Raw genomic sequence first — 144,179 nt, forward strand, 5'->3', positions numbered from 1 at the left:
TGAGGGAATAATATGTGTGAGGGTACCCCAGGAGAGTTCCAAATGTGTGTGGGTAGAATATAAATCCCATGGGGATAAAATTGAAAAAAGTTGAAAAAAATTTTTTTTTGGACTTAGTAATTTTTCCGGCGTTTATCAGACTTTCAAGATAGGGAAAATGTCAGTGAGCATTCCGATTTCAGTTCCAGAGTGATTCGCCCAATGAGCCCTTGATATTTAGTCGTTTTAAGCCAATTTACTGGATTTTTAAAAATTTCACTTTTTTGTGAAAATATCCACTAAATGAGGGAATAATATGTGTGAGGGTACCCTAGGAGAGTTCCAAATGTGTGTGGGTAGAATGTAAATCCCACGGGGATAAAATTGAAAAAAGTTGAAAAAAATTTTTTTTTGGACTTAGTAATTTTTCCGGCGTTTATCAGACTTTCAGATAGGGAAAATGTCAGTGAGCATTCCGATTTCAGTTCCAGAGTGATTCGCCCAATGAGCCCTTGATATTTAGTCTTTTAAGCCAATTTACTGGATTTTTAAAAATTTCACTTTTTTGTGAAAATATCCACTAAATGAGGGAATAATATGTGTGAGGGTACCCCAGGAGAGTTCCAAATGTGTGTAGGTAGAATATATATCCCACGGGGGTAAAATTGAAAAAAGTTGAAAAAAATTTTTTTTTGGACTTAGTCATTTTTCCGGCGTTTATCAGACTTTCAGATACTGGAAATGTCAGTGAGCATTCCGATTTCAGTTCCAGAGTGATTCACCCAATGAGACCTTGATATTTAGTCGTTTTCAGCCAATTTTCTGGATTTTTGAAAATTTCACTTTTTTGTGAAAATATCCACTAAATGAGGGAATAATATGTGTGAGGGTACCCCAGGAGAGTTCCAAATGTGTGTGGGTAGAACATAAATCCCACGGGGATAAAATTGAAAACAGTTGAAAAAATTTTGTTTTTGGACTCAGTAATTTTTCCGGCGTTTATCAGACTTTCAGATAGGGAAAATGTCAGTGAGCGTTCCGATTTCAGTTCCAGAGCGATTCGCCCAATGAGTCCTTGATATTTAGTCGTTTTAAGCCAATTTTCTGGATTTTTAAAAATTTAACTTTTTTGTGAAAATATCCACTAAATGAGGGAATAATATGTGTGAGGGTACCCCAGGAGAGTTCCAAATGTGTGTGGGTAGAATATATACGGGGGTGAAATTGAAAAAAGTTGAAAAAAAATTTTTTTTGGACTTAGTAATTTTTCTGGCGTTTATCAGACTTTCAGATAGGGAAAATGTCAGTGAGCATTCCGATTTCAGTTCCAGAGCGATTCGCCCAATGAGTCCTTAATATTTAGTTTTTTCAGCCAATTTTCTGGATTTTTGAAAATTTCACTTTTTTGTGAAAATATCCACTAAATGAGGGAATAATATGTGTGAGGGTACCCCAGGAGAGTTCCAAATGTGTGTGGGTAGAATATATATCCCACGGGGGTGAAATTGAAAAAAGTTGAAAAAAAATTTTTTTTGGACTTAGTAATTTTTCCAGTGTTTATCAGACTTTCAGATAGGGAAAATGTCAGTGAGCGTTCCAATTTCAGTTCCAGAGCGATTCGCCCCATGAGTCCTTGATATTTAGTCGTTTTCAGCCAATTTTCTGGATTTTTGAAAATTTCACTTTTTTGTGAAAATATCCACTAAATGAGGGAATAATATGTGTGAGGGTACCCCAGGAGAGTTCCAAATGTGTGTGGGTAGAATATATATCCCACGGGGGTGAAATTGAAAAAAGTTGAAAAAAATTTTTTTTTGGACTTAGTAATTTTTCCGGCGTTTATCAGACTTTCAGATACTGGAAATGTCAGTGAGCATTCCGATTTCAGTTCCAGAGCGATTCACCCAATGAGACCTTGATATTTAGTCGTTTTCAGCCAATTTTCTGGATTTTTGAAAATTTCACTTTTTTGTGAAAATATCCACTAAATGAGGGAATAATATGTGTGAGGGTACCCCAGGAGAGCTCCAAATGTGTGTGGGTAGAATATAAATCCCACAGGGATAAAATTGAAAAAAGTTGAAAAAAAATTTTTTTTGGACTTCGTAATTTTTCCGGCGTTTATCAGACTTTCAGATAGGGGAAATGTCAGTGAGCGTTCTGATTTCAGTTCCAGAGTGATTCGCCCAATGAGTCCTTAATATTTAGTCGTTTTCAGCCAATTTTCTGGATTTTTGAAAATTTCACTTTTTTGTGAAAATATCCACTAAATGAGGGAATAATATGTGTGAGGGTACCCCAGGAGAGTTCCAAATGTGTGTGGGTAGAATGTAAATCCCACGGGGATAAAATTGAAAAAAGTTGAAAAAAATTTTTTTTTCGACTTAGTAATTTTTCTGGCGTTTATCAGACTTTCAGATAGGGAAAATGTCAGTGAGCATTCCGATTTCAGTTCCAGAGCGATTCGCCCAATGAGTCCTTAATATTTAGTCTTTTTCAGCCAATTTTCTGGATTTTTGAAAATTTCACTTTTTTGTGAAAATATCCACTAAATGAGGGAATAATATGTGTGAGGGTACCCCAGGAGAGTTCCAAATGTGTGTGGGTAGAATATATATCCCACGGGGGTGAAATTGAAAAAAGTTGAAAAAAATTTTTTTTTGGACTTAGTAAATTTTCCGGCGTTTATCAGACTTTCAGATACTGGAAATGTCAGTGAGCATTCCGATTTCAGTTCCAGAGCGATTCACCCAATGAGACCTTGATATTTAGTCGTTTTCAGCCAATTTTCTGGATTTTTGAAAATTTCACTTTTTTGTGAAAATATCAACTAAATGAGGGAATAATATGTGTGAGGGTACCCCAGGAGAGTTCCAAATGTGTGTGGGTAGAATATAAATCCCACAGGGATAAAATTGAAAAAAGTTGAAAAAAATTTTTTTTTGGACTTCGTAATTTTTCCGGCGTTTATCAGACTTTCAGATAGGGGAAATGTCAGTGAGCGTTCTGATTTCAGTTCCAGAGTGATTCGCCCAATGAGTCCTTAATATTTAGTCGTTTTCAGCCAATTTTCTGGATTTTTGAAAATTTCACTTTTTTTATGAAAATATCAACTAAATGAGGGAATAATATGTGTGAGGGTACCCCAGGAGAGTTCCAAATGTGTGTGGGTAGAATATAAATCCCATGGGGATAAAATTGAAAAAAGTTGAAAAAAATTTTTTTTTGGACTTAGTAATTTTTCCAGCGTTTATCAGACTTTCAGATAGGGAAAATGTCAGTGAGTGTTCCGATTTCAGTTCCAGAGCGATTCGCCCAATGAGTCCTTAATATTTAGTCGTTTTCAGCCAATTTTCTGGATTTTTGAAAATTTCACTTTTTTGTGAAAATATCAACTAAATGAGGGAATAATATGTGTGAGGGTACCCCAGGAGAGTTCCAAATGTGTGTGGGTAGAATATAAATCCCATGGGGATAAAATTGAAAAAAGTTGAAAAAAATTTTTTTTTGGACTTAGTAATTTTTCCGGCGTTTATCAGAATTTCAGATAGGGAAAATGTCAGTGAGCGTTCCGATTTCAGTTCCAGAGCGATTCACCCAATGAGTCCTTGATATTTAGTCGTTTTAAGCCAATTTTCTGGATTTTTAAAAATTTAACTTTTTTGTGAAAATATCCACTAAATGAGGGAATAATATGTGTGAGGGTACCCCAGGAGAGTTCCAAATGTGTGTGGGTAGAATATGTATCCCACGGGGGTGAAATTGAAAAAAGTTGAAAAAAATTTTTTTTTGGACTTAGTAATTTTTCCAGTGTTTATCAGACTTTCAGATAGGGAAAATGTCAGTGAGCGTTCCAATTTCAGTTCCAGAGTGATTCGCCCAATGAGTCCTTAATATTTAGTCGTTTTCAGCCAATTTTCTGGATTTTTGAAAATTTCACTTTTTTGTGAAAATATCCACTAAATGAGGGAATAATATGTGTGAGGGTACCCCAGGAGAGTTCCAAATGTGTGTGGGTAGAATGTAAATCCCACGGGGATAAAATTGAAAAAAGTTGAAAAAATTTTTTTTTTCGACTTAGTAATTTTTCTGGCGTTTATCAGACTTTCAGATAGGGAAAATGTCAGTGAGCATTCCGATTTCAGTTCCAGAGCGATTCGCCCAATGAGTCCTTAATATTTAGTCTTTTTCAGCCAATTTTCTGGATTTTTGAAAATTTCACTTTTTTGTGAAAATATCCACTAAATGAGGGAATAATATGTGTGAGGGTACCCCAGGAGAGTTCCAAATGTGTGTGGGTAGAATATATATCCCACGGGGGTGAAATTGAAAAAAGTTGAAAAAAATTTTTTTTTGGACTTAGTAATTTTTCCGGCGTTTATCAGACTTTCAGATACTGGAAATGTCAGTGAGCATTCCGATTTCAGTTCCAGAGCGATTCACCCAATGAGACCTTGATATTTAGTCGTTTTCAGCCAATTTTCTGGATTTTTGAAAATTTCACTTTTTTGTGAAAATATCCACTAAATGAGGGAATAATATGTGTGAGGGTACCCCAGGAGAGCTCCAAATGTGTGTGGGTAGAATATAAATCCCACAGGGATAAAATTGAAAAAAGTTGAAAAAAAATTTTTTTTGGACTTCGTAATTTTTCCGGCGTTTATCAGACTTTCAGATAGGGGAAATGTCAGTGAGCGTTCTGATTTCAGTTCCAGAGTGATTCGCCCAATGAGTCCTTAATATTTAGTCGTTTTCAGCCAATTTTCTGGATTTTTGAAAATTTCACTTTTTTGTGAAAATATCCACTAAATGAGGGAATAATATGTGTGAGGGTACCCCAGGAGAGTTCCAAATGTGTGTGGGTAGAATGTAAATCCCACGGGGATAAAATTGAAAAAAGTTGAAAAAAATTTTTTTTTCGACTTAGTAATTTTTCTGGCGTTTATCAGACTTTCAGATAGGGAAAATGTCAGTGAGCATTCCGATTTCAGTTCCAGAGCGATTCGCCCAATGAGTCCTTAATATTTAGTCTTTTTCAGCCAATTTTCTGGATTTTTGAAAATTTCACTTTTTTGTGAAAATATCCACTAAATGAGGGAATAATATGTGTGAGGGTACCCCAGGAGAGTTCCAAATGTGTGTGGGTAGAATATATATCCCACGGGGGTGAAATTGAAAAAAGTTGAAAAAAATTTTTTTTTGGACTTAGTAATTTTTCCGGCGTTTATCAGACTTTCAGATACTGGAAATGTCAGTGAGCATTCCGATTTCAGTTCCAGAGCGATTCACCCAATGAGACCTTGATATTTAGTCGTTTTCAGCCAATTTTCTGGATTTTTGAAAATTTCACTTTTTTGTGAAAATATCAACTAAATGAGGGAATAATATGTGTGAGGGTACCCCAGGAGAGTTCCAAATGTGTGTGGGTAGAATATAAATCCGACAGGGATAAAATTGAAAAAAGTTGAAAAAAATTTTTTTTTGGACTTCGTAATTTTTCCGGCGTTTATCAGACTTTCAGATAGGGGAAATGTCAGTGAGCGTTCTGATTTCAGTTCCAGAGTGATTCGCCCAATGAGTCCTTAATATTTAGTCGTTTTCAGCCAATTTTCTGGATTTTTGAAAATTTCACTTTTTTTATGAAAATATCAACTAAATGAGGGAATAATATGTGTGAGGGTACCCCAGGAGAGTTCCAAATGTGTGTGGGTAGAATATAAATCCCATGGGGATAAAATTGAAAAAAGTTGAAAAAAATTTTTTTTTGGACTTAGTAATTTTTCCGGCGTTTATCAGACTTTCAAGATAGGGAAAATGTCAGTGAGCATTCCGATTTCAGTTCCAGAGTGATTCGCCCAATGAGCCCTTGATATTTAGTCGTTTTAAGCCAATTTACTGGATTTTTAAAAATTTCACTTTTTTGTGAAAATATCCACTAAATGAGGGAATAATATGTGTGAGGGTACCCTAGGAGAGTTCCAAATGTGTGTGGGTAGAATGTAAATCCCACGGGGATAAAATTGAAAAAAGTTGAAAAAAATTTTTTTTTGGACTTAGTAATTTTTCCGGCGTTTATCAGACTTTCAGATAGGGAAAATGTCAGTGAGCATTCCGATTTCAGTTCCAGAGTGATTCGCCCAATGAGCCCTTGATATTTAGTCTTTTAAGCCAATTTACTGGATTTTTAAAAATTTCACTTTTTTGTGAAAATATCCACTAAATGAGGGAATAATATGTGTGAGGGTACCCCAGGAGAGTTCCAAATGTGTGTAGGTAGAATATATATCCCACGGGGGTAAAATTGAAAAAAGTTGAAAAAAATTTTTTTTTGGACTTAGTCATTTTTCCGGCGTTTATCAGACTTTCAGATACTGGAAATGTCAGTGAGCATTCCGATTTCAGTTCCAGAGTGATTCACCCAATGAGACCTTGATATTTAGTCGTTTTCAGCCAATTTTCTGGATTTTTGAAAATTTCACTTTTTTGTGAAAATATCCACTAAATGAGGGAATAATATGTGTGAGGGTACCCCAGGAGAGTTCCAAATGTGTGTGGGTAGAACATAAATCCCACGGGGATAAAATTGAAAACAGTTGAAAAAATTTTGTTTTTGGACTCAGTAATTTTTCCGGCGTTTATCAGACTTTCAGATAGGGAAAATGTCAGTGAGCGTTCCGATTTCAGTTCCAGAGCGATTCGCCCAATGAGTCCTTGATATTTAGTCGTTTTAAGCCAATTTTCTGGATTTTTAAAAATTTAACTTTTTTGTGAAAATATCCACTAAATGAGGGAATAATATGTGTGAGGGTACCCCAGGAGAGTTCCAAATGTGTGTGGGTAGAATATATACGGGGGTGAAATTGAAAAAAGTTGAAAAAAAATTTTTTTTGGACTTAGTAATTTTTCTGGCGTTTATCAGACTTTCAGATAGGGAAAATGTCAGTGAGCATTCCGATTTCAGTTCCAGAGCGATTCGCCCAATGAGTCCTTAATATTTAGTTTTTTCAGACAATTTTCTGGATTTTTGAAAATTTCACTTTTTTGTGAAAATATCCACTAAATGAGGGAATAATATGTGTGAGGGTACCCCAGGAGAGTTCCAAATGTGTGTGGGTAGAATATATATCCCACGGGGGTGAAATTGAAAAAAGTTGAAAAAAAATTTTTTTTGGACTTAGTAATTTTTCCAGTGTTTATCAGACTTTCAGATAGGGAAAATGTCAGTGAGCGTTCCAATTTCAGTTCCAGAGCGATTCGCCCCATGAGTCCTTGATATTTAGTCGTTTTCAGCCAATTTTCTGGATTTTTGAAAATTTCACTTTTTTGTGAAAATATCCACTAAATGAGGGAATAATATGTGTGAGGGTACCCCAGGAGAGTTCCAAATGTGTGTGGGTAGAATATATATCCCACGGGGGTGAAATTGAAAAAAGTTGAAAAAAATTTTTTTTTGGACTTAGTAATTTTTCCGGCGTTTATCAGACTTTCAGATACTGGAAATGTCAGTGAGCATTCCGATTTCAGTTCCAGAGCGATTCACCCAATGAGACCTTGATATTTAGTCGTTTTCAGCCAATTTTCTGGATTTTTGAAAATTTCACTTTTTTGTGAAAATATCCACTAAATGAGGGAATAATATGTGTGAGGGTACCCCAGGAGAGCTCCAAATGTGTGTGGGTAGAATATAAATCCCACAGGGATAAAATTGAAAAAAGTTGAAAAAAAATTTTTTTTGGACTTCGTAATTTTTCCGGCGTTTATCAGACTTTCAGATAGGGGAAATGTCAGTGAGCGTTCTGATTTCAGTTCCAGAGTGATTCGCCCAATGAGTCCTTAATATTTAGTCGTTTTCAGCCAATTTTCTGGATTTTTGAAAATTTCACTTTTTTGTGAAAATATCCACTAAATGAGGGAATAATATGTGTGAGGGTACCCCAGGAGAGTTCCAAATGTGTGTGGGTAGAATGTAAATCCCACGGGGATAAAATTGAAAAAAGTTGAAAAAAATTTTTTTTTCGACTTAGTAATTTTTCTGGCGTTTATCAGACTTTCAGATAGGGAAAATGTCAGTGAGCATTCCGATTTCAGTTCCAGAGCGATTCGCCCAATGAGTCCTTAATATTTAGTCTTTTTCAGCCAATTTTCTGGATTTTTGAAAATTTCACTTTTTTGTGAAAATATCCACTAAATGAGGGAATAATATGTGTGAGGGTACCCCAGGAGAGTTCCAAATGTGTGTGGGTAGAATATATATCCCACGGGGGTGAAATTGAAAAAAGTTGAAAAAAATTTTTTTTTGGACTTAGTAAATTTTCCGGCGTTTATCAGACTTTCAGATACTGGAAATGTCAGTGAGCATTCCGATTTCAGTTCCAGAGCGATTCACCCAATGAGACCTTGATATTTAGTCGTTTTCAGCCAATTTTCTGGATTTTTGAAAATTTCACTTTTTTGTGAAAATATCAACTAAATGAGGGAATAATATGTGTGAGGGTACCCCAGGAGAGTTCCAAATGTGTGTGGGTAGAATATAAATCCCACAGGGATAAAATTGAAAAAAGTTGAAAAAAATTTTTTTTTGGACTTCGTAATTTTTCCGGCGTTTATCAGACTTTCAGATAGGGGAAATGTCAGTGAGCGTTCTGATTTCAGTTCCAGAGTGATTCGCCCAATGAGTCCTTAATATTTAGTCGTTTTCAGCCAATTTTCTGGATTTTTGAAAATTTCACTTTTTTTATGAAAATATCAACTAAATGAGGGAATAATATGTGTGAGGGTACCCCAGGAGAGTTCCAAATGTGTGTGGGTAGAATATAAATCCCATGGGGATAAAATTGAAAAAAGTTGAAAAAAATTTTTTTTTGGACTTAGTAATTTTTCCAGCGTTTATCAGACTTTCAGATAGGGAAAATGTCAGTGAGTGTTCCGATTTCAGTTCCAGAGCGATTCGCCCAATGAGTCCTTAATATTTAGTCGTTTTCAGCCAATTTTCTGGATTTTTGAAAATTTCACTTTTTTGTGAAAATATCAACTAAATGAGGGAATAATATGTGTGAGGGTACCCCAGGAGAGTTCCAAATGTGTGTGGGTAGAATATAAATCCCATGGGGATAAAATTGAAAAAAGTTGAAAAAAATTTTTTTTTGGACTTAGTAATTTTTCCGGCGTTTATCAGAATTTCAGATAGGGAAAATGTCAGTGAGCGTTCCGATTTCAGTTCCAGAGCGATTCACCCAATGAGTCCTTGATATTTAGTCGTTTTAAGCCAATTTTCTGGATTTTTAAAAATTTAACTTTTTTGTGAAAATATCCACTAAATGAGGGAATAATATGTGTGAGGGTACCCCAGGAGAGTTCCAAATGTGTGTGGGTAGAATATGTATCCCACGGGGGTGAAATTGAAAAAAGTTGAAAAAAATTTTTTTTTGGACTTAGTAATTTTTCCAGTGTTTATCAGACTTTCAGATAGGGAAAATGTCAGTGAGCGTTCCAATTTCAGTTCCAGAGCGATTCGCCCCATGAGTCCTTGATATTTAGTCGTTTTCAGCCAATTTTCTGGATTTTTGAAAATTTCACTTTTTTGTGAAAATATCCACTAAATGAGGGAATAATATGTGTGAGGGTACCCTAGGAGAGTTCCAAATGTGTGTGGGTAGAATGTAAATCCCACGGGGATAAAATTGAAAAAAGTTGAAAAAAATTTTTTTTTGGACTTAGTAATTTTTCCGGCGTTTATCAGACTTTCAGATAGGGAAAATGTCAGTGAGCGTTCCGATTTCAGTTCCAGAGCGATTCGCCCAATGAGTCCTTGATATTTAGTCGTTTTAAGCCAATTTTCTGGATTTTTAAAAATTTAACTTTTTTGTGAAAATATCCACTAAATGAGGGAATAATATGTGTGAGGGTACCCCAGGAGAGTTCCAAATGTGTGTGGGTAGAATATATATCCCACGGGGGTGAAATTGAAAAAAGTTGAAAAAAAATTTTTTTTGGACTTAGTAATTTTTCCAGTGTTTATCAGACTTTCAGATAGGGAAAATGTCAGTGAGCGTTCCCATTTCAGTTCCAGAGCGATTCGCCCCATGAGTCCTTGATATTTAGTCGTTTTCAGCCAATTTTCTGGATTTTTGAAAATTTCACTTTTTTGTGAAAATATCCACAAAATGAGGGAATAATATGTGTTAGGGTACCCTAGGAGAGTTCCAAATGTGTGTGGGTAGAATGTAAATCCCACGGGGATAAAATTGAAAAAAGTTGAAAAATATTTTTTTTTGGACTTAGTAATTTTTCCGGCGTTTATCAGACTTTCAGATAGGGAAAATGTCAGTGAGAGTTCCGATTTCAATTCCAGAGCGATTTTCCCAATGAGTCCTTGATATTTAGTCGTTTTCAGCCAATTTTCTGGATTTTTGAAAATTTCACTTTTTTGTGAAAATATCCACTAAATGAGGGAATAATATGTGTGAGGGTACCCCAGGAGAGTTCCAAATGTGTGTAGGTAGAATATATATCCCACGGGGTAAAATTGCAAAAAGTTGAAAAAAATTTTTTTTTGGACTTAGTCATTTTTCCGGCGTTTATCAGACTTTCAGATACTGGAAAAGTCAGTGAGCATTCCGATTTCAGTTCCAGAGCGATTCACCCAATGAGACCTTGATATTTAGTCGTTTTCAGCCAATTTTCTGGATTTTTGAAAATTTCACTTTTTTGTGAAAATATCAACTAAATGAGGGAATAATATGTGTGAGGGTACCCCAGGAGAGTTCCAAATGTGTGTGGGTAGAATATAAATCCCACAGGGATAAAATTGAAAAAAGTTGAAAAAAATTTTTTTTTGGACTTCGTAATTTTTCCGGCGTTTATCAGACTTTCAGATAGGGGAAATGTCAGTGAGCGTTCTGATTTCAGTTCCAGAGTGATTCGCCCAATGAGTCCTTAATATTTAGTCGTTTTCAGCCAATTTTCTGGATTTTTGAAAATTTCACTTTTTTGTGAAAATATCCACTAAATGAGGGAATAATATGTGTGAGGGTACCCCAGGAGTGTTCCAAATGTGTGTGGGTAGAATGTAAATCCCACGGGGATAAAATTGAAAAAAGTTGAAAAAAATTTTTTTTTGGACTTAGTAATTTTTCCGGCGTTTATCAGACTTTCAGATAGGGAAAATGTCAGTGAGCATTCCGATTTCAGTTCCAGAGTGATTCGCCCAATGAGCCCTTGATATTTAGTCTTTTAAGCCAATTTACTGGATTTTTAAAAATTTCACTTTTTTGTGAAAATATCCACTAAATGAGGGAATAATATGTGTGAGGGTACCCCAGGAGAGTTCCAAATGTGTGTAGGTAGAATATATATCCCACGGGGGTAAAATTGAAAAAAGTTGAAAAAAATTTTTTTTTGGACTTAGTCATTTTTCCGGCGTTTATCAGACTTTCAGATACTGGAAATGTCAGTGAGCATTCCGATTTCAGTTCCAGAGTGATTCACCCAATGAGACCTTGATATTTAGTCGTTTTCAGCCAATTTTCTGGATTTTTGAAAATTTCACTTTTTTGTGAAAATATCCACTAAATGAGGGAATAATATGTGTGAGGGTACCCCAGGAGAGTTCCAAATGTGTGTGGGTAGAACATAAATCCCACGGGGATAAAATTGAAAACAGTTGAAAAAATTTTTTTTTTGGACTCAGTAATTTTTCCGGCGTTTATCAGACTTTCAGATAGGGAAAATGTCAGTGAGCGTTCCGATTTCAGTTCCAGAGCGATTCGCCCAATGAGTCCTTGATATTTAGTCGTTTTAAGCCAATTTTCTGGATTTTTAAAAATTTAACTTTTTTGTGAAAATATCCACTAAATGAGGGAATAATATGTGTGAGGGTACCCCAGGAGAGTTCCAAATGTGTGTGGGTAGAATATATATCCCACGGGGGTGAAATTGAAAAAAGTTGAAAAAAAATTTTTTTTGGACTTAGTAATTTTTCCAGTGTTTATCAGACTTTCAGATAGGGAAAATGTCAGTGAGCATTCCAATTTCAGTTCCAGAGCGATTCGCCCCATGAGTCCTTGATATTTAGTCGTTTTCAGCCAATTTTCTGGATTTTTGAAAATTTCACTTTTTTGTGAAAATATCCACTAAATGAGGGAATAATATGTGTGAGGGTACCCTAGGAGAGTTCTAAATGTGTGTGGGTAGAATGTAAATCCCACGGGGATAAAATTGAAAAAAGTTGAAAAAAATTTTTTTTTGGACTTAGTAATTTTTCCGGCGTTTATCAGACTTTCAGATAGGGAAAATGTCAGTGAGCTTTCCGATTTCAGTTCCAGAGTGATTCGCCCAATGAGCCCTTGATATTTAGTCTTTTAAGCCAATTTACTGGATTTTTAAAAATTTCACTTTTTTGTGAAAATATCCACTAAATGAGGGAATAATATGTGTGAGGGTACCCCAGGAGAGTTCCAAATGTGTGTAGGTAGAATATATATCCCACGGGGGTAAAATTGAAAAAAGTTGAAAAAAATTTTTTTTTGGACTTAGTCATTTTTCCGGCGTTTATCAGACTTTCAGATACTGGAAATGTCAGTGAGCATTCCGATTTCAGTTCCAGAGTGATTCACCCAATGAGACCTTGATATTTAGTCGTTTTCAGCCAATTTTCTGGATTTTTGAAAATTTCACTTTTTTGTGAAAATATCCACTAAATGAGGGAATAATATGTGTGAGGGTACCCCAGGAGAGTTCCAAATGTGTGTGGGTAGAACATAAATCCCACGGGGATAAAATTGAAAACAGTTGAAAAAATTTTTTTTTTGGACTCAGTAATTTTTCCGGCGTTTATCAGACTTTCAGATAGGGAAAATGTCAGTGAGCGTTCCGATTTCAGTTCCAGAGCGATTCGCCCAATGAGTCCTTGATATTTAGTCGTTTTAAGCCAATTTTCTGGATTTTTAAAAATTTAACTTTTTTGTGAAAATATCCACTAAATGAGGGAATAATATGTGTGAGGGTACCCCAGGAGAGTTCCAAATGTGTGTGGGTAGAATATATATCCCACGGGGGTGAAATTGAAAAAAGTTGAAAAAAAATTTTTTTTGGACTTAGTAATTTTTCCAGTGTTTATCAGACTTTCAGATAGGGAAAATGTCAGTGAGCATTCCAATTTCAGTTCCAGAGCGATTCGCCCCATGAGTCCTTGATATTTAGTCGTTTTCAGACAATTTTCTGGATTTTTGAAAATTTCACTTTTTTGTGAAAATATCCACTAAATGAGGGAATAATATGTGTGAGGGTACCCTAGGAGAGTTCTAAATGTGTGTGGGTAGAATGTAAATCCCACGGGGATAAAATTGAAAAAAGTTGAAAAAAATTTTTTTTTGGACTTCGTAATTTTTCCGGCGTTTATCAGACTTTCAGATAGGGGAAATGTCAGTGAGCGTTCTGATTTCAGTTCCAGAGTGATTCGCCCAATGAGTCCTTAATAATTAGTCGTTTTCAGCCAATTTTCTGGATTTTTGAAAATTTCACTTTTTTGTGAAAATATCAACTAAATGAGGGAATAATATGTGTGAGGGTACCCCAGGAGAGTTCCAAATGTGTGTGGGTAGAATATAAATCCCAAGGGGATAAAATTGAAAAAAGTTGAAAAAAATTTTTTTTTGGACTTAGTAATTTTTCCGGCGTTTATCAGACTTTCAGATAGGGAAAATGTCAGTGAGCGTTCCGATTTCAGTTCCAGAGCGATTCGCCCAATGAGTCCTTAATATTTAGTCGTTTTCAGCCAATTTTCTGGATTTTTGAAAATTTCACTTTTTTGTGAAAATATCCACTAAATGAGGGAATAATATGTGTGAGGGTACCCCAGGAGAGTTCCAAATGTGTGTGGGTAGAACATAAATCCCACGGGGATAAAATTGAAAAAAGTTGAAAAAAATTTTTTTTTGGACTTAGTAATTTTTCCGGCGTTTATCAGACTTTCAGATAGGGAAAATGTCAGTGAGCGTTCCGATGTCAGTTCCAGAGCGATTCGCCCAATGAGTCCTTGATATTTAGTCGTTTTAAGCCAATTTTCTGGATTTTTAAAAATTTAACTTTTTTGTGTAAATATCCACTAAATGAGGGAATAATATGTGTGAGGGTACCCCAGGAGAGTTCCAAATGTGTGTGGGTAGAATATATATCCCACGGGGGTGAAATTGAAAAAAGTTGAAAAAAAATTTTTTTTGGACTTAGTAATTTTTCCAGTGTTTATCAGACTTTCAGATAGGGAAAATGTCAGTGAGCGTTCCAATTTCAGTTCCAGAGCGATTTGCCCCATGAGTCCTTGATATTTAGTCGTTTTCAGCCAATTTTCTGGATTTTTGAAAATTTCATTTTTTGTGAAAATATCCACTAAATGAGGGAATAATATGTGTGAGGGTACCCTAGGAGAGTTCCAAATGTGTGTGGGTAGAATGTAAATCCCACGGGGATAAAATTGAAAAAAGTTGAAAAAAATTTTTTTTTGGACTTAGTAATTTTTCCGGCGTTTATCAGACTTTCAGATAGGGAAAATGTCAGTGAGCGTTCCGATTTCAGTTCCAGAGCGATTCGCCCAATGAGTCCTTAATATTTAGTCGTTTTCAGCCAATTTTCTGGATTTTTGAAAATTTTACTTTTTTGTGAAAATATCCACTAAATGAGGGAATAATATGTGTGAGGGTACCCCAGGAGAGTTCCAAATGTGTGTGGGTAGAATATAAATCCCATGGGGATAAAATTGAAAAAAGTTGAAAAAAATTTTTTTTTGGACTTAGTAATTCTTCCGGCGTTTATCAGACTTTCAGATAGGGAAAATGTCAGTGAGCGTTCCGATTTCAGTTCCAGAGCGATTCGCCCAATGAGTCCTTGATATTTAGTCGTTTTAAGCCAATTTTCTGGATTTTTAAAAATTTAACTTTTTTGTGAAAATATCCACTAAATGAGGGAATAATATGTGTGAGGGTACCCCAGGAGAGTTCCAAATGTGTGTGGGTAGAATATATATCCCACGGGGGTGAAATTGAAAAAAGTTGAAAAAAAATTTTTTTTGGACTTAGTAATTTTTCCAGTGTTTATCAGACTTTCAGATAGGGAAAATGTCAGTGAGCGTTCCCATTTCAGTTCCAGAGCGATTCGCCCCATGAGTCCTTGATATTTAGTCGTTTTCAGCCAATTTTCTGGATTTTTGAAAATTTCACTTTTTTGTGAAAATATCCACAAAATGAGGGAATAATATGTGTTAGGGTACCCTAGGAGAGTTCCAAATGTGTGTGGGTAGAATGTAAATCCCACGGGGATAAAATTGAAAAAAGTTGAAAAATATTTTTTTTTGGACTTAGTAATTTTTCCGGCGTTTATCAGACTTTCAGATAGGGAAAATGTCAGTGAGAGTTCCGATTTCAATTCCAGAGCGATTTTCCCAATGAGTCCTTGATATTTAGTTGTTTTCAGCCAATTTTCTGGATTTTTGAAAATTTCACTTTTTTGTGAAAATATCCACTAAATGAGGGAATAATATGTGTGAGGGTACCCCAGGAGAGTTCCAAATGTGTGTAGGTAGAATATATATCCCACGGGGTAAAATTGCAAAAAGTTGAAAAAAATTTTTTTTTGGACTTAGTCATTTTTCCGGCGTTTATCAGACTTTCAGATACTGGAAAAGTCAGTGAGCATTCCGATTTCAGTTCCAGAGCGATTCACCCAATGAGACCTTGATATTTAGTCGTTTTCAGCCAATTTTCTGGATTTTTGAAAATTTCACTTTTTTGTGAAAATATCAACTAAATGAGGGAATAATATGTGTGAGGGTACCCCAGGAGAGTTCCAAATGTGTGTGGGTAGAATATAAATCCCACAGGGATAAAATTGAAAAAAGTTGAAAAAAATTTTTTTTTGGACTTCGTAATTTTTCCGGCGTTTATCAGACTTTCAGATAGGGGAAATGTCAGTGAGCGTTCTGATTTCAGTTCCAGAGTGATTCGCCCAATGAGTCCTTAATATTTAGTCGTTTTCAGCCAATTTTCTGGATTTTTGAAAATTTCACTTTTTTGTGAAAATATCCACTAAATGAGGGAATAATATGTGTGAGGGTACCCCAGGAGTGTTCCAAATGTGTGTGGGTAGAATGTAAATCCCACGGGGATAAAATTGAAAAAAGTTGAAAAAAATTTTTTTTTGGACTTAGTAATTTTTCCGGCGTTTATCAGACTTTCAGATAGGGAAAATGTCAGTGAGCTTTCCGATTTCAGTTCCAGAGTGATTCGCCCAATGAGCCCTTGATATTTAGTCTTTTAAGCCAATTTACTGGATTTTTAAAAATTTCACTTTTTTGTGAAAATATCCACTAAATGAGGGAATAATATGTGTGAGGGTACCCCAGGAGAGTTCCAAATGTGTGTAGGTAGAATATATATCCCACGGGGGTAAAATTGAAAAAAGTTGAAAAAAATTTTTTTTTGGACTTAGTCATTTTTCCGGCGTTTATCAGACTTTCAGATACTGGAAATGTCAGTGAGCATTCCGATTTCAGTTCCAGAGTGATTCACCCAATGAGACCTTGATATTTAGTCGTTTTCAGCCAATTTTCTGGATTTTTGAAAATTTCACTTTTTTGTGAAAATATCCACTAAATGAGGGAATAATATGTGTGAGGGTACCCCAGGAGAGTTCCAAATGTGTGTGGGTAGAACATAAATCCCACGGGGATAAAATTGAAAACAGTTGAAAAAATTTTTTTTTTGGACTCAGTAATTTTTCCGGCGTTTATCAGACTTTCAGATAGGGAAAATGTCAGTGAGCGTTCCGATTTCAGTTCCAGAGCGATTCGCCCAATGAGTCCTTGATATTTAGTCGTTTTAAGCCAATTTTCTGGATTTTTAAAAATTTAACTTTTTTGTGAAAATATCCACTAAATGAGGGAATAATATGTGTGAGGGTACCCCAGGAGAGTTCCAAATGTGTGTGGGTAGAATATATATCCCACGGGGGTGAAATTGAAAAAAGTTGAAAAAAAATTTTTTTTGGACTTAGTAATTTTTCCAGTGTTTATCAGACTTTCAGATAGGGAAAATGTCAGTGAGCATTCCAATTTCAGTTCCAGAGCGATTCGCCCCATGAGTCCTTGATATTTAGTCGTTTTCAGCCAATTTTCTGGATTTTTGAAAATTTCACTTTTTTGTGAAAATATCCACTAAATGAGGGAATAATATGTGTGAGGGTACCCTAGGAGAGTTCTAAATGTGTGTGGGTAGAATGTAAATCCCACGGGGATAAAATTGAAAAAAGTTGAAAAAAATTTTTTTTTGGACTTCGTAATTTTTCCGGCGTTTATCAGACTTTCAGATAGGGGAAATGTCAGTGAGCGTTCTGATTTCAGTTCCAGAGTGATTCGCCCAATGAGTCCTTAATATTTAGTCGTTTTCAGCCAATTTTCTGGATTTTTGAAAATTTCACTTTTTTGTGAAAATATCAACTAAATGAGGGAATAATATGTGTGAGGGTACCCCAGGAGAGTTCCAAATGTGTGTGGGTAGAATATAAATCCCAAGGGGATAAAATTGAAAAAAGTTGAAAAAAATTTTTTTTTGGACTTAGTAATTTTTCCGGCGTTTATCAGACTTTCAGATAGGGAAAATGTCAGTGAGCGTTCCGATTTCAGTTCCAGAGCGATTCGCCCAATGAGTCCTTAATATTTAGTCGTTTTCAGCCAATTTTCTGGATTTTTGAAAATTTCACTTTTTTGTGAAAATATCCACTAAATGAGGGAATAATATGTGTGAGGGTACCCCAGGAGAGTTCCAAATGTGTGTGGGTAGAACATAAATCCCACGGGGATAAAATTGAAAAAAGTTGAAAAAAATTTTTTTTTGGACTTAGTAATTTTTCCGGCGTTTATCAGACTTTCAGATAGGGAAAATGTCAGTGAGCGTTCCGATGTCAGTTCCAGAGCGATTCGCCCAATGAGTCCTTGATATTTAGTCGTTTTAAGCCAATTTTCTGGATTTTTAAAAATTTAACTTTTTTGTGTAAATATCCACTAAATGAGGGAATAATATGTGTGAGGGTACCCCAGGAGAGTTCCAAATGTGTGTGGGTAGAATATATATCCCACGGGGGTGAAATTGAAAAAAGTTGAAAAAAAATTTTTTTTGGACTTAGTAATTTTTCCAGTGTTTATCAGACTTTCAGATAGGGAAAATGTCAGTGAGCGTTCCAATTTCAGTTCCAGAGCGATTCGCCCCATGAGTCCTTGATATTTAGTCGTTTTCAGCCAATTTTCTGGATTTTTGAAAATTTCATTTTTTGTGAAAATATCCACTAAATGAGGGAATAATATGTGTGAGGGTACCCTAGGAGAGTTCCAAATGTGTGTGGGTAGAATGTAAATCCCACGGGGATAAAATTGAAAAAAGTTGAAAAAAATTTTTTTTTGGACTTAGTAATTTTTCCGGCGTTTATCAGACTTTCAGATAGGGAAAATGTCAGTGAGCGTTCCGATTTCAGTTCCAGAGCGATTCGCCCAATGAGTCCTTAATATTTAGTCGTTTTCAGCCAATTTTCTGGATTTTTGAAAATTTTACTTTTTTGTGAAAATATCCACTAAATGAGGGAATAATATGTGTGAGGGTACCCCAGGAGAGTTCCAAATGTGTGTGGGTAGAATATAAATCCCATGGGGATAAAATTGAAAAAAGTTGAAAAAAATTTTTTTTTGGACTTAGTAATTCTTCCGGCGTTTATCAGACTTTCAGATAGGGAAAATGTCAGTGAGCGTTCCGATTTCAGTTCCAGAGCGATTCGCCCAATGAGTCCTTGATATTTAGTCGTTTTAAGCCAATTTTCTGGATTTTTAAAAATTTAACTTTTTTGTGAAAATATCCACTAAATGAGGGAATAATATGTGTGAGGGTACCCCAGGAGAGTTCCAAATGTGTGTGGGTAGAATATATATCCCACGGGGGTGAAATTGAAAAAAGTTGAAAAAAAATTTTTTTTGGACTTAGTAATTTTTCCAGTGTTTATCAGACTTTCAGATAGGGAAAATGTCAGTGAGCGTTCCCATTTCAGTTCCAGAGCGATTCGCCCCATGAGTCCTTGATATTTAGTCGTTTTCAGCCAATTTTCTGGATTTTTGAAAATTTCACTTTTTTGTGAAAATATCCACAAAATGAGGGAATAATATGTGTTAGGGTACCCTAGGAGAGTTCCAAATGTGTGTGGGTAGAATGTAAATCCCACGGGGATAAAATTGAAAAAAGTTGAAAAATATTTTTTTTTGGACTTAGTAATTTTTCCGGCGTTTATCAGACTTTCAGATAGGGAAAATGTCAGTGAGAGTTCCGATTTCAATTCCAGAGCGATTTTCCCAATGAGTCCTTGATATTTAGTCGTTTTCAGCCAATTTTCTGGATTTTTGAAAATTTCACTTTTTTGTGAAAATATCCACTAAATGAGGGAATAATATGTGTGAGGGTACCCCAGGAGAGTTCCAAATGTGTGTAGGTAGAATATATATCCCACGGGGTAAAATTGCAAAAAGTTGAAAAAAATTTTTTTTTGGACTTAGTCATTTTTCCGGCGTTTATCAGACTTTCAGATACTGGAAAAGTCAGTGAGCATTCCGATTTCAGTTCCAGAGCGATTCACCCAATGAGACCTTGATATTTAGTCGTTTTCAGCCAATTTTCTGGATTTTTGAAAATTTCACTTTTTTGTGAAAATATCAACTAAATGAGGGAATAATATGTGTGAGGGTACCCCAGGAGAGTTCCAAATGTGTGTGGGTAGAATATAAATCCCACAGGGATAAAATTGAAAAAAGTTGAAAAAAATTTTTTTTTGGACTTCGTAATTTTTCCGGCGTTTATCAGACTTTCAGATAGGGGAAATGTCAGTGAGCGTTCTGATTTCAGTTCCAGAGTGATTCGCCCAATGAGTCCTTAATATTTAGTCGTTTTCAGCCAATTTTCTGGATTTTTGAAAATTTCACTTTTTTGTGAAAATATCCACTAAATGAGGGAATAATATGTGTGAGGGTACCCCAGGAGTGTTCCAAATGTGTGTGGGTAGAATGTAAATCCCACGGGGATAAAATTGAAAAAAGTTGAAAAAAAATTTTTTTTGGACTTAGTAATTTTTCCGGCGTTTATCAGACTTTCAGATAGGGAAAATGTCAGTGAGCGTTCCAATTTCAGTTCCAGAGCGATTCGCCCCATGAGTCCTTAATATTTAGTCGTTTTCAGCCAATTTTCTGGATTTTTGAAAATTTCACTTTTTTGTGAAAATATCCACTAAATGAGGGAATAATATGTGTGAGGGTACCCCAGGAGAGTTCCAAATGTGTGTGGGTAGAATGTAAATCCCACGGGGATAAAATTGAAAAAAGTTGAAAAAAATTTTTTTTTGGACTTAGTAATTTTTCCGGCGTTTATCAGACTTTCAGATAGGGAAAATGTCAGTGAGCGTTCCGATTTCAGTTCCAGAGCGATTCGCCCAATGAGTCCTTGATATTTAGTCGTTTTAAGCCAATTTTCTGGATTTTTAAAAATTTAACTTTTTTGTTAAAATATCCACTAAATGAGGGAATAATATGTGTGAGGGTACCCCAGGAGAGTTCCAAATGTGTGTGGGTAGAATATATATCCCACGGGGGTGAAATTGAAAAAAGTTGAAAAAAAAATTTTTTTGGACTTAGTAATTTTTCCAGTGTTTATCAGACTTTCAGATAGGGAAAATGTCAGTGAGCATTCCAATTTCAGTTCCAGAGCGATTCGCCCCATGAGTCCTTGATATTTAGTCGTTTTCAGCCAATTTTCTGGATTTTTGAAAATTTCACTTTTTTGGGAAAATATCCACTAAATGAGGGAATAATATGTGTGAGGGTACCCTAGGAGAGTTCCAAATGTGTGTGGGTAGAATGTAAATCCCACGGGGATAAAATTGAAAAAAGTTGAAAAAAATTTTTTTTTGGACTTAGTAATTTTTCCGGCGTTTATCAGACTTTCAGATAGGGAAAATGTCAGTGAGCGTTCCGATTTCAGTTCCAGAGCGATTCGCCCAATGAGTCCTTAATATTTAGTCGTTTTCAGCCAATTTTCTGGATTTTTGAAAATTTTACTTTTTTGTGAAAATATCCACTAAATGAGGGAATAATATGTGTGAGGGTACCCCAGGAGTGTTCCAAATGTGTGTGGGTAGAATGTAAATCCCACGGGGATAAAATTGAAAAAAGTTGAAAAAAAATTTTTTTTGGACTTAGTAATTTTTCCGGCGTTTATCAGACTTTCAGATAGGGAAAATGTCAGTGAGCATTCCGATTTCAGTTCCAGAGCGATTCGCCCAATGAGTCCTTAATATTTAGTCGTTTTCAGCCAATTTTCTGGATTTTTGAAAATTTCACTTTTTTGTGAAAATATCCACTAAATGAGGGAATAATATGTGTGAGGGTACCCCAGGAGAGTTCCAAATGTGTGTGGGTAGAATATAAATCCCATGGGGATAAAATTGAAAGAAGTTGAAAAAAATTTTTTTTTGGACTTAGTAATTTTTCCGGCGTTTATCAGACTTTCAGATAGGGAAAATGTCAGTGAGCGTTCCGATTTCAGTTCCAGAGTGATTCGCCCAATGAGTCCTTAATATTTAGTCGTTTTCAGCCAATTTTCTGGATTTTTGAAAATTTCACTTTTTTGTGAAAATATCCACTAAATGAGGGAATAATATGTGTGAGGGTAACCCAGGAGAGTTCCAAATGTGTGTGGGTAGAACATAAATCCCACGGGGATAAAATTGAAAAAAGTTGGAAAAAATTTTTTTTTGGACTTAGTAATTTTTCCGACGTTTATCAGACTTTCAGATAGGGAAAATGTCAGTGAGCGTTCCGATTTCAGTTCCAGAGCGATTCGCCCAATGAGTCCTTGATATTTAGTCGTTTTAAGCCAATTTTCTGGATTTTTAAAAATTTAACTTTTTTGTGAAAATATCCACTAAATGAGGGAATAATATGTGTGAGGGTACCCCAGGAGAGTTCCAAATGTGTGTGGGTAGAATATATATCCCACGGGGGTGAAATTGAAAAAAGTTGAAAAAAAATTTTTTTTGGACTTAGTAATTTTTCCAGTGTTTATCAGACTTTCAGATAGGGAAAATGTCAGTGAGCGTTCCCATTTCAGTTCCAGAGCGATTCGCCCCATGAGTCCTTGATATTTAGTCGTTTTCAGCCAATTTTCTGGATTTTTGAAAATTTCACTTTTTTGTGAAAATATCCACTAAATGAGGGAATAATATGTGTTAGGGTACCCTAGGAGAGTTCCAAATGTGTGTGGGTAGAATGTAAATCCCACGGGGATAAAATTGAAAAAAGTTGAAAAAAATTTTTTTTTGGACTTAGTAATTTTTCCGGCGTTTATCAGACTTTCAGATAGGGAAAATGTCAGTGAGCGTTCCGATTTCAGTTCCAGAGAGATTCGCCCAATGAGTCCTTGATATTTAGTCGTTTTAAGCCAATTTTCTGGATTTTTAAAAATTTAACTTTTTTGTGAAAATATCCACTAAATGAGGGAATAATATGTGTGAGGGTACCCCAGGAGAGTTCCAAATGTGTGTGGGTAGAATATATATCCCACGGGGGTGAAATTGAAAAAAGTTGAAAAAAAATTTTTTTTGGACTTAGTAATTTTTCCAGTGTTTATCAGACTTTCAGATAGGGAAAATGTCAGTGAGCGTTCCAATTTCAGTTCCAGAGCTATTCGTCCCATGAGTCCTTGATATTTAGTCGTTTTCAGCCAATTTTCTGGATTTTTGAAAATTTCACTTTTTTGTGAAAATATCCACTAAATGAGGGAATAATATGTGTGAGGGTACCCTAGGAGAGTTCCAAATGTGTGTGGGTAGAATGTAAATCCCACGGGGATAAAATTGAAAAAAGTTGAAAAACATTTTTTTTTGGACTTAGTAATTTTTCCGGCGTTTATCAGACTTTCAGATAGGGAAAATGTCAGTGAGCGTTCCGATTTCAATTCCAGAGCGATTTTCCCAATGAGTCCTTGATATTTAGTCGTTTTCAGCCAATTTTCTGGATTTTTGAAAATTTCACTTTTTTGGGAAAATATCCACTAAATGAGGGAATAATATGTGTGAGGGTACCCCAGGAGAGTTCCAAATGTGTGTGGGTAGAACATAAATCCCACGGGGATAAAATTGAAAAAAGTTGAAAAAAAATTTTTTTTGGACTTAGTAATTTTTCCGGCGTTTATCAGACTTTCAGATAGGGAAAATGTCAGTGAGCGTTCCGATTTCAGTTCCAGAGCGATTCGCCCAATGAGTCCTTGATATTTAGTCGTTTTAAGCCAATTTTCTGGATTTTTAAAAATTTAACTTTTTTGTGAAAATATCCACTAAATGAGGGAATAATATGTGTGAGGGTACCCCAGGAGAGTTCCAAATGTGTGTGGGTAGAATATAAATCCCACAGGGATAAAATTGAAAAAAGTTGAAAAAAATTTTTTTTTTGGACTTAGTAATTTTTCCAGCGTTTATCAGACTTTCAGATAGGGGAAATGTCAGTGAGCATTCTGATTTCAGTTCCAGAGCGATTCGCCCAATGAGCCCTTGATATTTAGTCGTTTTAAGCCAATTTTCTGGATTTTTAAAAATTTCACTTTTTTGGGAAAATATCCACTAAATGAGGGAATAATATGTGTGAGGGTACCCCAGGAGAGTTCCAAATGTGTGTGGGTAGAATATATATCCCACGGGGATAAAATTGAAAAAAGTTGAAAAAAATTTTTTTTTGGACTTAGTAATTTTTCCGGCGTTTATCAGACTTTCAGATAGGGAAAATGTCAGTGAGCGTTCCGATTTCAATTCCAGAGCGATTTTCCCAATGAGTCCTTGATATTTAGTCGTTTTCAGCCAATTTTCTGGATTTTTGAAAATTTCACTTTTTTGGGAAAATATCCACTAAATGAGGGAATAATATGTGTGAGGGTACCCCAGGAGAGTTCCAAATGTGTGTGGGTAGAATATAAATCCCAAGGGGATAAAATTGAAAAAAGTTGAAAAAAATTTTTTTTTGGACTTAGTAATTTTTCCAGCGTTTATCAGACTTTCAGATAGGGTAAATGTCAGTGAGCGTTCTGATTTCAGTTCCAGAGCGATTCGCCCAATGAGCCCTTGATATTTAGTCGTTTTAAGCCAATTTTCTGGATTTTTAAAAATTTAACTTTTTTGTGAAAATATCCACTAAATGAGGGAATAATATGTGTGAGGGTACCCCAGGAGAGTTCCTAATGTGTGTGGGTAGAATATATATCCCACGGGGGTGAAATTGAAAAAAGTTGAAAAAAAATTTTTTTTGGACTTAGTAATTTTTCCAGTGTTTATCAGACTTTCAGATAGGGAAAATGTCAGTGAGCGTTCCAATTTCAGTTCCAGAGCTATTCGCCCCATGAGTCCTTGATATTTAGTCGTTTTCAGCCAATTTTCTGGATTTTTGAAAATTTCACTTTTTTGTGAAATATCCACTAAATGAGGGAATAATATGTGTGAGGGTACCCTAGGAGAGTTCCAAATGTGTGTGGGTAGAATGTAAATCCCACGGGGATAAAATTGAAAAAAGTTGAAAAACATTTTTTTTTGGACTTAGTAATTTTTCCGGCGTTTATCAGACTTTCAGATAGGGAAAATGTCAGTGAGCGTTCCGATTTCAATTCCAGAGCGATTTTCCCAATGAGTCCTTGATATTTAGTCGTTTTCAGCCAATTTTCTGGATTTTTGAAAATTTCACTTTTTTGGGAAAATATCCACTAAATGAGGGAATAATATGTGTGAGGGTACCCCAGGAGAGTTCCAAATGTGTGTGGGTAGAAAATAAATCCCAAGGGGATAAAATTGAAAAAAGTTGAAAAAAATTTTTTTTTGGACTTCGTAATTTTTCCAGCGTTTATCAGACTTTCAGGTAGGGTAAATGTAAGTGAGCGTTCTGATTTCAGTTCCAGAGCGATTTTCCCAATGAGTCCTTGATATTTAGTCGTTTTCAGCCAATTTTCTGGATTTTTGAAAATTTCACTTTTTTGTGAAAATATCCACTAAATGAGGGAATAATATGTGTGAGGGTACCCCAGGAGAGTTCCAAATGTGTGTAGGTAGAATATATATCCCACGGGGGTAAAATTGAAAAAAGTTGAAAAAAATTTTTTTTTGGACTTAGTAATTTTTCCAGTGTTTATCAGACTTTCAGATAGGGAAAATGTCAGTGAGCGTTCCGATTTCAGTTCCAGAGCGATTCGCCCAATGAGTCCTTGATATTTAGTCGTTTTCAGCCAATTTTCTGGATTTTTGAAAAATTCACTTTTTTGTGAAAATATCAACTAAATGAGGGAATAATATGTGTGAGGATACCCCAGGAGAGTTCCAAATGTGTGTGGGTAGAATATAAATCCCACAGGGATAAAATTGAAAAAAGTTGAAAAAAATTTTTTTTTTGGACTTAGTAATTTTTCCAGCGTTTATCAGACTTTCAGATAGGGGAAATGTCAGTGAGCGTTCTGATTTCAGTTCCAGAGCGATTCGCCCAATGAGCCCTTGATATTTAGTCGTTTTAAGCCAATTTTCTGGATTTTTAAAAATTTCACTTTTTTGGGAAAATATCCACTAAATGAGGGAATAATATGTGTGAGGGTACCCCAGGAGAGTTCCAAATGTGTGTGGGTAGAATATATATCCCACGGGGGTGAAATTGAAAAAAGTTGAAAAAAAATTTTTTTTGGACTTAGTAATTTTTCCAGTGTTTATCAGACTTTCAGGTAGGGAAAATGTCAGTGAGCGTTCCAATTTCAGTTCCAGAGCTATTCGCCCCATGAGTCCTTGATATTTAGTCGTTTTCAGCCAATTTTCTGGATTTTTGAAAATTTCACTTTTTTGTGAAAATATCCACTAAATGAGGGAATAATATGTGTGAGGGTACCCTAGGAGAGTTCCAAATGTGTGTGGGTAGAATGTAAATCCCACGGGGATAAAATTGAAAAAAGTTGAAAAACATTTTTTTTTGGACTTAGTAATTTTTCCGGCGTTTATCAGACTTTCAGATAGGGAAAATGTCAGTGAGCGTTCCGATTTCAATTCCAGAGCGATTTTCCCAATGAGTCCTTAATATTTAGTCGTTTTCAGCCAATTTTCTGGATTTTTGCAAATTTCACTTTTTTGTGAAAATATCCACTAAATGAGGGAATAATATGTGTGAGGGTACCCCAGGAGAGTTCCAAATGTGTGTGGGTAGAATATATATCCCACGGGGGTGAAATTGAAAAAAGTTGAAAAAAAATTTTTTTTGGACTTAGTAATTTTTCCAGTGTTTATCAGACTTTCAGATAGGGAAAATGTCAGTGAGCGTTCCGATTTCAGTTCCAGAGCGATTCGCCCAATGAGTCCTTGATATTTAGTCGTTTTCAGCCAATTTTCTGGATTTTTGAAAAATTCACTTTTTTGTGAAAATATCAACTAAATGAGGGAATAATATGTGTGAGGGTACCCCAGGAGAGTTCCAAATGTGTGTGGGTAGAATATAAATCCCACAGGGATAAAATTGAAAAAAGTTGAAAAAAAATTTTTTTTTGGACTTAGTAATTTTTCCAGCGTTTATCAGACTTTCAGATAGGGGAAATGTCAGTGAGCGTTCTGATTTCAGTTCCAGAGCGATTCGCCCAATGAGCCCTTGATATTTAGTCGTTTTAAGCCAATTTTCTGGATTTTTAAAAATTTCACTTTTTTGGGAAAATATCCACTAAATGAGGGAATAATATGTGTGAGGGTACCCCAGGAGAGTTCCAAATGTGTGTGGGTAGAATATATATCCCACGGGGGTAAAATTGAAAAAAGTTGTAAAAAAATTTTTTTTGGACTTAGTCATTTTTCCGGCGTTTATCAGACTTTCAGATAGGGGAAATGTCAGTGAGCGTTCTGATTTCAGTTCCAGAGTGATTCGCCCAATGAGTCCTTAATATTTAGTCGTTTTCAGCCAATTTTCTGGATTTTTGAAAATTTCACATTTTTGTGAAAATATCCACTAAATGAGGGAATAATATGTGTGAGGGTACCCTAGGAGAGTTCCAAATGTGTGTGGGTAGAATGTAAATCCCACGGGGATAAAATTGAAAAAAGTTGAAAAAAATTTTTTTTTGGACTTAGTAATTTTTCCGGCGTTTATCAGACTTTCAGATAGGGAAAATGTCAGTGAGCATTCCGATTTCAATTCCAGAGCGATTTTCCCAATGAGTCCTTGATATTTAGTCGTTTTCAGCCAATTTTCTGGATTTTTGAAAATTTCACTTTTTTGGGAAAATATCCACTAAATGAGGGAATAATATGTGTGAGGGTACCCCAGGAGAGTTCCAAATGTGTGTGGGTAGAATATAAATCCCAAGGGGATAAAATTGAAAAAAGTTGAAAAAAATTTTTTTTTGGACTTAGTAATTTTTCCAGCGTTTATCAGACTTTCAGATAGGGTAAATGTCAGTGAGCGTTCTGATTTCAGTTCCAGAGCGATTCGCCCAATGAGCCCTTGATATTTAGTCGTTTTAAGCCAATTTTCTGGATTTTTAAAAATTTAACTTTTTTGTGAAAATATCCACTAAATGAGAGAATAATATGTGTGAGGGTACCCCAGGAGAGTTCCAAATGTGTGTGGGTAGAATATATATCCCACGGGGGTGAAATTGAAAAAAGTTGAAAAAAAATTTTTTTTGGACTTAGTAATTTTTCCAGTGTTTATCAGACTTTCAGATAGGGAAAATGTCAGTGAGCATTCCAATTTCAGTTCCAGAGCTATTCGCCCCATGAGTCCTTGATATTTAGTCGTTTTCAGCCAATTTCTGGATTTTTAAAAATTTAACTTTTTTGTGAAAATATCCACTAAATGAGGGAATAATATGTGTGAGGGTACCCTAGGAGAGTTCCAAATGTGTGTGGGTAGAATGTAAATCCCACGGGGATAAAATTGAAAAAAGTTGAAAAACATTTTTTTTTGGACTTAGTAATTTTTCCGGCGTTTATCAGACTTTCAGATAGGGAAAATGTCAGTGAGCGTTCCGATTTCAATTCCAGAGCGATTTTCCCAATGAGTCCTTGATATTTAGTCGTTTTCAGCCAATTTTCTGGATTTTTGAAAATTTCACTTTTTTGGGAAAATATCCACTAAATGAGGGAATAATATGTGTGAGGGTACCCCAGGAGAGTTCCAAATGTGTGTAGGTAGAATATATATCCCACGGGGATAAAATTGAAAAAAGTTGAAAAAATTTTTTTTTTGGACTTAGTAAGTTTTCCGGCGTTTATCAGACTTTCAGATAGGGGAAATGTCAGTGAGCGTTCTGATTTCAGTTCCAGAGCGATTCGCCCAATGAGCCCTTGATATTTAGTCGTTTTAAGCCAATTTTCTGGATTTTTAAAAATTTCACTTTTTTGGGAAAATATCCACTAAATGAGGGAATAATATGTGTGAGGGTACCCCAGGAGAGTTCCAAATGTGTGTGGGTAGAATATATATCCCACGGGGGTAAAATTGAAAAAAGTTGTAAAAAAATTTTTTTTGGACTTAGTCATTTTTCCGGCGTTTATCAGACTTTCAGACAGGGGAAATGTCAGTGAGCGTTCTGATTTCAGTTCCAGAGTGATTCGCCCAATGAGTCCTTAATATTTAGTCGTTTTCAGCCAATTTTCTGGATTTTTGAAAATTTCACTTTTTTGTGAAAATATCCACTAAATGAGGGAATAATATGTGTGAGGGTACCCTAGGAGAGTTCCAAATGTGTGTGGGTAGAATGTAAATCCCACGGGGATAAAATTGAAAAAAGTTGAAAAAAATTTTTTTTTGGACTTAGTAATTTTTCCGGCGTTTATCAGACTTTCAGATAGGGAAAATGTCAGTGAGCGTTCCGATTTCAATTCCAGAGCGATTTTCCCAATGAGTCCTTGATATTTAGTCGTTTTCAGCCAATTTTCTGGATTTTTGAAAATTTCACTTTTTTGTGAAAATATCCACTAAATGAGGGAATAATATGTGTGAGGGTACCCCAGGAGAGTTCCAAATGTGTGTGGGTAGAATATATATCCCACGGGGGTGAAATTGAAAAAAGTTGAAAAAAAATTTTTTTTGGACTTAGTAATTTTTCCAGTGTTTATCAGACTTTCAGATAGGGAAAATGTCAGTGAGCGTTCCAATTTCAGTTCCAGAGCTATTCGCCCCATGAGTCCTTGATATTTAGTCGTTTTCAGCCAATTTTCTGGATTTTTGAAAATTTCACTTTTTTGTGAAAATATCCACTAAATGAGGGAATAATATGTGTGAGGGTACTCTAGGAGAGTTCCAAATGTGTGTGGGTAGAATGTTAATCCCACGGGGATAAAATTGAAAAAAGTTGAAAAACATTTTTTTTTGGACTTAGTAATTTTTCCGGCGTTTATCAGACTTTCAGATAGGGAAAATGTCAGTGAGCGTTCCGATTTCAATTCCAGAGCGATTTTCCCAATGAGTCCTTGATATTTAGTCGTTTTCAGCCAATTTTCTGGATTTTTGAAAATTTCACTTTTTTGGGAAAATATCCACTAAATGAGGGAATAATATGTGTGAGGGTACCCCAGGAGAGTTCCAAATGTGTGTAGGTAGAATATATATCCCACGGGGATAAAATTGAAAAAAGTTGAAAAAATTTTTTTTTTGGACTTAGTAAGTTTTCCGGCGTTTATCAGACTTTCAGATAGGGAAAATGTCAGTGAGCGTTCCGATTTCAATTCCAGAGCGATTTTCCCAATGAGTCCTTGATATTTAGTCGTTTTCAGCCAATTTTCTGGATTTTTGAAAATTTCACTTTTTTGGGAAAATATCCACTAAATGAGGGAATAATATGTGTGAGGGTACCCCAGGAGAGTTCCAAATGTGTGTGGGTAGAATATAAATCCCAAGGGGATAAAATTGAAAAAAGTTGAAAAAAATTTTTTTTTGGACTTCGTAATTTTTCCAGCGTTTATCAGACTTTCAGATAGGGTAAATGTAAGTGAGCGTTCTGATTTCAGTTCCAGAGCGATTTTCCCAATGAGTCCTTGATATTTAGTCGTTTTCAGCCAATTTTCTGGATTTTTGAAAATTTCACTTTTTTGTGAAAATATCCACTAAATGAGGGAATAATATGTGTGAGGGTACCCCAGGAGAGTTCCAAATGTGTGTAGGTAGAATATATATCCCACGGGGGTAAAATTGAAAAAAGTTGAAAAAATTTTTTTTTTGGACTTAGTAATTTTTCCAGTGTTTATCAGACTTTCAGATAGGGAAAATGTCAGTGAGCGTTCCGATTTCAGTTCCAGAGCGATTCGCCCAATGAGTCCTTGATATTTAGTCGTTTTCAGCCAATTTTCTGGATTTTTGAAAATTTCACTTTTTTGTGAAAATATCCACTAAATGAGGGAATAATATGTGTGAGGGTACCCTAGGAGAGTTCCAAATGTGTGTGGGTAGAATGTAAATCCCACGGGGATAAAATTGAAAAAAGTTGAAAAACATTTTTTTTTGGACTTAGTAATTTTTCCGGCGTTTATCAGACTTTCAGATAGGGAAAATGTCAGTGAGCGTTCCGATTTCAATTCCAGAGCGATTTTCCCAATGAGTCCTTGATATTTAGTCGTTTTCAGCCAATTTTCTGGATTTTTGAAAATTTCACTTTTTTGGGAAAATATCCACTAAATGAGGGAATAATATGTGTGAGGGTACCCCAGGAGAGTTCCAAATGTGTGTGGGTAGAATATAAATCCCAAGGGGATAAAATTGAAAAAAGTTGAAAAAAATTTTTTTTTGGACTTAGTAATTTTTCCGGCGTTTATCAGACTTTCAGATAGGGAAAATGTCAGTGAGCATTCCGATTTCAGTTCCAGAGCGATTCGCCCAATGAGTCCTTAATATTTAGTCGTTTTCAGCCAATTTTCTGGATTTTTGCAAAGTTCACTTTTTTGTGAAAATATCCACTAAATGAGGGAATAATATGTGTGAGGGTACCCCAGGAGGGTTCCAAATGTGTGTGGGTAGAACATAAATCCCACGGGGATCAAATTGAAAAAAGTTGAAAAAAAATTTTTTTTGGACTTAGTAATTTTTCCGGCGTTTATCAGACTTTCAGATAGGGAAAATGTCAGTGAGCGTTCCGATTTCAGTTCCAGAGCGATTCGCCCAATGAGTCCTTGATATTTAGTCGTTTTAAGCCAATTTTCTGGATTTTTAAAAATTTAACTTTTTTGTGAAAATATCCACTAAATGAGGGAATAATATGTGTGAGGGTACCCCAGGAGAGTTCCAAATGTGTGTGGGTAGAATATATATCCCACGGGGGTGAAATTGAAAAAAGTTGAAAAAAAATTTTTTTTGGACTTAGTAATTTTTCCAGTGTTTATCAGACTTTCAGATAGGGAAAATGTCAGTGAGCGTTCCGATTTCAGTTCCAGAGCGATTCGCCCAATGAGTCCTTGATATTTAGTCGTTTTCAGCCAATTTTCTGGATTTTTGAAAAATTCACTTTTTTGTGAAAATATCAACTAAATGAGGGAATAATATGTGTGAGGGTACCCCAGGAGAGTTCCAAATGTGTGTGGGTAGAATATAAATCCCAAGGGGATAAAATTGAAAAAAGTTGAAAAAAATTTTTTTTTGGACTTCGTAATTTTTCCAGCGTTTATCAGACTTTCAGATAGGGTAAATGTCAGTGAGCGTTCTGATTTCAGTTCCAGAGCGATTCGCCCAATGAGCCCTTGATATTTAGTCGTTTTAAGCCACTTTTCTGGATTTTTAAAAATTTAACTTTTTTGTGAAAATATCCACTAAATGAGGGAATAATATGTGTGAGGGTACCCCAGGAGAGTTCCAAATGTGTGTGGGTAGAATATATATCCCACGGGGGTGAAATTGAAAAAAGTTGAAAAAAAATTTTTTTTGGACTTAGTAATTTTTCCAGTGTTTATCAGACTTTCAGATAGGGAAAATGTCAGTGAGCGTTCCAATTTCAGTTCCAGAGCTATTCGCCCCATGAGTCCTTGATATTTAGTCGTTTTCAGCCAATTTTCTGGATTTTTGAAAATTTCACTTTTTTGTGAAAATATCCACTAAATGAGGGAATAATATGTGTGAGGGTACCCTAGGAGAGTTCCAAATGTGTGTGGGTAGAATGTAAATCCCACGGGGATAAAATTGAAAAAAGTTGAAAAACATTTTTTTTTGGACTTAGTAATTTTTCCGGCGTTTATCAGACTTTCAGATAGGGAAAATGTCAGTGAGCGTTCCGATTTCAATTCCAGAGCGATTTTCCCAATGAGTCCTTGATATTTAGTCGTTTTCAGCCAATTTTCTGGATTTTTGAAAATTTCACTTTTTTGGGAAAATATCCACTAAATGAGGGAATAATATGTGTGAGGGTACCCCAGGAGAGTTCCAAATGTGTGTGGGTAGAATATAAATCCCAAGGGGATAAAATTGAAAAAAGTTGAAAAAAATTTTTTTTTGGACTTCGTAATTTTTCCAGCGTTTATCAGACTTTCAGATAGGGTAAATGTAAGTGAGCGTTCTGATTTCAGTTCCAGAGCGATTTTCCCAATGAGTCCTTGATATTTAGTCGTTTTCAGAACAATTTTCTGGATTTTTGAAAATTTCACTTTTTTGTGAAAATATCCACTAAATGAGGGAATAATATGTGTGAGGGTACCCCAGGAGAGTTCCAAATGTGTGTAGGTAGAATATATATCCCACGGGGGTAAAATTGAAAAAAGTTGAAAAAATTTTTTTTTTGGACTTAGTAATTTTTCCAGTGTTTATCAGACTTTCAGATAGGGAAAATGTCAGTGAGCGTTCCGATTTCAGTTCCAGAGCGATTCGCCCAATGAGTCCTTGATATTTAGTCGTTTTCAGCCAATTTTCTGGATTTTTGAAAATTTCACTTTTTTGTGAAAATATCCACTAAATGAGGGAATAATATGTGTGAGGGTACCCTAGGAGAGTTCCAAATGTGTGTGGGTAGAATGTAAATCCCACGGGGATAAAATTGAAAAAAGTTGAAAAACATTTTTTTTTGGACTTAGTAATTTTTCCGGCGTTTATCAGACTTTCAGATAGGGAAAATGTCAGTGAGCGTTCCGATTTCAATTCCAGAGCGATTTTCCCAATGAGTCCTTGATATTTAGTCGTTTTCAGCCAATTTTCTGGATTTTTGAAAATTTCACTTTTTTGGGAAAATATCCACTAAATGAGGGAATAATATGTGTGAGGGTACCCCAGGAGAGTTCCAAATGTGTGTGGGTAGAATATAAATCCCAAGGGGATAAAATTGAAAAAAGTTGAAAAAAATTTTTTTTTGGACTTAGTAATTTTTCCGGCGTTTATCAGACTTTCAGATAGGGAAAATGTCAGTGAGCATTCCGATTTCAGTTCCAGAGCGATTCGCCCAATGAGTCCTTAATATTTAGTCGTTTTCAGCCAATTTTCTGGATTTTTGCAAAGTTCACTTTTTTGTGAAAATATCCACTAAATGAGGGAATAATATGTGTGAGGGTACCCCAGGAGGGTTCCAAATGTGTGTGGGTAGAACATAAATCCCACGGGGATCAAATTGAAAAAAGTTGAAAAAAAATTTTTTTTGGACTTAGTAATTTTTCCGGCGTTTATCAGACTTTCAGATAGGGAAAATGTCAGTGAGCGTTCCGATTTCAGTTCCAGAGCGATTCGCCCAATGAGTCCTTGATATTTAGTCGTTTTAAGCCAATTTTCTGGATTTTTAAAAATTTAACTTTTTTGTGAAAATATCCACTAAATGAGGGAATAATATGTGTGAGGGTACCCCAGGAGAGTTCCAAATGTGTGTGGGTAGAATATATATCCCACGGGGGTGAAATTGAAAAAAGTTGAAAAAAAATTTTTTTTGGACTTAGTAATTTTTCCAGTGTTTATCAGACTTTCAGATAGGGAAAATGTCAGTGAGCGTTCCGATTTCAGTTCCAGAGCGATTCGCCCAATGAGTCCTTGATATTTAGTCGTTTTCAGCCAATTTTCTGGATTTTTGAAAAATTCACTTTTTTGTGAAAATATCAACTAAATGAGGGAATAATATGTGTGAGGGTACCCCAGGAGAGTTCCAAATGTGTGTGGGTAGAATATAAATCCCAAGGGGATAAAATTGAAAAAAGTTGAAAAAAATTTTTTTTTGGACTTCGTAATTTTTCCAGCGTTTATCAGACTTTCAGATAGGGTAAATGTCAGTGAGCGTTCTGATTTCAGTTCCAGAGCGATTCGCCCAATGAGCCCTTGATATTTAGTCGTTTTAAGCCAATTTTCTGGATTTTTAAAAATTTAACTTTTTTGTGAAAATATCCACTAAATGAGGGAATAATATGTGTGAGGGTACCCCAGGAGAGTTCCAAATGTGTGTGGGTAGAATATATATCCCACGGGGGTGAAATTGAAAAAAGTTGAAAAAAAATTTTTTTTGGACTTAGTAATTTTTCCAGTGTTTATCAGACTTTCAGATAGGGAAAATGTCAGTGAGCGTTCCAATTTCAGTTCCAGAGCTATTCGCCCCATGAGTCCTTGATATTTAGTCGTTTTCAGCCAATTTTCTGGATTTTTGAAAATTTCACTTTTTTGTGAAAATATCCACTAAATGAGGGAATAATATGTGTGAGGGTACCCTAGGAGAGTTCCAAATGTGTGTGGGTAGAATGTAAATCCCACGGGGATAAAATTGAAAAAAGTTGAAAAACATTTTTTTTTGGACTTAGTAATTTTTCCGGCGTTTATCAGACTTTCAGATAGGGAAAATGTCAGTGAGCGTTCCGATTTCAATTCCAGAGCGATTTTCCCAATGAGTCCTTGATATTTAGTCGTTTTCAGCCAATTTTCTGGATTTTTGAAAATTTCACTTTTTTGGGAAAATATCCACTAAATGAGGGAATAATATGTGTGAGGGTACCCCAGGAGAGTTCCAAATGTGTGTAGGTAGAATATATATCCCACGGGGATAAAATTGAAAAAAGTTGAAAAAATTTTTTTTTTGGACTTAGTAAGTTTTCCGGCGTTTATCAGACTTTCAGATAGGGGAAATGTCAATGAGCGTTCTGATTTCAGTTCCAGAGCGATTCGCCCAATGAGCCCTTGATATTTAGTCGTTTTAAGCCAATTTTCTGGATTTTTGAAAATTTCACTTTTTTGGGAAAATATCCACTAAATGAGGGAATAATATGTGTGAGGGTACCCTAGGAGAGTTCCAAATGTGTGTGGGTAGAATGTAAATCCCACGGGGATAAAATTGAAAAAAGTTGAAAAAAATTTTTTTTTGGACTTAGTAATTTTTCCGGCGTTTATCAGACTTTCAGATAGGGAAAATGTCAGTGAGCGTTCCGATTTCAGTTCCAGAGCGATTCGCCCAATGAGTCCTTAATATTTAGTCGTTTTCAGCCAATTTTCTGGATTTTTGAAAATTTTACTTTTTTGTGAAAATATCCACTAAATGAGGGAATAATATGTGTGAGGGTACCCCAGGAGAGTTCCAAATGTGTGTGGGTAGAATATAAATCCCATGGGGATAAAATTGAAAAAAGTTGAAAAAAATTTTTTTTTGGACTTAGTAATTCTTCCGGCGTTTATCAGACTTTCAGATAGGGAAAATGTCAGTGAGCGTTCCGATTTCAGTTCCAGAGCGATTCGCCCAATGAGTCCTTGATATTTAGTCATTTTAAGCCAATTTTCTGGATTTTTAAAAATTTAACTTTTTTGTGAAAATATCCACTAAATGAGGGAATAATATGTGTGAGGGTACCCCAGGAGAGTTCCAAATGTGTGTGGGTAGAATATATATCCCACGGGGGTGAAATTGAAAAAAGTTGAAAAAAAATTTTTTTTGGACTTAGTAATTTTTCCAGTGTTTATCAGACTTTCAGATAGGGAAAATGTCAGTGAGCGTTCCCATTTCAGTTCCAGAGCGATTCGCCCCATGAGTCCTTGATATTTAGTCGTTTTCAGCCAATTTTCTGGATTTTTGAAAATTTCACTTTTTTGTGAAAATATCCACTAAATGAGGGAATAATATGTGTTAGGGTACCCTAGGAGAGTTCCAAATGTGTGTGGGTAGAATGTAAATCCCACGGGGATAAAATTGAAAAAAGTTGAAAAAAATTTTTTTTTGGACTTAGTAATTTTTCCGGCGTTTATCAGACTTTCAGATAGGGAAAATGTCAGTGAGCGTTCCGATTTCAGTTCCAGAGAGATTCGCCCAATGAGTCCTTGATATTTAGTCGTTTTAAGCCAATTTTCTGGATTTTTAAAAATTTAACTTTTTTGTGAAAATATCCACTAAATGAGGGAATAATATGTGTGAGGGTACCCCAGGAGAGTTCCAAATGTGTGTGGGTAGAATATATATCCCACGGGGGTGAAATTGAAAAAAGTTGAAAAAAAATTTTTTTGGACTTAGTAATTTTTCCAGTGTTTATCAGACTTTCAGATAGGGAAAATGTCAGTGAGCGTTCCAATTTCAGTTCCAGAGCTATTCGCCCCATGAGTCCTTGATATTTAGTCGTTTTCAGCCAATTTTCTGGATTTTTGAAAATTTCACTTTTTTGTGAAAACATCCACTAAATGAGGGAATAATATGTGTGAGGGTACCCTAGGAGAGTTCCAAATGTGTGTGGGTAGAATGTAAATCCCACGGGGATAAAATTGAAAAAAGTTGAAAAACATTTTTTTTTGGACTTAGTAATTTTTCCGGCGTTTATCAGACTTTCAGATAGGGAAAATGTCAGTGAGAGTTTCGATTTCAATTCCAGAGCGATTTTCCCAATGAGTCCTTGATATTTAGTCGTTTTAAGCCAATTTTCTGGATTTTTGAAAATTTCACTTTTTTGGGAAAATATCCACTAAATGAGGGAATAATATGTGTGAGGGTACCCTAGGAGTGTTCCAAATGTGTGTGGGTAGAATGTAAATCCCACGGGGATAAAATTGAAAAAAGTTGAAAAAAATTTTTTTTTGGACTTAGTAATTTTTCCGGCGTTTATCAGACTTTCAGATAGGGAAAATGTCAGTGAGCATTCCGATTTCAGTTCCAGAGCGATTCGCCCAATGAGTCCTTAATATTTAGTCGTTTTCAGCCAATTTTCTGGATTTTTGCAAATTTCACTTTTTTGTGAAAATATCCACTAAATGAGGGAATAATATGTGTGAGGGTACCCCAGGAGAGTTCCAAATGTGTGTAGGTAGAATATATATCCCACGGGGGTAAAATTGAAAAAAGTTGAAAAAAATTTTTTTTTGGACTTAGTCATTTTTCCGGCGTTTATCAGACTTTCAGATAGGGGAAATGTCAGTGAGCATTCCGATTTCAGTTCCAGAGCGATTCGCCCAATGAGTCCTTGATATTTAGTCGTTTTCAGCCAATTTTCTGGATTTTTGAAAAATTCACTTTTTTGGGAAAATATCCACTAAATGAGGGAATAATATGTGTGAGGGTACCCCAGGAGAGTTCCAAATGTGTGTGGGTAGAATATATATCCCACGGGGGTAAAATTGAAAAAAGTTAAAAAAAAATTTTTTTTGGACTTAGTCATTTTTCCGGCGTTTATCAGACTTTCAGATAGGGGAAATGTCAGTGAGCGTTCTGATTTCAGTTTCAGAGTGATTCGCCCAATGAGTCCTTAATATTTAGTCGTTTTCAGCCAATTTTCTGGATTTTTGAAAATTTCACTTTTTTGTGAAAATATCCACTAAATGAGGGAATAATATGTGTGAGGGTACCCTAGGAGAGTTCCAAATGTGTGTGGGTAGAATGTAAATCCCACGGGGATAAAATTGAAAAAAGTTGAAAAAAATTTTTTTTTGGACTTAGTAATTTTTCCGGCGTTTATCAGACTTTCAGATATGGAAAATGTCAGTGAGCGTTCCGATTTCAATTCCAGAGCGATTTTCCCAATGAGTCCTTGATATTTACTCGTTTTCAGCCAATTTTCTGGATTTTTAAAAATTTCACTTTTTTGGGAAAATATCCACTAAATGAGAGAATAATATGTGTGAGGGTACCCCAGGAGAGTTCCAAATGTGTGTGGGTAGAATGTAAATCCCACGGGGATAAAATTGAAAAAAGTTGAAAAATATTTTTTTTTGGACTTAGTAATTTTTCCGGCGTTTATCAGACTTGCAGATAGGGAAAATGTCAGTGAGAGTTCCGATTTCAATTCCAGAGCGATTTTCCCAATGAGTCCTTGATATTTAGTCGTTTTCAGCCAATTTTCTGGATTTTTGAAAATTTCACTTTTTTGTGAAAATATCCACTAAATGAGGGAATAATATGTGTGAGGGTACCCCAGGAGAGTTCCAAATGTGTGTAGGTAGAATATATATCCCACGGGGATAAAATTGAAAAAAGTTGAAAAAAATTTTTTTTTGGACTTAGTAAGTTTTCCGGCGTTTATCAGACTTTCAGATAGGGAAAATGTCAGTGAGCGTTCCGATTTCAGTTCCAGAGCGATTCGCCCAATGAGTCCTTAATATTTAGTCGTTTTCAGCCAATTTTCTGGATTTTTGAAAATTTCACTTTTTTGTGAAAATATCCACTAAATGAGGGAATAATATGTGTGAGGGTTCCCAGGAGAGTTCCAAATGTGTGTGGGTAGAATATAAATCCCACAGGGATAAAATTGAAAAAAGTTGAAAAAATTTTTTTTTTTGGACTTAGTAATTTTTCCAGCGTTTATCAGACTTTCAGATAGGGGAAATGTCAATGAGCGTTCTGATTTCAGTTCCAGAGCGATTCGCCCAATGAGCCCTTGATATTTAGTCGTTTTAAGCCAATTTTCTGGATTTTTGAAAATTTCACTTTTTTGGGAAAATATCCACTAAATGAGGGAATAATATGTGTGAGGGTACCCTAGGAGAGTTCCAAATGTGTGTGGGTAGAATGTAAATCCCACGGGGATAAAATTGAAAAAAGTTGAAAAAAATTTTTTTTTGGACTTAGTAATTTTTCCGGCGTTTATCAGACTTTCAGATAGGGGAAATGTCAGTGAGCGTTCTGATTTCAGTTTCAGAGTGATTCGCCCAATGAGTCCTTAATATTTAGTCGTTTTCAGCCAATTTTCTGGATTTTTGAAAATTTCACTTTTTTGTGAAAATATCCACTAAATGAGGGAATAATATGTGTGAGGGTACCCTAGGAGAGTTCCAAATGTGTGTGGGTAGAATGTAAATCCCACGGGGATAAAATTGAAAAAAGTTGAAAAAAATTTTTTTTTGGACTTAGTAATTTTTCCGGCGTTTATCAGACTTTCAGATATGGAAAATGTCAGTGAGCGTTCCGATTTCAATTCCAGAGCGATTTTCCCAATGAGTCCTTGATATTTACTCGTTTTCAGCCAATTTTCTGGATTTTTAAAAATTTCACTTTTTTGGGAAAATATCCACTAAATGAGAGAATAATATGTGTGAGGGTACCCCATGAGAGTTCCAAATGTGTGTGGGTAGAATGTAAATCCCACGGGGATAAAATTGAAAAAAGTTGAAAAATATTTTTTTTTGGACTTAGTAATTTTTCCGGCGTTTATCAGACTTGCAGATAGGGAAAATGTCAGTGAGAGTTCCGATTTCAATTCCAGAGCGATTTTCCCAATGAGTCCTTGATATTTAGTCGTTTTCAGCCAATTTTCTGGATTTTTGAAAATTTCACTTTTTTGTGAAAATATCCACTAAATGAGGGAATAATATGTGTGAGGGTACCCCAGGAGAGTTCCAAATGTGTGTAGGTAGAATATATATCCCACGGGGATAAAATTGAAAAAAGTTGAAAAAAATTTTTTTTTGGACTTAGTAAGTTTTCCGGCGTTTATCAGACTTTCAGATAGGGAAAATGTCAGTGAGCGTTCCGATTTCAGTTCCAGAGCGATTCGCCCAATGAGTCCTTAATATTTAGTCGTTTTCAGCCAATTTTCTGGATTTTTGAAAATTTCACTTTTTTGTGAAAATATCCACTAAATGAGGGAATAATATGTGTGAGGGTTCCCAGGAGAGTTCCAAATGTGTGTGGGTAGAATATAAATCCCACAGGGATAAAATTGAAAAAAGTTGAAAAAATTTTTTTTTTTGGACTTAGTAATTTTTCCAGCGTTTATCAGACTTTCAGATAGGGGAAATGTCAATGAGCGTTCTGATTTCAGTTCCAGAGCGATTCGCCCAATGAGCCCTTGATATTTAGTCGTTTTAAGCCAATTTTCTGGATTTTTGAAAATTTCACTTTTTTGGGAAAATATCCACTAAATGAGGGAATAATATGTGTGAGGGTACCCTAGGAGAGTTCCAAATGTGTGTGGGTAGAATGTAAATCCCACGGGGATAAAATTGAAAAAAGTTGAAAAAAATTTTTTTTTGGACTTAGTAATTTTTCCGGCGTTTATCAGACTTTCAGATAGGGGAAATGTCAGTGAGCGTTCCGATTTCAGTTCCAGAGCGATTCGCCCAATGAGTCCTTGATATTTAGTCGTTTTCAGCCAATTTTCTGGATTTTTGAAAATTTCACTTTTTTGTGAAAATATCCACTAAATGAGGGAATAATATGTGTTAGGGTACCCTAGGAGAGTTCCAAATGTGTGTGGGTAGAATGTAAATCCCACGGGGATAAAATTGAAAAAAGTTGAAAAAAATTTTTTTTTGGACTTAGTAATTTTTCCGGCGTTTATCAGACTTTCAGATAGGGAAAATGTCAGTGAGCGTTCCGATTTCAGTTCCAGAGAGATTCGCCCAATGAGTCCTTGATATTTAGTCGTTTTAAGCCAATTTTCTGGATTTTTAAAAATTTAACTTTTTTGTGAAAATATCCACTAAATGAGGGAATAATATGTGTGAGGGTACCCCAGGAGAGTTCCAAATGTGTGTGGGTAGAATATATATCCCACGGGGGTGAAATTGAAAAAAGTTGAAAAAAATTTTTTTTTGGACTTAGTAATTCTTCCGGCGTTTATCAGACTTTCAGATAGGGAAAATGTGAGTGAGCGTTCCGATTTCAGTTCCAGAGCGATTCGCCCAATGAGTCCTTGATATTTAGTCGTTTTAAGCCAATTTTCTGGATTTTTAAAAATTTAACTTTTTTGTGAAAATATCCACTAAATGAGGGAATAATATGTGTGAGGGTACCCCAGGAGAGTTCCAAATGTGTGTGGGTAGAATATATATCCCACGGGGGTGAAATTGAAAAAAGTTGAAAAAAAATTTTTTTTGGACTTAGTAATTTTTCCAGTGTTTATCAGACTTTCAGATAGGGAAAATGTCAGTGAGCGTTCCAATTTCAGTTCCAGAGCTATTCGCCCCATGAGTCCTTGATATTTAGTCGTTTTCAGCCAATTTTCTGGATTTTTGAAAATTTCACTTTTTTGTGAAAATATCCACTAAATGAGGGAATAATATGTGTGAGGGTACCCTAGGAGAGTTCCAAATGTGTGTGGGTAGAATGTAAATTCCACGGGGATAAAATTGAAAAAAGTTGAAAAACATTTTTTTTTGGACTTAGTAATTTTTCTGGCGTTTATCAGACTTTCAGATAGGGAAAATGTCAGTGAGCGTTCCGATTTCAATTCCAGAGTGATTTTCCCAATGAGTCCTTGATATTTAGTCGTTTTCAGCCAATTTTCTGGATTTTTGAAAATTTCACTTTTTTGGGAAAATATCCACTAAATGAGGGAATAATATGTGTGAGGGTACCCCAGGAGAGTTCCAAATGTGTGTGGGTAGAATATAAATCCCAAGGGGATAAAATTGAAAAAAGTTGAAAAAAATTTTTTTTTGGACTTAGTAATTTTTCCAGCGTTTATCAGACTTTCAGATAGGCTAAATGTCAGTGAGCGTTCTGATTTCAGTTCCAGAGCGATTCGCCCAATGAGCCCTTGATATTTAGTCGTTTTAAGCCAATTTACTGGATTTTTAAAAATTTCACTTTTTTGGGAAAATATCCACTAAATGAGGGAATAATATGTGTGAGGGTACCCCAGGAGAGTTCCAAATGTGTGTGGGTAGAATGTAAATCCCACGGGGCTAAAATTGAAAAAAGTTGAAAAAAATTTTTTTTTGGACTTAGTAATTTTTCCGGCGTTTATCAGACTTTCAGATAGGGAAAATGTCAGTGAGAGTTTCGATTTCAATTCCAGAGCGATTTTCCCAATGAGTCCTTGATATTTAGTCGTTTTAAGCCAATTTTCTGGATTTTTGAAAATTTCACTTTTTTGTGAAAATATCCACTAAATGAGGGAATAATATGTGTTAGGGTACCCTAGGAGAGTTCCAAATGTGTGTGGGTAGAATGTAAATCCCACGGGGATAAAATTGAAAAAAGTTGAAAAAAATTTTTTTTTGGACTTAGTAATTTTTCCGGCGTTTATCAGACTTTCAGATAGGGAAAATGTCAGTGAGCGTTCCGATTTCAGTTCCAGAGAGATTCGCCCAATGAGTCCTTGATATTTAGTCGTTTTAAGCCAATTTTCTGGATTTTTAAAAATTTAACTTTTTTGTGAAAATATCCACTAAATGAGGGAATAATATGTGTGAGGGTACCCCAGGAGAGTTCCAAATGTGTGTGGGTAGAATATATATCCCACGGGGGTGAAATTGAAAAAAGTTGAAAAAAAATTTTTTTTGGACTTAGTAATTTTTCCAGTGTTTATCAGACTTTCAGATAGGGAAAATGTCAGTGAGCGTTCCAATTTCAGTTCCAGAGCTATTCGCCCCATGAGTCCTTGATATTTAGTCGTTTTCAGCCAATTTTCTGGATTTTTGAAAATTTCACTTTTTTGTGAAAATATCCACTAAATGAGGGAATAATATGTGTGAGGGTACCCTAGGAGAGTTCCAAATGTGTGTGGGTAGAATGTAAATCCCACGGGGATAAAATTGAAAAAAGTTGAAAAAAATTTTTTTTTGGACTTAGTAATTTTTCCGGCGTTTATCAGACTTTCAGATAGGGAAAATGTCAGTGAGCGTTCCGATTTCAATTCCAGAGCGATTTTCCCAATGAGTCCTTGATATTTAGTCGTTTTCAGCCAATTTTCTGGATTTTTGAAAATTTCACTTTTTTGGGAAAATATCCACTAAATGAGGGAATAATATGTGTGAGGGTACCCCAGGAGAGTTCCAAATGTGTGTGGGTAGAATATAAATCCCAAGGGGATAAAATTGAAAAAAGTTGAAAAAAATTTTTTTTTGGACTTAGTAATTTTTCCAGCGTTTATCAGACTTTCAGATAGGGTAAATGTCAGTGAGCGTTCTGATTTCAGTTCCAGAGCGATTCGCCCAATGAGCCCTTGATATTTAGTCGTTTTAAGCCAATTTACTGGATTTTTAAAAATTTCACTTTTTTGGGAAAATATCCACTAAATGAGGGAATAATATGTGTGAGGGTACCCCAGGAGAGTTCCAAATGTGTGTGGGTAGAATGTAAATCCCACGGGGATAAAATTGAAAAAAGTTGAAAAATATTTTTTTTTGGACTTAGTAATTTTTCCGGCGTTTATCAGACTTTCAGATAGGGAAAATGTCAGTGAGAGTTCCGATTTCAATTCCAGAGCGATTTTCCCAATGAGTCCTTGATATTTAGTCATTTTCAGCCAATTTTCTGGATTTTTGAAAATTTCACTTTTTTGTGAAAATATCCACTAAATGAGGGAATAATATGTGTGAGGGTACCCCAGGAGAGTTCCAAATGTGTGTAGGTAGAATATATATCCCACGGGGGTAAAATTGAAAAAAGTTGAAAAAAATTTTTTTTTGGACTTAGTCATTTTTCCGGCGTTTATCAGACTTTCAGATAGGGGAAATGTCAGTGAGCGTTCTGATTTCAGTTCCAGAGTGATTCGCCCAATGAGTCCTTAATATTTAGTCGTTTTCAGCCAATTTTCTGGATTTTTGAAAATTTCACTTTTTTGTGAAAATATCCACTAAATGAGGGAATAATATGTGTGAGGGTACCCCAGGAGAGTTCCAAATGTGTGTGGGTAGAATGTAAATCCCACGGGGATAAAATTGAAAAAAGTTGAAAAAATTTTTTTTTTGGACTTAGTAATTTTTCCGGCGTTTATCAGACTTTCAGATAGGGAAAATGTCAGTGAGCATTCTGATTTCAGTTCCAGAGCGATTCGCCCAATGAGTCCTTAATATTTAGTCGTTTTCAGCCAATTTTCTGGATTTTTGAAAATTTCACTTTTTTGTGAAAATATCCACTAAATGAGGGAATAATATGTGTGAGGGTACCCCAGGAGAGTTCCAAATGTGTGTGGGTAGAATATAAATCCCACGGGGATAAAATTGAAAAAAGTTGAAAAAAAAATTTTTTTGGACTTAGTAATTTTTCCGGCGTTTATCAGACTTTCAGATAGGGAAAATGTCAGTGAGCGTTCCGATTTCAGTTCCAGAGCGATTCGCCCAATGAGTCTTTAATATTTAGTCGTTTTCAGCCAATTTTCTGGATTTTTGAAAATTTCACTTTTTTGTGAAAATATCCACTAAATGAGGGAATAATATGTGTGAGGGTACCCTAGGAGAGTTCCAAATGTGTGTGGGTAGAATGTAAATCCCACGGGGATAAAATTGAAAAAAGTTGAAAAAAATTTTTTTTTGGACTTAGTAATTTTTCCGGCGTTTATCAGACTTTCAGATAGGGAAAATGTCAGTGAGCGTTCTGATTTCAATTCCAGAGCGATTTTCCCAATGAGTCCTTGATATTTAGTCGTTTTCAGCCAATTTTCTGGATTTTTGAAAATTTCACTTTTTTGGGAAAATATCCACTAAATGAGGGAATAATATGTGTGAGGGTACCCCAGGAGAGTTCCAAATGTGTGTAGGTAGAATATATATCCCACGGGGGTAAAATTGAAAAAAGTTGAAAAAAATTTTTTTTTGGACTTAGTAATTTTTCCGGCGTTTATCAGACTTTCAGATAGGGAAAATGTCAGTGAGCGTTCCGATTTCAGTTCCAGAGCGATTCGCCCAATGAGTCCTTAATATTTAGTCGTTTTCAGCCAATTTTCTGGATTTTTGAAAATTTCACTTTTTTGTGAAAATATCCACTAAATGAGGGAATAATATGTGTGAGGGTACCCCAGGAGAGTTCCAAATGTGTGTGGGTAGAACATAAATCCCACGGGGATAAAATTGAAAAAAGTTGAAAAAAATTTTTTTTTGGACTTAGTAATTTTTCCAGTGTTTATCAGACTTTCAGATAGGGAAAATGTCAGTGAGCGTTCCCATTTCAGTTCCAGAGCGATTCGCCCCATGAGTCCTTGATATTTAGTCGTTTTCAGCCAATTTTCTGGATTTTTGAAAATTTCACTTTTTTGTGAAAATATCCACTAAATGAGGGAATAATATGTGTTAGGGTACCCTAGGAGAGTTCCAAATGTGTGTGGGTAGAATGTAAATCCCACGGGGATAAAATTGAAAAAAGTTGAAAAAAATTTTTTTTTGGACTTAGTAATTTTTCCAGCGTTTATCAGACTTTCAGATAGGGTAAATGTCAGTGAGCGTTCCGATTTCAGTTCCAGTGCGATTCGCCCAATTAATCCTTAATATTTAGTCGTTTTCAGCCAATTTTCTGGATTTTTGAAAATTTCACTTTTTTGTGAAAATATCCACTTAATGAGGGAATAATATGTGTGAGGGTACCCTAGGAGAGTTCCAAATGTGTGTGGGTAGAATGTAAATCCCACGGGGATAAAATTGAAAAAAGTTGAAAAAAATTTTTTTTGGACTTAGTAATTTTTCCGGCGTTTATCAGACTTTCAGATAGGGAAAATGTCAGTGAGCGTTCCGATTTCAATTCCAGAGCGATTTTCCCAATGAGTCCTTGATATTTAGTCGTTTTCAGCCAATTTTCTGGATTTTTGAAAATTTCACTTTTTTGGGAAAATATCCACTAAATGAGGGAATAATATGTGTGAGGGTACCCCAGGAGAGTTCCAAATGTGTGTGGGTAGAATATAAATCCCAAGGGGATAAAATTGAAAAAAGTTGAAAAAAATTTTTTTTTGGACTTAGTAATTTTTCCAGCGTTTATCAGACTTTCAGATAGGGTAAATGTCAGTGAGCGTTCTGATTTCAGTTCCAGAGCGATTCGCCCAATGAGCCCTTGATATTTAGTCGTTTTAAGCCAATTTACTGGATTTTTAAAAATTTCACTTTTTTGGGAAAATATCCACTAAATGAGGGAATAATATGTGTGAGGGTACCCCAGGAGAGTTCCAAATGTGTGTGGGTAGAATGTAAATCCCACGGGGATAAAATTGAAAAAAGTTGAAAAATATTTTTTTTTGGACTTAGTAATTTTTCCGGCGTTGATCAGACTTTCAGATAGGGAAAATGTCAGTGAGAGTTCCGATTTCAATTCCAGAGCGATTTTCCCAATGAGTCCTTGATATTTAGTCATTTTCAGCCAATTTTCTGGATTTTTGAAAATTTCACTTTTTTGTGAAAATATCCACTAAATGAGGGAATAATATGTGTGAGGGTACCCCAGGAGAGTTCCAAATGTGTGTAGGTAGAATATATATCCCACGGGGGTAAATTTGAAAAAAGTTGAAAAAAATTTTTTTTTGGATTTAGTCATTTTTCCGGCGTTTATCAGACTTTCAGATAGGGGAAATGTCAGTGAGCGTTCTGATTTCAGTTCCAGAGTGATTCGCCCAATGAGTCCTTAATATTTAGTCGTTTTCAGCCAATTTTCTGGATTTTTGAAAATTTCACTTTTTTGTGAAAATATCCACTTAATGAGGGAATAATATGTGTGAGGGTACCCTAGGAGAGTTCCAAATGTGTGTGGGTAGAATGTAAATCCCACGGGGATAAAATTGAAAAAAGTTGAAAAAAATTTTTTTTTGGACTTAGTAATTTTTCCGGCGTTTATCAGACTTTCAGATAGGGAAAATGTCAGTGAGCGTTCCGATTTCAATTCCAGAGCGATTTTCCCAATGAGTCCTTGATATTTAGTCGTTTTCAGCCAATTTTCTGGATTTTTGAAAATTTCACTTTTTTGGGAAAATATCCACTAAATGAGGGAATAATATGTGTGAGGGTACCCCAGGAGAGTTCCAAATGTGTGTGGGTAGAATATAAATCCCAAGGGGATAAAATTGAAAAAAGTTGAAAAAAATTTTTTTTTGGACTTAGTAATTTTTCCAGCGTTTATCAGACTTTCAGATAGGGTAAATGTCAGTGAGCGTTCTGATTTCAGTTCCAGAGCGATTCGCCCAATGAGCCCTTGATATTTAGTCGTTTTAAGCCAATTTACTGGATTTTTAAAAATTTCACTTTTTTGGGAAAATATCCACTAAATGAGGGAATAATATGTGTGAGGGTACCCCAGGAGAGTTCCAAATGTGTGTGGGTAGAATGTAAATCCCACGGGGATAAAATTGAAAAAAGTTGAAAAATATTTTTTTTTGGACTTAGTAATTTTTCCGGCGTTGATCAGACTTTCAGATAGGGAAAATGTCAGTGAGAGTTCCGATTTCAATTCCAGAGCGATTTTCCCAATGAGTCCTTGATATTTAGTCATTTTCAGCCAATTTTCTGGATTTTTGAAAATTTCACTTTTTTGTGAAAATATCCACTAAATGAGGGAATAATATGTGTGAGGGTACCCCAGGAGAGTTCCAAATGTGTGTAGGTAGAATATATATCCCACGGGGGTAAAATTGAAAAAAGTTGAAAAAAATTTTTTTTTGGATTTAGTCATTTTTCCGGCGTTTATCAGACTTTCAGATAGGGGAAATGTCAGTGAGCGTTCTGATTTCAGTTCCAGAGTGATTCGCCCAATGAGTCCTTAATATTTAGTCGTTTTCAGCCAATTTTCTGGATTTTTGAAAATTTCACTTTTTTGTGAAAATATCCACTAAATGAGGGAATAATATGTGTGAGGGTACCCCAGGAGAGTTCCAAATGTGTGTGGGTAGAATGTAAATCCCACGGGGATAAAATTGAAAAAAGTTGAAAAAATTTTTTTTTTGGACTTAGTAATTTTTCCGGCGTTTATCAGACTTTCAGATAGGGAAAATGTCAGTGAGCATTCTGATTTCAGTTCCAGAGCGATTCGCCCAATGAGTCCTTAATATTTAGTCGTTTTCAGCCAATTTTCTGGATTTTTGAAAATTTCACTTTTTTGTGAAAATATCCACTAAATGAGGGAATAATATGTGTGAGGGTACCCCAGGAGAGTTCCAAATGTGTGTGGGTAGAATATAAATCCCACGGGGATAAAATTGAAAAAAGTTGAAAAAAAAATTTTTTTGGACTTAGTAATTTTTCCGGCGTTTATCAGACTTTCAGATGAGGGAAAATGTCAGTGAGCGTTCCGATTTCAGTTCCAGAGCGATTCGCCCAATGAGTCTTTAATATTTAGTCGTTTTCAGCCAATTTTCTGGATTTTTGAAAATTTCACTTTTTTGTGAAAATATCCACTAAATGAGGGAATAATATGTGTGAGGGTACCCTAGGAGAGTTCCAAATGTGTGTGGGTAGAATGTAAATCCCACGGGGATAAAATTGAAAAAAGTTGAAAAAAATTTTTTTTTGGACTTAGTAATTTTTCCGGCGTTTATCAGACTTTCAGATAGGGAAAATGTCAGTGAGCGTTCTGATTTCAATTCCAGAGCGATTTTCCCAATGAGTCCTTGATATTTAGTCGTTTTCAGCCAATTTTCTGGATTTTTGAAAATTTCACTTTTTTGGGAAAATATCCACTAAATGAGGGAATAATATGTGTGAGGGTACCCCAGGAGAGTTCCAAATGTGTGTAGGTAGAATATATATCCCACGGGGGTAAAATTGAAAAAAGTTGAAAAAAATTTTTTTTTGGACTTAGTAATTTTTCCGGCGTTTATCAGACTTTCAGATAGGGAAAATGTCAGTGAGCGTTCCGATTTCAGTTCCAGAGCGATTCGCCCAATGAGTCCTTAATATTTAGTCGTTTTCAGCCAATTTTCTGGATTTTTGAAAATTTCACTTTTTTGTGAAAATATCCACTAAATGAGGGAATAATATGTGTGAGGGTACCCCAGGAGAGTTCCAAATGTGTGTGGGTAGAACATAAATCCCACGGGGATAAAATTGAAAAAAGTTGAAAAAAATTTTTTTTTGGACTTAGTAATTTTTCCAGTGTTTATCAGACTTTCAGATAGGGAAAATGTCAGTGAGCGTTCCCATTTCAGTTCCAGAGCGATTCGCCCCATGAGTCCTTGATATTTAGTCGTTTTCAGCCAATTTTCTGGATTTTTGAAAATTTCACTTTTTTGTGAAAATATCCACTAAATGAGGGAATAATATGTGTTAGGGTACCCTAGGAGAGTTCCAAATGTGTGTGGGTAGAATGTAAATCCCACGGGGATAAAATTGAAAAAAGTTGAAAAAAATTTTTTTTTGGACTTAGTAATTTTTCCGGCGTTTATCAGACTTTCAGATAGGGAAAATGTCAGTGAGCGTTCCGATTTCAGTTCCAGAGAGATTCGCCCAATGAGTCCTTGATATTTAGTCGTTTTAAGCCAATTTTCTGGATTTTTAAAAATTTAACTTTTTTGTGAAAATATCCACTAAATGAGGGAATAATATGTGTGAGGGTACCCCAGGAGAGTTCCAAATGTGTGTGGGTAGAATATATATCCCACGGGGGTGAAATTGAAAAAAGTTGAAAAAAAATTTTTTTTGGACTTAGTAATTTTTCCAGTGTTTATCAGACTTTCAGATAGGGAAAATGTCAGTGAGCGTTCCAATTTCAGTTCCAGAGCTATTCGCCCCATGAGTCCTTGATATTTAGTCGTTTTCAGCCAATTTTCTGGATTTTTGAAAATTTCACTTTTTTGTGAAAATATCCACTAAATGAGGGAATAATATGTGTGAGGGTACCCTAGGAGAGTTCCAAATGTGTGTGGGTAGAATGTAAATCCCACGGGGATAAAATTGAAAAAAGTTGAAAAACATTTTTTTTTGGACTTAGTAATTTTTCCGGCGTTTATCAGACTTTCAGATAGGGAAAATGTCAGTGAGCGTTCCGATTTCAATTCCAGAGCGATTTTCCCAATGAGTCCTTGATATTTAGTCGTTTTCAGCCAATTTTCTGGATTTTTGAAAATTTCACTTTTTTGGGAAAATATCCACTAAATGAGGGAATAATATGTGTGAGGGTACCCCAGGAGAGTTCCAAATGTGTGTGGGTAGAATATAAATCCCAAGGGGATAAAATTGAAAAAAGTTGAAAAAAATTTTTTTTTGGACTTAGTAATTTTTCCAGCGTTTATCAGACTTTCAGATAGGCTAAATGTCAGTGAGCGTTCTGATTTCAGTTCCAGAGCGATTCGCCCAATGAGCCCTTGATATTTAGTCGTTTTAAGCCAATTTACTGGATTTTTAAAAATTTCACTTTTTTGGGAAAATATCCACTAAATGAGGGAATAATATGTGTGAGGGTACCCCAGGAGAGTTCCAAATGTGTGTGGGTAGAATGTAAATCCCACGGGGATAAAATTGAAAAAAGTTGAAAAAAATTTTTTTTTGGACTTAGTAATTTTTCCGGCGTTTATCAGACTTTCAGATAGGGAAAATGTCAGTGAGAGTTTCGATTTCAATTCCAGAGCGATTTTCCCAATGAGTCCTTGATATTTAGTCGTTTTAAGCCAATTTTCTGGATTTTTGAAAATTTCACTTTTTTGGGAAAATATCCACTAAATGAGGGAATAATATGTGTGAGGGTACCCTAGGAGTGTTCCAAATGTGTGTGGGTAGAATGTAAATCCCACGGGGATAAAATTGAAAAAAGTTGAAAAAAATTTTTTTTTGGACTTAGTAATTTTTCCGGCGTTTATCAGACTTTCAGATAGGGAAAATGTCAGTGAGCATTCCGATTTCAGTTCCAGAGCGATTCGCCCAATGAGTCCTTAATATTTAGTCGTTTTCAGCCAATTTTCTGGATTTTTGCAAATTTCACTTTTTTGTGAAAATATCCACTAAATGAGGGAATAATATGTGTGAGGGTACCCCAGGAGAGTTCCAAATGTGTGTGGGTAGAACATAAATCCCACGGGGATAAAATTGAAAAAAGTTGAAAAAAATTTTTTTTTGGACTTAGTAATTTTTCCGGCGTTTATCAGACTTTCAGATAGGGAAAATGTCAGTGAGCGTTCCGATTTCAGTTCCAGAGCGATTCGCCCAATGAGTCCTTGATATTTAGTCGTTTTAAGCCAATTTTCTGGATTTTTAAAAATTTAACTTTTTTGTGAAAATATCCACTAAATGAGGGAATAATATGTGTGAGGGTACCCCAGGAGAGTTCCAAATGTGTGTGGGTAGAATATATATCCCACGGGGGTGAAATTGAAAAAAGTTGAAAAAAAATTTTTTTTGGACTTAGTAATTTTTCCAGTGTTTATCAGACTTTCAGATAGGGAAAATGTCAGTGAGCGTTCCGATTTCAGTTCCAGAGCGATTCCCCCAATGAGTCCTTGATATTTAGTCGTTTTAAGCCAATTTTCTGGATTTTTAAAAATTTAACTTTTTTGTGAAAATATCCACTAAATGAGGGAATAATATGTGTGAGGGTACCCCAGGAGAGTTCCAAATGTGTGTGGGTAGAATATATATCCCACGGGGGTGAAATTGAAAAAAGTTGAAAAAAAATTTTTTTTGGACTTAGTAATTTTTCCAGTGTTTATCAGACTTTCAGATAGGGAAAATGTCAGTGAGCGTTCCAATTTCAGTTCCAGAGCTATTCGCCCCATGAGTCCTTGATATTTAGTCGTTTTCAGCCAATTTTCTGGATTTTTGAAAATTTCACTTTTTTGTGAAAATATCCACTAAATGAGGGAATAATATGTGTGAGGGTACCCTAGGAGAGTTCCAAATGTGTGTGGGTAGAATATAAATCCCAAGGGGATAAAATTGAAAAAAGTTGAAAAAAATTTTTTTTTGGACTTAGTCATTTTTCCGGCGTTTATCAGACTTTCAGATAGGGGAAATGTCAGTGAGCGTTCTGATTTCAGTTCCAGAGTGATTCGCCCAATGAGCCCTTGATATTTAGTCGTTTTAAGCCAATTTACTGGATTTTTAAAAATTTCACTTTTTTGGGAAAATATCCACTAAATGAGGGAATAATATGTGTGAGGGTACCCCAGGAGAGTTCCAAATGTGTGTGGGTAGAATGTAAATCCCACGGGGATAAAATTGAAAAAAGTTGAAAAATATTTTTTTTTGGACTTAGTAATTTTTCCGGCGTTTATCAGACTTTCAGATAGGGAAAATGTCAGTGAGAGTTCCGATTTCAATTCCAGAGCGATTTTCCCAATGAGTCCTTGATATTTAGTCGTTTTCAGCCAATTTTCTGGATTTTTGAAAATTTCACTTTTTTGTGAAAATATCCACTAAATGAGGGAATAATATGTGTGAGGGTACCCCAGGAGAGTTCCAAATGTGTGTAGGTAGAATATATATCCCACGGGGGTAAAATTGAAAAAAGTTGAAAAAAATTTTTTTTTGGACTTAGTCATTTTTCCGGCGTTTATCAGACTTTCAGATAGGGGAAATGTCAGTGAGCGTTCTGATTTCAGTTCCAGAGTGATTCGCCCAATGAGTCCTTAATATTTAGTCGTTTTCAGCCAATTTTCTGGATTTTTGAAAATTTCACTTTTTTGTGAAAATATCCACTAAATGAGGGAATAATATGTGTGAGGGTACCCCAGGAGAGTTCCAAATGTGTGTGGGTAGAAGGTAAATCCCACGGGGATAAAATTGAAAAAAGTTGAAAAAATTTTTTTTTTGGACTTAGTAATTTTTCCGGCGTTTATCAGACTTTCAGATAGGGAAAATGTCAGTGAGCATTCTGATTTCAGTTCCAGAGCGATTCGCCCAATGAGTCCTTAATATTTAGTCGTTTTCAGCCAATTTTCTGGATTTTTGAAAATTTCACTTTTTTGTGAAAATATCCACTAAATGAGGGAATAATATGTGTGAGGGTACCCCAGGAGAGTTCCAAATGTGTGTGGGTAGAATATAAATCCCACGGGGATAAAATTGAAAAAAGTTGAAAAAAAAATTTTTTTGGACTTAGTAATTTTTCCGGCGTTTATCAGACTTTCAGATAGGGAAAATGTCAGTGAGCGTTCCGATTTCAGTTCCAGAGCGATTCGCCCAATGAGTCTTTAATATTTAGTCGTTTTCAGCCAATTTTCTGGATTTTTGAAAATTTCACTTTTTTGTGAAAATATCCACTAAATGAGGGAATAATATGTGTGAGGGTACCCTAGGAGAGTTCCAAATGTGTGTGGGTAGAATGTAAATCCCACGGGGATAAAATTGAAAAAAGTTGAAAAAAATTTTTTTTTGGACTTAGTAATTTTTCCGGCGTTTATCAGACTTTCAGATAGGGAAAATGTCAGTGAGCGTTCTGATTTCAATTCCAGAGCGATTTTCCCAATGAGTCCTTGATATTTAGTCGTTTTCAGCCAATTTTCTGGATTTTTGAAAATTTCACTTTTTTGGGAAAATATCCACTAAATGAGGGAATAATATGTGTGAGGGTACCCCAGGAGAGTTCCAAATGTGTGTGGGTAGAACATAAATCCCACGGGGATAAAATTGAAAAAAGTTGAAAAAAATTTTTTTTTGGACTTAGTAATTTTTCCAGTGTTTATCAGACTTTCAGATAGGGAAAATGTCAGTGAGCATTCCGATTTCAGTTCCAGAGCGATTCGCCCAATGAGTCCTTAATATTTAGTCGTTTTCAGGCAATTTTCTGGATTTTTGAAAATTTCACTTTTTTGTGAAAATATCCACTAAATGAGGGAATAATATGTGTGAGGGTACCCCAGGAGAGTTCCAAATGTGTGTGGGTAGAATATATATCCCACGGGGGTGAAATTGAAAAAAGTTGAAAAAAATTTTTTTTTGGACTTAGTAATTTTTCCAGTGTTTATCAGACTTTCAGATAGGGGAAATGTCAGTGAGCGTTCCGATTTCAGTTCCAGAGTGATTCGCCCAATGAGTCCTTAATATTTAGTCGTTTTCAGCCAATTTTCTGGATTTTTGAAAATTTCACTTTTTTGTGAAAATATCCACTCAATGAGGGAATAATATGTGTGAGGGTACCCCAGGAGAGTTCCAAATGTGTGTGGGTAGAATGTAAATCCCACGGGGATAAAATTGAAAAAAGTTGAAAAAATTTTTTTTTTGGACTTAGTAATTTTTCCGGCGTTTATCAGACTTTCAGATAGGGAAAATGTCAGTGAGCATTCCGATTTCAGTTCCAGAGCGATTCGCCCAATGAGTCCTTAATATTTAGTCGTTTTCAGCCAATTTTCTGGATTTTTGAAAATTTCACTTTTTTGTGAAAATATCCACTAAATGAGGGAATAATATGTGTGAGGGTACCCCAGGAGAGTTCCAAATGTGTGTGGGTAGAACATAAATCCCACGGAGATAAAATTGAAAAAAGTTGAAAAAAAATTTTTCTTTGGACTTAGTAATTTTTCCGGCGTTTATCAGACTTTCAGATAGGGAAAATGTCAGTGAACGTTCCGATTTCAATTCCAGAGCGATTCGCCCAATGAGTCCTTAATATTTAGTCGTTTTCAGCCAATTTTCTGGATTTTTGAAAATTTCACTTTTTTGTGAAAATATCCACTAAATGAGGGAATAATATGTGTGAGGGTACCCCAGGAGAGTTCCAAATGTGTGTGGGTAGAACATAAATCCCACGGGGATAAAATTGAAAAAAGTTGAAAAAATTTTTTTTTTGGACTTAGTAATTTTTCCGGCGTTTATCAGACTTTCAGATAGGGAAAATGTCAGTGAGCGTTCCGATTTCAGTTCCAGAGCGATTCGCCCAATGAGTCCTTGATATTTAGTCGTTTTAAGCCAATTTTCTGGATTTTTAAAAATTTAACTTTTTGTGAAAATATCCACTAAATGAGGGAATAATATGTGTGAGGGTACCCCAGGAGAGTTCCAAATGTGTGTGGGTAGAATATATATCCCACGGGGATAAAATTGAAAAAAGTTGAAAAAAATTTTTTTTTGGACTTAGTAATTTTTCCGGCGTTTATCAGACTTTCAGATAGGGAAAATATCAGTGAGCGTTCCGATTTCAGTTCCAGAGCGATTCACCCAATTATTCCTTAATATTTAGTCGTTTTCAGCCAATTTTCTGGATTTTTGAAAATTTCACTTTTTTGTGAAAATATCCACTAAATGAGGGAATAATATGTGTGAGGGTACCCCAGGAGAGTTCCAAATGTGTGTGGGTAGAATATAAATCCCAAGGGGATAAAATTGAAAAAATTTGAAAAAAATTTTTTTTTGGACTTAGTAATTTTTCCAGCGTTTATCAGACTTTCAGATAGGGGAAATGTCAGTGAGCATTCTGATTTCAGTTCCAGAGCGATTCGCCCCATGAGCCCTTGATATTTAGTCGTTTTAAGCCAATTTTCTGGATTTTTAAAAATTTCACTTTTTTGGGAAAATATCCACTAAATGAGGGAATAATATGTGTGAGGGTACCCCAGGAGAGTTCCAAATGTGTGTGGGTAGAATATATATCCCACGGGGGTAAAATTGAAAAAAGTTGAAAAAAATTTTTTTTTGGACTTAGTCATTTTTCCGGCGTTTATCAGACTTTCAGATAGGGGAAATGTCAGTGAGTGTCCCAATTTCAGTTCCAGAGTGATTCGCCCAATGAGTCCTTAATATTTAGTCGTTTTCAGCCAATTTTCTGGATTTTTGAAAATTTCACTTTTTTGTGAAAATATCCACTCAATGAGGGAATAATATGTGTGAGGGTACCCCAGGAGAGTTCCAAATGTGTGTGGGTAGAATGTAAATCCCACGGGGATAAAATTGAAAAAAGTTGAAAAAAATTTTTTTTTGGACTTAGTAATTTTTCCGGCGTTTATCAGACTTTCAGATAGGGAAAATGTCAGTGAGCATTCCGATTTCAGTTCCAGAGCGATTCGCCCAATGAGTCCTTAATATTTAGTCGTTTTCAGCCAATTTTCTGGATTTTTGAAAATTTCACTTTTTTGTGAAAATATCCACTAAATGAGGGAATAATATGTGTGAGGGTACCCCAGGAGAGTTCCAAATGTGTGTGGGTAGAACATAAATCCCACGGGGATAAAATTGAAAAAAGTTGAAAAAATTTTTTTTTTGGACTTAGTAATTTTTCCGGCGTTTATCAGACTTTCAGATAGGGAAAATGTCAGTGAGCGTTCCGATTTCAGTTCCAGAGCGATTCGCCCAATGAGTCCTTGATATTTAGTCGTTTTAAGCCAATTTTCTGGATTTTTAAAAATTTAACTTTTTGTGAAAATATCCACAAAATGAGAGAATAATATGTGTGAGGGTACCCCAGGAGAGTTCCAAATGTGTGTGGGTAGAATATAAATCCCAAGGGGATAAAATTGAAAAAATTTGAAAAAAATTTTTTTTTGGACTTAGTAATTTTTCCAGCGTTTATCAGACTTTCAGATAGGGGAAATGTCAGTGAGCATTCTGATTTCAGTTCCAGAGCGATTCGCCCCATGAGCCCTTGATATTTAGTCGTTTTAAGCCAATTTTCTGGATTTTTAAAAATTTCACTTTTTTGGGAAAATATCCACTAAATGAGGGAATAATATGTGTGAGGGTACCCCAGGAGAGTTCCAAATGTGTGTGGGTAGAATATATATCCCACGGGGGTAAAATTGAAAAAAGTTGAAAAAATTTTTTTTTGGACTTAGTCATTTTTCCGGCGTTTATCAGACTTTCAGATAGGGGAAATGTCAGTGAGTGTCCCAATTTCAGTTCCAGAGTGATTCGCCCAATGAGTCCTTAATATTTAGTCGTTTTCAGCCAATTTTCTGGATTTTTGAAAATTTCACTTTTTTGTGAAAATATCCACTAAATGAGGGAATAATATGTGTGAGGGTACCCCAGGAGAGTTCCAAATGTGTGTGGGTAGAACATAAATCCCAAGGGGGTAAAATTGAAAAAAGTTGAAAAAAATTTTTTTTTGGACTTAGTCATTTTTCCGGCGTTTATCAGACTTTCAGATAGGGGAAATGTCAGTGAGTGTTCCGATTTCAGTTCCAGAGTGATTCGCCCAATGAGTCCTTAATATTTAGTAGTTTTCAGCCAATTTTCTGTCTTTTTGAAAATTTCACTTTTTTGTGAAAATATCCACTAAATGAGGGAATAATATGTGTGAGGGTACCCCAGGAGAGTTCCAAATGTGTGTGGGTAGAATATAAATCCCACGGGGTTAAATTGAAAAAAGTTGAAAATTTTTTTTTTTTCGACTTAGTAATTTTTCCGGCGTTTATCAGACTTTCAGATAGGGGAAATGTCAGTGAGCATTCAGATTTCAGTTCCAGAGTGATTCGCCCAATGAGTCCTTAATATTTAGTCGTTTTCAGCCAATTTTCTGGATTTTTGAAAATTTCACTTTTTTGTGAAAATATACACTAAATGAGGGAATAATATGTGTGAGGGTACCCCAGGAGAGTTCCAAATGTGTGTGGGTAGAATGTAAATCCCACGGGGATAAAATTGAAAAAAGTTGAAAAAAATTTTTTTTTGGACTTAGTAATTTTTCCGGCGTTTATCAGACTTTCAGATAGGGAAAATGTCAGTGAGCATTCCGATTTCAGTTTCAGAGCGATTCGCCCAATGAGTCCTTAATATTTAGTCGTTTTCAGCCAATTTTCTGGATTTTTGAAAATTTCACTTTTTTGTGAAAATATCCACTAAATGAGGGAATAATATGTGTGAGGGTACCCCAGGAGAGTTCCAAATGTGTGTGGGTAGAATGTAAATCCCACGGGGATAAAATTGAAAAAAGTTGAAAAAAATTTTTTTTTGGACTTAGTAATTTTTCCGGCGTTTATCAGACTTTCAGATAGGGAAAATGTCAGTGAGCATTCCGATTTCAGTTCCAGAGCGATTCGCCCAATGAGTCCTTAGTATTTAGTCGTTTTCAGCCAATTTTCTGGATTTTTGAAAATTTCACTTTTTTGTGAAAATATCCACTAAATGAGGGATTAATATGTGTGAGGGTACCCCAGGAGAGTTCCAAATGTGTGTGGGTAGAATATAAATCCCACGGGGATAAAATTGAAAAAAGTTGAAAAAAATTTTTTTTTGGACTTAGTAATTTTTCCGGCATTTATCAGACTTTCAGATAGGGGAAATGTCAGTGAGCATTCCGATTTCAGTTCCAGAGTGATTCGCCCAATGATTCCTTGATATTTAGTCGTTTTCAGCCAATTTTCCGGATTTTTGAAAATTTCACTTTTTTGTGAAAACATCCACTAAATGAGGGAATAATATGTGTGAGAGTACCCCAGGAGAGTTCCAAATGTGTGTGGGTAGAATATATTTCCCAAGGGGATAAAATTGAAAAAAGTTGAAAAAAGTTTTTTTTTTTAACTTAGTCATTTTTCCGGCGTTTATCAGACTTTCAGATAGGGAAAATGTCAGTGAGCGTTCCGATTTCAGTTCCAGAGCGAATCGCCCAATGAGTCCTTGATATTTAGTCATTTTCAGCCAATTTTCTGGATTTTTGAAAATTTCACTTTTTTGTGAAAATATCCACTAAATGAGTGAATAATATGTGTGAGGGTACCCCAGGAGAGTTCCAAATGTGTGTGGGTAGAATATATATCCCACGGGGATAAAATTGAAAAAAGTTGAAAAAATTTTTTTTTTTGGACTTATTAATTTTTCCGGCGTTTATCAGACTTTCAGATAGGGAAAATGTCAGTGAGCGTTCCGATTTCAGTTCCAGAGCGATTCGCCCAATGAGTCCTTAATATTTAGTCGTTTTCAGCCAATTTTCTGGATTTTTGAAAATTTCACTTTTTTTGTGAAAATATCCACTAAATGAGGGAAACATATGTGTGAGGGTACCCCAGGAGAGTTCCAAATGTGTGTGGGTAGAATATAAATCCCAAGGGGATAAAATTGAAAAAAGTTGAAAAAAATTTTTTTTTGGACTTAGTAATTTTTCCGGCGTTTGTCAGACTTTCAGATAGGGAAAATGTCAGTGAGCGTTCCGATTTCAGTTCCAGAGCGATTCGCCCAATGAGTCCTTAATATTTAGTCGTTTTCAGCCAATTTTCTGGATTTTTGAAAATTTCACTTTTTTGTGAAAATATCCACTAAATGAGGGAATAATATGTGTGAGGGTACCCCAGGAGAGTTCCAAATGTGTGTGGGTAGAATATATATCCCACGGGGATAAAATTGAAAAAAGTGGAAAAAAATTTTTTTTTGGACTTAGTAATTTTTCCAGCGTTTATCAGACTTTCAGATAGGGAAAATGTCAGTGAGCGTTCCGATTTCAATTCCAGAGCGATTTTCCCAATGAGTCCTTGATATTTAGTCGTTTTCAGCCAATTTTCTGGATTTTTGAAAATTTCACTTTTTTGGGAAAATATCCACTAAATGAGGGAATAATATGTGTGAGGGTACCCCAGGAGAGTTCCAAATGTGTGTAGGTAGAATATATATCCCACGGGGGTAAAATTGAAAAAAGTTGAAAATAAATTTTTTTTGGACTTAGTCATTTTTCCGGCGTTTATCAGACTTTCAGATAGGGGAAATGTCAGTGAGCATTCCGATTTCAGTTCCAGAGCGATTCGCCCAATGAGTCCTTGATATTTAGTCGTTTTCAGCCAATTTTCTGGATTTTTGAAAATTTCACTTTTTTGTGAAAATATCAACTAACTGAGGGAATAATATGTGTGAGGGTACCCCAGGAGAGTTCCAAATGTGTGTGGGTAGAATATAAATCCCACAGGGATAAAATTGAAAAAAGTTGAAAAAAATTTTTTTTTGGACTTCGTAATTTTTCCGGCGTTTATCAGACTTTCAGATAGGGGAAATGTCAGTGAGCATTCCGATTTCAGTTCCAGAGCGATTCGCCGAATGAGTCCTTGATATTTAGTCGTTTTCAGCCAATTTTCTGGATTTTTGAAAATTTCACTTTTTTGTGAAAATATCAACTAAATGAGGGAATAATATGTGTGAGGGTACCCCAGGAGAGTTCCAAATGTGTGTGGGTAGAATATAAATCCCACAGGGATAAAATTGAAAAAAGTTGAAAAAAATTTTTTTTTGGACTTCGTAATTTTTCCGGCGTTTATCAGACTTTCAGATAGGGAAAATGTCAGTGAGCATTCCGATTTCAGTTCCAGAGCGATTCACCCAATTATTCCTTAATATTTAGTCGTTTTCAGCCAATTTTCTGGATTTTTGAAAATTTCACTTTTTTGTGAAAATATCCACTAAATGAGGGAATAATATGTGTGAGGGTACCCCAGGAGAGTTCCAAATGTGTTTGGGTAGAATATAAATCCCAAGGGGATAAAATTGAAAAAAGTTGAAAAAAATTTTTTTTTGGACTTAGTAATTTTTCCAGCGTTTATCAGACTTTCAGATAGGGGAAATGTCAGTGAGCATTCTGATTTCAGTTCCAGAGCGATTCGCCCAATGAGTCCTTGATATTTAGTCGTTTTAAGCCAATTATCTGGATTTTTAAAAATTTCACTTTTTTGGGAAAATATCCACTAAATGAGGGAATAATATGTGGAGGGTACCCCAGGAGAGTTCCAAATGTGTGTGGGTAGAATATATATCCCACGGGGATAAAATTGAAAAAAGTTGAAAAAATTTTTTTTTTTGGACTTAGTAATTTTTCCGGCGTTTATCAGACTTTCAGATAGGGAAAATGTCAGTGAGCGTTCCGATTTCAGTTCCAGAGCGATTCGCCCAATGTGTCCTTAATATTTAGTCGTTTTCAGCCAATTTTCTGGATTTTTGAAAATTTCACTTTTTTTGTGAAAATATCCACTAAATGAGGGAATAATATGTGTGAGGGTACCCCAGGAGAGTTCCAAATGTGTGTGGGTAGAATATAAATCCCAAGGGGATAAAATTGAAAAAAGTTGAAAAAAATTTTTTTTTGGACTTAGTAATTTTTCCAGCGTTTATCAGACTTTCAGATAGGGAAAATGTCAGTGAGCGTTCCGATTTCCGTTCCAGAGCGATTCGCCCAATGAGTCCTTAATATTTAGTCGTTTTCAGCCAATTTTCTGGATTTTTGAAAATTTCACTTTTTTGTGAAAATATCCACTAAATGAGGGAATAATATGTGTGAGGGTACCCCAGGAGAGTTCCAAATGTGTGTGGGTAGAACATAAATCCCACGGGGATAAAATTGAAAAAAGTTGTAAAAAAATTTTTTTTGGACTTAGTAATTTTTCCATCGTTTATCAGACTTTCAGATAGGGAAAATGTCAGTGAGCGTTCAGATTTCAATTCCTGAGCGATTCGCCCAATGAGTCCTTAATATTTAGTCGTTTTCAGCCAATTTTCTGGATTTTTGAAAATTTCACTTTTTTGTGAAAATATCCACTAAATGAGGGAATAATATGTGTGAGGGTACCCCAGGAGAGTTCCAAATGTGTGTGGGTAGAATGTAAATCCCACGGGGATAAAATTGAAAAAAGTTGAAAAAAAATTTTTTTGGGACTTAGTAATTTTTCCGGCGTTTATCAGACTTTCAGAAAGGGAAAATGTCAGTGAGCGTTCCGATTTCAGTTCCAGAGCGATTCGCCCAATGAGTCCTTAATATTTATTCGTTTTCAGCCAATTTTCTGGATTTTTGAAAATTTCACTTTTTTGTGAAAATATCCACTAAATGAGGGAATAATATGTGTGAGGGTACCCCAGGAGAGTTCCAAATGTGTGTGGGTAGAATATAAATCCCAAGGGGATAAAATTGAAAAAAGTTGAAAAAAATTTTTTTTTGGACTTAGTAATTTTTCCAGCGTTTATCAGACTTTCAGATAGGGGAAATGTCAGTGAGCATTCTGATTTCAGTTCCAGAGCGATTCGCCCAATGAGTCCTTGATATTTAGTCGTTTTAAGCCAATTATCTGGATTTTTAAAAATTTCACTTTTTTGGGAAAATATCCACTAAATGAGGGAATAATATGTGTGAGGGTACCCCAGGAGAGTTCCAAATGTGTGTGGGTAGAACATAAATCCCACAGGGATAAAATTGAAAAAAGTTGAAAAAATTTTTTTTTTGGACTTAGTAATTTTTCCGGCGTTTATCAGACTTTCAGATAGGGAAAATGTCAGTGAGCGTTCCAATTTCAATTCCAGAGCGATTCGCCCAATGAGTCCTTAATATTTAGTCGTTTTCAGCCAATTTTCTGGATTTTTGAAAATTTCACTTTTTTGTGAAAATATCCACTAAATGAGGGAATAATATGTGTGAGGGTACCCCAGGAGAGTTCCAAATGTGTGTGGGTAGAATATATATCCCACGGGGATAAAATTGAAAAAAGTTGAAAAAAATTTTTTTTTGGACTTAGTAATTTTTCCAGCGTTTATCAGACTTTCAGATAGGGAAAATGTCAGTGAGCGTTCCGATTTCAATTCCAGAGCGATTTTCCCAATGAGTCCTTGATATTTAGTCGTTTTCAGCCAATTTTCTGGATTTTTGAAAATTTCACTTTTTTGGGAAAATATCCACTAAATGAGGGAATAATATGTGTGAGGGTACCCCAGGAGAGTTCCAAATGTGTGTAGGTAGAATATATATCCCACGGGGGTAAAATTGAAAAAAGTTGAAAATAATTTTTTTTTGGACTTAGTCATTTTTCCGGCGTTTATCAGACTTTCAGATAGGGAAAATGTCAGTGAGCGTTCCGATTTCAATTCCAGAGCGATTTTCCCAATGAGTCCTTGATATTTAGTCGTTTTCAGCCAATTTTCTGGATTTTTGAAAATTTCACTTTTTTGGGAAAATATCCACTAAATGAGGGAATAATATGTGTGAGGGTACCCCAGGAAAGTTCCAAATGTGCGTAGGTAGAATATATATCCCACGGGGGTAAAATTGAAAAAAGTTGAAAATAAATTTTTTTTGGACTTAGTCATTTTTCCGGCTTTTATCAGACTTTCAGATAGGGGAAATGTCAGTGAGCATTCCGATTTCAGTTCCAGAGCGATTCGCCCAATGAGTCCTTGATATTTAGTCGTTTTCAGCCAATTTTCTGGATTTTTGAAAATTTCACTTTTTTGTGAAAATATCAACTAAATGAGGGAATAATATGTGTGAGGGTACCCCAGGAGAGTTCCAAATGTGTGTGGGTAGAATATAAATCCCACAGGGATAAAATTGAAAAAAGTTGAAAAAAATTTTTTTTTGGACTTCGTAATTTTTCCGGCGTTTATCAGACTTTCAGATAGGGGAAATGTCAGTGAGCATTCCGATTTCAGTTCCAGAGCGATTCGCCGAATGAGTCCTTGATATTTAGTCGTTTTCAGCCAATTTTCTGGATTTTTGAAAATTTCACTTTTTTGTGAAAATATCAACTAAATGAGGGAATAACATGTGTGAGGGTACCCCAGGAGAGTTCCAAATGTGTGTGGGTAGAATATAAATCCCAAGGGGATAAAATTGAAAAAAGTTGAAAAAAATTTTTTTTTGGACTTAGTAATTTTTCCGGCGTTTATCAGACTTTCAGATAGGGAAAATGTCAGTGAGCATTCCGATTTCAGTTCCAGAGCGATTCACCCAATTATTCCTTAATATTTAGTCGTTTTCAGCCAATTTTCTGGATTTTTAAAAATTTCACTTTTTTGGGAAAATATCCACTAAATGAGGGAATAATATGTGGAGGGTACCCCAGGAGAGTTCCAAATGTGTGTGGGTAGAATATATATCCCACGGGGATAAAATTGAAAAAAGTTGAAAAAAATTTTTTTTTTGGACTTAGTAATTTTTCCGGCGTTTATCAGACTTTCAGATAGGGAAAATGTCAGTGAGCGTTCCGATTTCAGTTCCAGAGCGATTGACCCAATGTGTCCTTAATATTTAGTCGTTTTCAGCCAATTTTCTGGATTTTTGAAAATTTCACTTTTTTTGTGAAAATATCCACTAAATGAGGGAATAATATGTGTGAGGGTACCCCAGGAGAGTTCCAAATGTGTGTGGGTAGAACATAAATCCCACGGGGATAAAATTGAAAAAAGTTGAAAAAATTTTTTTTTTGGACTTAGTAATTTTTCCGGCGTTTATCAGACTTTCAGATAGGGAAAATGTCAGTGAGCGTTCCAATTTCAATTCCAGAGCGATTCGCCCAATGAGTCCTTAATATTTAGTCGTTTTCAGCCAATTTTCTGGATTTTTGAAAATTTCACTTTTTTGTGAAAATTTCACTTTTTTGTGAAAATATCCACTAAATGAGGGAATAATATGTGTGAGGGTACCCCAGGAGAGTTCCAAATGTGTGTGGGTAGAATATAAATCCCAAGGGGATAAAATTGAAAAAAGTTGAAAAAAATTTTTTTTTGGACTTAGTAATTTTTCCAGCGTTTATCAGACTTTCAGATAGGGAAAATGTCAGTGAGCATTCCGATTTCAGTTCCAGAGCGATTCGCCCAATGAGTCCTTAATATTTAGTCGTTTTCAGCCAATTTTCTGGATTTTTGAAAATTTCACTTTTTTGTGAAAATATCCACTAAATGAGGGAATAATATGTGTGAGGGTACCCCAGGAGAGTTCCAAATGTGTGTGGGTAGAATATAAATCCCACGGGGATAAAATTGAAAAAAGTTGAAAAAAATTTTTTTTTGGACTTAGTAATTTTTCCGGCGTTTATCAGACTTTCAGATAGGGGAAATGTCAGTGAGCATTCCGATTTCAGTTCCAGAGCGATTCGCCCAATGAGTCCTTAATACTTAGTCGTTTTTTCAGCCAATTTTCTGGATTTTTGAAAATTTCACTTTTTTGTGAAAATATCCACTAAATGAGGGAATAATATGTGTGAGGGTACCCCAGGAGAGTTCCAAATGTGTGTGGGTAGAATGTAAATCCCACGGGGATAAAATTGAAAAAAGTTGAAAAAAAATTTTTTTTGGACTTAGTAATTTTTCCGGCGTTTATCAGACTTTCAGAAAGGGAAAATGTCAGTGAGCGTTCCGATTTCAGTTCCAGAGCGATTCGCCCAATGAGTCCTTAATATTTATTCGTTTTCAGCCAATTTTCTGGATTTTTGAAAATTTCACTTTTTTGGGAAAATATCCACTAAATGAGGGAATAATATGTGTGAGGGTACCCCAGGAAAGTTCCAAATGTGTGTAGGTAGAATATATATCCCACGGGGGTAAAATTGAAAAAAGTTGAAAATAAATTTTTTTTGGACTTAGTCATTTTTCCGGAGTTTATCAGACTTTCAGATAGGGGAAATGTCAGTGAGCATTCCGATTTCAGTTCCAGAGCGATTCGCCCAATGAGTCCTTGATATTTAGTCGTTTTCAGCCAATTTTCTGGATTTTTGAAAATTTCACTTTTTTGTGAAAATATCAACTAAATGAGGGAATAATATGTGTGAGGGTACCCCAGGAGAGTTCCAAATGTGTGTGGGTAGAATATAAATCCCACAGGGATAAAATTGAAAAAAGTTGAAAAAAATTTTTTTTTGGACTTCGTAATTTTTCCGGGGTTTATCAGACTTTCAGATAGGGAAAATGTCAGTGAGCATTCCGATTTCAGTTCCAGAGCGATTCACCCAATTATTCCTTAATATTTAGTCGTTTTCAGCCAATTTTCTGGATTTTTGAAAATTTCACTTTTTTGTGAAAATATCCACTAAATGAGGGAATAATATGTGTGAGGGTACCCCAGGAGAGTTCCAAATGTGTGTGGGTAGAATATAAATCCCAAGGGGATAAAATTGAAAAAAGTTGAAAAAAAATTTTTTTTGGACTTAGTAATTTTTCCAGCGTTTATCAGACTTTCAGATAGGGGAAATGTCAGTGAGCATTCTGATTTCAGTTCCAGAGCGATTCGCCCAATGAGTCCTTGATATTTAGTCGTTTTAAGCCAATTATCTGGATTTTTAAAAATTTCACTTTTTTGGGAAAATATCTACTAAATGAGGGAATAATATGTTTGAGGGTACCCCAGGAGAGTTCCAAATGTGTGTGGGTAGAATATATATCCCACGGGGATAAAATTGAAAAAAGTTGAAAAAATTTTTTTTTTTGGACTTAGTAATTTTTCCGGCGTTTATCAGACTTTCAGATAGGGAAAATGTCAGTGAGCGTTCCGATTTCAGTTCCAGAGCGATTCGCCCAATGTGTCCTTAATATTTAGTCGTTTTCAGCCAATTTTCTGGATTTTTGAAAATTTCACTTTTTTTGTGAAAATATCCACTAAATGAGGGAATAATATGTGTGAGGGTACCCCAGGAGAGTTCCAAATGTGTGTGGGTAGAACATAAATCCCACGGGGATAAAATTGAAAAAAGTTGAAAAAATTTTTTTTTTGGACTTAGTAATTTTTCCGGCGTTTATCAGACTTTCAGATAGGGAAAATGTCAGTGAGCGTTCCGATTTCAGTTCCAGAGCGATTCGCCCAATGAGTCCTTAATACTTAGTCGTTTTTTCAGCCAATTTTCTGGATTTTTGAAAATTTCACTTTTTTGTGAAAATATCCACTAAATGAGGGAATAATATGTGTGAGGGTACCCCAGGAGAGTTCCAAATGTGTGTGGGTAGAATGTAAATCCCACGGGGATAAAATTGAAAAAAGTTGAAAAAAAATTTTTTTTGGACCTAGTAATTTTTCCGGCGTTTATCAGACTTTCAGATAGGTGAAATGTGAGAGAGCATTCCGCTTTCAGTTCCAGAGCGATTCGCCCCATGAGTCCTTGATATTTAGTCGTTTTCAGCCAATTTTCTGGATTTTTGAAAATTTCACTTTTTTGTGAAAATATCCACTAAATGAGGGAATAATATGTGTGAGGGTACCCCAGGAGAGTTCAAAATGTGTGTGGGTAGAATATAAATCCCACGGGGATAAAATTGAAAAAAGTTGAAAAAAAATTTTTTTGGACTTAGTCATTTTTCCGGCGTTTATCAGACTTTCAGATAGGGGAAATGTCAGTGAGCGTTCCGATTTCAGTTCCAGAGCGATTCGCCCAATGAGTCCTTGATATTTAGTCGTTTTCAGCCAATTTTCTGGATTTTTAAAAATTTTACTTTTTTGTGAAAATATCCACTAAATGAGGGAATAATATGTGTGAGGGTACCCCAGAAGAGTTCCAAATGTGTGTGGGTAGAATATATATCCCACGGGGATAAAATTGAAAAAAGTTGAAAAAAATTTTTTTTTGGACTTAGTAATTTTTCCGGCATTTATCAGACTTTCAGATAGGGGAAATGTCAGTGAGCGTTCCGATTTCAGTTCCAGAGCGATTCGCCCAATGAGTCCTTGATATTTAGTCGTTTTCAGCCAATTTTCTGGATTTTTAAAAATTTCACTTTTTTGTGAAAATATCCACTAAATGAGGGAATAATATGTGTAAGGGTACCCCAGGAGAGTTCCAAATGTGTGTGGGTAGAATATAAATCCCAAGGGGATAAAATTGAAAAAAGTTGAAAAAAATTTTTTTTTGGACTTAGTAATTTTTCCAGCGTTTATCAGACTTTCAGATAGGGAAAATGTCAGTGAGCGTTCCGATTTCAGTTCCAGAGTGATTCGCCCAATGAGTCCTTAATATTTAGTCGTTTTCAGCCAATTTTCTGGATTTTTGAAAATTTCACTTTTTTGTGAAAATATCCACTTAATGAGGGAATAATATGTGTGAGGGTACCCCAGGAGAGTTCCAAATGTGTGTGGGTAGAACATAAATCCCACGGGGATAAAATTGAAAAAAGTTGTAAAAAAATTTTTTTTGGACTTAGTAATTTTTCCATCGTTTATCAGACTTTCAGATAGGGAAAATGTCAGTGAGCGTTCAGATTTCAATTCCTGAGCGATTCGCCCAATGAGTCCTTAATATTTAGTCGTTTTCAGCCAATTTTCTGGATTTTTGAAAATTTCACTTTTTTGTGAAAATATCCACTAAATGAGGGAATAATATGTGTGAGGGTACCCCAGGAGAGTTCCAAATGTGTGTGGGTAGAATATAAATCCCACGGGGATAAAATTGAAAAAAGTTGAAAAAAAATTTTTTTTTGGACTTAGTAATTTTTCCGGCGTTTATCAGACTTTCAGATAGGGGAAATGTCAGAGAGCGTTCCGATTTCAGTTCCAGAGCGATTCGCCCAATGAGTCCTTAATACTTAGTCGTTTTTTCAGCCAATTTTCTGGATTTTTGAAAATTTCACTTTTTTGTGAAAATATCCACTAAATGAGGGAATAATATGTGTGAGGGTACCCCAGGAGAGTTCCAAATGTGTGTGGGTAGAATGTAAATCCCACGGGGATAAAATTGAAAAAAGTTGAAAAAAAATTTTTTTTGGACTTAGTAATTTTTCCGGCGTTTATCAGACTTTCAGCAAGGGAAAATGTCAGTGAGCGTTCCGATTTCAGTTCCAGAGCAATTCGCCCAATGAGTCCTTAATATTTATTCGTTTTCAGCCAATTTTCTGGATTTTTGAAAATTTCACTTTTTTGTGAAAATATCCACTAAATGAGGGAATAATATGTGTGAGGGTTCCCCAGGAGAGTTCCAAATGTGTGTGGGTAGAACATAAATCCCACGGGGATAAAATTGAAAAAAGTTGAAAAAATTTTTTTTTTGGACTTAGTAATTTTTCTGGCGTTTATCAGACTTTCAGATAGGGGAAATGTCAGTGAGCATTCCGATTTCAGTTCCAGAGCGATTTGCCGAATGAGTCCTTGATATTTAGTCGTTTTCAGCCAATTTTCTGGATTTTTGAAAATTTCACTTTTTTGTGAAAATTTCACTTTTTTGTGAAAATATCCACTAAATGAGGGAATAATATGTGTGAGGGTACCCCAGGAGATTTCCAAATGTGTGTGGGTAGAACATAAATCCCACGGGGATAAAATTGAAAAAAGTTGTAAAAAAATTTTTTTTGGACTTAGTAATTTTTCCATCGTTTATCAGACTTTCAGATAGGGAAAATGTCAGTGAGCGTTCCGATTTCAATTCCAGAGCGATTCGCCCAATGAGTCCTTAATATTTAGTCGTTTTCAGCCAATTTTCTGGATTTTTGAAAATTTCACTTTTTTGTGAAAATATCCACTAAATGAGGGAATAATATGTGTGAGGGTACCCCAGGAGAGTTCCAAATGTGTGTGGGTAGAACATAAATCCCATGGAGATAAAATTGAAAAAAGTTGTAAAAAAATTTTTTTTGGACTTAGTAATTTTTCCATCGTTTATCAGACTTTCAGATAGGGAAAATGTCAGTGAGCATTCCGATTTCAGTTCCAGAGCAATTCGCCCAATGAGTCCTTAATACTTAGTCGTTTTCAGCCAATTTTCTGGATTTTTGAAAATTTCACTTTTTTGTGAAAATATCCACTAAATGAGGGAATAATATGTGTGAGGGTACCCCTGGAGAGTTCCAAATGTGTGTGGGTAGAATGTAAATCCCACGGGGATAAAATTGAAAAAAGTTGAAAAAATATTTTTTTTGGACTTAGTAATTTTTCCGGCGTTTATCAGACTTTCAGAAAGGGAAAATGTCAGTGAGCGTTCCGATTTCAGTTCCAGAGCGATTCGCCCAATGAGTCCTTAATATTTAGTCGTTTTCAGCCAATTTTCTGGATTTTTGAAAATTTCACTTTTTTGTGAAAATATCCACTAAATGAGGGAATAATATGTGTGAGGGTACCCCAGGAGAGTTCCAAATGTGTGTGGGCAGAATATAAATCCCACGGGGATAAAATTGAAAAAAGTTGAAAAAAATTTTTTTTTGGACTTAGTAATTTTTCCGGCATTTAACAGACTTTCAGATAGGCGAAATGTCAGTGAGCGTTCCGATTTCAGTTCCAGAGCGATTCGCCCAATGAGTCCTTGATATTTAGTCGTTTTCAGCCAATTTTCTGGATTTTTGAAAATTTCACTTTTTTGTGAAAATATCCACTAAATGAGGGAATAATATGTGTGAGGGTACACCAGGAGAGTTCCAAATGTGTGTGGGTAGAATATAAATCCCAAGGGGATAAAATTGAAAAAAGTTGAAAAAAATTTTTTTTTGGACTTAGTAATTTTTCCAGCGTTTATCAGACTTTCAGATAGGGAAAATGTCAGTGAGCGTTCCGATTTCAGTTCCAGAGTGATTCGCCCAATGAGTCCTTAATATTTAGTCGTTTTCAGCCAATTTTCTGGATTTTTGAAAATTTCACTTTTTTGTGAAAATATCCACTAAATGAGGGAATAATATGTGTGAGGGTACCCCAGGAGAGTTCCAAATGTGTGTGGGTAGAATGTAAATCCCACGGGGATAAAATTGAAAAAAGTTGAAAAAAAATTTTTTTTGGACTTAGTAATTTTTCCGGCGTTTATCAGACTTTCAGAAAGGGAAAATGTCAGTGAGCGTTCCGATTTCAGTTCCAGAGCGATTCGCCCAATGAGTCCTTAATATTTATTCGTTTTCAGCCAATTTTCTGGATTTTTGAAAATTTCACTTTTTTGTGAAAATATCCACTAAATGAGGGAATAATATGTGTGAGGGTACCCCAGGAGAGTTCCAAATGTGTGTGGGTAGAACATAAATCCCACGGGGATAAAATTGAAAAAAGTTGAAAAAATTTTTTTTTTGGACTTAGTAATGTTTCTGGCGTTTATCAGACTTTCAGATAGGGGAAATGTCAGTGAGCATTCCGATTTCAGTTCCAGAGCGATTCGCCGAATGAGTCCTTGATATTTAGTCGTTTTCAGCCAATTTTCTGGATTTTTGAAAATTTCACTTTTTTGTGAAAATTTCACTTTTTTGTGAAAATATCCACTAAATGAGGGAATAATATGTGTGAGGGTACCCCAGGAGATTTCCAAATGTGTGTGGGTAGAACATAAATCCCACGGGGATAAAATTGAAAAAAGTTGTAAAAAAATTTTTTTTGGACTTAGTAATTTTTCCATCGTTTATCAGACTTTCAGATAGGGAAAATGTCAGTGAGCGTTCCGATTTCAATTCCAGAGCGTTTCGTCCAATGAGTCCTTAATATTTAGTCGTTTTCAGCCAATTTTCTGGATTTTTGAAAATTTCACTTTTTTGTGAAAATATCCACTAAATGAGGGAATAATATGTGTGAGTTTACCCCAGGAGAGTTCCAAATGTGTGTGGGTAGAATGTAAATCCCACGGGGATAAAATTGAAAAAAGTTGAAAAAATATTTTTTTTGGACTTAGTAATTTTTCCGGCGTTTATCAGACTTTCAGAAAGGGAAAATGTCAGTGAGCGTTCAGATTTCAGTTCCAGAGCGATTCGCCCAATGAGTCCTTAATATTTAGTCGTTTTCAGCCAATTTTTCTGGATTTTTGAAAATTTCACTTTTTTGTGAAAATATCCACTAAATGAGGGAATAATATGTGTGAGGGTACCCCAGGAGAGTTCCAAATGTGTGTGGGCAGAATATAAATCCCACGGGGATAAAATTGAAAAAAGTTGAAAAAAATTTTTTTTTGGACTTAGTAATTTTTCCGGCATTTAACAGACTTTCAGATAGGCGAAATGTCAGTGAGCGTTCCGATTTCAGTTCCAGAGCGATTCGCCCAATGAGTCCTTGATATTTAGTCGTTTTCAGCCAATTTTCTGGATTTTTAAAAATTTCACTTTTTTGTGAAAATATCCACTAAATGAGGGAATAATATGTGTGAGGGTACCCCAGGAGAGTTCCAAATGTGTGTGGGTAGAATATATATCCCACGGGGGTAAAATTGAAAAAAGTTGAAAAAAAATTTTTTTTGGACTTAGTCATTTTTCCTGCGTTTATCACACATTCAGATAGGGGAAATGTCAGTGAGCGTTCCGATTTCAGTTCCAGAGCGATTCGCCCAATGAGTCCTTGATATTTAGTCGTTTTCAGCCAATTTTCTGGATTTTTAAAAATTTCACTTTTTTGTGAAAATATCCACTAAATGAGGGAATAATATGTGTGAGGGTACCCCAGGAGAGTTCAAAATGTGTGTGGGTAGAATATATATCCCACGGGGATAAAATTGAAAAAAGTTGAAAAAAAATTTTTTTGGACTTAGTCATTTTTCCGGCGTTTATCAGACTTTCAGATAGGGGAAATGTCAGTGAGCGTTCCGATTTCAGTTCCAGAGCGATTCGCCCAATGAGTCCTTAATATTTATTCGTTTTCAGCCAATTTTCTGGATTTTTGAAAATTTCACTTTTTTGTGAAAATATCCACTAAATGAGGGAATAATATGTGTGAGGGTACCCCAGGAGAGTTCCAAATGTGTGTGGGTAGAATATAAATCCCAAGGGGATAAAATTGAAAAAAGTTGAAAAAAATTTTTTTTTGGACTTAGTAATTTTTCCAGCGTTTATCAGACTTTCAGATAGGGAAAATGTCAGTGAGCGTTCCGATTTCAGTTCCAGAGTGATTCGCCCAATGAGTCCTTAATATTTAGTCGTTTTCAGCCAATTTTCTGGATTTTTGAAAATTTCACTTTTTTGTGAAAATATCCACTTAATGAGGGAATAGTATGTGTGAGGGTACCCCAGGAGAGTTCCAAATGTGTGTGGGTAGAACATAAATCCCACGGGGATAAAATTGAAAAAAGTTGTAAAAAAATTTTTTTTGGACTTAGTAATTTTTCCATCGTTTATCAGACTTTCAGATAGGGAAAATGTCAGTGAGCGTTCAGATTTCAATTCCTGAGCGATTCGCCCAATGAGTCCTTAATATTTAGTCGTTTTCAGCCAATTTTCTGGATTTTTGAAAATTTCACTTTTTTGTGAAAATATCCACTAAATGAGGGAATAATATGTGTGAGGGTACCCCAGGAGAGTTCCAAATGTGTGTGGGTAGAATATAAATCCCACGGGGATAAAATTGAAAAAAGTTGAAAAAAATTTTTTTTTGGACTTAGTAATTTTTCCGGCGTTTATCAGACTTTCAGATAGGGGAAATGTCAGTGAGCATTCCGATTTCAGTTCCAGAGCGATTCGCCCAATGAGTCCTTAATACTTAGTCGTTTTTTCAGCCAATTTTCTGGATTTTTGAAAATTTCACTTTTTTGTGAAAATATCCACTAAATGAGGGAATAATATGTGTGAGGGTACCCCAGGAGAGTTCCAAATGTGTGTGGGTAGAATGTAAATCCCACGGGGATAAAATTGAAAAAAGTTGAAAAAAAATTTTTTTTGGACTTAGTAATTTTTCCGGCGTTTATCAGACTTTCAGAAAGGGAAAATGTCAGTGAGCGTTCCGATTTCAGTTCCAGAGCGATTCGCCCAATGAGTCCTTAATATTTATTCGTTTTCAGCCAATTTTCTGGATTTTTGAAAATTTCACTTTTTTGTGAAAATATCCACTAAATGAGGGAATAATATGTGTGAGGGTACCCCAGGAGAGTTCCAAATGTGTGTGGGTAGAACATAAATCCCACGGGGATAAAATTGAAAAAAGTTGAAAAAATTTTTTTTTTGGACTTAGTAATTTTTCTGGCGTTTATCAGACTTTCAGATAGGGGAAATGTCAGTGAGCATTCCGATTACAGTTCCAGAGCGATTCGCCGAATGAGTCCTTGATATTTAGTCGTTTTCAGCCAATTTTCTGGATTTTTGAAAATTTCACTTTTTTGTGAAAATTTCACTTTTTTGTGAAAATATCCACTAAATGAGGGAATAATATGTGTGAGGGTACCCCAGGAGATTTCCAAATGTGTGTGGGTAGAACATAAATCCCACAGGGATAAAATTGAAAAAAGTTGTAAAAAAATTTTTTTTGGACTTAGTAATTTTTCCATCGTTTATCAGACTTTCAGATAGGGAAAATGTCAGTGAGCGTTCCGATTTCAATTCCAGAGCGATTCGCCCAATGAGTCCTTAATATTTAGTCGTTTTCAGCCAATTTTCTGGATTTTTGAAAATTTCACTTTTTTGTGAAAATATCCACTAAATGAGGGAATAATATGTGTGAGGGTACCCCAGGAGAGTTCCAAATGTGTGTGGGTAGAACATATATCCCACGGGGATAAAATTGAAAAAAGTTGAAAAATATTTTTTTTTGGACTTAGTAATTTTTCCGGCGTTTATCAGACTTTCAGATAGGGAAAATGTCAGTGAGCGTTCCGATTTCAATTCCAGAGCGTTTCGCCCAATGAGTCCTTAATATTTAGTCGTATTCAGCCAATTTTCTGGATTTTTGAAAATTTCACTTTTTTGTGAAAATATCCACTAAATGAGGGAATAATATGTGTGAGGGTACCCCAGGAGATTTCCAAATGTGTGTGGGTAGAACATAAATCCCACGGGGATAAAATTGAAAAAAGTTGTAAAAAAATTTTTTTTGGACTTAGTAATTTTTCCATCGTTTATCAGACTTTCAGATAGGGAAAATGTCAGTGAGCGTTCCGATTTCAATTCCAGAGCGATTCGCCCAATGAGTCCTTAATATTTAGTCGTTTTCAGCCAATTTTCTGGATTTTTGAAAATTTCACTTTTTTGTGAAAATATCCACTAAATGAGGGAATAATATGTGTGAGGGTACCCCAGGAGAGTTCCAAATGTGTGTGGGTAGAACATATATCCCACGGGGATAAAATTGAAAAAAGTTGAAAAATATTTTTTTTTGGACTTAGTAATTTTTCCGGCGTTTATCAGACTTTCAGATAGGGAAAATGTCAGTGAGCGTTCCGATTTCAATTCCAGAGCGTTTCGCCCAATGAGTCCTTAATATTTAGTCGTTTTCAGCCAATTTTCTGGATTTTTGAAAATTTCACTTTTTTGTGAAAATATCCACTAAATGAGGGAATAATATGTGTGAGGGTACCCCAGGAGAGTTCCAAATGTGTGTGGGTAGAATATAAATCCCAAGGGGATAAAATTGAAAAAAGTTGAAAAAATTTTTTTTTTGGACTTAGTAATTTTTCCAGCGTTTATCAGACTTTCAGATAGGGAAAATGTCAGTGAGCGTTCCGATTTCAGTTCCAGAGCGATTCGCCCAATGAGTCCTTAATATTTAGTCGTTTTCAGCCAATTTTCTGGATTTTTGAAAATTTCACTTTTTTGTGAAAATATCCACTAAATGAGGGAATAATATGTGTGAGGGTACCCCAGGAGAGTTCCAAATGTGTGTGGGTAGAACATAAATCCCACGGAGATAAAATTGAAAAAAGTTGTAAAAAAATTTTTTTTGGACTTAGTAATTTTTCCATCGTTTATCAGACTTTCAGATAGGGAAAATGTCAGTGAGCATTCCGATTTCAGTTCCAGAGCGATTCGCCCAATGAGTCCTTGATATTTAGTCGTTTTCAGCCAATTTTGTGGATTTTTGAAAATTTCACTTTTTTGTGAAAATATCCACTAAATGAAAGAATAATATATGTGAGGGTACCCCAGGAGAGTTCCAAATGTGTGTGGGTAGAATATATATCCCACGGTAATAAAATTGAAAAAAGTTGAAAAAAATTTCTTTTTTGGACTTAGTCATTTTTCCGGCGTTTATCAGACTTTCAGATAGGGAAAATGTCAGTGAGAGTTCCGATTTCAGTTCCAGAGCGATTCGCCCAATGAGTCCTTGATATTTAGTCGTTTTCAGCCAATTTTCTGGATTTTTGAAAATTTCACTTTTTTGTGAAAATATCCACTAAATGAGGGAATAATATGTGTGAGGGTACCCCAGGAGAGTTCCAAATGTGTGTGGGCAGAATATAAATCCCACGGGGAGAAAATTGAAAAAAGTTGAAAAAAATTTTTTTTTGGACTTAGTAATTTTTCCGGCATTTATCAGACTTTCAGATAGGGGAAATGTCAGTGAGTGTTCCGATTTCAGTTCCAGAGCGATTCGCCCAATGAGTCCTTGATATTTAGTCGTTTTCAGCCAATTTTCTGGATTTTTAAAAATTTCACTTTTTTGTGAAAATATCCACTAAATGAGGGAATAATATGTGTGAGGGTACCCCAGGAGAGTTCCAAATGTGTGTGGGTAGAATATATATCCCACGGGGGTAAAATTGAAAAAAGTTGAAAAAAAATTTTTTTGGACTTAGTCATTTTTCCGGCGTATATCAGACTTTCAGATAGGTGAAATGTGAGAGAGCATTCCGCTTTCAGTTCCAGAGCGATTCGCCCCATGAGTCCTTGATATTTAGTCGTTTTCAGCCAATTTTCTGGATTTTTGAAAATTTCACTTTTTTGTGAAAATATCCACTAAATGAGGGAATAATATGTGTGAGGGTACCCCAGGAGAGTTCAAAATGTGTGTGGGTAGAATATAAATCCCACGGGGATAAAATTGAAAAAAGTTGAAAAAAAATTTTTTTGGACTTAGTCATTTTTCCGGCGTTTATCAGACTTTCAGATAGGGGAAATGTCAGTGAGCGTTCCGGTTTCAGTTCCAGAGCGATTCGCCCAATGAGTCCTTGATATTTAGTCGTTTTCAGCCAATTTTCTGGATTTTTAAAAATTTCACTTTTTTGTGAAAATATCCACTAAATGAGGGAATAATATGTGTGAGGGTACCCCAGGAGAGTTCCAAATGTGTGTGGGTAGAATATAAATCCCACGGGGATAAAATTGAAAAAAGTTGAAAAAAATTTTTTTTTTGGACTTAGTTATTTTTCCGGCGTATATCAGACTTTCAGATAGGTGAAATGTGAGAGAGCATTCCGCTTTCAGTTCCAGAGCGATTCGCCCCATGAGTCCTTGATATTTATTCGTTTTCAGCCAATTTTCTGGATTTTTGAAAATTTCACTTTTTTGTGAAAATATCCACTAAATGAGGGAATAATATGTGTGAGGGTACCCCAGGAGAGTTCCAAATGTGTGTGGGTAGAATATAAATCCCACGGGGATAAAATTGAAAAAAGTTGAAAAAAATTTTTTTTTTGACATAATAATTTTTCCGGCGTTTATCAGACTTTCAGATAGGGGAAATGTCAGTGAGCGTTCCGATTTCAGTTCCAGAGCGATTCGCCCAATGAGTCCTTGATATTTAGTCGTTTTCAGCCAATTTTCTGGATTTTTAAAAATTTCACTTTTTTGTGAAAATATCCACTAAATGAGGGAATAATATGTGTGAGGGTACCCCAGGAGAGTTCCAAATGTGTGTGGGTAGAATATATATCCCACGGGGGTAAAATTGAAAAAAGTTGAAAAAAAAATTTTTTTGGACTTAGTCATTTTTCCGGCGTTTATCAGACTTTCAGATAGGGGAAATGTCAGTGAGCGTTCCGATTTCAGTTCCAGAGCGATTCGCCCAATGAGTCCTTGATATTTAGTCGTTTTCAGCCAATTTTCTGGATTTTTAAAAATTTCACTTTTTTGTGAAAATATCCACTAAATGAGGGAATAATATGTGTAAGGGTACCCCAGGAGAGTTCCAAATGTGTGTGGGCAGAATATAAATCCCACGGGGATAAAATTGAAAAAAGTTGAAAAAAATTTTTTTTTGGACTTAGTAATTTTTCCGGCATTTATCAGACTTTCAGATAGGGGAAATGTCAGTGAGCGTTCCGATTTCAATTCCAGAGCGATTCGCCCAATGAGTCCTTGATATTTATTCGTTTTCAGCCAATTTTCTGGATTTTTGAAAATTTCACTTTTTTGTGAAAATATCCACAAAATGAGGGAATAATATGTGTGAGGGTACCCCAGGAGAGTTCCAAATGTGTGTGGGTAGAATATATATCCCACGGGGGTAAAATTGAAAAAAGTTGAAAAAAATTATTTTTGGGACTTAGTCATTTTTCCGGCGTATATCAGACTTTCAGATAGGTGAAATGTGAGAGAGCATTCCGCTTTCAGTTCCAGAGCGATTCGCCCCATGAGTCCTTGATATTTAGTCGTTTTCAGCCAATTTTCTGGATTTTTGAAAATTTCACTTTTTTGTGAAAATATCCACTAAATGAGGGAATAATATGTGTGAGGGTACCCCAGGAGAGTTCCAAATGTGTGTGGGTAGAATATAAATCCCACGGGGATAAAATTGAAAAAAGTTGAAAAAAATTTTTTTTTGGACTTAATAATTTTTCCGGCGTTTATCAGACTTTCAGATAGGGGAAATGTCAGTGAGCGTTCCGATTTCAGTTCCAGAGCGATTCGCCCAATGAGTCCTTGATATTTAGTCGTTTTCAGCCAATTTTCTGGATTTTTGAAAATTTCACTTTTTTGTGAAAATATCCACTAAATGAGGGAATAATATGTGTGAGGGTACCCCAGAAGAGTTCCAAATGTGTGTGGGTAGAATATATATCCCACGGGGATAAAATTGAAAAAAGTTGAAAAAAATTTTTTTTTGGACTTAGTCATTTTTCCGGCATTTATCAGACTTTCAGATAGGGGAAATGTCAGTGAGCGTTCCGATTTCAGTTCCAGAGCGATTCGCCCAATGAGTCCTTGATATTTAGTCGTTTTCAGCCAATTTTCTGGATTTTTAAAAATTTCACTTTTTTTGTGAAAATATCCACTAAATGAGGGAATAATATGTGTAAGGGTACCCCAGGAGAGTTCCAAATGTGTGTGGGCAGAATATAAATCCCACGGGGATAAAATTGAAAAAAGTTGAAAAAAATTTTTTTTTGGACTTAGTAATTTTTCCGGCATTTATCAGACTTTCAGATAGGGGAAATGTCAGTGAGCGTTCCGATTTCAGTTCCAGAGCGATTCGCCCAATGAGTCCTTGATATTTAGTCGTTTTCAGCCAATTTTCTGGATTTTTGAAAATTTCACTTTTTTGTGAAAATATCCACTAAATGAGGGAATAATATCTGTGAGGGTACCCCAGGAGAGTTCCAAATGTGTGTGGGTAGAATATAAATCCCACGGGGATAAAATTGAAAAAAGTTGAAAAAAATTTTTTTTTGCACTTAGTAATTTTTCCGGCGTTTATCAGACTTTCAGATAGGGGAAATGTCAGTGAGCGTTCCGATTTCAGTTCCAGAGCGATTCGCCCAATGAGTCCTTGATATTTAGTCGTTTTCAGCCAATTTTCTGGATTTTTGAAAATTTCACTTTTTTGTGAAAATATCCACTAAATGAGGGAATAATATGTGTGAGGGTACCCCAGGAGAGTTCCAAATGTGTGTGGGTAGAATATAAATCCCACGGGGATAAAATTGAAAAAAGTTGAAAAAAATTTTTTTTTGGACTTAGTAATTTTTCCGGCGTTTATCAGACTTTCAGATAGGGGAAATGTCAGTGAGCGTTCCGATTTCAGTTCCAGAGCGATTCGCCCAATGAGTCCTTGATATTTAGTCGTTTTCAGCCAATTTTCTGGATGTTTGAACATTTCACTTTTTTGTGAAAATATCCACTAAATGTGGGAATAATATGTGTGAGGGTACCCCAGAAGAGTTCCAAATGTGTGTGGGTAGAATATATATCCCACGGGGATAAAATTGAAAAAAGTTGAAAAAAATTTTTTTTTGGACTTAGTCATTTTTCCGCCGTTTATCAGACTTTCAGATAGGGGAAATGTCAGTGAGCGTTCCGATTTCAGTTCCAGAGCGATACGCCCAATGAGTCCTTGATATTTAGTCGTTTTCAGCCAATTTTCTGGATTTTTAAAAATTTCACTTTTTTGTGAAAATATCCACTAAATGAGGGAATAGTATGTGTGAGGGTACCCCAGGAGAGTTCCAAATGTGTGTGGGTAGAATATATATCCCACGGGGGTAAAATTGAAAAAAGTTGAAAAAAATTTTTTTTTTGGACTTAGTTATTTTTCCGGCGTATAGCAGACTTTCAGATAGGTGAAATGTGAGAGAGCATTCCGCTTTCAGTTCCAGAGCGATTCGCCCCATGAGTCCTTGATATTTATTCGTTTTCAGCCAACTTTCTGGATTTTTGAAAATTTCACTTTTTTGTGAAAATATCCACTAAATGAGGGAATAATATGTGTGAGGGTACCCCAGGAGAGTTCCAAATGTGTGTGGGTAGAATATAAATCCCACGGGGATAAAATTGAAAAAAGTTGAAAAAAATTTTTTTTTTGACTTAATAATTTTTCCGGCGTTTATCAGACTTTCAGATAGGGGAAATGTCAGTGAGCGTTCCGATTTCAGTTCCAGAGCGATTCGCCCAATGAGTCCTTGATATTTAGTCGTTTTCAGCCAATTTTCTGGATTTTTAAAAATTTCACTTTTTTTGAAAATATCCACTAAATGAGGGAATAATATGTGTGAGGGTACCCCAGGAGAGTTCCAAATGTGTGTGGGTAGAATATATATCCCACGGGGGTAAAATTGAAAAAAGTTGAAAAAAAAATTTTTTTGGACTTAGTCATTTTTCCGGCGTATATCAGACTTTCAGATAGGTGAAATGTGAGAGAGCATTCCGCTTTCAGTTCCAGAGCGATTCGCCCCATGAGTCCTTGATATTTAGTCGTTTTCAGCCAATTTTCTGGATTTTTGAAAATTTCACTTTTTTGTGAAAATATCCACTAAATGAGGGAATAATGTGTGTGAGGGTACCCCAGGAGAGTTCAAAATGTGTGTGGGTAGAATATAAATCCCACGGGGATAAAATTGAAAAAAGTTGAAAAAAAATTTTTTTTGGACTTAGTCATTTTTCCGGCGTTTATCAGACTTTCAGATAGGGGAAATGTCAGTGAGCGTTCCGATTTCAGTTCCAGAGCGATTCGCCCAATGAGTCCTTGATATTTAGTCGTTTTCAGCCAATTTTCTGGATTTTTGAAAATTTCACTTTTTTGTGAAAATATCCACTAAATGAGGGAATAATATGTGTGAGGGTACCCCAGGAGAGTTCCAAATGTGTGTGGGTAGAATATAAATCCCACGGGGATAAAATTGAAAAAAGTTGAAAAAAATTTTTTTTTGGACTTAGTAATTTTTCCGGCGTTTATCAGACTTTCAGATAGGGGAAATGTCAGTGAGCGTTCCGATTTCAGTTCCAGAGCGATTCGCCCAATGAGTCCTTGATATTTAGTCGTTTTCAGCCAATTTTCTGGATTTTTGAAAATTTCACTTTTTTGTGAAAATATCCACTAAATGAGGGAATAATATGTGTGAGGGTACCCCAGGAGAGTTCCAAATGTGTGTGGGCAGAATATAAATCCCACGGAGATAAAATTGAAAAAAGTTGAAAAAAAATTTTTTTTGGACTTAGTCATTTTTCCGGCGTTTATCAGACTTTCAGATAGGGAAAATGTCACTGAGCGTTCCGATTTCAATTCCAGAGCGATTCGCCCAATGAGTCCTTAATATTTAGTTGTTTTCAGCCAATTTTCTGGATTTGTGAAAATTTCACTTTTTTGAGAAAATATCCACTAAATGAGGGAATAATATGTGTGAGGGTACCCCAGGAGAGTTCCAAATGTGTGTGGGTAGAATATATATCCCACAGTAATAAAATTGAAAAAAGTTGAAAAAAATTTTTTTTTTGGACTTAGTCATTTTTCCGGCGTTTATCAGACTTTCAGATAGGTGAAATGTGAGAGAGCATTCCGCTTTCAGTTCCAGAGCAATTCGCCCAATGAGTCCTTGATATTTAGTCGTTTTCAGCCAATTTTCTGGATTTTTAAAAATTTCACTTTTTTGTGAAAATATCCACTAAATGAGGGAATAATATGTGTGAGGGTACCCCAGGAGAGTTCCAAATGTGTGTGGGCAGAATATAAATCCCACGGGGATAAAATTGAAAAAAGTTGAAAAAAATTTTTTTTTGGACTTCGTAATTTTTCCGGCGTTTATCAGACTTTCAGATAGGGGAAATGTCAGTGAGCATTCCGCTTTCACTTCCAGAGCGATTCGCCCCATGAGTCCTTGATATTTAGTCGTTTTCAGCCAATTTTTTGGATTTTTGAAAATTTCACTTTTTTGTGAAAATATCCACTAAATGAGGGAATAATATGTGTGAGGGTACCCCAGAAGAATTCCAAATGTGTGTGGGTAGAATATATATCCCACGGGGATAAAATTGAAAAAAGTTAAAAAAATTTTTTTTTTGGACTTAGTAATTTTTCCGGCGTTTATCAGACTTTCAAATAGGGGAAATGTCACTGAGCGTTCCGATTTCAGTTCCAGAGCGATTTGCTCAATGAGTCCTTGATATTTAGTCGTTTTCAGCCAATTTTGTGGATTTTTGAAAATTTCACTTTTTTGTGAAAATATCCACTAAATGAGAGAATAATATATGTGAGGGTACCCCAGGAGAGTTCCAAATGTGTGTGGGTAGAATATATATCCCACAGTAATAAAATTGAAAAAAGTTGAAAAAAATTTTTTTTTTGGACTTAGTCATTTTTCCGGCGTTTATCAGACTTTCAGATAGGTGAAATGTGAGAGAGCATTCCGCTTTCAGTTCCAGAGCGATTCGCCCAATGAGTCCTTGATATTTAGTCGTTTTCAGCCAATTTTCTGGATTTTTAAAAATTTCACTTTTTTGTGAAAATATCCACTAAATGAGGGAATAATATGTGTGAGGGTACCCCAGGAGAGTTCCAAATGTGTGTGGGCAGAATATAAATCCCACAGGGATAAAATTGAAAAAAGTTGAAAAAAATTTTTTTTTGGACTTAGTAATTTTTCCGGCATTTATCAGACTTTCAGATAGGGGAAATGTCAGTGAGCGTTCCGATTTCAGTTCCAGAGCGATTCGCCCAATGAGTCCTTGATATTTAGTCGTTTTCAGCCAATTTTCTGGATTTTTAAAAATTTCACTTTTTTGTGAAAATATCCACTAAATGAGGGAATAATATGTGTGAGGGTACCCCAGGAGAGTTCCAAATGTGTGTGGGTAGAATATATATCCCACGGGGGTAAAATTGAAAAAAGTTGAAAAAAATTTTTTTTGGGACTTAGTCATTTTTCCGGCGTATATCAGACTTTCAGATAGGTGAAATGTGAGAGAGCATACCGCTTTCAGTTCCAGAGCGATTCGCCCCATGAGTCCTTGATATTTAGTCGTTTTCAGCCAATTTTCTGGATTTTTGAAAATTTCACTTTTTTGTGAAAATATCCACTAAATGAGGGAATAATATGTGTGAGGGTACCCCAGGAGAGTTCCAAATGTGTGTGGGCAGAATATAAATCCCACGGAGATAAAATTGAAAAAAGTTGAAAAAAAATTTTTTTTGGACTTAGTCATTTTTCCGGCGTTTATCAGACTTTCAGATAGGGGAAATGTCAGTGAGCATTCCGATTTCAGTTCCAGAGCGATTCGCCCAATGAGTCCTTGATATTTAGTCGTTTTCAGCCAATTTTCCGGATTTTTGAAAATTTCACTTTTTTGTGAAAACATCCACTAACTGAGGGAATAATATGTGTGAGAGTACCCCAGGAGAGTTCCAAATGTGTGTGGGTAGAATATATATCCCACGGGGATAAAATTGAAAAAAGTTGAAAAAACATTTTTTTTCGACTTAGTAATTTTTCTGGCGTTTATCAGACTTTCAGAAAGGGAAAATGTCAGTGAGCGTTCCGATTTCAGTTCCAGAGCGATTCGCCCAATGAGTCCTTAATATTTAGTCGTTTTCAGCCAATTTTCTGGATTTTTGAAAATTTCACTTTTTAGTGAAAATATCCACTAAATGAGGAAATAATATGTGTGAGGTTACCCCAGGAGAGTTCCAAATGTGTGTGGGTTGAACATAAATCCCACGGGGATAAAATTGAAAAAAGTTGAAAAAAATTTTTTTTTGGACTTAGTAATTTTTCCGGCGTTTATCAGACTTTCAGATAGGGAAAATGTCACTGAGCGTTCCGATTTCAATTCCAGAGCGATTCGCCCAATGAGTCCTTAATATTTAGTTGTTTTCAGCCAATTTTCTGGATTTGTGAAAATTTCACTTTTTTGAGAAAATATCCACTAAATGAGGGAATAATATGTGTGAGGGTACCCCAGGAGAGTTCCAAATGTGTGTGGGTAGAATATATATCCCACAGTAATAAAATTGAAAAAAGTTGAAAAAAATTTTTTTTTTGGACTTAGTCATTTTTCCGGCGTTTATCAGACTTTCAGATAGGTGAAATGTGAGAGAGCATTCCGCTTTCAGTTCCAGAGCAATTCGCCCAATGAGTCCTTGATATTTAGTCGTTTTCAGCCAATTTTCTGGATTTTTAAAAATTTCACTTTTTTGTGAAAATATCCACTAAATGAGGGAATAATATGTGTGAGGGTACCCCAGGAGAGTTCCAAATGTGTGTGGGCAGAATATAAATCCCACGGGGATAAAATTGAAAAAAGTTGAAAAAAATTTTTTTTTGGACTTCGTAATTTTTCCGGCGTTTATCAGACTTTCAGATAGGGGAAATGTCAGTGAGCATTCCGCTTTCACTTCCAGAGCGATTCGCCCCATGAGTCCTTGATATTTAGTCGTTTTCAGCCAATTTTTTGGATTTTTGAAAATTTCACTTTTTTGTGAAAATATCCACTAAATGAGGGAATAATATGTGTGAGGGTACCCCAGAAGAATTCCAAATGTGTGTGGGTAGAATATATATCCCACGGGGATAAAATTGAAAAAAGTTAAAAAAATTTTTTTTTTGGACTTAGTAATTTTTCCGGCGTTTATCAGACTTTCAAATAGGGGAAATGTCACTGAGCGTTCCGATTTCAGTTCCAGAGCGATTTGCTCAATGAGTCCTTGATATTTAGTCGTTTTCAGCCAATTTTGTGGATTTTTGAAAATTTCACTTTTTTGTGAAAATATCCACTAAATGAGAGAATAATATATGTGAGGGTACCCCAGGAGAGTTCCAAATGTGTGTGGGTAGAATATATATCCCACAGTAATAAAATTGAAAAAAGTTGAAAAAAATTTTTTTTTTGGACTTAGTCATTTTTCCGGCGTTTATCAGACTTTCAGATAGGTGAAATGTGAGAGAGCATTCCGCTTTCAGTTCCAGAGCGATTCGCCCAATGAGTCCTTGATATTTAGTCGTTTTCAGCCAATTTTCTGGATTTTTAAAAATTTCACTTTTTTGTGAAAATATCCACTAAATGAGGGAATAATATGTGTGAGGGTACCCCAGGAGAGTTCCAAATGTGTGTGGGTAGAATATATATCCCACGGGGGTAAAATTGAAAAAAGTTGAAAAAAATTTTTTTTGGGACTTAGTCATTTTTCCGGCGTATATCAGACTTTCAGATAGGTGAAATGTGAGAGAGCATACCGCTTTCAGTTCCAGAGCGATTCGCCCCATGAGTCCTTGATATTTAGTCGTTTTCAGCCAATTTTCTGGATTTTTGAAAATTTCACTTTTTTGTGAAAATATCCACTAAATGAGGGAATAATGTGTGTGAGGGTACCCCAGGAGAGTTCAAAATGTGTGTGGGTAGAATATAAATCCCACGGGGATAAAATTGAAAAAAGTTGAAAAAAATTTTTTTTTGGACTTAGTCATTTTTCCGGCGTTTATCAGACTTTCAGATAGGGGAAATGTCAGTGAGTGTTCCGATTTCAGTTCCAGAGCGATTCGCCCAATGAGTCCTTGATATTTAGTCGTTTTCAGCCAATTTTCTGGATTTTTGAAAATTTCACTTTTTTGTGAAAATATCCACTAAATGAGGGAATAATATGTGTGAGGGTACCCCAGAAGAGTTCCAAATGTGTGTGGGTAGAATATATATCCCACGGGGATAAAATTGAAAAAAGTTGAAAAAAATTTTTTTTTGGACTTAGTAATTTTTCCGGCATTTATCAGAGTTTCAGATAGGGGAAATGTCAGTGAGCATTCCGATTTCAGTTCCAGAGCGATTCGCCCAATGAGTCCTTGATATTTAGTCGTTTTCAGCCAATTTTCTGGATTTTTAAAAATTTCACTTTTTTGTGAAAATATCCACTAAATGAGGGAATAGTATGTGTGAGGGTACCCCAGGAGAGTTCCAAATGTGTGTGGGTAGAATATATATCCGACGTGGGTAAAATTGAATAAAGTTGAAAAAAATTTTTTTTTTGGACTTAGTCATTTTTCCGGCGTATATCAGACTTTCAGATAGGTGAAATGTGAGAGAGCATTCCGCTTTCAGTTCCAGAGCGATTCGCCCCATGAGTCCTTGATATTTAGTCGTTTTCAGCCAATTTTCTGGATTTTTGAAAATTTCACTTTTTTGTGAAAATATCCACTAAATGAGGGAATAATATGTGTGAGGGTACCCCAGGAGAGTTCCAAATGTGTGTGGGTAGAATATAAATCCCACGGGGATAAAATTGAAAAAAGTTGAAAAAATTTTTTTTTTTCACTTAATAATTTTTCCGGCGTTTATCAGACTTTCAGATAGGGGAAATGTCAGTGAGCGTTCCGATTTCAGTTCCAGAGCGATTCGCCCAATGAGTCCTTGATATTTAGTCGTTTTCAGCCAATTTTCTGGATTTTTAAAAATTTCACTTTTTTGTGAAAATATCCACTAAATGAGGGAATAATATGTGTGAGGGTACCCCAGGAGAGTTCCAAATGTGTGTGGGTAGAATATATATCCCACGGGGGTAAAATTGGAAAAAGTTTAAAAAAAATTTTTTTTGGACTTAGTCATTTTTCCGGCGTTTATCAGACTTTCAGATAGGGAAAATGTCAGTGAGAGTTCCGATTTCAGTTCCAGAGCGATTCGCCCAATGAGTCCTTGATATTTAGTCGTTTTCAGCCAATTTTCTGGATTTTTGAAAATTTCACTTTTTTGTGAAAATATCCACTAAATGAGGGAATAATATGTGTGAGGGTACCCCAGGAGAGTTCCAAATGTGTGTGGGCAGAATATAAATCCCACGGGGATAAAATTGAAAAAAGTTGAAAAAAATTTTTTTTTGGACTTAGTAATTTTTCCGGCATTTATCAGACTTTCAGATAGGGGAAATGTCAGTGAGCGTTCCGATTTCAGTTCCAGAGCGATTCGCCCAATGAGTCCTTGATATTTAGTCGTTTTCAGCCAATTTTCTGGATTTTTAAAAATTTCACTTTTTTGTGAAAATATCCACTAAATGAGGGAATAATATGTGTGAGGGTACCCCAGGAGAGTTCCAAATGTGTGTGGGTAGAATATATATCCCACGGGGGTAAAATTGAAAAAAGTTGAAAAAAATTTTTTTTGGGACTTAGTCATTTTTCCGGCGTATATCAGACTTTCAGATAGGTGAAATGTGAGAGAGCATTCCGCTTTCAGTTCCAGAGCGATTCGCCCCATGAGTCCTTGATATTTAGTCGTTTTCAGCCAATTTTCTGGATTTTTGAAAATTTCACTTTTTTGTGAAAATATCCACTAAATGAGGGAATAATGTGTGTGAGGGTACCCCAGGAGAGTTCAAAATGTGTGTGGGTAGAATATAAATCCCACGGGGATAAAATTGAAAAAAGTTGAAAAAAAATTTTTTTTGGACTTAGTCATTTTTCCGGCGTTTATCAGACTTTCAGATAGGGGAAATGTCAGTGAGCGTTCCGATTTCAGTTCCAGAGCGATTCGCCCAATGAGTCCTTGATATTTAGTCGTTTTCAGCCAATTTTCTGGATTTTTAAAAATTTCACTTTTTTGTGAAAATATCCACTAAATGAGGGAATAATATGTGTGAGGGTACCCCAGGAGAGTTCCAAATGTGTGTGGGTAGAATATATATCCCACGGGGGTAAAATTGAAAAAAGTTGAAAAAAATTTTTTTTTGGGACTTAGTCATTTTTCCGGCGTATATCAGACTTTCAGATAGGTGAAATGTGAGAGAGCATTCCGCTTTCAGTTCCAGAGCGATTCGCCCCATGAGTCCTTGATATTTAGTCGTTTTCAGCCAATTTTCTGGATTTTTGAAAATTTCACTTTTTTGTGAAAATATCCACTAAATGAGGGAATAATATGTGTGAGGGTACCCCAGGAGAGTTCCAAATGTGTGTGGGTAGAATATAAATCCCACGGGGATAAAATTGAAAAAAGTTGAAAAAAATTTTTTTTTGGACTTAGTAATTTTTCCGGCGTTTATCAGACTTTCAGTTAGGGGAAATGTCAGTGAGCGTTCCGATTTCAGTTCCAGAGCGATTCGCCCAATGAGTCCTTGATATTTAGTCGTTTTCAGCCAATTTTCTGGATTTTTGAAAATTTCACTTTTTTGTGAAAATATCCACTAAATGAGGGAATAATATGTGTGAGGGTACCCCAGGAGAGTTCCAAATGTGTGTGGGCAGAATATAAATCCCACGGGGATAAAATTGAAAAAAGTTGAAAAAAAATTTTTTTTGGACTTAGTCATTTTTCCGGCGTTTATCAGACTTTCAGATAGGGGAAATGTCAGTGAGCATTCCGATTTCAGTTCCAGAGCGATTCGCCCAATGAGTCCTTGATATTTAGTCGTTTTCAGCCAATTTTCCGGATTTTTGAAAATTTCACTTTTTTGTGAAAACATCCACTAACTGAGGGAATAATATGTGTGAGAGTACCCCAGGAGAGTTCCAAATGTGTGTGGGTAGAATATATATCCCACGGGGATAAAATTGAAAAAAGTTGAAAAAACATTTTTTTTCGACTTAGTAATTTTTCTGGCGTTTATCAGACTTTCAGAAAGGGAAAATGTCAGTGAGCGTTCCGATTTCAGTTCCAGAGCGATTCGCCCAATGAGTCCTTAATATTTAGTCGTTTTCAGCCAATTTTCTGGATTTTTGAAAATTTCACTTTTTAGTGAAAATATCCACTAAATGAGGGAATAATATGTGTGAGGGTACCCCAGGAGAGTTCCAAATGTGTGTGGGTTGAACATAAATCCCACGGGGATAAAATTGAAAAAAGTTGAAAAAAATTTTTTTTTGGACTTAGTAATTTTTCCGGCGTTTATCAGACTTTCAGATAGGGAAAATGTCACTGAGCGTTCCGATTTCAATTCCAGAGCGATTCGCCCAATGAGTCCTTAATATTTAGTTGTTTTCAGCCAATTTTCTGGATTTGTGAAAATTTCACTTTTTTGAGAAAATATCCACTAAATGAGGGAATAATATGTGTGAGGGTACCCCAGGAGAGTTCCAAATGTGTGTGGGTAGAATATAAATCCCACGGGGATAAAATTGAAAAAAGTTGAAAAAAATTTTTTTTTGGACTTCGTAATTTTTCCGGCGTTTATCAGACTTTCAGATAGGGGAAATGTCAGTGAGCATTCCGCTTTCACTTCCAGAGCGATTCGCCCCATGAGTCCTTGATATTTAGTCGTTTTCAGCCAATTTTCTGGATTTTTGAAAATTTCACTTTTTTGTGAAAATATCCACTAAATGAGGGAATAATATGTGTGAGGGTACCCCAGGAGAGTTCCAAATGTGTGTGGGCAGAATATAAACCCCACGGGGATAAAATTGAAAAAAGTTGAAAAAAATTTTTTTTTGGACTTAGTCATTTTTCCGGCGTTTATCAGACTTTCAAATAGGGGAAATGTCACTGAGCGTTCCGATTTCAGTTCCAGAGCGATTTGCTCAATGAGTCCTTGATATTTAGTCGTTTTCAGCCAATTTTGTGGATTTTTGAAAATTTCACTTTTTTGTGAAAATATCCACTAAATGAGAGAATAATATATGTGAGGGTACCCCAGGAGAGTTCCAAATGTGTGTGGGTAGAATATATATCCCACAGTAATAAAATTGAAAAAAGTTGAAAAAAATTTTTTTTTTGGACTTAGTCATTTTTCCGGCGTTTATCAGACTTTCAGATAGGTGAAATGTGAGAGAGCATTCCGCTTTCAGTTCCAGAGCGATTCGCCCAATGAGTCCTTGATATTTAGTCGTTTTCAGCCAATTTTCTGGATTTTTAAAAATTTCACTTTTTTGTGAAAATATCCACTAAATGAGGGAATAATATGTGTGAGGGTACCCCAGGAGAGTTCCAAATGTGTGTGGGTAGAATATATATCCCACGGGGGTAAAATTGAAAAAAAATTTTTTTTGGGACTTAGTCATTTTTCCGGCGTTTATCAGACTTTCAGATAGGTGAAATGTGAGTGAGCATTCCGCTTTCAGTTCCAGAGCGATTCGCCCCATGAGTCCTTGATATTTAGTCGTTTTCAGCCAATTTTATGGATTTTTGAAAATTTCACTTTTTTATGAAAATATCCACTAAATGAGGGAATAATATGTGTGAGGGTACCCCAGGAGAGTTCCAAATGTGTGTGGGTAGAATATAAATCCCACGGGGATAAAATTGAAAAAAGTTGAAAAAAAATTTTTTTTGGACTTAGTCATTTTTCCGGCGTTTATCAGACTTTCAGATAGGGCAAATGTCAGTGAGCGTTCCGATTTCAGTTCCAGAGCGATTCGCCCAATGAGTCCTTGATATTTAGTCGTTTTCTGGATTTTTGAAAATTTCACTTTTTTGTAAAAATATCCACTAAATGAGGGAATAATATGTGTGAGGGTACCCCAGGAGAGTTCCAAATGTGTGTGGGCAGAATATAAATCCCACGGGGATAAAATTGAAAAAAGTTGAAAAAAATTTTTTTTTGGGACTTAGTCATTTTTCCGGCGTTTATCAGACTTTCAGATAGGGGAAATGTCAGTGAGCGTTCCGATTTCAGTTCCAGAGCGATTCGCCCAATGAGTCCTTGATATTTAGTCGTTTTCAGCCAATTTTCTGGATTTTTGAAAATTTCACTTTTTTGTGAAAATATCCACTAAATGAGGGAATAATATGTGTGAGGGTACCCCAGGAGAGTTCCAAATGTGTGTGGGCAGAATATAAATCCCACGGGGATAAAATTGAAAAAAGTTGAAAAAAATTTTTTTTTGGACTTAGTAATTTTTCCGGCATTTATCAGACTTTCAGATAGGGGAAATGTCAGTGAGCGTTCCGATTTCAGTTCCAGAGCGATTCGCTCAATGAGTCCTTGATATTTAGTCGTTTTCAGCCAATTTTCTGGATTTTTAAAAATTTCACTTTTTTGTGAAAATATCCACTAAATGAGGGAATAATATGTGTGAGGGTACCCCAGGAGAGTTCCAAATGTGTGTGAGTAGAATATATATCCCACGGGGGTAAAATTTAAAAAAAAATTTTTTTGGGACTTAGTCATTTTTCCGGCGTTTATCAGACTTTCAGATAGGTGAAATTTGAGTGAGCATTCCGCTTTCAGTTCCAGAGCGATTCGCCCCATGAGTCCTTGATATTTAGTCGTTTTCAGCCAATTTTCTGGATTTTTGAAAATTTCACTTTTTTGTGAAAATATCCACTAAATGAGGGAATAATATGTGTGAGGGTACCCCAGGAGAGTTCCAAATGTGTGTGGGTAGAATATAAATCCCACGGGGATAAAATTGAAAAAAGTTGAAAAAAATATTTTTTTTGACTTAATAATTTTTCCGGCGTTTATCAGACTTTCAGATAGGGGAAATGTCAGTGAGCATTCCGATTTCAGTTCCAGAGCAATTCGCCCAATGAGTCCTTGATATTTAGTCGTTTTCAGCCAATTTTCTGGATTTTTAAAAATTTCACTTTTTTGTGAAAATATCCACTAAATGAGGGAATAATATGTGTGAGGGTACCCCAGGAGAGTTCCAAATGTGTGTGGGTAGAATATATATCCCACGGGGGTAAAATTGAAAAAAAATTTTTTTTGGGACTTAGTCATTTTTCCGGCGTTTATCAGACTTTCAGATAGGTGAAATGTGAGTGAGCATTCCGCTTTCAGTTCCAGAGCGATTCGCCCCATGAGTCCTTGATATTTAGTCGTTTTCAGCCAATTTTATGGATTTTTGAAAATTTCACTTTTTTGTGAAAATATCCACTAAATGAGGGAATAATATGTGTGAGGGTACCCCAGGAGAGTTCCAAATGTGTGTGGGTAGAATATAAATCCCACGGGGATAAAATTGAAAAAAGTTGAAAAAAAATTTTTTTTGGACTTAGTCATTTTTCCGGCGTTTATCAGACTTTCAGATAGGGCAAATGTCAGTGAGCGTTCCGATTTCAGTTCCAGAGCGATTCGCCCAATGAGTCCTTGATATTTAGTCGTTTTCAGCCAATTTTCTGGATTTTTAAAAATTTCACTTTTTTGTGAAAATATCCACTAAATGAGGGAATAATATGTGTGAGGGTACCCCAGGAGAGTTCAAAATGTGTGTGGGCAGAATATAAATCCCACGGGGATAAAATTGAAAAAAGTTGAAAAAAATTTTTTTTTGGACTTAGTAATTTTTCCGGCATTTATCAGACTTTCAGATAGGGGAAATGTCAGTGAGCGTTCCAATTTCAGTTCCAGAGCGATTCGCCCAATGAGTCCTTGATATTTAGTCGTTTTCAGCCAATTTTCTGGATTTTTAAAAATTTCACTTTTTTGTGAAAATATCCACTAAATGAGGGAATAATATGTGTGAGGGTACCCCAGGAGAGTTCCAAATGTGTGTGGGCAGAATATAAATCCCACGGGGATAAAATTGAAAAAAGTTGAAAAAAATATTTTTTTTGACTTAATTTTTCCGGCTTTTATCAGACTTTCAGATAGGGGAAATGTCAGTGAGCATTCCGATTTCAGTTCCAGAGCAATTCGCCCAATGAGTCCTTGATATTTAGTCGTTTTCAGCCAATTTTCTGGATTTTTAAAAATTTCACTTTTTTGTGAAAATATCCACTAAATGAGGGAATAATATGTGTGAGGGTACCCCAGGAGAGTTCCAAATGTGTGTGGGTAGAATATATATCCCACGGGGGTAAAATTGAAAAAAAATTTTTTTTGGGACTTAGTCATTTTTCCGGCGTTTATCAGACTTTCAGATAGGTGAAATGTGAGTGAGCATTCCGCTTTCAGTTCCAGAGCGATTCGCCCCATGAGTCCTTGATATTTAGTCGTTTTCAGCCAATTTTATGGATTTTTGAAAATTTCACTTTTTTGTGAAAATATCCACTAAATGAGGGAATAATATGTGTGAGGGTACCCCAGGAGAGTTCCAAATGTGTGTGGGTAGAATATAAATCCCACGGGGATAAAATTGAAAAAAGTTGAAAAAAAATTTTTTTTGGACTTAGTCATTTTTCCGGCGTTTATCAGACTTTCAGATAGGGCAAATGTCAGTGAGCGTTCCGATTTCAGTTCCAGAGCGATTCGCCCAATGAGTCCTTGATATTTAGTCGTTTTCAGCCAATTTTCTGGATTTTTAAAAATTTCACTTTTTTGTGAAAATATCCACTAAATGAGGGAATAATATGTGTGAGGGTACCCCAGGAGAGTTCAAAATGTGTGTGGGCAGAATATAAATCCCACGGGGATAAAATTGAAAAAAGTTGAAAAAAATTTTTTTTTGGACTTAGTAATTTTTCCGGCATTTATCAGACTTTCAGATAGGGGAAATGTCAGTGAGCGTTCCAATTTCAGTTCCAGAGCGATTCGCCCAATGAGTCCTTGATATTTAGTCGTTTTCAGCCAATTTTCTGGATTTTTAAAAATTTCACTTTTTTGTGAAAATATCCACTAAATGAGGGAATAATATGTGTGAGGGTACCCCAGGAGAGTTCCAAATGTGTGTGGGCAGAATATAAATCCCACGGGGATAAAATTGAAAAAAGTTGAAAAAAATTTTTTTTTGGACTTAGTAATTTTTCCGGCATTTATCAGACTTTCAGATAGGGGAAATGTCAGTGAGCGTTCCGATTTCAGTTCCAGACCGATTCGCCCAATGAGTCCTTGATATTTAGTCGTTTTCAGCCAATTTTCTGGATTTTTAAAAATTTCACTTTTTTGTGAAAATATCCACTAAATGAGGGAATAATATGTGTGAGGGTAACCCAGGAGAGTTCCAAATGTGTGTGGGTAGAATATATATCCCACGGGGGTAAAATTGAAAAAAGTTGAAAAAAAATTTTTTTGGGACTTAGTCATTTTTCCTGCGTATATCAGACTTTCAGATAGGTGAAATGTGAGAGAGCATTCCGCTTTCAGTTCCAGAGCGATTCGCCCCATGAGTCCTTGATATTTAGTCGTTTTCAGCCAATTTTCTGGATTTTTGAAAATTTCACTTTTTTGTGAAAATATCCACTAAATGAGGGAATAATATGTGTGAGGGTACCCCAGGAGAGTTCCAAATGTGTGTGGGTAGAATATATATCCCACGGGGGTAAAATTGAAAAAAGTTGAAAAAAAAATTTTTTGGGACTTAGTCATTTTTCCGGCGTATATCAGACTTTCAGATAGGTGAAATGTGAGAGAGCATTCCGCTTTCAGTTCCAGAGCGATTCGCCCCATGAGTCCTTGATATTTAGTCGTTTTCAGCCAATTTTCTGGATTTTTGAAAATTTCACTTTTTTGTGAAAATATCCACTAAATGAGGGAATAATATGTGTGAGGGTACCCCAGGAGAGTTCCAAATGTGTGTGGGTAGAATATAAATCCCACGGGGATAAAATTGAAAAAAGTTGAAAAAAATTTTTTTTTGGTCTTAGTAATTTTTCCGGCGTTTATCAGACTTTCAGATAGGGGAAATGTCAGTGAGCGTTCCGATTTCAGTTCCAGAGCGATTCGCCCAATGAGTCCTTGATATTTAGTCGTTTTCAGCCAATTTTCTGGATTTTTGAAAATTTCACTTTTTTGTGAAAATATCCACTAAATGAGGGAATAATATGTGTGAGGGTACCCCAGGAGAGTTCCAAATGTGTGTGGGCAGAATATAAATCCCACGAGGATAAAATTGAAAAAAGTTGAAAAAATTTTTTTTTTGGGACTTAGTCATTTTTCCGGCGTTTATCAGACTTTCAGATAGGTGAAATGTGAGTGAGCATTCCGCTTTCAGTTCCAGAGCGATTCGCCCCATGAGTCCTTGATATTTAGTCGTTTTCAGCCAATTTTCTGGATTTTTGAAAATTTCACTTTTTTGTGAAAATATCCACTAAATGAGGGAATAATATGTGTGAGGGTAACCCAGGAGAGTTCCAAATGTGTGTGGGTAGAATATATATCCCACGGGGGTAAAATTGAAAAAAGTTGAAAAAAAATTTTTTTGGGACTTAGTCATTTTTCCTGCGTATATCAGACTTTCAGATAGGTGAAATGTGAGAGAGCATTCCGCTTTCAGTTCCAGAGCGATTCGCCCCATGAGTCCTTGATATTTAGTCGTTTTCAGCCAATTTTCTGGATTTTTGAAAATTTCACTTTTTTGTGAAAATATCCACTAAATGAGGGAATAATATGTGTGAGGGTACCCCAGGAGAGTTCCAAATGTGTGTGGGTAGAATATATATCCCACGGGGGTAAAATTGAAAAAAGTTGAAAAAAAAATTTTTTGGGACTTAGTCATTTTTCCGGCGTATATCAGACTTTCAGATAGGTGAAATGTGAGAGAGCATTCCGCTTTCAGTTCCAGAGCGATTCGCCCCATGAGTCCTTGATATTTAGTCGTTTTCAGCCAATTTTCTGGATTTTTGAAAATTTCACTTTTTTGTGAAAATATCCACTAAATGAGGGAATAATATGTGTGAGGGTACCCCAGGAGAGTTCCAAATGTGTGTGGGTAGAATATAAATCCCACGGGGATAAAATTGAAAAAAGTTGAAAAAAATTTTTTTTTGGTCTTAGTAATTTTTCCGGCGTTTATCAGACTTTCAGATAGGGGAAATGTCAGTGAGCGTTCCGATTTCAGTTCCAGAGCGATTCGCCCAATGAGTCCTTGATATTTAGTCGTTTTCAGCCAATTTTCTGGATTTTTGAAAATTTCACTTTTTTGTGAAAATATCCACTAAATGAGGGAATAATATGTGTGAGGGTACCCCAGGAGAGTTCCAAATGTGTGTGGGCAGAATATAAATCCCACGAGGATAAAATTGAAAAAAGTTGAAAAAATTTTTTTTTTGGGACTTAGTCATTTTTCCGGCGTTTATCAGACTTTCAGATAGGTGAAATGTGAGTGAGCATTCCGCTTTCAGTTCCAGAGCGATTCGCCCCATGAGTCCTTGATATTTAGTCGTTTTCAGCCAATTTTCTGGATTTTTGAAAATTTCACTTTTTTGTGAAAATATCCACTAAATGAGGGAATAATATGTGTGAGGGTACCCCAGGAGAGTTCAAAATGTGTGTGGGTAGAATATAAATCCCACGGGGATAAAACTGAAAAAAGTTGAAAAAAAATTTTTTTTGGACTTAGTCATTTTTCCGGCGTTTATCAGACTTTCAGATAGGGGAAATGTCAGTGAGCGTTCCCATTTCAGTTCCAGAGCGATTCACCCAATGAGTCCTTGATATTTAGTCGTTTTCAGCCAATTTTCTGGATTTTTAAAAATTTCACTTTTTTGTGAAAATATCCACTAAATGAGGGAATAATATGTGTGAGGGTACCCCAGGAGAGTTCCAAATGTGTGTGGGCAGAATATAAATCCCACGGGGATAAAATTGAAAAAAGTTGAAAAAAATTTTTTTTTGGACTTAGTAATTTTTCCGGCATTTATCAGACTTTCAGATAGGGGAAATGTCAGTGAGCGTTCCGATTTCAGTTCCAGAGCGATTCGCCCAATGAGTCCTTGATATTTAGTCGTTTTCAGCCAATTTTCTGGATTTTTAAAAATTTCACTTTTTTGTGAAAATATCCACTAAATGAGGGAATAATATGTGTGAGGGTACCCCAGGAGAGTTCCAAATGTGTGTGGGTAGAATATATATCCCACGGGGGTAAAATTTAAAAAAAATTTTTTTTGGACTTAGTCATTTTTCCGGCGTTTATCAGACTTTCAGATAGGGGAAATGTCAGTGAGCGCTCCGATTTCAGTTCCAGAGCGATTCGCCCAATGAGTCCTTGATATTTAGTCGTTTTCAGCCAATTTTCTGGATTTTTGAAAATTTCACTTTTTTGTGAAAATATCCACTAAATGAGGGAATAATATGTGTGAGGGTACCCCAGGAGAGTTCCAAATGTGTGTGGGCAGAATATAAATCCCACGGGGATAAAATTGAAAAAAGTTGAAAAAAAATTTTTTTTGGACTTAGTCATTTTTCCGGCATTTATCAGACTTTCAGATAGGGGAAATGTCAGTGAGCGTTCCGATTTCAGTTCCAGAGCGATTCGCCCAATGAGTCCTTGATATTTAGTCGTTTTCAGCCAATTTTCTGGATTTTTAAAAATTTCACTTTTTTGTGAAAATATCCACTAAATGAGGGAATAATATGTGTGAGGGTACCCCAGGAGAGTTCCAAATGTGTGTGGGTAGAATATATATCCCACGGGGGTAAAATTTTAAAAAAAAATTTTTTGGGACTTAGTCATTTTTCCGGCGTTTATCAGACTTTCAGATAGGTGAAATGTGAGTGAGCATTCCGCTTTCAGTTCCAGAGCGATTCGCCCCATGAGTCCTTGATATTTAGTCGTTTTCAGCCAATTTTCTGGATTTTTGAAAATTTCACTTTTTTGTGAAAATATCCACTAAATGAGGGAATAATATGTGTGAGGGTACCCCAGAAGAGTTCCAAATGTGTGTGGGTAGAATATATATCCCACGGGGATAAAATTGAAAAAAGTTGAAAAAAATTTTTTTTTGGACTTAGTAATTTTTCCGGCATTTATCAGACTTTCAGATAGGGGAAATGTCAGGGAGCATTCCGATTTCAGTTCCAGAGCGATTCGCCCAATGAGTCCTTGATATTTAGTCGTTTTCAGCCAATTTTCTGGATTTTTAAAAATTTCACTTTTTTGTGAAAATATCCACTAAATGAGGGAATAATATGTGTGAGGGTACCCCAGGAGAGTTCAAAATGTGTGTGGGCAGAATATAAATCCCACGGGGATAAAATTGAAAAAAGTTGAAAAAAATTTTTTTTTGGACTTAGTAATTTTTCCGGCATTTATCAGACTTTCAGATAGGGGAAATGTCAGTGAGCGTTCCAATTTCAGTTCCAGAGCGATTCGCCCAATGAGTCCTTGATATTTAGTCGTTTTCAGCCAATTTTCTGGATTTTTAAAAATTTCACTTTTTTGTGAAAATATCCACTAAATGAGGGAATAATATGTGTGAGGGTACCCCAGGAGAGTTCCAAATGTGTGTGGGCAGAATATAAATCCCACGGGGATAAAATTGAAAAAAGTTGAAAAAAATTTTTTTTTGGACTTAGTAATTTTTCCGGCATTTATCAGACTTTCAGATAGGGGAAATGTCAGTGAGCGTTCCGATTTCAGTTCCAGACCGATTCGCCCAATGAGTCCTTGATATTTAGTCGTTTTCAGCCAATTTTCTGGATTTTTAAAAATTTCACTTTTTTGTGAAAATATCCACTAAATGAGGGAATAATATGTGTGAGGGTACCCCAGGAGAGTTCCAAATGTGTGTGGGTAGAATATATATCCCACGGGGGTAAAATTGAAAAAAGTTGAAAAAAAAATTTTTTGGGACTTAGTCATTTTTCCTGCGTATATCAGACTTTCAGATAGGTGAAATGTGAGAGAGCATTCCGCTTTCAGTTCCAGAGCGATTCGCCCCATGAGTCCTTGATATTTAGTCGTTTTCAGCCAATTTTCTGGATTTTTGAAAATTTCACTTTTTTGTGAAAATATCCACTAAATGAGGGAATAATATGTGTGAGGGTACCCCAGGAGAGTTCCAAATGTGTGTGGGTAGAATATATATCCCACGGGGGTAAAATTGAAAAAAGTTGAAAAAAAAATTTTTTGGGACTTAGTCATTTTTCCGGCGTATATCAGACTTTCAGATAGGTGAAATGTGAGAGAGCATTCCGCTTTCAGTTCCAGAGCGATTCGCCCCATGAGTCCTTGATATTTAGTCGTTTTCAGCCAATTTTCTGGATTTTTGAAAATTTCACTTTTTTGTGAAAATATCCACTAAATGAGGGAATAATATGTGTGAGGGTACCCCAGGAGAGTTCCAAATGTGTGTGGGTAGAATATAAATCCCACGGGGATAAAATTGAAAAAAGTTGAAAAAAATTTTTTTTTGGACTTAGTAATTTTTCCGGCGTTTATCAGACTTTCAGATAGGGGAAATGTCAGTGAGAGTTTCGATTTCAGTTCCAGAGCGATTCGCCCAATGAGTCCTTGATATTTAGTCGTTTTCAGCCAATTTTCTGGATTTTTGAAAATTTCACTTTTTTGTGAAAATATCCACTAAATGAGGGAATAATATGTGTGAGGGTACCCCAGGAGAGTTCCAAATGTGTGTGGGCAGAATATAAATCACACAGGGATAAAATTGAAAAAAGTTGAAAAAAAATTTTTTTTGGACTTAGTAATTTTTCCGGCATTTATCAGACTTTCAGATAGGGGAAATGTCAGTGAGCGTTCCGATTTCAGTTCCACAGCGATTCGCCCAATGAGTCCTTGATATTTAGTCGTTTTCAGCCAATTTTCTGGATTTTTAAAAATTTCACTTTTTTGTGAAAATATCCAGTAAATGAGGGAATAATATGTGTGAGGGTACCCCAGGAGAGTTCCAAATGTGTCTGGGTAGAATATATATCCCACGGGGGTAAAATTGAAAAAAGTTGAAAAAAATTTTTTTTTGGACTTAGTCATTTTTTCGGCGTATATCAGACTTTCAGATAGGTGAAATGTGAGAGAGCATTCCGCTTTCAGTTCCAGAGCGATTCGCCCCATGAGTCCTTGATATTTAGTAGTTTTCAGCCAATTTTCTGGATTTTTAAAAATTTCACTTTTTTGTGAAAATATCCACTAAATGAGGGAATAATATGTGTGAGGGTACCCCAGGAGAGTTCCAAATGTGTGTGGGTAGAATATATATCCCACGGGGGTAAAATTGAAAAAAGTTGAAAAAAATTTTTTTTTGGGACTTAGTCATTTTTCCAGCGTTTATCAGACTTTCAGATAGGTGAAATGTGAGTGAGCATTCCGCTTTCAGTTCCAGAGCGATTCGCCCCATGAGTCCTTGATATTTAGTCGTTTTTAGCCAATTTTCTGGATTTTTGAAAATTTCACTTTTTTGTGAAAATATCCACTAAATGAGGGAATAATATGTGTGAGGGTACCCCAGGAGAGTTCCAAATGTGTGTGGGTAGAAAATAAATCCCACGGGGATAAAATTGAAAAAAGTTGAAAAAAAATTTTTTTTGGACTTAGTAATTTTTCCGGCGTTTATCAGACTTTCAGATAGGGGAAATGTCAGTGAGAGTTTCGATTTCAGTTCCAGAGCGATTCGCCCAATGAGTCCTTGATATTTAGTCGTTTTCAGCCAATTTTCTGGATTTTTGAAAATTTCACTTTTTTGTGAAAATATCCACTAAATGAGGGAATAATATGTGTGAGGCTACCCCAGGAGAGTTCCAAATGTGTGTGGGCAGAATATAAATCCCACGGGGATAAAATTGAAAAAAGTTGAAAAAAATTTTTTTTTGGACTTAGTAATTTTTCCGGCATTTATCAGACTTTCAGATAGGGGAAATGTCAGTGAGCGTTCCGATTTCAGTTCCACAGCGATTCGCCCAATGAGTCCTTGATATTTAGTCGTTTTCAGCCAATTTTCTGGATTTTTAAAAATTTCACTTTTTTGTGAAAATATCCACTAAATGAGGGAATAATATGTGTGAGGGTACCCCAGGAGAGTTCCAAATGTGTCTGGGTAGAATATATATCCCACGGGGGTAAAATTGAAAAAAGTTGAAAAAAATTTTTTTTTGGACTTAGTCATTTTTTCGGCGTATATCAGACTTTCAGATAGGTGAAATGTGAGAGAGCATTCCGCTTTCAGTTCCAGAGCGATTCGCCCCATGAGTCCTTGATATTTAGTAGTTTTCAGCCAATTTTCTGGATTTTTAAAAATTTCACTTTTTTGTGAAAATATCCACTAAATGAGGGAATAATATGTGTGAGGGTACCCCAGGAGAGTTCCAAATGTGTGTGGGTAGAATATATATCCCACGGGGGTAAAATTGAAAAAAGTTGAAAAAAATTTTTTTTTGGGACTTAGTCATTTTTCCGGCGTTTATCAGACTTTCAGATAGGTGAAATGTGAGTGAGCATTCCGCTTTCAGTTCCAGAGCGATTCGCCCCATGAGTCCTTGATATTTAGTCGTTTTTAGCCAATTTTCTGGATTTTTGAAAATTTCACTTTTTTGTGAAAATATCCACTAAATGAGGGAATAATATGTGTGAGGGTACCCCAGGAGAGTTCCAAATGTGTGTGGGTAGAAAATAAATCCCACGGGGATAAAATTGAAAAAAGTTGAAAAAAAATTTTTTTTGGACTTAGTAATTTTTCCGGCGTTTATCAGACTTTCAGATAGGGGAAATGTCAGTGAGAGTTTCGATTTCAGTTCCAGAGCGATTCGCCCAATGAGTCCTTGATATTTAGTCGTTTTCAGCCAATTTTCTGGATTTTTGAAAATTTCACTTTTTTGTGAAAATATCCACTAAATGAGGGAATAATATGTGTGAGGCTACCCCAGGAGAGTTCCAAATGTGTGTGGGCAGAATATAAATCCCACGGGGATAAAATTGAAAAAAGTTGAAAAAAATTTTTTTTTGGACTTAGTAATTTTTCCGGCATTTATCAGACTTTCAGATAGGGGAAATGTCAGTGAGCGTTCCGATTTCAGTTCCAGAGCGATTCGCCCAATGAGTCCTTGATATTTAGTAGTTTTCAGCCAATTTTCTGGATTTTTAAAAATTTCACTTTTTTGTGAAAATATCCACTAAATGAGGGAATAATATGTGTGAGGGTACCCCAGGAGAGTTCCAAATGTGTGTGGGTAGAATATATATCCCACGGGGGTAAAATTGAAAAAAGTTGAAAAAAAATTTTTTTTTGGACTTAGTCATTTTTCCGGCGTATATCAGACTTTCAGATAGGTAAAATGTGAGAGAGCATTCCGCTTTCAGTTCCAGAGCGATTCGCCCCATGAGTCCTTGATATTTAGTCGTTTTCAGCCAATTTTCTGGATTTTTGAAAATTTCACTTTTTTGTGAAAATATCCACTAAATGAGGGAATAATATGTGTGAGGGTACCCCAGGAGAGTTCCAAATGTGTGTGGGTAGAATATATATCCCACGGGGGTAAAATTGAAAAAAGTTGAAAAAAATTTTTTTTTGGGACTTAGTCATTTTTCCGGCGTTTATCAGACTTTCAGATAGGTGAAATGTGAGTGAGCATTCCGCTTTCAGTTCCAGAGCGATTCGCCCCATGAGTCCTTGATATTTAGTCGTTTTCAGCCAATTTTCTGGATTTTTGAAAATTTCACTTTTTTGTGAAAATATCCACTAAATGAGGGAATAATATGTGTGAGGGTACCCCAGGAGAGTTCCAAATGTGTGTGGGTAGAATATAAATCCCACGGGGATAAAATTGAAAAAAGTTGAAAAAAATTTTTTTTTGGACTTAGTAATTTTTCCGGCGTTTATCAGACTTTCAGATAGGGGAAATGTCAGTGAGAGTTTCGATTTCAGTTCCAGAGCGATTCGCCCAATGAGTCCTTGATATTTAGTCGTTTTCAGCCAATTTTCTGGATTTTTGAAAATTTCACTTTTTTGTGAAAATATCCACTAAATGAGGGAATAATATGTGTGAGGGTACCCCAGGAGAGTTCCAAATGTGTGTGGGCAGAATATAAATCCCACGGGGATAAAATTGAAAAAAGTTGAAAAAAATTTTTTTTTGGACTTAGTAATTTTTCCGGCATTTATCAGACTTTCAGATAGGGGAAATGTCAGTGAGCGTTCCGATTTCAGTTCCAGAGCGATTCGCCCAATGAGTCCTTGATATTTAGTCGTTTTCAGCCAATTTTCTGGATTTTTGAAAATTTCACTTTTTTGTGAAAATATCCACTAAATGAGGGAATAATATGTGTGAGGGTACCCCAGGAGAGTTCCAAATGTGTGTGGGTAGAATATATATCCCACGGGGGTAAAATTGAAAAAAGTTGAAAAAAATTTTTTTTTGGGACTTAGTCATTTTTCCGGCGTTTATCAGACTTTCAGATAGGTGAAATGTGAGTGAGCATTCCGCTTTCAGTTCCAGAGCGATTCGCCCCATGAGTCCTTGATATTTAGTCGTTTTCAGCCAATTTTCTGGATTTTTGAAAATTTCACTTTTTTGTGAAAATATCCACTAAATGAGGGAATAATATGTGTGAGGGTACCCCAGGAGAGTTCCAAATGTGTGTGGGTAGAATATAAATCCCACGGGGATAAAATTGAAAAAAGTTGAAAAAAATTTTTTTTTGGACTTAGTAATTTTTCCGGCGTTTATCAGACTTTCAGATAGGGGAAATGTCAGTGAGCGTTCCGATTTCAGTTCCAGAGCGATTCGCCCAATGAGTCCTTGATATTTAGTCGTTTTCAGCCAATTTTCTGGATTTTTAAAAATTTCACTTTTTTTGTGAAAATATCCACTAAATGAGGGAATAATATGTGTGAGGGTACCCCAGGAGAGTTCCAAATGTGTCTGGGTAGAATATATATCACACGGGGGTAAAATTGAAAAAAGTTGAAAAAAATTTTTTTTTGGACTTAGTCATTTTTTCGGCGTATATCAGACTTTCAGATAGGTGAAATGTGAGAGAGCATTCCGCTTTCAGTTCCAGAGCGATTCGCCCCATGAGTCCTTGATATTTAGTCGTTTTCAGCCAATTTTCTGGATTTTTGAAAATTTCACTTTTTTGTGAAAATATCCACTAAATGAGGGAATAATATGTGTGAGGGTACCCCAGGAGAGTTCCAAATGTGTGTGGGTAGAATATATATCCCACGGGGGTAAAATTGAAAAAAGTTGAAAAAAATTTTTTTTTGGGACTTAGTCATTTTTCCGGCGTTTATCAGACTTTCAGATAGGTGAAATGTGAGTGAGCATTCCGCTTTCAGTTCCAGAGCGATTCGCCCCATGAGTCCTTGATATTTAGTCGTTTTTAGCCAATTTTCTGGATTTTTGAAAATTTCACTTTTTTGTGAAAATATCCACTAAATGAGGGAATAATATGTGTGAGGGTACCCCAGGAGAGTTCCAAATGTGTGTGGGTAGAAAATAAATCCCACGGGGATAAAATTGAAAAAAGTTGAAAAAAAATTTTTTTTGGACTTAGTAATTTTTCCGGCGTTTATCAGACTTTCAGATAGGGGAAATGTCAGTGAGAGTTTCGATTTCAGTTCCAGAGCGATTCGCCCAATGAGTCCTTGATATTTAGTCGTTTTCAGCCAATTTTCTGGATTTTTGAAAATTTCACTTTTTTGTGAAAATATCCACTAAATGAGGGAATAATATGTGTGAGGCTACCCCAGGAGAGTTCCAAATGTGTGTGGGCAGAATATAAATCCCACGGGGATAAAATTGAAAAAAGTTGAAAAAAATTTTTTTTTGGACTTAGTAATTTTTCCGGCATTTATCAGACTTTCAGATAGGGGAAATGTCAGTGAGCGTTCCGATTTCAGTTCCAGAGCGATTCGCCCAATGAGTCCTTGATATTTAGTCGTTTTCAGCCAATTTTCTGGATTTTTAAAAATTTCACTTTTTTGTGAAAATATCCACTAAATGAGGGAATAATATGTGTGAGGGTACCCCAGGAGAGTTCCAAATGTGTCTGGGTAGAATATATATCCCACGGGGGTAAAATTGAAAAAAGTTGAAAAAAAATTTTTTTTTGGACTTAGTCATTTTTCCGGCGTATATCAGACTTTCAGATAGGTGAAATGTGAGAGAGCATTCCGCTTTCAGTTCCAGAGCGATTCGCCCCATGAGTCCTGGATATTTAGTCGTTTTCAGCCAATTTTCTGGATTTTTGAAAATTTCACTTTTTTGTGAAAATATCCACTAAATGAGGGAATAATATGTGTGAGGGTACCCCAGGAGAGTTCCAAATGTGTGTGGGTAGAATATATATCCCACGGGGGTAAAATTGAAAAAAGTTGAAAAAAATTTTTTTTTGGGACTTAGTCATTTTTCCGGCGTTTATCAGACTTTCAGATAGGTGAAATGTGAGTGAGCATTCCGCTTTCAGTTCCAGAGCGATTCGCCCCATGAGTCCTTGATATTTAGTCGTTTTCAGCCAATTTTCTGGATTTTTGAAAATTTCACTTTTTTGTGAAAATATCCACTAAATGAGGGAATAATATGTGTGAGGGTACCCCAGGAGAGTTCCAAATGTGTGTGGGTAGAATATAAATCCCACGGGGATAAAATTGAAAAAAGTTGAAAAAAATTTTTTTTTGGACTTAGTAATTTTTCCGGCGTTTATCAGACTTTCAGATAGGGGAAATGTCAGTGAGAGTTTCGATTTCAGTTCCAGAGCGATTCGCCCAATGAGTCCTTGATATTTAGTCGTTTTCAGCCAATTTTCTGGATTTTTGAAAATTTCACTTTTTTGTGAAAATATCCACTAAATGAGGGAATAATATGTGTGAGGGTACCCCAGGAGAGTTCCAAATGTGTGTGGGCAGAATATAAATCCCACGGGGATAAAATTGAAAAAAGTTGAAAAAAATTTTTTTTTGGACTTAGTAATTTTTCCGGCATTTATCAGACTTTCAGATAGGGGAAATGTCAGTGAGCATTCCGATTTCAGTTCCAGAGCGATTCGCCCAATGAGTCCTTGATATTTAGTCGTTTTCAGCCAATTTTCTGGATTTTTAAAAATTTCACTTTTTTGTGAAAATATCCACTAAATGAGGGAATAATATGTGTGAGGGTACCCCAGGAGAGTTCCAAATGTGTCTGGGTAGAATATATATCCCACGGGGGTAAAATTGAAAAAAGTTGAAAAAAAATTTTTTTTTGGACTTAGTCATTTTTCCGGCGTATATCAGACTTTCAGATAGGTGAAATGTGAGAGAGCATTCCGCTTTCAGTTCCAGAGCGATTCGCCCCATGAGTCCTTGATATTTAGTCGTTTTCAGCCAATTTTCTGGATTTTTGAAAATTTCACTTTTTTGTGAAAATATCCACTAAATGAGGGAATAATATGTGTGAGGGTACCCCAGGAGAGTTCCAAATGTGTGTGGGTAGAATATATATCCCACGGGGGTAAAATTGAAAAAAGTTGAAAAAAATTTTTTTTTGGGACTTAGTCATTTTTCCGGCGTTTATCAGACTTTCAGATAGGTGAAATGTGAGTGAGCATTCCGCTTTCAGTTCCAGAGCGATTCGCCCCATGAGTCCTTGATATTTAGTCGTTTTCAGCCAATTTTCTGGATTTTTGAAAATTTCACTTTTTTGTGAAAATATCCACTAAATGAGGGAATAATATGTGTGAGGGTACCCCAGGAGAGTTCCAAATGTGTGTGGGTAGAATATAAATCCCACGGGGATAAAATTGAAAAAAGTTGAAAAAAATTTTTTTTTGGACTTAGTAATTTTTCCGGCGTTTATCAAACTTTCAGATAGGGGAAATGTCAGTGAGAGTTTCGATTTCAGTTCCAGAGCGATTCGCCCAATGAGTCCTTGATATTTAGTCGTTTTCAGCCAATTTTCTGGATTTTTGAAAATTTCACTTTTTTGTGAAAATATCCACTAAATGAGGGAATAATATGTGTGAGGGTACCCCAGGAGAGTTCCAAATGTGTGTGGGCAGAATATAAATCCCACGGGGATAAAATTGAAAAAAGTTGAAAAAAATTTTTTTTTGGACTTAGTAATTTTTCCGGCATTTATCAGACTTTCAGATAGGGGAAATGTCAGTGAGCATTCCGATTTCAGTTCCAGAGCGATTCGCCCAATGAGTCCTTGATATTTAGTCGTTTTCAGCCAATTTTCTGGATTTTTAAAAATTTCACTTTTTTGTGAAAATATCCACTAAATGAGGGAATAATATGTGTGAGGGTACCCCAGGAGAGTTCCAAATGTGTGTGGGTAGAATATAAATCCCACGGGGATAAAATTGAAAAAAGTTGAAAAAAATTTTTTTTTGGACTTAGTCATTTTTCCGGCGTTTATCAGACTTTCAGATAGGTGAAATGTGAGTGAGCATTCCGCTTTCAGTTCCAGAGCGATTCTCCCCATGAGTCCTTGATATTTAGTCGTTTTCAGCCAATTTTCTGGATTTTTGAAAATTTCACTTTTTTGTGAAAATATCCACTAAATGAGGGAATAATATGTGTGAGGGTACCCCAGGAGAGTTCCAAATGTGTGTGGGTAGAATATAAATCCCACGGGGATAAAATTGAAAAAAGTTGAAAAAAATTTTTTTTTGGACTTAGTCATTTTTCCGGCGTTTATCAGACTTTCAGATAGGTGAAATGTGAGAGAGCATTCCGCTTTCAGTTCCAGAGCGATTCGCCCCATGAGTCCTTGATATTTAGTCGTTTTCAGCCAATTTTCTGGATTTTTGAAAATTTCACTTTTTTGTGAAAATATCCACTAAATGAGGGAATAGTATGTGTGAGGGTACCCCAGGAGAGTTCCAAATGTGTGTGGGTAGAATATAAATCCCACAGGGATAAAATTGAAAAAAGTTGAAAAAAAATTTTTTTTGGACTTAGTCATTTTTCCGGCGTTTATCAGACTTTCAGATAGGTGAAATGTGAGAGAGCATTCCGCTTTCAGTTCCAGAGCGATTCGCCCCATGAGTCCTTGATATTTAGTCGTTTTCAGCCAATTTTCTGGATTTTTGAAAATTTCACTTTTTTGTGAAAATATCCACTAAATGAGGGAATAATATGTGTGAGGGTACCCCAGGAGAGTTCCAAATGTGTGTGGGTAGAATATAAATCCCACGGGGATAAAATTGAAAAAAGTTGAAAACAAATTTTTTTTGGACTTAGTCATTTTTCCGGCGTTTATCAGACTTTCAGATAGGTGAAATGTGAGTGAGCATTCCGCTTTCAGTTCCAGAGCGATTCTCCCCATGAGTCCTTGATATTTAGTCGTTTTCAGCCAATTTTCTGGATTTTTGAAAATTTCACTTTTTTGTGAAAATATCCACTAAATGAGGGAATAATATGTGTGAGGGTACCCCAGGAGAGTTCCAAATGTGTGTGGGTAGAATATAAATCCCACGGGGATAAAATTGAAAAAAGTTGAAAAAAATTTTTTTTTGGACTTAGTAATTTTTCCGGCGTTTATCAAACTTTCAGATAGGGGAAATGTCAGTGAGAGTTTCGATTTCAGTTCCAGAGCGATTCGCCCAATGAGTCCTTGATATTTAGTCGTTTTCAGCCAATTTTCTGGATTTTTGAAAATTTCACTTTTTTGTGAAAATATCCACTAAATGAGGGAATAATATGTGTGAGGGTACCCCAGGAGAGTTCCAAATGTGTGTGGGCAGAATATAAATCCCACGGGGATAAAATTGAAAAAAGTTGAAAAAAATTTTTTTTTGGACTTAGTAATTTTTCCGGCATTTATCAGACTTTCAGATAGGGGAAATGTCAGTGAGCATTCCGATTTCAGTTCCAGAGCGATTCGCCCAATGAGTCCTTGATATTTAGTCGTTTTCAGCCAATTTTCTGGATTTTTAAAAATTTCACTTTTTTGTGAAAATATCCACTAAATGAGGGAATAATATGTGTGAGGGTACCCCAGGAGAGTTCCAAATGTGTGTGGGTAGAATATAAATCCCACGGGGATAAAATTGAAAAAAGTTGAAAAAAATTTTTTTTTGGACTTAGTCATTTTTCCGGCGTTTATCAGACTTTCAGATAGGTGAAATGTGAGTGAGCATTCCGCTTTCAGTTCCAGAGCGATTCTCCCCATGAGTCCTTGATATTTAGTCGTTTTCAGCCAATTTTCTGGATTTTTGAAAATTTCACTTTTTTGTGAAAATATCCACTAAATGAGGGAATAATATGTGTGAGGGTACCCCAGGAGAGTTCCAAATGTGTGTGGGTAGAATATAAATCCCACGGGGATAAAATTGAAAAAAGTTGAAAAAAATTTTTTTTTGGACTTAGTCATTTTTCCGGCGTTTATCAGACTTTCAGATAGGTGAAATGTGAGAGAGCATTCCGCTTTCAGTTCCAGAGCGATTCGCCCCATGAGTCCTTGATATTTAGTCGTTTTCAGCCAATTTTCTGGATTTTTGAAAATTTCACTTTTTTGTGAAAATATTCACTAAATGAGGGAATAATATGTGTGAGGGTACCCCAGGAGAGTTCCAAATGTGTGTGGGTAGAATATAAATCCCACGGGGATAAAATTGAAAAAAGTTGAAAAAAATTTTTTTTTGGACTTAGTAATTTTTCCGGCATTTATCAGACTTTCAGATAGGTGAAATGTGAGTGAGCATTCCGCTTTCAGTTCCAGAGCGATTCGCCCCATGAGTCCTTGATATTTAGTCGTTTTCAGCCAATTTTCTGGATTTTTGAAAATTTCACTTTTTTGTGAAAATATCCACTAAATGAGGGAATAGTATGTGTGAGGGTACCCCAGGAGAGTTCCAAATGTGTGTGGGTAGAATATAAATCCCACAGGGATAAAATTGAAAAAAGTTGAAAAAAAATTTTTTTTGGACTTAGTCATTTTTCCGGCGTTTATCAGACTTTCAGATAGGTGAAATGTGAGAGAGCATTCCGCTTTCAGTTCCAGAGCGATTCGCCCCATGAGTCCTTGATATTTAGTCGTTTTCAGCCAATTTTCTGGATTTTTGAAAATTTCACTTTTTTGTGAAAATATCCACTAAATGAGGGAATAATATGTGTGAGGGTACCCCAGGAGAGTTCCAAATGTGTGTGGGTAGAATATAAATCCCACGGGGATAAAATTGAAAAAAGTTGAAAACAAATTTTTTTTGGACTTAGTCATTTTTCCGGCGTTTATCAGACTTTCAGATAGGTGAAATGTGAGTGAGCATTCCGCTTTCAGTTCCAGAGCGATTCTCCCCATGAGTCCTTGATATTTAGTCGTTTTCAGCCAATTTTCTGGATTTTTGAAAATTTCACTTTTTTGTGAAAATATCCACTAAATGAGGGAATAATATGTGTGAGGGTACCCCAGGAGAGTTCCAAATGTGTGTGGGTAGAATATAAATCCCACAGGGATAAAATTGAAAAAAGTTGAAAAAAAATTTTTTTTGGACTTAGTCATTTTTCCGGCGTTTATCAGACTTTCAGATAGGTGAAATGTGAGTGAGCATTCCGCTTTCAGTTCCAGAGCGATTCTCCCCATGAGTCCTTGATATTTAGTCGTTTTCAGCCAATTTTCTGGATTTTTGAAAATTTCACTTTTTTGTGAAAATATCCACTAAATGAGGGAATAATATGTGTGAGGGTACCCCAGGAGAGTTCCAAATGTGTGTGGGTAGAATATAAATCCCACGGGGATAAAATTGAAAAAAGTTGAAAAAAATTTTTTTTTGGACTTAGTCATTTTTCCGGCGTTTATCAGACTTTCAGATAGGTGAAATGTGAGAGAGCATTCCGCTTTCAGTTCCAGAGCGATTCGCCCCATGAGTCCTTGATATTTAGTCGTTTTCAGCCAATTTTCTGGATTTTTGAAAATTTCACTTTTTTGTGAAAATATCCACTAAATGAGGGAATAGTATGTGTGAGGGTACCCCAGGAGAGTTCCAAATGTGTGTGGGTAGAATATAAATCCCACAGGGATAAAATTGAAAAAAGTTGAAAAAAAATTTTTTTTGGACTTAGTCATTTTTCCGGCGTTTATCAGACTTTCAGATAGGTGAAATGTGAGAGAGCATTCCGCTTTCAGTTCCAGAGCGATTCGCCCCATGAGTCCTTGATATTTAGTCGTTTTCAGCCAATTTTCTGGATTTTTGAAAATTTCACTTTTTTGTGAAAATATCCACTAAATGAGGGAATAATATGTGTGAGGGTACCCCAGGAGAGTTCCAAATGTGTGTGGGTAGAATATAAATCCCACGGGGATAAAATTGAAAAAAGTTGAAAACAAATTTTTTTTGGACTTAGTCATTTTTCCGGCGTTTATCAGACTTTCAGATAGGTGAAATGTGAGTGAGCATTCCGCTTTCAGTTCCAGAGCGATTCTCCCCATGAGTCCTTGATATTTAGTCGTTTTCAGCCAATTTTCTGGATTTTTGAAAATTTCACTTTTTTGTGAAAATATCCACTAAATGAGGGAATAATATGTGTGAGGGTACCCCAGGAGAGTTCCAAATGTGTGTGGGTAGAATATAAATCCCACGGGGATAAAATTGAAAAAAGTTGAAAAAAATTTTTTTTTGGACTTAGTAATTTTTCCGGCGTTTATCAAACTTTCAGATAGGGGAAATGTCAGTGAGAGTTTCGATTTCAGTTCCAGAGCGATTCGCCCAATGAGTCCTTGATATTTAGTCGTTTTCAGCCAATTTTCTGGATTTTTGAAAATTTCACTTTTTTGTGAAAATATCCACTAAATGAGGGAATAATATGTGTGAGGGTACCCCAGGAGAGTTCCAAATGTGTGTGGGCAGAATATAAATCCCACGGGGATAAAATTGAAAAAAGTTGAAAAAAATTTTTTTTTGGACTTAGTAATTTTTCCGGCATTTATCAGACTTTCAGATAGGGGAAATGTCAGTGAGCATTCCGATTTCAGTTCCAGAGCGATTCGCCCAATGAGTCCTTGATATTTAGTCGTTTTCAGCCAATTTTCTGGATTTTTAAAAATTTCACTTTTTTGTGAAAATATCCACTAAATGAGGGAATAATATGTGTGAGGGTACCCCAGGAGAGTTCCAAATGTGTGTGGGTAGAATATAAATCCCACGGGGATAAAATTGAAAAAAGTTGAAAAAAATTTTTTTTTGGACTTAGTCATTTTTCCGGCGTTTATCAGACTTTCAGATAGGTGAAATGTGAGTGAGCATTCCGCTTTCAGTTCCAGAGCGATTCTCCCCATGAGTCCTTGATATTTAGTCGTTTTCAGCCAATTTTCTGGATTTTTGAAAATTTCACTTTTTTGTGAAAATATCCACTAAATGAGGGAATAATATGTGTGAGGGTACCCCAGGAGAGTTCCAAATGTGTGTGGGTAGAATATAAATCCCACGGGGATAAAATTGAAAAAAGTTGAAAAAAATTTTTTTTTGGACTTAGTCATTTTTCCGGCGTTTATCAGACTTTCAGATAGGTGAAATGTGAGAGAGCATTCCGCTTTCAGTTCCAGAGCGATTCGCCCCATGAGTCCTTGATATTTAGTCGTTTTCAGCCAATTTTCTGGATTTTTGAAAATTTCACTTTTTTGTGAAAATATTCACTAAATGAGGGAATAATATGTGTGAGGGTACCCCAGGAGAGTTCCAAATGTGTGTGGGTAGAATATAAATCCCACGGGGATAAAATTGAAAAAAGTTGAAAAAAATTTTTTTTTGGACTTAGTAATTTTTCCGGCATTTATCAGACTTTCAGATAGGTGAAATGTGAGTGAGCATTCCGCTTTCAGTTCCAGAGCGATTCGCCCCATGAGTCCTTGATATTTAGTCGTTTTCAGCCAATTTTCTGGATTTTTGAAAATTTCACTTTTTTGTGAAAATATCCACTAAATGAGGGAATAGTATGTGTGAGGGTACCCCAGGAGAGTTCCAAATGTGTGTGGGTAGAATATAAATCCCACAGGGATAAAATTGAAAAAAGTTGAAAAAAAATTTTTTTTGGACTTAGTCATTTTTCCGGCGTTTATCAGACTTTCAGATAGGTGAAATGTGAGAGAGCATTCCGCTTTCAGTTCCAGAGCGATTCGCCCCATGAGTCCTTGATATTTAGTCGTTTTCAGCCAATTTTCTGGATTTTTGAAAATTTCACTTTTTTGTGAAAATATCCACTAAATGAGGGAATAATATGTGTGAGGGTACCCCAGGAGAGTTCCAAATGTGTGTGGGTAGAATATAAATCCCACGGGGATAAAATTGAAAAAAGTTGAAAACAAATTTTTTTTGGACTTAGTCATTTTTCCGGCGTTTATCAGACTTTCAGATAGGTGAAATGTGAGTGAGCATTCCGCTTTCAGTTCCAGAGCGATTCTCCCCATGAGTCCTTGATATTTAGTCGTTTTCAGCCAATTTTCTGGATTTTTGAAAATTTCACTTTTTTGTGAAAATATCCACTAAATGAGGGAATAATATGTGTGAGGGTACCCCAGGAGAGTTCCAAATGTGTGTGGGTAGAATATAAATCCCACGGGGATAAAATTGAAAAAAGTTGAAAAAAATTTTTTTTTGGACTTAGTAATTTTTCCGGCATTTATCAGACTTTCAGATAGGTGAAATGTGAGTGAGCATTCCGCTTTCAGTTCCAGAGCGATTCGCCCCATGAGTCCTTGATATTTAGTCGTTTTCAGCCAATTTTCTGGATTTTTGAAAATTTCACTTTTTTGTGAAAATATCCACTAAATGAGGGAATAGTATGTGTGAGGGTACCCCAGGAGAGTTCCAAATGTGTGTGGGTAGAATATAAATCCCACAGGGATAAAATTGAAAAAAGTTGAAAAAAAATTTTTTTTGGACTTAGTCATTTTTCCGGCGTTTATCAGACTTTCAGATAGGTGAAATGTGAGAGAGCATTCCGCTTTCAGTTCCAGAGCGATTCGCCCCATGAGTCCTTGATATTTAGTCGTTTTCAGCCAATTTTCTGGATTTTTGAAAATTTCACTTTTTTGTGAAAATATCCACTAAATGAGGGAATAATATGTGTGAGGGTACCCCAGGAGAGTTCCAAATGTGTGTGGGTAGATTATAAATCCCACGGGGATAAAATTGAAAAAAGTTGAAAACAAATTTTTTTTGGACTTAGTCATTTTTCCGGCGTTTATCAGACTTTCAGATAGGTGAAATGTGAGAGAGCATTCCGCTTTCAGTTCCAGAGCGATTCGCCCCATGAGTCCTTGATATTTAGTCGTTTTCAGCCAATTTTCTGGATTTTTGAAAATTTCACTTTTTTGTGAAAATATCCACTAAATGAGGGAATAATATGTGTGAGGGTACCCCAGGAGAGTTCCAAATGTGTGTGGGTAGAATATAAATCCCACGAGGATAAAATTGAAAAAAGTTGCAAAAAATTTTTTTTTGGACTTAGTAATTTTTCCGGCATTTATCAGACTTTCAGATAGGGGAAATGTCAGTGAGCGTTCCGATTTCAGTTCCAGAGCGATTCGCCCAATGAGTCCTTGATATTTAGTCGTTTTCAGCCAATTTTCTGGATTTTTAAAAATTTCACTTTTTTGTGAAAATATCCACTAAATGAGGGAATAATATGTGTGAGGGTACCCCAGGAGAGTTCCAAATGTGTGTGGGTAGAATATAAATCCCACAGGGATAAAATTGAAAAAAGTTGAAAAAAAATTTTTTTTGGACTTAGTCATTTTTCCGGCGTTTATCAGACTTTCAGATAGGTGAAATGTGAGAGAGCATTCCGCTTTCAGTTCCAGAGCGATTCGCCCCATGAGTCCTTGATATTTAGTCGTTTTCAGCCAATTTTCTGGATTTTTGAAAATTTCACTTTTTTGTGAAAATATCCACTAAATGAGGGAATAATATGTGTGAGGGTACCCCAGGAGAGTTCCAAATGTGTGTGGGTAGAATATAAATCCCACGGGGATAAAATTGAAAAAAAGTTGAAAACAAATTTTTTTTGGACTTAGTCATTTTTCCGGCGTTTATCAGACTTTCAGATAGGTGAAATGTGAGTGAGCATTCCGCTTTCAGTTCCAGTGCGATTCTCCCCATGAGTCCTTGATATTTAGTCGTTTTCAGCCAATTTTCTGGATTTTTGAAAATTTCACTTTTTTGTGAAAATATCCACTAAATGAGGGAATAATATGTGTGAGGGTACCCCAGGAGAGTTCCAAATGTGTGTGGGTAGAATATAAATCCCACGGGGATAAAATTGAAAAAAGTTGAAAAAAATTTTTTTTTGGACTTAGTAATTTTTCCGGCGTTTATCAGACTTTCAGATAGGTGAAATGTGAGAGAGCATTCCGCTTTCAGTTCCAGAGCGATTCGCCCCATGAGTCCTTGATATTTAGTCGTTTTCAGCCAATTTTCTGGATTTTTGAAAATTTCACTTTTTTGTGAAAATATCCACTAAATGAGGGAATAATATGTGTGAGGGTACCCCAGGAGAGTTCCAAATGTGTGTGGGTAGATTATAAATCCCACGGGGATAAAATTGAAAAAAGTTGAAAACAAATTTTTTTTGGACTTAGTCATTTTTCCGGCGTTTATCAGACTTTCAGATAGGTGAAATGTGAGAGAGCATTCCGCTTTCAGTTCCAGAGCGATTCGCCCCATGAGTCCTTGATATTTAGTCGTTTTCAGCCAATTTTCTGGATTTTTGAAAATTTCACTTTTTTGTGAAAATATCCACTAAATGAGGGAATAATATGTGTGAGGGTACCCCAGGAGAGTTCCAAATGTGTGTGGGTAGAATATAAATCCCACGAGGATAAAATTGAAAAAAGTTGCAAAAAATTTTTTTTTGGACTTAGTAATTTTTCCGGCATTTATCAGACTTTCAGATAGGGGAAATGTCAGTGAGCGTTCCGATTTCAGTTCCAGAGCGATTCGCCCAATGAGTCCTTGATATTTAGTCGTTTTCAGCCAATTTTCTGGATTTTTAAAAATTTCACTTTTTTGTGAAAATATCCACTAAATGAGGGAATAATATGTGTGAGGGTACCCCAGGAGAGTTCCAAATGTGTGTGGGTAGAATATATATCCCACGGGGGTAAAATTGAAAAAAGTTGAAAAAAATTTTTTTTGGACTTAGTCATTTTTCCGGCGTATATCAGACTTTCAGATAGGTGAAATGTGAGAGAGCATTGCGCTTTCAGTTCCAGAGCGATTCGCCCCATGAGTCCTTGATATTTAGTCGTTTTCAGCCAATTTTCTGGATTTTTGAAAATTTCACTTTTTTGTGAAAATATCCACTAAATGAGGGAATAATATGTGTGAGGGTACCCCAGGAGAGTTCCAAATGTGTGTGGGTAGAATATAAATCCCACGGGGATAAAATTGAAAAAAGTTGAAAAAAAAATTTTTTTGGACTTAGTAATTTTTCCGGCGTTTATCAGACTTTCAGATAGGGGAAATGTCAGTGAGCGTTCCGATTTCAGTTCCAGAGCGATTCGCCCAATGAGTCCTTGATATTTAGTCGTTTTCAGCCAATTTTCTGGATTTTTGAAAATTTCACTTTTTTGTGAAAATATCCACTAAATGAGGGAATAATATGTGTGAGGGTACCCCAGGAGAGTTCCAAATGTGTGTGGGCAGAATATAAATCCCACGGGGATAAAATTGAAAAAAGTTGAAAAAAATTTTTTTTTTGGACTTAGTAATTTTTCCGGCATTTATCAGACTTTCAGATAGGGGAAATGTCAGTGAGCGTTCCGATTTCAGTTCCAGAGCGATTCGCCCAATGAGTCCTTGATATTTAGTCGTTTTCAGCCAATTTTCTGGATTTTTAAAAATTTCACTTTTTTGTGAAAATATCCACTAAATGAGGGAATAATATGTGTGAGGGTACCCCAGGAGAGTTCCAAATGTGTCTGGGTAGAATATATATCCCACGGGGGTAAAATTGAAAAAAGTTGAAAAAAAATTTTTTTTTGGACTTAGTCATTTTTCCGGCGTATATCAGACTTTCAGATAGGTGAAATGTGAGAGAGCATTCCGCTTTCAGTTCCAGAGCGATTCGCCCCATGAGTCCTTGATATTTAGTCGTTTTCAGCCAATTTTCTGGATTTTTGAAAATTTCACTTTTTTGTGAAAATATCCACTAAATGAGGGAATAATATGTGTGAGGGTACCCCAGGAGAGTTCCAAATGTGTGTGGGTAGAATATATATCCCACGGGGGTAAAATTGAAAAAAGTTGAAAAAAATTTTTTTTTGGGACTTAGTCATTTTTCCGGCGTTTATCAGACTTTCAGATAGGTGAAATGTGAGTGAGCATTCCGCTTTCAGTTCCAGAGCGATTCGCCCCATGAGTCCTTGATATTTAGTCGTTTTCAGACAATTTTCTGGATTTTTGAAAATTTCACTTTTTTGTGAAAATATCCACTAAATGAGGGAATAATATGTGTGAGGGTACCCCAGGAGAGTTCCAAATGTGTGTGGGCAGAATATAAATCCCACGGGGATAAAATTGAAAAAAGTTGAAAAAAATTTTTTTTTTGGACTTAGTAATTTTTCCGGCATTTATCAGACTTTCAGATAGGGGAAATGTCAGTGAGCGTTCCGATTTCAGTTCCAGAGCGATTCGCCCAATGAGTCCTTGATATTTAGTCGTTTTCAGCCAATTTTCTGGATTTTTAAAAATTTCACTTTTTTGTGAAAATATCCACTAAATGAGGGAATAATATGTGTGAGGGTACCCCAGGAGAGTTCCAAATGTGTCTGGGTAGAATATATATCCCACGGGGGTAAAATTGAAAAAAGTTGAAAAAAAATTTTTTTTTGGACTTAGTCATTTTTCCGGCGTATATCAGACTTTCAGATAGGTGAAATGTGAGAGAGCATTCCGCTTTCAGTTCCAGAGCGATTCGCCCCATGAGTCCTTGATATTAAGTCGTTTTCAGCCAATTTTCTGGATTTTTGAAAATTTCACTTTTTTGTGAAAATATCCACTAAATGAGGGAATAATATGTGTGAGGGTACCCCAGGAGAGTTCCAAATGTGTGTGGGTAGAATATATATCCCACGGGGGTAAAATTGAAAAAAGTTGAAAAAAATTTTTTTTTGGGACTTAGTCATTTTTCCGGCGTTTATCAGACTTTCAGATAGGTGAAATGTGAGTGAGCATTCCGCTTTCAGTTCCAGAGCGATTCGCCCCATGAGTCCTTGATATTTAGTCGTTTTCAGACAATTTTCTGGATTTTTGAAAATTTCACTTTTTTGTGAAAATATCCACTAAATGAGGGAATAATATGTGTGAGGGTACCCCAGGAGAGTTCCAAATGTGTGTGGGTAGAATATAAATCCCACGGGGATAAAATTGAAAAAAGTTGAAAAAAATTTTTTTTTGGACTTAGTAATTTTTCCGGCGTTTATCAGACTTTCAGATAGGGGAAATGTCAGTGAGAGTTTCGATTTCAGTTCCAGAGCGATTCACCCAATGAGTCCTTGATATTTAGTCGTTTTCAGCCAATTTTCTGGATTTTTGAAAATTTCACTTTTTTGTGAAAATATCTACTAAATGAGGGAATAATATGTGTGAGGGTACCCCAGGAGAGTTCCAAATGTGTGTGGGCAGAATATAAATCCCACGGGGATAAAATTGAAAAAAGTTGAAAAAAATTTTTTTTTGGACTTAGTAATTTTTCCGGCATTTATCAGACTTTCAGATAGGGGAAATGTCAGTGAGCAATCCGATTTCAGTTCCAGAGCGATTCGCCCAATGAGTCCTTGATATTTAGTCGTTTTCAGCCAATTTTCTGGATTTTTAAAAATTTCACTTTTTTGTGAAAATATCCACTAAATGAGGGAATAATATGTGTGAGGGTACCCCAGGAGAGTTCCAAATGTGTGTGGGTAGAATATATATCCCATGGGGGTAAAATTGAAAAAAGTTGAAAAAAATTTTTTTTTGGGACTTAGTCATTTTTCCGGCGTTTATCAGACTTTCAGATAGGTGAAATGTGAGTGAGCATTCCGCTTTCAGTTCCAGAGCGATTCTCCACATGAGTCCTTGATATTTAGTCGTTTTCAGCCAATTTTCTGGATTTTTGAAAATTTCACTTTTTTGTGAAAATATCCACTAAATGAGGGAATAATATGTGTGAGGGTACCCCAGGAGAGTTCCAAATGTGTGTGGGTAGAATATAAATCCCACGGGGATAAAATTGAAAAAAGTTGAAAAAAATTTTTTTTTGGACTTAGTCATTTTTCCGGCGTTTATCAGACTTTCAGATAGGTGAAATGTGAGAGAGCATTCCGCTTTCAGTTCCAGAGCGATTCGCCCCATGAGTCCTTGATATTTAGTCGTTTTCAGCCAATTTTCTGGATTTTTGAAAATTTCACTTTTTTGTGAAAATATTCACTAAATGAGGGAATAATATGTGTGAGGGTACCCCAGGAGAGTTCCAAATGTGTGTGGGTAGAATATAAATCCCACGGGGATAAAATTGAAAAAAGTTGAAAAAAATTTTTTTTTGGACTTAGTAATTTTTCCGGCATTTATCAGACTTTCAGATAGGTGAAATGTGAGTGAGCATTCCGCTTTCAGTTCCAGAGCGATTCGCCCCATGAGTCCTTGATATTTAGTCGTTTTCAGCCAATTTTCTGGATTTTTGAAAATTTCACTTTTTTGTGAAAATATCCACTAAATGAGGGAATAATATGTGTGAGGGTACCCCAGGAGAGTTCCAAATGTGTGTGGGTAGAATATAAATCCCACAGGGATAAAATTGAAAAAAGTTGAAAAAAAATTTTTTTTGGACTTAGTCATTTTTTCGGCGTTTATCAGACTTTCAGATAGGTGAAATGTGAGAGAGCATTCCGCTTTCAGTTCCAGAGCGATTCGCCCCATGAGTCCTTGATATTTAGTCGTTTTCAGCCAATTTTCTGGATTTTTGAAAATTTCACTTTTTTGTGAAAATATCCACTAAATGAGGGAATAATATGTGTGAGGGTACCCCAGGAGAGTTCCAAATGTGTGTGGGTAGAATATAAATCCCACGGGGATAAAATTGAAAAAAGTTGAAAAAAATTTTTTTTTGGACTTAGTAATTTTTCCGGCGTTTATCAGACTTTCAGATAGGGGAAATGTCAGTGAGCGTTCCGATTTCAGTTCCAGAGCGATTCGCCCTATGAGTCCTTGATATTTAGTCGTTTTCAGCCAATTTTCTGGATTTTTAAAAATTTCACTTTTTTGTGAAAATATCCACTAAATGAGGGAATAATATGTGTGAGGGTACCCCAGGAGAGTTCCAAATGTGTGTGGGTAGAATATATATCCCACGGGGGTAAAATTGAAAAAAGTTGAAAAAAATTTTTTTTGGGACTTAGTCATTTTTCCGGCGTATATCAGACTTTCAGATAGGTGAAATGTGAGAGAGCATTCCGCTTTCAGTTCCAGAGCGATTCGCCCCATGAGTCCTTGATATTTAGTCGTTTTCAGCCAATTTTCTGGATTTTTGAAAATTTCACTTTTTTGTGAAAATATCCACTAAATGAGGGAATAATATGTGTGAGGGTACCCCAGGAGAGTTCCAAATGTGTGTGGGTAGAATATAAATCCCACGGGGATAAAATTGAAAAAAGTTGAAAAAAATTTTTTTTTCGACTTAGTAATTTTTCCGGCGTTTATCAGACTTTCAGATAGGGGAAATGTCAGTGAGCGTTCCGATTTCAGTTCCAGAGCGATTCGCCCAATGAGTCCTTGATATTTAGTGGTTTTCAGCCAATTTTCTGGATTTTTGAAAATTTCACTTTTTTGTGAAAATATCCACTAAATGAGGGAATAATATGTGTGAGGGTACCCCAGGAGAGTTCCAAATGTGTGTGGGCAGAATATAAATCCCACGAGGATAAAATTGAAAAAAGTTGCAAAAAATTTTTTTTTGGACTTAGTAATTTTTCCGGCATTTATCAGACTTTCAGATAGGGGAAATGTCAGTGAGCGTTCCGATTTCAGTTCCAGAGCGATTCGCCCAATGAGTCCTTGATATTTAGTCGTTTTCAGCCAATTTTCTGGATTTTTGAAAATTTCACTTTTTTGTGAAAATATCCACTAAATGAGGGAATAATATGTGTGAGGGTACCCCAGGAGAGTTCCAAATGTGTGTGGGCAGAATATAAATCCCACGGGGATAAAATTGAAAAAAGTTGAAAAAAATTTTTTTTTGGACTTAGTAATTTTTCCGGCATTTATCAGACTTTCAGATAGGGGAAATGTCAGTGAGTGTTCCGATTTCAGTTCCAGAGCGATTCGCCCAATGAGTCCTTGATATTTAGTCGTTTTCAGCCAATTTTCTGGATTTTTAAAAATTTCACTTTTTTGTGAAAATATCCACTAAATGAGGGAATAATATGTGTGAGGGTACCCCAGGAGAGTTCCAAATGTGTCTGGGTAGAATATATATCCCACGGGGGTAAAATTGAAAAAAGTTGAAAAAAAATTTTTTTTTGGACTTAGTCATTTTTCCGGCGTATATCAGACTTTCAGATAGGTGAAATGTGAGAGAGCATTCCGCTTTCAGTTCCAGAGCGATTCGCCCCATGAGTCCTTGATATTTAGTCGTTTTCAGCCAATTTTCTGGATTTTTGAAAATTTCACTTTTTTGTGAAAATATCCACTAAATGAGGGAATAATATGTGTGAGGGTACCCCAGGAGAGTTCCAAATGTGTGTGGGTAGAATATATATCCCACGGGGGTAAAATTGAAAAAAGTTGAAAAAAATTTTTTTTTGGGACTTAGTCATTTTTCCGGCGTTTATCAGACTTTCAGATAGGTGAAATGTGAGTGAGCATTCCGCTTTCAGTTCCAGAGCGATTCGCCCCATGAGTCCTTGATATTTAGTCGTTTTCAGACAATTTTCTGGATTTTTGAAAATTTCACTTTTTTGTGAAAATATCCACTAAATGAGGGAATAATATGTGTGAGGGTACCCCAGGAGAGTTCCAAATGTGTGTGGGTAGAATATAAATCCCACGGGGATAAAATTGAAAAAAGTTGAAAAAAATTTTTTTTTGGACTTAGTAATTTTTCCGGCGTTTATCAGACTTTCAGATAGGGGAAATGTCAGTGAGAGATTCGATTTCAGTTCCAGAGCGATTCACCCAATGAGTCCTTGATATTTAGTCGTTTTCAGCCAATTTTCTGGATTTTTGAAAATTTCACTTTTTTGTGAAAATATCTACTAAATGAGGGAATAATATGTGTGAGGGTACCCCAGGAGAGTTCCAAATGTGTGTGGGCAGAATATAAATCCCACGGGGATAAAATTGAAAAAAGTTGAAAAAAATTTTTTTTTGGACTTAGTAATTTTTCCGGCATTTATCAGACTTTCAGATAGGGGAAATGTCAGTGAGCATTCCGATTTCAGTTCCAGAGCGATTCGCCCAATGAGTCCTTGATATTTAGTCGTTTTCAGCCAATTTTCTGGATTTTTAAAAATTTCACTTTTTTGTGAAAATATCCACTAAATGAGGGAATAATATGTGTGAGGGTACCCCAGGAGAGTTCCAAATGTGTGTGGGCAGAATATAAATCCCACGAGGATAAAATTGAAAAAAGTTGCAAAAAATTTTTTTTTGGACTTAGTAATTTTTCCGGCATTTATCAGACTTTCAGATAGGGGAAATGTCAGTGAGCGTTCCGATTTCAGTTCCAGAGCGATTCGCCCAATGAGTCCTTGATATTTAGTCGTTTTCAGCCAATTTTCTGGATTTTTGAAAATTTCACTTTTTTGTGAAAATATCCACTAAATGAGGGAATAATATGTGTGAGGGTACCCCAGGAGAGTTCCAAATGTGTGTGGGCAGAATATAAATCCCACGGGGATAAAATTGAAAAAAGTTGAAAAAAATTTTTTTTTGGACTTAGTAATTTTTCCGGCATTTATCAGACTTTCAGATAGGGGAAATGTCAGTGAGCGTTCCGATTTCAGTTCCAGAGCGATTCGCCCAATGAGTCCTTGATATTTAGTCGTTTTCAGCCAATTTTCTGGATTTTTAAAAATTTCACTTTTTTGTGAAAATATCCACTAAATGAGGGAATAATATGTGTGAGGGTACCCCAGGAGAGTTCCAAATGTGTCTGGGTAGAATATATATCCCACGGGGGTAAAATTGAAAAAAGTTGAAAAAAAATTTTTTTTTGGACTTAGTCATTTTTCCGGCGTATATCAGACTTTCAGATAGGTGAAATGTGAGAGAGCATTCCGCTTTCAGTTCCAGAGCGATTCGCCCCATGAGTCCTTGATATTTAGTCGTTTTCAGCCAATTTTCTGGATTTTTGAAAATTTCACTTTTTTGTGAAAATATCCACTAAATGAGGGAATAATATGTGTGAGGGTACCCCAGGAGAGTTCCAAATGTGTGTGGGTAGAATATATATCCCACGGGGGTAAAATTGAAAAAAGTTGAAAAAAATTTTTTTTTGGGACTTAGTCATTTTTCCGGCGTTTATCAGACTTTCAGATAGGTGAAATGTGAGTGAGCATTCCGCTTTCAGTTCCAGAGCGATTCGCCCCATGAGTCCTTGATATTTAGTCGTTTTCAGACAATTTTCTGGATTTTTGAAAATTTCACTTTTTTGTGAAAATATCCACTAAATGAGGGAATAATATGTGTGAGGGTACCCCAGGAGAGTTCCAAATGTGTGTGGGTAGAATATAAATCCCACGGGGATAAAATTGAAAAAAGTTGAAAAAAATTTTTTTTTGGACTTAGTAATTTTTCCGGCGTTTATCAGACTTTCAGATAGGGGAAATGTCAGTGAGAGTTTCGATTTCAGTTCCAGAGCGATTCACCCAATGAGTCCTTGATATTTAGTCGTTTTCAGCCAATTTTCTGGATTTTTGAAAATTTCACTTTTTTGTGAAAATATCTACTAAATGAGGGAATAATATGTGTGAGGGTACCCCAGGAGAGTTCCAAATGTGTGTGGGCAGAATATAAATCCCACGGGGATAAAATTGAAAAAAGTTGAAAAAAATTTTTTTTTGGACTTAGTAATTTTTCCGGCATTTATCAGACTTTCAGATAGGGGAAATGTCAGTGAGCATTCCGATTTCAGTTCCAGAGCGATTCGCCCAATGAGTCCTTGATATTTAGTCGTTTTCAGCCAATTTTCTGGATTTTTAAAAATTTCACTTTTTTGTGAAAATATCCACTAAATGAGGGAATAATATGTGTGAGGGTACCCCAGGAGAGTTCCAAATGTGTGTGGGTAGAATATATATCCCATGGGGGTAAAATTGAAAAAAGTTGAAAAAAATTTTTTTTTGGGACTTAGTCATTTTTCCGGCGTTTATCAGACTTTCAGATAGGTGAAATGTGAGTGAGCATTCCGCTTTCAGTTCCAGAGCGATTCTCCACATGAGTCCTTGATATTTAGTCGTTTTCAGCCAATTTTCTGGATTTTTGAAAATTTCACTTTTTTGTGAAAATATCCACTAAATGAGGGAATAATATGTGTGAGGGTACCCCAGGAGAGTTCCAAATGTGTGTGGGTAGAATATAAATCCCACGGGGATAAAATTGAAAAAAGTTGAAAAAAATTTTTTTTTGGACTTAGTCATTTTTCCGGCGTTTATCAGACTTTCAGATAGGTGAAATGTGAGAGAGCATTCCGCTTTCAGTTCCAGAGCGATTCGCCCCATGAGTCCTTGATATTTAGTCGTTTTCAGCCAATTTTCTGGATTTTTGAAAATTTCACTTTTTTGTGAAAATATTCACTAAATGAGGGAATAATATGTGTGAGGGTACCCCAGGAGAGTTCCAAATGTGTGTGGGTAGAATATAAATCCCACGGGGATAAAATTGAAAAAAGTTGAAAAAAATTTTTTTTTGGACTTAGTAATTTTTCCGGCATTTATCAGACTTTCAGATAGGTGAAATGTGAGTGAGCATTCCGCTTTCAGTTCCAGAGCGATTCGCCCCATGAGTCCTTGATATTTAGTCGTTTTCAGCCAATTTTCTGGATTTTTGAAAATTTCACTTTTTTGTGAAAATATCCACTAAATGAGGGAATAATATGTGTGAGGGTACCCCAGGAGAGTTCCAAATGTGTGTGGGTAGAATATAAATCCCACAGGGATAAAATTGAAAAAAGTTGAAAAAAAATTTTTTTTGGACTTAGTCATTTTTTCGGCGTTTATCAGACTTTCAGATAGGTGAAATGTGAGAGAGCATTCCGCTTTCAGTTCCAGAGCGATTCGCCCCATGAGTCCTTGATATTTAGTCGTTTTCAGCCAATTTTCTGGATTTTTGAAAATTTCACTTTTTTGTGAAAATATCCACTAAATGAGGGAATAATATGTGTGAGGGTACCCCAGGAGAGTTCCAAATGTGTGTGGGTAGAATATAAATCCCACGGGGATAAAATTGAAAAAAGTTGAAAAAAATTTTTTTTTGGACTTAGTAATTTTTCCGGCGTTTATCAGACTTTCAGATAGGGGAAATGTCAGTGAGCGTTCCGATTTCAGTTCCAGAGCGATTCGCCCTATGAGTCCTTGATATTTAGTCGTTTTCAGCCAATTTTCTGGATTTTTGAAAATTTCACTTTTTTGTGAAAATATCCACTAAATGAGGGAATAATATGTGTGAGGGTACCCCAGGAGAGTTCCAAATGTGTGTGGGTAGAATATATATCCCACGGGGGTAAAATTGAAAAAAGTTGAAAAAAATTTTTTTTTGGGACTTAGTCATTTTTCCGGCGTTTATCAGACTTTCAGATAGGTGAAATGTGAGTGAGCATTCCGCTTTCAGTTCCAGAGCGATTCGCCCCATGAGTCCTTGATATTTAGTCGTTTTCAGACAATTTTCTGGATTTTTGAAAATTTCACTTTTTTGTGAAAATATCTACTAAATGAGGGAATAATATGTGTGAGGGTACCCCAGGAGAGTTCCAAATGTGTGTGGGCAGAATATAAATCCCACGGGGATAAAATTGAAAAAAGTTGAAAAAAATTTTTTTTTGGACTTAGTAATTTTTCCGGCGTTTATCAGACTTTCAGATAGGGGAAATGTCAGTGAGAGTTTCGATTTCAGTTCCAGAGCGATTCACCCAATGAGTCCTTGATATTTAGTCGTTTTCAGCCAATTTTCTGGATTTTTGAAAATTTCACTTTTTTGTGAAAATATCTACTAAATGAGGGAATAATATGTGTGAGGGTACCCCAGGAGAGTTCCAAATGTGTGTGGGCAGAATATAAATCCCACGGGGATAAAATTGAAAAAAGTTGAAAAAAATTTTTTTTTGGACTTAGTAATTTTTCCGGCATTTATCAGACTTTCAGATAGGGGAAATGTCAGTGAGCATTCCGATTTCAGTTCCAGAGCGATTCGCCCAATGAGTCCTTGATATTTAGTCGTTTTCAGCCAATTTTCTGGATTTTTAAAAATTTCACTTTTTTGTGAAAATATCCACTAAATGAGGGAATAATATGTGTGAGGGTACCCCAGGAGAGTTCCAAATGTGTGTGGGTAGAATATATATCCCATGGGGGTAAAATTGAAAAAAGTTGAAAAAAATTTTTTTTTGGGACTTAGTCATTTTTCCGGCGTTTATCAGACTTTCAGATAGGTGAAATGTGAGTGAGCATTCCGCTTTCAGTTCCAGAGCGATTCTCCACATGAGTCCTTGATATTTAGTCGTTTTCAGCCAATTTTCTGGATTTTTGAAAATTTCACTTTTTTGTGAAAATATCCACTAAATGAGGGAATAATATGTGTGAGGGTACCCCAGGAGAGTTCCAAATGTGTGTGGGTAGAATATAAATCCCACGGGGATAAAATTGAAAAAAGTTGAAAAAAATTTTTTTTTGGACTTAGTCATTTTTCCGGCGTTTATCAGACTTTCAGATAGGTGAAATGTGAGAGAGCATTCCGCTTTCAGTTCCAGAGCGATTCGCCCCATGAGTCCTTGATATTTAGTCGTTTTCAGCCAATTTTCTGGATTTTTGAAAATTTCACTTTTTTGTGAAAATATTCACTAAATGAGGGAATAATATGTGTGAGGGTACCCCAGGAGAGTTCCAAATGTGTGTGGGTAGAATATAAATCCCACGGGGATAAAATTGAAAAAAGTTGAAAAAAATTTTTTTTTGGACTTAGTAATTTTTCCGGCATTTATCAGACTTTCAGATAGGTGAAATGTGAGTGAGCATTCCGCTTTCAGTTCCAGAGCGATTCGCCCCATGAGTCCTTGATATTTAGTCGTTTTCAGCCAATTTTCTGGATTTTTGAAAATTTCACTTTTTTGTGAAAATATCCACTAAATGAGGGAATAATATGTGTGAGGGTACCCCAGGAGAGTTCCAAATGTGTGTGGGTAGAATATAAATCCCACAGGGATAAAATTGAAAAAAGTTGAAAAAAAATTTTTTTTGGACTTAGTCATTTTTTCGGCGTTTATCAGACTTTCAGATAGGTGAAATGTGAGAGAGCATTCCGCTTTCAGTTCCAGAGCGATTCGCCCCATGAGTCCTTGATATTTAGTCGTTTTCAGCCAATTTTCTGGATTTTTGAAAATTTCACTTTTTTGTGAAAATATCCACTAAATGAGGGAATAATATGTGTGAGGGTACCCCAGGAGAGTTCCAAATGTGTGTGGGTAGAATATAAATCCCACGGGGATAAAATTGAAAAAAGTTGAAAAAAATTTTTTTTTGGACTTAGTAATTTTTCCGGCGTTTATCAGACTTTCAGATAGGGGAAATGTCAGTGAGCGTTCCGATTTCAGTTCCAGAGCGATTCGCCCTATGAGTCCTTGATATTTAGTCGTTTTCAGCCAATTTTCTGGATTTTTAAAAATTTCACTTTTTTGTGAAAATATCCACTAAATGAGGGAATAATATGTGTGAGGGTACCCCAGGAGAGTTCCAAATGTGTGTGGGTAGAATATATATCCCACGGGGGTAAAATTGAAAAAAGTTAAAAAAAAAATTTTTTTGGACTTAGTAATTTTTCCGGCATTTATCAGACTTTCAGATAGGGGAAATGTCAGTGAGCGTTCCGATTTCATTTCCAGAGCGATTCGCCCAATGAGTCCTTGATATTTAGTCGTTTTCAGCCAATTTTCTGGATTTTTAAAAATTTCACTTTTTTGTGAAAATATCCACTAAATGAGGGAATAATATGTGTGAGGGTACCCCAGGAGAGTTCCAAATGTGTGTGGGTAGAATATATATCCCACGGGGGTAAAATTGAAAAAAGTTGAAAAAAATTTTTTTTGGACTTAATCATTTTTCCGGCGTATATCAGACTTTCAGATAGGTGAAATGTGAGAGAGCATTGCGCTTTCAGTTCCAGAGCGATTCGCCCCATGAGTCCTTGATATTTAGTCGTTTTCAGCCAATTTTCTGGATTTTTGAAAATTTCACTTTTTTGTGAAAATATCCACTAAATGAGGGAATAATATGTGTGAGGGTACCCCAGGAGAGTTCCAAATGTGTGTGGGTAGAATATAAATCCCACGGGGATAAAATTGAAAAAAGTTGAAAAAAATTTTTTTTTGGACTTAGTAATTTTTCCGGCATTTATCAGACTTTCAGATAGGGGAAATGTCAGTGAGCATTCCGATTTCAGTTCCAGAGCGATTCGCCCAATGAGTCCTTGATATTTAGTCGTTTTCAGCCAATTTTCTGGATTTTTAAAAATTTCACTTTTTTGTGAAAATATCCACTAAATGAGGGAATAATATGTGTGAGGGTACCCCAGGAGAGTTCCAAATGTGTGTGGGTAGAATATATATCCCACGGGGGTAAAATTGAAAAAAGTTAAAAAAAAAATTTTTTGGGGACTTAGTCATTTTTCCGGCGTATATCAGACTTTCAGATAGGTGAAATGTGAGAGAGCATTCCGCTTTCAGTTCCAGAGCGATTCGCCCCATGAGTCCTTGATATTTAGTCGTTTTCAGCCAATTTTCTGGATTTTTGAAAATTTCACTTTTTTGTGAAAATATCCACTAAATGAGGGAATAATATGTGTGAGGGTACCCCAGGAGAGTTCCAAATGTGTGTGGGTAGAATATAAATCCCACGGGGATAAAATTGAAAAAAGTTGAAAAAAATTTTTTTTTGGACTTAGTAATTTTTCCGGCATTTATCAGACTTTCAGATAGGGGAAATGTCAGTGAGCGTTCCGATTTCAGTTCCAGAGCGATTCGCCCAATGAGTCCTTGATATTTAGTCGTTTTCAGCCAATTTTCTGGATTTTTAAAAATTTCACTTTTTTGTGAAAATATCCACTAAATGAGGGAATAATATGTGTGAGGGTACCCCAGGAGAGTTCCAAATGTGTGTGGGTAGAATATATATCCCACGGGGGTAAAATTGAAAAAAGTTAAAAAAAAAATTTTTTGGGGACTTAGTCATTTTTCCGGCGTATATCAGACTTTCAGATAGGTGAAATGTGAGAGAGCATTCCGCTTTCAGTTCCAGAGCGATTCGCCCCATGAGTCCTTGATATTTAGTCGTTTTCAGCCAATTTTCTGGATTTTTGAAAATTTCACTTTTTTGTGAAAATATCCACTAAATGAGGGAATAATATGTGTGAGGGTACCCCAGGAGAGTTCCAAATGTGTGTGGGTAGAATATAAATCCCACGGGGATAAAATTGAAAAAAGTTGAAAAAAAAATTTTTTTGGACTTAGTAATTTTTCCGGCGTTTATCAGACTTTCAGATAGGGGAAATGTCAGTGAGCGTTCCGATTTCAGTTCCAGAGCGATTCGCCCAATGAGTCCTTGATATTTAGTCGTTTTCAGCCAATTTTCTGGATTTTTGAAAATTTCACTTTTTTGTGAAAATATCCACTAAATGAGGGAATAATATGTGTGAGGGTACCCCAGGAGAGTTCCAAATGTGTGTGGGCAGAATATAAATCCCACGGGGATAAAATTGAAAAAAGTTGAAAAAAATTTTTTTTTGGACTTAGTAATTTTTCCGGCATTTATCAGACTTTCAGATAGGGGAAATGTCAGTGAGCGTTCCGATTTCAGTTCCAGAGCGATTCGCCCAATGAGTCCTTGATATTTAGTCGTTTTCAGCCAATTTTCTGGATTTTTAAAAATTTCACTTTTTTGTGAAAATATCCACTAAATGAGGGAATAATATGTGTGAGGGTACCCCAGGAGAGTTCCAAATGTGTCTGGGTAGAATATATATCCCACGGGGGTAAAATTGAAAAAAGTTGAAAAAAAATTTTTTTTTGGACATAGTCATTTTTCCGGCGTATATCAGACTTTCAGATAGGTGAAATGTGAGAGAGCATTCCGCTTTCAGTTCCAGAGCGATTCGCCCCATGAGTCCTTGATATTTAGTCGTTTTCAGCCAATTTTCTGGATTTTTGAAAATTTCACTTTTTTGTGAAAATATCCACTAAATGAGGGAATAATATGTGTGAGGGTACCCCAGGAGAGTTCCAAATGTGTGTGGGCAGAATATAAATCCCACGGGGATAAAATTGAAAAAAGTTGAAAAAAATTTTTTTTTGGACTTAGTAATTTTTCCGGCGTTTATCAGACTTTCAGATAGGTGAAATGTGAGTGAGCATTCCGCTTTCAGTTCCAGAGCGATTCTCCACATGAGTCCTTGATATTTAGTCGTTTTCAGCCAATTTTCTGGATTTTTGAAAATTTCACTTTTTTGTGAAAATATCCACTAAATGAGGGAATAATATGTGTGAGGGTACCCCAGGAGAGTTCCAAATGTGTGTGGGTAGAATATAAATCCCACGGGGATAAAATTGAAAAAAGTTGAAAAAAATTTTTTTTTGGACTTAGTCATTTTTCCGGCGTTTATCAGACTTTCAGATAGGTGAAATGTGAGAGAGCATTCCGCTTTCAGTTCCAGAGCGATTCGCCCCATGAGTCCTTGATATTTAGTCGTTTTCAGCCAATTTTCTGGATTTTTGAAAATTTCACTTTTTTGTGAAAATGTTCACTAAATGAGGGAATAATATGTGTGAGGGTACCCCAGGACAGTTCCAAATGTGTGTGGGTAGAATATAAATCCCACGGGGATAAAATTGAAAAAAGTTGAAAAAAATTTTTTTTTGGACTTAGTAATTTTTCCGGCATTTATCAGACTTTCAGATAGGTGAAATGTGAGTGAGCATTCCGCTTTCAGTTCCAGAGCGATTCGCCCCATGAGTCCTTGATATTTAGTCGTTTTCAGCCAATTTTCTGGATTTTTGAAAATTTCACTTTTTTGTGAAAATATCCACTAAATGAGGGAATAATATGTGTGAGGGTACCCCAGGAGAGTTCCAAATGTGTGTGGGTAGAATATAAATCCCACAGGGATAAAATTGAAAAAAGTTGAAAAAAAATTTTTTTTGGACTTAGTCATTTTTTCGGCGTTTATCAGACTTTCAGATAGGTGAAATGTGAGAGAGCATTCCGCTTTCAGTTCCAGAGCGATTCGCCCCATGAGTCCTTGATATTTAGTCGTTTTCAGCCAATTTTCTGGATTTTTGAAAATTTCACTTTTTTGTGAAAATATCCACTAAATGAGGGAATAATATGTGTGAGGGTACCCCAGGAGAGTTCCAAATGTGTGTGGGTAGAATATATATCCCACGGGGGTAAAATTGAAAAAAGTTGAAAAAAATTTTTTTTTGGACTTAGTAATTTTTCCGGCATTTATCAGACTTTCAGATAGGGGAAATGTCAGTGAGCGTTCCGATTTCAGTTCCAGAGCGATTCGCCCAATGAGTCCTTGATATTTAGTCGTTTTCAGAAAATTTTCTGGATTTTTAAAAATTTCACTTTTTTGTGAAAATATCCACTAAATGAGGGAATAATATGTGTGAGGGTACCCCAGGAGAGTTCCAAATGTGTGTGGGTAGAATATATATCCCACGGGGGTAAAATTGAAAAAAGTTGAAAAAAATTTTTTTTTGGACTTAGTAATTTTTCCGGCATTTATCAGACTTTCAGATAGGGGAAATGTCAGTGAGCGTTCCGATTTCAGTTCCAGAGCGATTCGCCCAATGAGTCCTTGATATTTAGTCGTTTTCAGAAAATTTTCTGGATTTTTAAAAATTTCACTTTTTTGTGAAAATATCCACTAAATGAGGGAATAATATGTGTGAGGGTACCCCAGGAGAGTTCCAAATGTGTGGGGTTGGAATATATATCCCACGGGGGTAAAATTGAAAAAAGTTGAAAAAATTTTTTTTTGGGACTTAGTCATTTTTCCGGCGTATATCAGACTTTCAGATAGGTGAAATGTGAGAGAGCATTCCGCTTTCAGTTCCAGAGCGATTCGCCCCATGAGTCCTTGATATTTAGTCGTTTTCAGCCAATTTTCTGGATTTTTGAAAATTTCACTTTTTTGTGAAAATATCCACTAAATGAGGGAATAATATGTGTGAGGGTACCCCAGGAGAGTTCCAAATGTGTGTGGGTAGAATATATATCCCACGGGGGTAAGATTGAAAAAAGTTGAAAAAATTTTTTTTGGGGACTTAGTCATTTTTCCGGCGTATATCAGACTTTCAGATAGGTGAAATGTGAGAGAGCATTCCGCTTTCAGTTCCAGAGCGATTCGCCCCATGAGTCCTTGATATTTAGTCGTTTTCAGCCAATTTTCTGGATTTTTGAAAATTTCACTTTTTTGTGAAAATATCCACTAAATGAGGGAATAATATGTGTGAGGGTACCCCAGGAGAGTTCCAAATGTGTGTGGGTAGAATATAAATCCCACGGGGATAAAATTGAAAAAAGTTGAAAAAAAATTTTTTTTGGACTTAGTAATTTTTCTGGCGTTTATCAGACTTTCAGATAGGGGAAATGTCAGTGAGAGTTTAGATTTCAGTTCCAGAGCGATTCGCCCAATGAGTCCTTGATATTTAGTCGTTTTCAGCCAATTTTCTGGATTTTTGAAAATTTCACTTTTTTGTGAAAATATCCACTAAATGAGGGAATAATATGTGTGAGGGTACCCCAGGAGAGTTCCAAATGTGTGTGGGTAGAATATAAATCCCACGGGGATAAATTGAAAAAAGTTGAAAAAAATTTTTTTTTGGACTTAGTAATTTTTCCGGCGTTTATCAGACTTTCAGATAGGTGAAATGTGAGTGAGCATTCCGCTTTCAGTTCCAGAGCGATTCGCCCCATGAGTCCTTGATATTTAGTCGTTTTCAGCCAATTTTCTGGATTTTTGAAAATTTCACTTTTTTGTGAAAATATCCACTAAATGAGGGAATAATATGTGTGAGGGTACCCCAGGAGAGTTCCAAATGTGTGTGGGTAGAATATAAATCCCACGGGGATAAAATTGAAAAAAGTTGAAAAAAAATTTTTTTTGGACTTAGTCATTTTTCCGGCGTTTATCAGACTTTCAGATAGGTGAAATGTGAGAGAGCATTCCGCTTTCAGTTCCAGAGCGATTCGCCCCATGAGTCCTTGATATTTAGTCGTTTTCAGCCAATTTTCTGGATTTTTGAAAATTTCACTTTTTTGTGAAAATATCCACTAAATGAGGGAATAATATGTGTGAGGGTACCCCAGGAGAGTTCCAAATGTGTGTGGGTAGAATATAAATCCCACGGGGATAAAATTGAAAAAAGTTGAAAAAAAAAATTTTTTGGACTTAGTAATTTTTCCGGCGTTTATCAGACTTTCAGATAGGGGAAATGTCAGTGAGCGTTCCGATTTCAGTTCCAGAGCGATTCGCCCAATGAGTCCTTGATATTTAGTCGTTTTCAGCCAATTTTCTGGATTTTTGAAAATTTCACTTTTTTGTGAAAATATCCACTAAATGAGGGAATAATATGTGTGAGGGTACTCCAGGAGAGTTCCAAATGTGTGTGGGCAGAATATAAATCCCACGGGGATAAAATTGAAAAAAGTTGAAAAAAATTTTTTTTTGGACTTAGTAATTTTTCCGGCATTTATCAGACTTTCAGATAGGGGAAATGTCAGTGAGCGTTCCGATTTCAGTTCCAGAGCGATTCGCCCAATGAGTCCTTGATATTTAGTCGTTTTCAGCCAATTTTCTGGATTTTTAAAAATTTCACTTTTTTGTGAAAATATCCACTAAATGAGGGAATAATATGTGTGAGGGTACCCCAGGAGAGTTCCAAATGTGTGTGGGTAGAATATATATCCCACGGGGGTAAAATTGAAAAAAGTTGAAAAAATTTTTTTTGGGGACTTAGTCATTTTTCCGGCGTATATCAGACTTTCAGATAGGTGAAATGTGAGAGAGCATTCCGCTTTCAGTTCCAGAGCGATTCGCCCCATGAGTACTTGATATTTAGTCGTTTTCAGCCAATTTTCTGGATTTTTGAAAATTTCACTTTTTTGTGAAAATATCCACTAAATGAGGGAATAATATGTGTGAGGGTACCCCAGGAGAGTTCCAAATGTGTGTGGGTAGAATATAAATCCCACGGGGATAAAATTGAAAAAAGTTGAAAAAAAATTTTTTTTGGACTTAGTAATTTTTCCGGCGTTTATCAGACTTTCAGATAGGGGAAATGTCAGTGAGAGTTTCGATTTCAGTTCCAGAGCGATTCGCCCAATGAGTCCTTGATATTTAGTCGTTTTCAGCCAATTTTCTGGATTTTTGAAAATTTCACTTTTTTGTGAAAATATCCACTAAATGAGGGAATAATATGTGTGAGGGTACCCCAGGAGAGTTCCAAATGTGTGTGGGCAGAATATAAATCCCACGGGGATAAAATTGAAAAAAGTTGAAAAAAATTTTTTTTTGGACTTAGTAATTTTTCCGGCATTTATCAGACTTTCAGATAGGGGAAATGTCAGTGAGCGTTCCGATTTCAGTTCCAGAGCGATTCGCCCAATGAGTCCTTGATATTTAGTCGTTTTCAGAAAATTTTCTGGATTTTTAAAAATTTCACTTTTTTGTGAAAATATCCACTAAATGAGGGAATAATATGTGTGAGGGTACCCCAGGAGAGTTCCAAATGTGTGGGGTTGGAATATATATCCCACGGGGGTAAAATTGAAAAAAGTTGAAAAAAATTTTTTTTGCGACTTAGTCATTTTTCCGGCGTATATCAGACTTTCAGATAGGTGAAATGTGAGAGAGCATTCCGCTTTCAGTTCCAGAGCGATTCGCCCCATGAGTCCTTGATATTTAGTCGTTTTCAGCCAATTTTCTGGATTTTTGAAAATTTCACTTTTTTGTGAAAATATCCACTAAATGAGGGAATAATATGTGTGAGGGTACCCCAGGAGAGTTCCAAATGTGTGTGGGTAGAATATATATCCCACGGGGGTAAAATTGAAAAAAGTTGAAAAAATTTTTTTTGGGGACTTAGTCATTTTTCCGGCGTATATCAGACTTTCAGATAGGTGAAATGTGAGAGAGCATTCCGCTTTCAGTTCCAGAGCGATTCGCCCCATGAGTCCTTGATATTTAGTCGTTTTCAGCCAATTTTCTGGATTTTTGAAAATTTCACTTTTTTGTGAAAATATCCACTAAATGAGGGAATAATATGTGTGAGGGTACTCCAGGAGAGTTCCAAATGTGTGTGGGCAGAATATAAATCCCACGGGGATAAAATTGAAAAAAGTTTAAAAAAAATTTTTTTTGGACTTAGTAATTTTTCCGGAATTTATCAGACTTTCAGATAGGGGAAATGTCAGTGAGCGTTCCGATTTCAGTTCCAGAGCGATTCGCCCAATGAGTCCTTGATATTTAGTCGTTTTCAGCCAATTTTCTGGATTTTTAAAAATTTCACTTTTTTGTGAAAATATCCACTAAATGAGGGAATAATATGTGTGAGGGTACCCCAGGAGAGTTCCAAATGTGTGTGGGTAGAATATATATCCCACGGGGGTAAAATTGAAAAAAGTTGAAAAAAATTTTTTTTGGGACTTAGTCATTTTTCCGGCGTATATCAGACTTTCAGATAGGTGAAATGTGAGAGAGCATTCCGCTTTCAGTTCCAGAGCGATTCGCCCCATGAGTCCTTGATATTTAGTCGTTTTCAGCCAATTTTCTGGATTTTTGAAAATTTCACTTTTTTGTGAAAATATCCACTAAATGAGGGAATAATATGTGTGAGGGTACCCCAGGAGAGTTCCAAATGTGTGGTGTTGGAATATATATCCCACGGGGGTAAAATTGAAAAAAGTTGAAAAAAATTTTTTTTGCGACTTAGTCATTTTTCCGGCGTATATCAGACTTTCAGATAGGTGAAATGTGAGAGAGCATTCCGATTTCAGTTCCAGAGCGATTCGCCCAATGAGTCCTTGATATTTAGTCGTTTTCAGAAAATTTTCTGGATTTTTAAAAATTTCACTTTTTTGTGAAAATATCCACTAAATGAGGGAATAATATGTGTGAGGGTACCCCAGGAGAGTTCCAAATGTGTGTGGGTAGAATATAAATCCCACGGGGATAAAATTGAAAAAAGTTGAAAAAAAATTTTTTTGGACTTAGTCATTTTTCCGGCGTTTATCAGACTTTCAGATAGGTGAAATGTGAGAGAGCATTCCGCTTTCAGTTCCAGAGCGATTCGCCCCATGAGTCCTTGATATTTAGTCGTTTTCAGCCAATTTTCTGGATTTTTGAAAATTTCACTTTTTTGTGAAAATATCCACTAAATGAGGGAATAATATGTGTGAGGGTACCCCAGGAGAGTTCCAAATGTGTGTGGGTAGAATATAAATCCCACGGGGATAAAATTGAAAAAAGTTGAAAAAAAAATTTTTTTGGACTTAGTAATTTTTCCGGCGTTTATCAGACTTTCAGATAGGGGAAATGTCAGTGAGCGTTCCGATTTCAGTTCCAGAGCGATTCGCCCAATGAGTCCTTGATATTTAGTCGTTTTCAGCCAATTTTCTGGATTTTTGAAAATTTCACTTTTTTGTGAAAATATCCACTAAATGAGGGAATAATATGTGTGAGGGTACTCCAGGAGAGTTCCAAATGTGTGTGGGCAGAATATAAATCCCACGGGGATAAAATTGAAAAAAGTTTAAAACAATTTTTTTTTGGACTTAGTAATTTTTCCGGAATTTATCAGACTTTCAGATAGGGGAAATGTGAGTGAGCATTCCGATTTCAGTTCCAGAGCGATTCGCCCAATGAGTCCTTGATATTTAGTCGTTTTCAGCCAATTTTCTGGAATTTTAAAAATGTCACTTTTTTGTGAAAATATCCACTAAATGAGGGAATAATATGTGTGAGGGTACCCCAGGAGAGTTCCAAATGTGTGTGGGTAGAATATATATCCCACGGGGGTAAAATTGAAAAAAGTTGAAAAAAATTTTTTTTGGGACTTAGTCATTTTTCCGGCGTATATCAGACTTTCAGGTAGGTGAAATGTGAGAGAGCATTCCGCTTTCAGTTCCAGAGCGATTCGCCCCATGAGTCCTTGATATTTAGTCGTTTTCAGCCAATTTTCTGGATTTTTGAAAATTTCACTTTTTTGTGAAAATATCCACTAAATGAGGGAATAATATGTGTGAGGGTACCCCAGGAGAGTTCCAAATGTGTGTGGGTAGAATATAAATCCCACGGGGATAAAATTGAAAAAAGTTGAAAAAAATTTTTTTTTGGACTTAGTAATTTTTCCGGCGTTTATCAGACTTTCAGATAGGGGAAATGTCAGTGAGAGTTTCGATTTCAGTTCCAGAGCGATTCGCCCAATGAGTCCTTGATATTTAGTCGTTTTCAGCCAATTTTCTGGATTTTTGAAAATTTCACTTTTTTGTGAAAATATCCACTAAATGAGGGAATAATATGTGTGAGGGTACCCCAGGAGAGTTCCAAATGTGTGTGGGCAGAATATAAATCCCACGGGGATAAAATTGAAAAAAGTTGAAAAAAATTTTTTTTTGGACTTAGTAATTTTTCCGGCATTTATCAGACTTTCAGATAGGGGAAATGTCAGTGAGCGTTCCGATTTCAGTTCCAGAGCGATTCGCCCAATGTGTCCTTGATATTTAGTCGTTTTCAGCCAATTTTCTGGATTTTTAAAAATTTCACTTTTTTGTGAAAATATCCACTAAATGAGGGAATAATATGTGTGAGGTTACCCCAGGAGAGTTCCAAATGTGTGTGGGTAGAATATATATCCCACGGGGGTAAAATTGAAAAAAGTTGAAAAAAATTTTTTTTGGGACTTAGTCATTTTTCCGGCGTATATCAGACTTTCAGATAGGTGAAATGTGAGAGAGCATTCCGCTTTCAGTTCCAGAGCGATTCGCCCCATGAGTCCTTGATATTTAGTCGTTTTCAGCCAATTTTCTGGATTTTTGAAAATTTCACTTTTTTGTGAAAATATCCACTAAATGAGGGAATAATATGTGTGAGGGTACCCCAGGAGAGTTCCAAATGTGTGTGGGTAGAATATAAATCCCACGGGGATAAAATTGAAAAAAGTTGAAAAAAAATTTTTTTTGGACTTAGTAATTTTTCCGGCATTTATCAGCCTTTCAGATAGGGGAAATGTCAGTGAGCGTTCCGATTTCAGTTCCAGAGTGATTCGCCCAATGAGTCCTTGAAATTTAGTCGTTTTCAGCCAATTTTCTGGATTTTTGAAAATTTCACTTTTTTGTGAAAATATCCACTAAATGAGGGAATAATATGTGTGAGGGTACCCCAGGAGAGCTCCAAATGTGTGTGGGTAGAATATAAATCCCACGGGGATAAAATTGAAAAAAGTTGAAAAAAAATTTTTTTTGGACTTAGTAATTTTTCCGGCATTTATCAGCCTTTCAGATAGGGGAAATGTCAGTGAGCGTTCCGATTTCAGTTCCAGAGCGATTCGCCCAATGAGTCCTTGATATTTAGTCGTTTTCAGCCAATTTTCTGGATTTTTAAAAATTTCACTTTTTTGTGAAAATATCCACTAAATGAGGGAATAATATGTGTGAGGGTACCCCAGGAGAGTTCCAAATGTGTGTGGGTAGAATATATATCCCACGGGGGTAAAATTGAAAAAAGTTGAAAAAAAATTTTTTTTGGACTTAGTCATTTTTCCGGCGTTTATCAGACTTTCAGATAGGGGAAATGTCAGTGAGCGTTCCGATTTCAGTTCCAGAGCGATTCGCCCAATGAGTCCTTGATATTTAGTCGTTTTCAGCCAATTTTCTGGATTTTTGAAAATTTCACTTTTTTGTGAAAATATCCACTAAATGAGGGAATAATATGTGTGAGGGTACCCCAGGAGAGTTCCAAATGTGTGTGGGCAGAATATAAATCCCACGGGGATAAAATTGAAAAAAGTTGAAAAAAATTTTTTTTTGGACTTAGTAATTTTTCCGGCATTTATCAGACTTTCAGATAGGGGAAATGTCAGTGAGCGTTCCGATTTCAGTTCCAGAGCGATTCGCCCAATGAGTCCTTGATATTTAGTCGTTTTCAGCCAATTTTCTGGATTTTTGAAAATTTCACTTTTTTGTGAAAATATCCACTAAATGAGGGAATAATATGTGTGAGGGTACCCCAGGAGAGTTCCAAATGTGTGTGGGCAGAATATAAATCCCACGGGGATAAAATTGAAAAAAGTTGAAAAAAATTTTTTTTTGGACTTAGTAATTTTTCCGGCATTTATCAGACTTTCAGATAGGGGAAATGTCAGTGAGCGTTCCGATTTCAGTTCCAGAGCGATTCGCCCAATGAGTCCTTGATATTTAGTCGTTTTCAGCCAATTTTCTGGATTTTTAAAAATTTCACTTTTTTGTGAAAATATCCACTAAATGAGGGAATAATATGTGTGAGGGTACCCCAGGAGAGTTCCAAATGTGTGTGGGTAGAATATATATCCCACGGGGGTAAAATTGAAAAAAGTTGAAAAAAAATTTTTTTGGGACTTAGTCATTTTTCCGGCGTTTATCAGACTTTCAGATAGGTGAAATGTGAGTGAGCATTCCGCTTTCAGTTCCAGAGCGATTCGCCCCATGAGTCCTTGATATTTAGTCGTTTTCAGCCAATTTTCTGGATTTTTGAAAATTTCACTTTTTTGTGAAAATATCCACTAAATGAGGGAATAATATGTGTGAGGGTACCCCAGAAGAGTTCCAAATGTGTGTGGGTAGAATATATATCCCACGGGGATAAAATTGAAAAAAGTTTAAAAAATTTTTTTTTTGGACTTAGTAATTTTTCCGGCGTTTATCAGACTTTCAGATAGGGGAAATGTCACTGAGCGTTCCGATTTCAGTTCCATAGCGATTCGCTCAATGAGTCCTTGATATTTAGTCGTTTTCAGCCAATTTTCTGGATTTTTGAAAATTTCACTTTTTTGTGAAAATATCCACTAAATGAGGGAATAATATGTGTGAGGGTACCCCAGGAGAGTTCCAAATGTGTGTGGGTAGAATATAAATCCCACGGGGATAAAATTGAAAAAAGTTGAAAAAAATTTTTTTTTGGACTTAGTCATTTTTCCGGTGTTTATCAGACTTTCAGATAGGGGAAATGTCAGTGAGCATTCCGATTTCAGTTCCAGAGCGATTCGCCCAATGAGTCCTTGATATTTAGTCGTTTTCAGCCAATTTTCCGGATTTTTGAAAATTTCACTTTTTTGTGAAAACATCCACTAAATGAGGGAATAATATGTGTGAGAGTACCCCAGGAGAGTTCCAAATGTGTGTGGGTAGAATATATATCCCACGGGGATAAAATTGAAAAAAGTTGAAAAAAGTTTTTTTTTTTGACTTAGTCATTTTTCCGGCGTTTATCAGACTTTCAGATAGGGAAAATGTCAGTGAGCGTTCCGATTTCAGTTCCAGAGCGATTCGCCCAATGAGTCCTTAATATTTAGTCGTTTTCAGCCAATTTTCTGGATTTTTGAAAATTTCACTTTTTTGTGAAAATATCCACTAAATGAGGGAATAATATGTGTGAGGGTACCCCAGGAGAGTTCCAAATGTGTGTGGGTAGAATATAAATCCCACGGGGATAAAATTGAAAAAAGTTGAAAAAAATTTTTTTTTGGACTTAGTCATTTTTCCGGCGTTTATCAGACTTTCAGATAGGGAAAATGTCAGTGAGCATTCCGATTTCAGTTTCAGAGCGATTCGCCCAATTATTCCTTAATATTTAGTCGTTTTCAGCCAATTTTCTGGATTTTTGAAAATTTCACTTTTTTGTGAAAATATCCACTAAATGAGGGAATAATATGTGTGAGGGTACCCCAGGAGAGTTCCAAATGTGTGTGGGTAGAATATATATCCCACGGGGGTAAAATTGAAAAAAGTTGAAAAAAAATTTTTTTTGGACTTAGTAATTTTTCCGGCGTTTATCAGACTTTCAGATAGGGGAAATGTCAGTGAGCGTTCCGATTTCAGTTCCAGAGCCATTCGCCCAATGAGTCCTTGATATTTAGTCGTTTTAAGCCAAGTTTCTGGATTTTTAAAAATTTCACTTTTTTATGAAAATATCCACTAAATGAGGGAATAATATGTGTGAGGGTACCCCAGGAGAGTTCCAAATGTGTGTGGGTAGAATATATATCCCACGGGGGTAAAATTGAAAAAAGTTGAAAAAAATTTTTTTTTGGACTTAGTCATTTTTCCGGTGTTTATCAGACTTTCAGATAGGGGAAATGTCAGTGAGCGTTCCGATTTCAGTTCCAGAGCGATTCGCCCAATGAGTCCTTGATATTTAGTCGTTTTCAGCCAATTTTCTGGATTTTTAAAAATTTCACTTTTTTGTGAAAATATCCACTAAATGAGGGAATAATATGTGTGAGGTTACCCCAGGAGAGTTCCAAATGTGTGTGGGTAGAATATATATCCCACGGGGGTAAAATTGAAAAAAGTTGAAAAAAATTTTTTTTGGGACTTAGTCATTTTTCCGGCGTATATCAGACTTTCAGATAGGTGAAATGTGAGAGAGCATTCCGCTTTCAGTTCCAGAGCGATTCGCCCCATGAGTCCTTGATATTTAGTCGTTTTCAGCCAATTTTCTGGATTTTTGAAAATTTCACTTTTTTGTGAAAATATCCACTAAATGAGGGAATAATATGTGTGAGGGTACCCCAGGAGAGTTCCAAATGTGTGTGGGTAGAATATAAATCCCACGGGGATAAAATTGAAAAAAGTTGAAAAAAAATTTTTTTTGGACTTAGTAATTTTTCCGGCATTTATCAGCCTTTCAGATAGGGGAAATGTCAGTGAGCGTTCCGATTTCAGTTCCAGAGCGATTCGCCCAATGAGTCCTTGATATTTAGTCGTTTTCAGCCAATTTTCTGGATTTTTAAAAATTTCACTTTTTTGTGAAAATATCCACTAAATGAGGGAATAATATGTGTGAGGGTACCCCAGGAGAGTTCCAAATGTGTGTGGGTAGAATATATATCCCACGGGGGTAAAATTGAAAAAAGTTGAAAAAAAATTTTTTTTGGACTTAGTCATTTTTCCGGCGTTTATCAGACTTTCAGATAGGGGAAATGTCAGTGAGCGTTCCGATTTCAGTTCCAGAGCGATTCGCCCAATGAGTCCTTGATATTTAGTCGTTTTCAGCCAATTTTCTGGATTTTTGAAAATTTCACTTTTTTGTGAAAATATCCACTAAATGAGGGAATAATATGTGTGAGGGTACCCCAGGAGAGTTCCAAATGTGTGTGGGCAGAATATAAATCCCACGGGGATAAAATTGAAAAAAGTTGAAAAAAATTTTTTTTTGGACTTAGTAATTTTTCCGGCATTTATCAGACTTTCAGATAGGGGAAATGTCAGTGAGCGTTCCGATTTCAGTTCCAGAGCGATTCGCCCAATGAGTCCTTGATATTTAGTCGTTTTCAGCCAATTTTCTGGATTTTTAAAAATTTCACTTTTTTGTGAAAATATCCACTAAATGAGGGAATAATATGTGTGAGGGTACCCCAGGAGAGTTCCAAATGTGTGTGGGTAGAATATATATCCCACGGGGGTAAAATTGAAAAAAGTTGAAAAAAAATTTTTTTGGGACTTAAGTCATTTTTCCGGCGTTTATCAGACTTTCAGATAGGTGAAATGTGAGTGAGCATTCCGCTTTCAGTTCCAGAGCGATTCGCCCCATGAGTCCTTGATATTTAGTCGTTTTCAGCCAATTTTCTGGATTTTTGAAAATTTCACTTTTTTGTGAAAATATCCACTAAATGAGGGAATAATATGTGTGAGGGTACCCCAGAAGAGTTCCAAATGTGTGTGGGTAGAATATATATCCCACGGGGATAAAATTGAAAAAAGTTTAAAAAATTTTTTTTTTGGACTTAGTAATTTTTCCGGCGTTTATCAGACTTTCAGATAGGGGAAATGTCACTGAGCGTTCCGATTTCAGTTCCATAGCGATTCGCTCAATGAGTCCTTAATATTTAGTCGTTTTCAGCCAATTTTCTGGATTTTTGAAAATTTCACTTTTTTGTGAAAATATCCACTAAATGAGGGAATAATATGTGTGAGGGTACCCCAGGAGAGTTCCAAATGTGTGTGGGTAGAATATAAATCCCACGGGGATAAAATTGAAAAAAGTTGAAAAAAATTTTTTTTTGGACTTAGTCATTTTTCCGGCGTTTATCAGACTTTCAGATAGGGAAAATGTCAGTGAGCATTCCAATTTCAGTTTCAGAGCGATTCGCCCAATTATTCCTTAATATTTAGTCGTTTTCAGCCAATTTTCTGGATTTTTGAAAATTTCACTTTTTTGTGAAAATATCCACTAAATGAGGGAATAATATGTGTGAGGGTACCCCAGGAGAGTTCCAAATGTGTGTGGGTAGAATATATATCCCACGGGGGTAAAATTGAAAAAAGTTGAAAAAAAATTTTTTTTGGACTTAGTAATTTTTCCGGCGTTTATCAGACTTTCAGATAGGGGAAATGTCAGTGAGCGTTCCGATTTCAGTTCCAGAGCGATTCGCCCAATGAGTCCTTGATATTTAGTCGTTTTAAGCCAAGTTTCTGGATTTTTAAAAATTTCACTTTTTTATGAAAATATCCACTAAATGAGGGAATAATATGTGTGAGGGTACCCCAGGAGAGTTCCAAATGTGTGTGGGTAGAATATATATCCCACGGGGGTAAAATTGAAAAAAGTTGAAAAAAATTTTTTTTTGGACTTAGTCATTTTTCCGGTGTTTATCAGACTTTCAGATAGGGGAAATGTCAGTGAGCGTTCCGATTTCAGTTCCAGAGCGATTCGCCCAATGAGTCCTTGATATTTAGTCGTTTTAAGCCAATTTTCTGGATTTTTAAAAATTTCACTTTTTTATGAAAATATCCACTAAATGAGGGAATAATATGTGTGAGGGTACCCCAGGAGAGTTCCAAATGTGTGTGGGTAGAATATATATCCCACGGGGGTAAAATTGAAAAAAGTTGAAAAAAATTTTTTTTTGGACTTAGTCATTTTTCCGGTGTTTATCAGACTTTCAGATAGGGGAAATGTCAGTGAGCATTCCGATTTCAGTTCCAGAGCGATTTGCCCAATGAGTCCTTGATATTTAGTCGTTTTCAGCCAATTTTCTGGATTTTTGAAAATTTCACTTTTTTGTGAAAATATCCACTAAATGAGGGAATAATATGTGTGAGGGTACCCCAGGAGAGTTCCAAAGGTGTGTGGGTAGAATATAAATCCCACGGGGATAAAATTGAAAAAAGTTGAAAAAAATTTTTTTTGGGACTTAGTAATTTTTCCGGCGTTTATCAGACTTTCAGATAGGGGAAATGTCAGTGAGCGTTCCGATTTCAGTTCCAGAGCGATTCGCCCAATGAGTCCTTGATATTTAGTCGTTTTCAGCCAATTTTCTGGATTTTTGAAAATTTCACTTTTTTGTGAAAATATCCACTAAATGAGGGAATAATATGTGTGAGGGTACCCCAGGAGAG

Source organism: Phyllobates terribilis, unplaced genomic scaffold, assembly GCF_046119375.1.
Source record: "Phyllobates terribilis strain yellow unplaced genomic scaffold, ASM4611937v1 Scaffold_43__1_contigs__length_10536358, whole genome shotgun sequence".
Classification (NCBI taxonomy): Eukaryota; Metazoa; Chordata; class Amphibia; order Anura; family Dendrobatidae; genus Phyllobates; species Phyllobates terribilis.